The sequence below is a fragment of the Polypterus senegalus genome, chromosome 5 (assembly GCF_016835505.1).
Source record: "Polypterus senegalus isolate Bchr_013 chromosome 5, ASM1683550v1, whole genome shotgun sequence".
Lineage (NCBI taxonomy): Eukaryota > Metazoa > Chordata > Cladistia > Polypteriformes > Polypteridae > Polypterus > Polypterus senegalus.
In genome coordinates, this window is record NC_053158.1 from 199,980,547 (window position 1) to 200,124,725 (window position 144,179).

General features: G+C 43.2%; 1 long non-coding RNA gene across 1 annotated transcript; it reads right to left on the reverse strand.

Moving 5' to 3' along the window:
* Window positions 1–38,199: 38,199 nt before the first annotated feature.
* LOC120530051 lies at window positions 38,200–98,685 on the reverse strand. The gene is made up of 4 exons (XR_005633895.1): window positions 98,617–98,685; window positions 76,115–76,213; window positions 42,399–42,507; window positions 38,200–38,238 (listed from the first exon to the last, which is right to left on the reverse strand). It is a non-coding gene; the product is annotated as an uncharacterized LOC120530051 (long non-coding RNA).
* Window positions 98,686–144,179: the final 45,494 nt, after the last annotated feature.

Sequence of the window (144,179 nt, forward strand, 5' to 3'; positions counted from 1 at the left end):
TCAGGGGACAGTCCTGTCACCCTTTCTTGTTTACCCTCTACAAAATGGACGTCCAGTACAAGATTAACACTTGTCATCAGGTGACTCCTTCATCATGGAGACGAGTCAGAGTACAGGAGGCTCCATTTAATAAACGACTCTCAGGATTTCCTAATATTTGCAGGGTGGCTCAGTGCTTAGTGGGTTTGACTGCTGGTCCGCTTGTTTTCTATGTGGCATTTCCACTTTCTTCTCACACACCGGACATGCCTGTCAGGCCAATCAGCCCCATGTGGGTGTGGTTGCTGGGGTGAGTAGGCCATGGGATGGGCCTGGGCCCCCATTCGGGATGGTGGCAAACAGGTTAGGTTTTTGTCCTTAGTGATGGGGTGAAAGGTGACAACCAAAGAATGGTCATCTGGAAGTGTGAGTCATAGGACAAGGAAGAAGGAACGTGAGCATTTTGTACTTCACAATCAGACGAGAAGCTCGTCTGTCTGATGTCTCGTGTTTTGTGTACCGTGACAGAATGGGAGGGGAAAAAAGAAAAGAATCCATGAGATCACCGCTGATCTCACCGTACCTGATCACTTTCACACGGCACCAAATGACTGTGCAGGGAAGTCACTAAATTTGACAGGCCCAGTCTCGTTAATAGACATGGAGAGCAGCAACAGCGGTCGGCAAGTGTGACATACCCTACAACTAGAAGTGGCACAATGTGACATCAGCCTAAGTGAGGGAGAGAGAGAAAGTGGGAGGGAGTGGATGAGAAGAATGAGAAAGAGAAGATGGGAATGGATGAGAAAGAGTGAGACAGAGAGTGATGGTAGGAGAGAGGGGGTGCACAAGAGTGAGAGAGAGTGAAGGAGGGAGTGGATGAGAGAGAGAGATAGAAAGAGAGAGAGGGTGGGAGGGAGTGGGTGAGCAAGAGTGAAAGAGAGAGAGAGGGAGAGTGAGAGAGAAGGTGGGAGTGGGCAATGAAGAGCTGGAGCACACCTTGTACTTGTGATGCTACACTGCATGCATCGGTGGGTGTGGGTGCCCCCCTGCCAAGCCAAGCCTAACGTTTGCGGGCTCCTTGCAGCTTTTTCTCACTTCCTGCAGACTCAGCCCTCAGCATGCAAGGTGGAGGAAATACAAAAAAATGAGATGAGAAAATCAGCTCACCAGCCACAAAACAAAAAATGTGGGCCTCTCGTGGGGTGTGAGGAAGCAAGACGACCTAAAAATATTAAAATTCTATATGACAACTCTGCTATGGCCTTGGCAAATGGGAGACGATTCCGAGCTCTTGGAGGCACTGAGTCCATATGAAGACTCCAGGCTGGAATTGAAATCCTGGTCTGACGTTCTGCCACATGAGAGACAACACACAATCCTGGTCTGACGCCCCTCTTACATTCATGGTCTGGTCTGAAACACAGGGTCGCAGTATTTCTAACGATGTCACATCATTTTCTAAGACTACTCTTCCTGGTGAGGGTCATGGCAGCAGCAGGCCAGTCCAGACTTCCCTGTCCCCAGTTACAGATTCCAGGAACTCCCAGCCATTCCCAAGATATCCAAGAGATGTAATCCCTTCAGTGTGTCCTGGAGCTGCTGCAGGGTCTCCACTCAGTGGAATGTCCCCGGAGAAAACTCAGCAATGGGGTGGGGGGTCATCTTTACGGTATACCCAAACCACCTCAACTGTTTCTTGTCGACCTGGAGGAGCAGCGAGTCTACTCTGAGGTACTCCCAAATTCCTGATCTTCTCATCCTGCCATGGAGTATCAGCCCAAACATTCTGTGAAGAAACCTCATTTTTCCTGCTTGCATTCAGGGTCATTGTCCACAGCTCATGACCACAGGTTGAGGACAGTGATGTGGACTGACCCCATGCTACCTAGTGTACCTGGAAAGGTCATGCCCTGTGCCTGTTTTCTCCCTCTGGTCCCGGCCAGGCAAGGGCCCTGACTGTTCCACCACACTGGTAATTCTCAGTTTGACCAGACGGCCAACTGCTGCAAGAGTTCCGGTGGTGCATTAGTGACCACGCTTGACCAATTATGGCTCTACAGTCACTTCAACACTCCCTGGCAGCATCCAAGGAACTCAATCATTGCTGTACCAAACTCCAACTCCCATGAAGCCTTGTGGGGGAATCCGAGGCACCGCTGCACTCCAGGTTTGGTGCTGCCAACTAGTGTTCCTGGGGAGGTAATGCCCCGTGCCTGTTTTCTCTCCCCCCTAGTCTTTCCATTAGTAAGGCATCCTTAGGCCAGGTAAGGTCAAGAGTCCCGGTGGTTCCTAACGTCTTCCATTTCACAATTCTTGTGGACACTGTGCTCCTGGGAAAGCTCCAAGCTTTCCAAATGGTTTGATCCCCTGGCCCTGATTTCTGCCTCACCTCCATTTGATCTCAGAGGTCTACAGAAAGTTCCTTGTACTTTGTGGACTGTTGGGACCTTCTATGCAGGGATCCACATGAGTCTCTTCGAAAATGATGTCCAATCAAATAAGTTTGCCACAGGTGGACTCCAATCACGTTCTAGAAACATCTCAAGAAGAATTCAAGCAAACAGGAGGCACCTGAGCGTAACGTGGTGCCACAGCAAAGGGTCTCTAAATACATCTAGGAAGGAGAAATCTCCATCTGAGATCTTTAAGAAATTGGCAGACCTTTGGTAAAACATGTCTGCACTTTGTCATTATGGGTTACTGACTGAAGGGCAAAAATGGGAAATGCATCCCATTCAAATGAAATGTACAGCACAAGAAAGTGTGCGGACAGCGAAGGGGGTCTCAATAGTCTCTCGGTCCACTGTACGTGTCCCGAGCAGTGGTATGTCAATTCCTCTCAAAGACACAAATATTGAAAGCTGACTTCATTTTTATTTTGGATCTCCAGCCAGACTAATTCACCTCCTCGCTATGCTTTTTTTAATTTTCTGCATTTTCCACCAGTTGGTAATTTTTAAAAATTGTTTAGGAAAAGTTGAAGAAAGTTGACTTCTTTAATCTCAGCGCAGTCCTTAGATCTTTTCATTTTGTTTTTTGGTTCCACTCTCAGTCCTCCCAGGTAACTTCTCTTGAGACTCAGTGTGCTGGATTTCCCCTTTTCGTCAACTGACGAAGCTCAAGGCAGGGCACTTGTGTGTCACGCTAGAAGGCAACAATGGAGAGATCTGGGTTGGCGGGGTTGAGGAAGATAAAGAGGATGAGGAGGAGGAAGATGATTTGTTACATAAAACCTTCTACAAAAAAAAAAAAAAAACGGCTTTGCTCTTCTGTTTTTCTATTGTGTGTTCATTTCACTTGTAAATATACTCAGCAAAAAAAGAAACGTCTCTTTTTCAGGACTGTGTATTTCAACAATAATGTTTTAAAAATCCAAATAACTTTACAGATCTTCATTGTAAAGAGTTTAAACAATGTTTTCCATGCATGTTCAATTAACCATAATCAATTAATTAACATGCACCAGTGGAATGGTCGTTAAGACCTTAACAGCTTACAGAAAGTAGGCATTTAAGGTCACAGTTCTAAAAACGCAGGACACTAAAGAGACTTGTCTACCGACTGTGAAAAACACCCAAAGAAAGATGCCCAGGGTCCCTGCTCATCTGCATGAACGTGCATTAGGCATGCTGCAGGGAGGCATGAGGACTGCTGATGTGGCTAGGGCAATAAATTGCCATGTCCGCACTGTGAGACGCCTAAGACAGCTGATCATCCTCGCAGTGGAAGAGCCCGGATCTCAATCCCATTGAGCACGTCTGGGACCTGTTGGATCGCAGGGTGAGGGCTAGGGCCATTCCCCCCAGAAATGTCCAGGAACTTGCAGGTGCCTTGGTGGAAGAGTGGGGTAACATTTCACAGCAAGAACTGACAAATCTGGTCCAGTCCATGAGGAGGAGATGCACTGCAGTACTTCAAGCAGCTGGTGGCCACACCAGATACTGACTGGTACTTTTGATTTTGAGCCTCCCTTCATTCAGGGACACATTGTGAAACATTTTTAGTTTATGTCTTATGGTGTTGACTCTTTTACTGTTCATACAAATATTTATACATTAAGTTTACTGAAAGTAAAAACAGTTGAAAGTCAGAGGACATTTCTTTTTTTGCGGAGTATATATTTGCTTAGCAGACGCTTTCATCCATAGCAACTTACCAAAAAGGTCAACGAAGTCGAGTAAACATCAGTCTGGGGGGCTGTTATGGGACCAATTGTGACAGGACAAGGTGACGAAATCAACCTTCACAAGTGAAGAACTTGGAAGGAAATACAAGAGGCTAACAATTCCTAAGTTACAAAAGCCAAAAACTACAATATCAGTCAGGCAGAAATTCACCAAACAAGAAGAATCACCAGAATCATCTTAAATACACCGAGGGAGTCAGAATTCTGAATGGTGGTGGGCAGCTGGACCCACCAGCAAGGAGCTACACATGGAAAAAAAAGTCTGGACTGAGATTTGATACCACGCAGAGGTGGCATCAGCACAGAGAGCGGAGTGGACAAGAAGGGGCAGAGGACCTCACAAGTGTCTCCACACACATATATGGGCAGACTTGGTGGTCCTCATATAAAGTAGCTCATTGGAAAAAGTGCTGCAGGCCCCATGAAAAGTGACAACATGAAAAGCAATTATCTATCTATTTGTAGTGCCTTTCATATCTATCTATGTGTTATATAGTGCCTTTCACATCTGTCTAATGTATAGTGCCTTTCCTACCTATCTATCTGTTATATAGTGCCTTTCAAATCTATCTATCTGTTATATAGTGCCTTACACATCTATCTATTATATAGTGCCTTTCCAATCTATCTATCTATCTACAGGCACAGAGAAATGTGTCGGTCCCCTTACAGCTCATTGAAGAGGTGTTGTCTGTCTCCTAAGAAGTAATGACATGAAAGCGATTGTCCCCTTTGTTCCTGCATGTCTCTGATATGTCATCAAGTAAAGCAAAGCCAGTGTGACAAGAGGTCAGGTGTTGCTTCTTCTACAAAGACCCTCTAAATGGCCTGGACACATTTGTTGAGACCCCTAGGAAAGATCCTCAATAATTGGATTTGAGTGATTTTTTTCTTGAATTCATATCACACGTGTCTCCTATCATACAATCAGTCATTCGGCAGAGTTAAATGGAGAAAAGTCGTCCCTCAGCTGTCTGGTCTAGTATCATCGTGTGTCCCACACTGAACATGGACGAGAGAAAGCAAAGGAGGTAGATGTGTGAGGAGATCAGAAAGAAAATGATACGCAAGCATGTCAAAGGCAAAGGCTAGAAGACCATCTCCTTGGAGCTTGATGTTCCTATGACAACTGTTACAAATATTATGAAGAAGTTGAAGGCCCATAGGACTGTACCCAACATCTCTGTACACATCTGCAAAAGGAAAATTCCACCCCCAGGATGGGCAGAAGGATAGTGAGAATAGTACACAAAAAGCCAGGGAGAACTTCCAAAGAGATACAAGCTGAACTCCAAGGTCAGGGACCTCCATATTTTAGTACCAGTGGGCTAAATGGAAGAAGACCCAGAAGGACTCCACATCAAAAAGCCTGACTAGAATTTGTTAAAATACACATTGACAAGCCATAATGCTTCCAGGAGAATGTCCTTTGGACTGATGGGACATTGGAGCTTTTACTTTTTTTTACTTACTTGAGATGGGTCAAGAGTGGGCAACTTGAGAAATCAACAACCCATTCACCGCAGAAACAAGAAGATGAGGACAAGTCCACATGGTGAGGTGGTGGAGATCGCCCACATTAAAATGGGCACGTCAAGTCCAACAATGGCCCTCTGTCCCCCACATTGATTTCATTTCAGTTTTACCACTCATTTTTGTTTACTTTTTCTCATTCCAGCTGAATGCATTTCACATGAGGTTTCCCCTGCGGGTTTCCCCTTGGACCCCACCTGTCAGAGCCACCTGTTTTCTAGCTGATTTACGATTATAGTTTTGTGTGACATACGTGTGTGTCTGATTGACTGGTACTCAGGGTCACCTTCTAACAGGACATTGCAGGAATGGCTCAGTGTCAGCAATGGGAAAGTTCTCGGGTAGTCCAGCTAGAGCCTGGACTTGAACCCTGTCAAACCTGACCAAGTAGCTGTCCACTAATGGTCTCTATCCCACCTGCCAGAACTTCAGATAGTCTGCAGAGAAGAAGGAGAGACAATCTTCCAATTTAGGTATGTGAAGCTCATCATGTCAGACCCAGGAAGACTACAAGCCTGGAATGGCTGGCAAAGGGCTGATGAGAAGCTCTTGTCACCTGTGCCAGTGGTATACTTCAGTTTTTTAATATTTATTAAAAAAGCGGCGGGGGACATGAGAAAGTTTTGGGGTGGGAGAGGGGGCAACCAGTATCCATTTAATTTGGTTAAACTGAACAAAAAAGAAATTGGGTTTAAAAGTGAAAGTCGCTGGAGACGTCAGTTGGACTCAGGGCTTCTCAGGCAATTCCACTTCAGTCCATCTTAATGAGGACGTCTGGCTTCGTCTTGAAAGCTTTAGGGACGGAGGTCTTATTTAAGTGGTGTGTTATGGACCACCCAATGCATTAATTTCAATGCACATCTTTTTAAGACAAGTGAACCCCAATTTCCAGTTTGGGGTTTCAAGTGTAGCATCAGCGGGTTGGATGTGGGTGAACGAGAAGGAGTCAGCGAGTGAACGTCTCCAGGTTTGTGCAGGTCTGTGTATTCTTACCTTAGAGGTTTCTCTAGGATGCTTCTGATTCACAACAATTATTAAGCTCTACTGACTAACAACCTGAGAGTTCTGAGGACCCTGGCCTCGTCATTTTATGTATGGCATTCGTCTCATGTCCTCATTGGTTTTCTCCAGTTACCCCAGACTGCAAGTCCACTGGTGTGTTGGTTAAGTTGACTGGTGATTCTGCCTGCAATGGAATGTCATCCTCTCCAGGGTTTGTTCCTACCTTGTACCTGATGGTTCATTGTGACCCTCCAGCTCCCTGTGACCCTGTAAGAGATCTTTTCAAGATGTTGGTACTCCCAAGGCAGAGCCAGTCAATCCATTAGGTGACATAGGGAGGTAGCATCATCTGAGGGGTGAAATTTATGAAAGTTAAGGGGTGCACACTCCAGATACCAAGGGGAATCTTCCCCTGACCTCAAACTCTGATAATACAGAGTAGGGGCTGTTGCTTGCTGGGCGGCATTTATAAAAGTTAAGGGGTGCACACTCCGGGCACCGAGGGGAATCCCCCCAGACACCAACCCCTACCCCATTGGTCGAACTGTGATGATACAGAGTGGGCACTGTTACTTGCTGGGTGGTGTTTATTAAAGTTAAGGGATGCAAACTCCACACACTGTGGGGAAACCCCCTGATGATACAGAGTGGGCACTGTTACCCCCTAGGTGCCATTTATGAAAGTGAAAGTGCACATGTCCCATACACCAAGGGGTGGGTGCTCCTTAAAGTCCACGGTAAATAGACAAAGGGGTGCCACGGATACAAAGGGGGACCCACCATCCCAGGTCATCAAAGTCTAATAAAACCAACTACCAGCCATGCACAACATGGGGCTTTAACTTGCACTGCCCCCAAGGTTCCACCCTGGTACCACTGGCCCATTCTCCACATTTTCATGGCATTGGGTAGTTCTTGTACCAGCCACTTGAATTTCTGTTCCTTTTCTTAAGCAGTATAAAGAAACTCAATCCCTACACGCCGTTGTGCCGAGTGCTTTTCAACCGGGTGACGCCAGCAGCTGCACACCGGCTCAGTTTTCCCCGCCACGTTAATCACGAGTAGCTCAGGGAGTGCGTTTCAATGTCATTATTTGGACAGTTGTGGAATTCTGTCTTTTGTGGTGTGCTGGCTGTTAGACGGGAAAGCAAATGGGTGCTGATGTCTGGCCCCCTCCCCATACCACCCTACCCATCCGATAAGGCAGTGCTGACACGTGTCACATGACACCTGGAGCCAGGAGGAGTCGCCACAGCCTGATTAATGGCTTCTCGGTGGCCCTCCAGCTGTCTCCTCTGGCCCCTGTAGACTAAACCTGAGGCACCAACCGACTCTAAAAGCTAAGAGTCTAATTTATGGCTCGTTGATTGCTGCCAAATGGATCTGCACTTAGGGGGCGCAAATAGGAGACTTGAACCGATTACATCATAAATCCGTGCTTATTGGGAACGGAGGGCAGGGAGAGGACAGTTTCACCTTCACGAATAGACAGAACATTCATGTTCACCTTCACTCTTCACAAAATAAGTACAGGGTAACCAAACAGTCAGTCTCTGAACAACGCCTGCTAATTGCACCTATGGCACCTCGCAGCCCTCTCCAGTCAGATCTCTCAAGACAGGCAGGGGTGTGCCTGGACTGAAAATGGAAGGAGAGATGGACCTGCTTTTTGTAGACCAGAAGCTTCCTCAAAGGAGGTCAATATGTGGCCCAGGGTTGTGATTCTGCATTGTGAGCCATAGGGCTGGCGGTTGAATTACAAGGACTCACTCAGTTTATGCCTCTGAATGGGTGTGCCAACCGCACAAATCCAGGACAAGTGTTCGGGTACTAGCTGGTCTACCCTGTTTAACTGGCACAAGTAATAATAATAATAAGACGTGCATACGGCTCTAACCAGCCAGTTAAATGTTTCTTTCAAAGGGTCTATCAGCGGAAGGTCTGTCCTCCTTGAGGCCAGGGTCCAAAATGAGACGCCAAAATCCTGGGTCTGCCCACTTTCATGGCGTCTGAACAGAAGGGGAGGAGCCTTCTCTGTGTGTTGTGGGAGGGGATTAATATCCTCCTATGAAAGAGATGATGCAGTCAGTCTCCCAATCCCAGAGTTGTATCGCATATCTCAACAGGACCAGGAAGGTGACCCCTCAGGTGCACAGGCATGACAGACCCTGAACGAGTCTTTTTACTTATCTGTGATCTCCAAGGTCTTCAAGGCCTCTGAAGGTGTCCTGCGGTCTCTGGCACCAAGAAAACAGCAGCAGATCCTTTAAATCCTGTAATCTGCTTCTATGGATTGGACTTGGTTTTCCAGCACATCCTACAGATGCTCGATCAGATTGAACTCTGGGGAATTTGAAGGCCAAGTCAACACCTTGAGCTCTTTGCCATTCCTTGAACAATGTTTGCATTAACTAAATTAAAGAGGCCGCTGCCATCATGGAATACCGTGCACATGGTCTGCAACAATCTTTAGGAAGGTGGTATGTGCCACACGAATGCCAGGACCCAAGGGTTCCCAGCAGAACATTGCCCAGAATTTCACACTGCCTCTGCTGGCTTGCCTTCTTTCCCATAGTGCACCCTGCTGCCATCTCTTCCCCAGGTAAACAACACACACACACGGCCTTCCACATGAACTAAACAAAAATGTGATTCATCAGACCAGGCCACTTCCTTCCAGGGTTTCATGGTCCAGTTCTGAAGTTCATGTGCCCATTGGAGGCTCGCTCAATGGTGGGCAGGGGTCGGCACTGTGTGCTTTACACCTTTCCCTCATGGCCAGCATTAAGTAAGAAGATGTTTACAAGGCTAAAATAGAAAACAAATTCAAACGTCTGGAATGGACTGGGCATCATTACTGGACTCTGGTGTAAGAAGGGGATGTGGGCAAAGATCACACTCGGAACAAAAATTTTTTTTTTTTAAAGATTTTCCCTCCCATTTCCACCTGCTTCCAATGACACAGTCTCCCGACACCAACCCTATGACATCAACAACTCCTAGCACGTCAAGTGAAATGGCCAGTGACAAGTCCACCTCTGTCCATAACTGAAGAACAAGTAAGGAGACAACTGAAGAAGCTACACTCGGGGGGTAAAAACTGCAGGACCAGATGGAGTCAGTCCTTGAGTTCTTAACGCCTGTGCTGACCACCTTTGTGGTGTCCCCGTCACGTGGACAGTCTGACCCTAGGGATGCAGAAAGTGCCATTGGTGTGGAAAACATCCTGCATTGTTCCTGTTCCAATTCTTGTGATGGCCAGTGTGGTGGGCTGGTCTGGTGACATCACTTCAAGAGAGGCCCACTGAGTCAACAAGCTAAATAAAAGGGCAGGTTCAGTTATGGGACAACACTCTGGACCCCCCTGGGTGACATAATGAAGACCAAACTGAGTGCCATTATGAACAAAGCTGCACATAATCTCTCTGACTCACCAACACTGAGGACTTCCAGACAACAAATTGTTCCACAGAAGGGCATCATGAAATGGAACTGGGGCTCCTTTATAGCAGCTTTACTTTTTTTTTAATCTTCTCCATTTTTACTCATTCTGGTATGTGTTCCGACCTGATAGATAGATAGATAGATAGATAGATAGATAGATAGATAGATAGATAGATAGATAGATAGATAGATAGATAGATAGATAGATAGATAGACAGATAGATAGATGTGAATGGCACTATATAATAGATAGATAGATAGATAGATAGATAGATAGATAGATAGATAGATGTGAATGGCACTATATAATAGATAGATAGATAGATAGATAGATAGATAGATAGATAGATAGATAGATAGATAGATAGATAGATACACAGATGTGAATGGCACTATATAATAGATAGATAGATGTGAATGGCACTATATAATAGATAGATAGATAGATAGATAGATAGATAGATAGATAGATAGATAGATAGATGTGAATGGCACTATATAATAGATAGATAGATAGATAGAAAGATAGATACTGTAGATAGATAGATGTGACTGGCACTATAAAATAGATTGATACAGTAGACAGAAAGATAGATAGATGAGAAAGGCACTATATGAAAAATTGATAGAAATTTAGGCACAATATAATAGATTTCACTCTATCTATTATATAGTGCCGTTCACATCTATCTATTATGTTGTGCCTTTCACTCTATAAATCTACCTATTATATTGCACCTTCATATCTATCTATCTAATAGTGCCTTCATATCTGTCTATCATATAGTGCCTTTCATATCCACTCATCTCTGCCAGCTGATCCTCGACTGCCCCACACAAACGCATATAGATGTAGGAGGAACATGATGAGGGTTATAAAAGGCTGGAGTCTATCCATGCATCAGGTGGCGTAAGGCAGTAACCAACAATGGATGGGGGTCCATTACAGGGTCTGCTCCTGCAGGGCTGAATTGCCAGTTATTGTAATATGCATGTCTTTGAGAAGTGGAAGGAAAAGCAGGGGTACAAAAGGATAAGTGAAATGAACGCCATGACAACATGTAAACCCCACACAGAAAGCGTGGAGGTATAGGAACAAACGTCAGGGTACTAGAGCCATCGCTGTGCCCATCATATTGTGTTTTCAGTAGAACAGACATCTTATTATAGGGGAGTTCTGAAATGTCACTTTTCATTTACAGTTGAAGTATTTTAAAGATTGATTTGAACCTCTCAAGAAATGTTACTGCAACAGAAGAGAAGAAGCAAAAAACGTGCAGCTGGACCCTCCAGTCATTCCCCTGAGAGCTGATCACCACAATCCAAACAGGTTCATATTTTATGCTTATGGTTAGATGCTTTCCTCACATTATCTGCACCACCGGAAGCAACATCTAATCCATCTGCGGCAAACTTATTCCCACGTCTCTGGAAAGTCAAGTGCAGCATTAATAATGGCCATGTCATAATTAAGTGCCAAGAGCATCTGAGAGCTTCCATGATGGGAGCTCATCAGAGGAATAAACTGGAAGGGTCCACCATTTGCAGGGAAGGAAATTTAGCAGTACTAATGCTATTTTAAATGTGCATAGGAATGGAGGGGTCACTTCAGCAGGTCCACCTGCTCGCCAGTGCAAATTGCCGGCTGCTCCTCCAAATAGCCCACCATGTGGCTGTAATTCAATCTCTCCAGCGTGTTCTGGAACAGGGGGCTCTCAGGGTCAGGCCGGTGTCCTGCCTATGCTGTGAGGATTCTGAGGAGTACAAAAGAGTTTTTTATTTAGGACTGGGAAATAAGTCATAAAAGAAGAGTGCTGAGAACCAGAACGTTAAACAAAATCACGTGAAGTGTTCTTGTGCGTCGCTTCACTTGGAGGTGCAGGTTTGACGTTAAGATGGTAGAAAATGATTAAATGTAAATCAATATTTTCGTTTTTCAAACTTTGTTGAAAATTGCTGGGGAGAGACTACGGTTAAAGTGCAAAAATGCCAGGGAGGGCAGAGTTCAAATGGTTAATGTATATTTCCTATTTGAGGCAAAGTTGGGCCTTAAACCTCCAATTTTCCTGGGTCAGGTGTGCATATGGTGAGGACTGTTCTGTGGGCTTCTTTGAGGCCTCACCCCTTTGCTATTTTGTGGAGCCAGAATGAACACTTTAAATCAAAGTATCCTTTTCTGTGAGTGTTTTGTGGCTGGTCAACTTAGACCTCAGTGTAAACGTTTGGAGTATACCATCTATTGGAATATATCCTGTAATGCATGTAGGAATAAAATGCATTGCATTTCTCATTCCAACAGATGGTGCATCACAAGCTTTAGTAGTAATAAAAGGCATTAATTACCACAAATGTTTGTGATGCGTCATCTGTTGGAATGACAAAAGGAAATAATATATTATTTTATTTGCCATGTGGTTAGAGATTCATTAAAACAGTGTAAATGTTTCTAATGTGCCATCTGTTGGAATGCCAAATGCAATTCATACAGTATATCTCTGTTATGTGCTATTTTATATAGTATTTATAAAAGCAGCGTTACTGTTTGTGATGCACCATCTGTTGGAATGACAAATGCCATGTGTTTTATTACTACAAATGTTTGTGATGTGCCATCTGTCTCAATGATAAATGTAATGCATATATGTCTGTTATAAGCCATTGGGCATGGGATTCATAAAAACAGTGTTAATGTTTCTGATGTGTCATTTGTTGGAATGAAAAATACAATGCCATTCAGTATGTCTCTGTTGAACGACATTTGATATGGTGCTCAGAAAAGTAGTGTTACTGTTTGTGATGTGCCATCTGTTGGAATGACAAACGCATTTTATTTTATATTACTGCAAGTGTTTGTGATGCACCTTCTGTTGGAATGATACATGCATTGCATGTTATATTACTACAAGTGTTTGTGATGCACCATATGTTAATGAAAAATGCATTGCATTTTATTACGAGAAATGTTTGTGATGCACCACCTGTTGGAAAAATAATTGCAATGTGTTTTATTACAACAAATGTTTGTGATGCATCATCTATTGGACTGATAAATGCAATGCATAAACCTCTGTGAAATGCCATTTGGGACTGGATTCATTAAAGCAGTGTTAATGTTTCTAATGTGTCATCTCTTAGAATGACAAATGCAATGCATACAGTATGTGTCTGTAATGTGCCATTTGATATGGGATTCATAAAAGCAGCGTTAATGTTTCTGATGCATCATCTGTTGGAATGAAAAATACAATGCATTCAGTATGTCTCTGTTGAACGACGTTTGATATGGTGCTCAGAAAAGTAGTGTTACTGTTTGTGATGTGCCATCTGTTGAAATGACAAAATGCCATGAATTTTATTACTACAAAAGTTTGTGATGCACCATCTGTTGGAATGACAAATTTAATGTATATAAAGCTGTTATATGCCATTAGGTTAGGGATGGGCAGATCTATACCACAGTATGCGGTGCTTGGATACTCAAACTGTACTCATTTAGTATCATTTCTTCCATTACAAATTATCGATTTCTATTGATTTCTGTAAGAAAGGTTCTTGCAGAGGCATAGAATGTACTAATGCACTTCCCACTCTCACATGTTTGACTTTGTGTTACTCATGGAGTCCCAAATGAGACAGATTGACTGCATTGTGAGGGAGCGTCAGTTACGGCACTACACCTATGTGACGCGTTTCCCCCGAGGGTGATCCACCTTGCAGGACCCTCATTGTTGAGGACCCAAATGGCTGGACCAGGCTAAGCGGACACCCAAGTAACACCTGGCTGCAGCAAATAGGTGGGCCTTTCTGGAGGGTGGGACTGTCTGCCTGGGGGATTTCCAACTAGGATCCCTACATTAGGTATGGGATTCATGAAAGCAGTGTAAAATGTTTCTAATGCGTCATCAGTTGGAATGACAAACACAAATAATACAGTATGTCTCTGTTATGTGCCATTTGACATGGGACTGGTAAAAGCAGTGTTACTGTTTGTGATGCACCATTTGTTGGAATGACAAATGCCATACATTTTATTACTAATAATAAACAATAATACATTTGTTTTACAGGCATATGGGAAATGTGCCAAATGTTTGTGATGCACCATCTTTTGGAATGACAGAGACATATTCCACCTTTATTAAGATGGAAAGTCAAACAGCTGATGTATTTCTTTTTGAATGCCAAATACAAAGCCCAGCTAATTAAGTGAGGTTAATTAAAGGGAAAATGACGGACTGAGTGTGAAACTGGTGGGAACAAAAATTTGCAGTCCACCGGGCTTGAGTGGGAGAAAGGCGGCTCTAAATCACTAGAAACAACCCCAGGCTCTCCGAGGACTGCTGTGAATGGCCGCTCTTCCTATCACTTCTCCTTGACGGTTACAGTTTCAGTTCCAAAGATGTCACTTGGCGGCTGTGAGCTCTCCCCGCGTTCTCCTCCATTATGACGGCTTTTCCCCTAAATATCAAATTACTTGATAAAAGCTGCTAGTTCCTCTACACTGCAGGACATCATGATGTGGTAAATCCCCATCATTCAGTCCCACCATTCTGTATGCTAATCAGCCGGCAGGGGAGAGCCCCACACTTGACCGACTCTTTAGAGGCATCTGACCGTGATTGGTGACGCCACCCTGTGTGTCCCCGTGTCTCTCCGATGGCTGAGATACACAAGCTACACCCATCAGCAACCCTGTGCCTCAGTAGACGGAAATCAAGAAATTCAAATGACGAACTTTAATGTTCTTTTTTCCCCTTCCTGACCTCAGACAACATGTTCTTGTTACAAACCACAGCTCTCAGTGAGGAAATGTAACACTCTGCGAAACCAAGATGAGAACATTTCTTTAATTACTCATTGGTTTCTCCGTATCGACCGCATGCTGAAATCCCTCAAACTCGATCAAGAGGCCATGGGTTATGGAAGCCTCCTGTTAACTCACTGTTCATTACTTTAAGTAGAGGGGATTCAGCAAGTATTCAGAGCCCCCTTCACAGTTTATCGCGTTGTATATTTAATTTCAAATGGAGAAATTTGCCATTTTTGCCAATCAGTCTACACTTACGAGTAGCAACAACTCGTCTTCAGAAAGGTTTGCAAAAACTTACTAGAAATCATCAATCTCTCCTTCATAGGCGTATTTAGACCCCTAATTCACTAATTTATGGAAGCCCCTTTGGCAGCAACTCCAGCTTCAGGCCTTTTGAGGCAAGTTCTCTACAAGCTTTGCACACCTGGGTTTGGGCAGCTGATCCCATTCTTCCTCTCAAAGCTCCATTAGATTGGCATCTTTAAAGTGCCATCTGAGGTCTCTCCACACGTATTCTGTGGGATTTAAGTCCGAACCACTCAAGGACACTAACAGACTTGTCCCAAAGCCACTCCAGGGTTTTACTTCCAGTGTGCTTTTGGTTCATTGTTGTGCTGAAAGTTGAGCCGTCTTCCCAGTCTGAGGTGGTGCACCTCCCTCTGGAGCAGACCTCACTGTGTTTGGCTGCATTCATCTGACCCGACTCCCTGTCCATGCTGCTGAGGAGCACCCCATTGTATAATGATGCCACCATCATGTGTCACCATAGGGATGGTCTGGTCTTCCCTAGACTGAGCCCTTGAAGTTCTCCACAAACAGTTCAGTTTTTATCTCATCAGACCATTGAATTGTTTACCTCACCATCTCAGAGACCTTCAAACTGTTGAATGCCTTTAACACAAGAGGGGCTTCCATCTGGCCACTCTGACTGATCGAGTGTTGCTGAGATGATCGTCCTTCCAAAAGGTTCTCCCACCTCAACCAAGGACTACTGAATCTCTGGTAGAGTGACAATTGGGTCACTCACTCCTTAAACTGGCAGATACTGAAGTGCGATTCATTACTCCAGAGGACAAGCTTTAACTACGCTAGACTACCTCAATGGTGGCACGACGGCTTACATTGTGAATTTCCTCTTGGGATTAATAAAGTATCTATCTATCTATCTATCTATCTATCTATCTATCTATCTATCTATCTATCTATCTATCTATCTATCTATCTATCTACATCACTTCAGCTGACACTTGGCATTACACGCTGTGAACTGAAAAGTTGTGTGCAGGTGCTCAGCCATGGAAACTCATTTCATGAAGCTCCTGCTGCACTGTTACTGGGCTGATGTTGCTTCCAGAGGCAGTTTGGAAATCTGCTGTGAGTGACGATCCAGAGGGGAGGCCATCTTTTGCAAACGTCAGCAATGGGCAGCCCTGCTCTGCTAGTATGTGTGGTCTACCACTTGGTGACGGCTGAGCTGTTGACGGTCCTCAGTACTTCCGCTTCACAATAGTAGCACTTAACAGGTGACCGAGGAAGCAGAAATATCACATACTGACTCGTGGCAAAGGTGGCATTCTAGGACAGTGCCACGTTTAAACTCTTTGAGCTCTTCAGTGCAACCCATTCTATTGCCAATGGAGAACGCAGGGCAATGTGTTTGATTTGAAGCACCTGTCTGTCTATTATATAGTGCCTTTCACTCTCTCTATTCATCTGTTATATAGTCCCTTTCTCATCTGTCTGTTACATAGTCTGATAGATATCGGTCCATCTATCTACTTCACTAAAATGCTAATTCTTACCAATCCATCTAAATAGAAATCTATCTGTCAGGTACACTATATAGTGCCTTTCACATCTGTCTGTCTATCTATCTATTATATAGTGCCTTTCATATCTATCTATCTATCTATCTATCTATCTATCTATCTATCTATTATATAGTGCCTTTCACTCTATCTTTCTATTTATCTATCTATTTATTAATTACATAGTGCCTTTCACTCTATGAATCTATTATATACTACCCTTCATGTCTATCTATTATATAGTGCCTTTCACTCTATCTATTTCTTATATAGTGCCTTTCATGCCTGTCCCTTTCTTTATGTCTGCCCTCATTAAATGACATTGTGATGTGTTAAATCAGATATTATTTTCATAATAACGTCACTTATTTGGCTCTCTATCACGTAATTACAGGGTATCGTTTTGTAATAAGAAGATTTCTCTTTTATAACATTGACATTTTGATCTTATCTTTATAAGGTACTTATTTCATAATAATCTGTCACAAAGCACCACAATATTTCTTACCTAATGTTACTTTATATCTAAGGTTGTTAAGTGTGACATGTTTGTCCTAATCATGAATGACTGTTGCTGACGTAGACAGTAGTTTAATAATAATAATAATAATAATAATAATAATAATAATAATAATAATAATAATAATAATAATAATAATGTGATATATTTGTTATATGTTTATGGGGCATTTCCTTTATTTTTTTTCATCATTAATTATTGTTACATTATTGCAAGGGCTTTTTTATTAATAAAAATATTTGTTCCCAATAATGAAAAATATGTATCTTATTACAGTCATTAAATATATTGGTTTGGTAATAATGAGGTATTTACATATAAAAATACAAATAAAAAGCAGACTTTCTTTTTCACTGTGAGGTACTCATCTCCTAATTATAAACTACTCATTTCAAGTTGTTTTTCCTGAAATGAGGTCCCTTGTCTCCTCTCTTCATTGTCCTCTCTCATTCCTAAATCTTATTTTTTGGTATTGGACATTCAGTAACCTTCTAAAGAGGCGCAAGTTTTGATTCTGAACAGCCGGGCAGCTGCCTTACTTGGCTGCGTTGGCCAAACTTTGGATTAAAAGTGGCAGGTGGATGCCCAGAGTGCCCACCACCCTGCTGTAAATCCAAGCGAGAGCAGATTGAGAGGTGCGAGCGGGCAGACAGGCAGGCAGGCGCAGCTCTGACTCTCCTCATTAGCTACATTTTCAGAATTGCACTTGCAGCAGAATTTGTCTTCATGTCATGATTAAAACATAAAAAGATTTAATCAAGCGAAAGCTGCTTAAATATGCAGCGAGGACCATTCAGGACCGCAGTGCTTAATCAGCAGAGAATTAATTAGAAGTGGACTGACGGGGTGCTTCATGCCAGGCATAACAAGGAGCACCAAGTTAATGAGGAGACATAGAATCGGCACAATTTGCATGGCAGGAGATGAAGGAGGTGCATCTTAACTGGAGAACGGGCTGTGCCAAGGTGCCCCTAAGGCCTTGGCGCTGTAGTGCTGAATGGCTTTATTCTCTAATTGATTTGGCTATCGAGGACTTGTTATAAGCTTTCATTTGTGTGCTTGACTATAATATCATTAATTGCCTTTTTGCTAATCCCCAATATAAAAGGCACTATATCAAACAAAAGGAACAAAGACAATGCTTTTTATTTACAGCCAGTTGAATTCATTACTTAGGTACCTTCCATGATAATCCTCTCACTACTGAGTGCAAATAAAGAACGAGCTGACTGGGGTCCGTGGCAGAATTACACGAAATCTGAGATAAAACTCAATGCGATTACCTTTATGAAGTCTTACACTTAAGATACTGACCAGTCGAAAGTGTGCCAGGCTGGAGATTGATATATGTGAAAGAATCAACGTGTCCAAGGGATACTGCACCTGGCTTATTAAGACCATCCCAGTGTTATACGGGGGGCAAAACAAGAACTGAGCCTGGAGTGGTCACCAGTCTCCAAAACACTAACGATGACTTATACAGTCAAACGGAGCAATGTGTACTTTATTGATTGATGGGCACCAAATCCATCTATCTACTATCTATATAGCGCCTTTTTGTTACAATTTATATATATATATTGTGGAATATGGCCGGCCATTCATCCCGGCCAATACCCCCAGGCCGCCAGGTGGAGCCCTCCCTGTAGCATGAAGGTGCCCCGAATGCCAGAAAGGAATTATGGACATTGGAGTTTTCCTTTACAGCCCTGCTGGATACCAAGGGGGCTGCTAGAAGGCACTGCAGGGAGGAGAAGTGACTGTTTGCCCTACGCCCCGGAAGTACGTCCGAGTCACATGGACAAGAGGAACAACGTACTTCCAGAATGAAGAAGAGGATTTTTTTTCTGACCTGGAAGTGATAGGAGATCGCATGGACTGAGGGATTGGAAACACTTCCAGGTCAGGGAATATTAAAGGACTATGGGAAATCCCAGATGGGGAGCCGAGCTGGGTGGAAGGGTCGCAACGCGTCTGGGAGTAGGAGGATTGTGGTTTATTGAGAATTATTGTATTGTTTATGAATATTGTGGAGAGGAGGGTGCTTTGTGCACTGTGCAGTTCAAATAAAGTCAATTATTGGACTTTTATCTGGTGTCTGGCATATTGTCTGAGGGTTCAAGGGAGCGATAGTGCCGCATTTTTAGTGGCGCAGTATTTAGTTGTATGAAATTAAATCAAATGTGAAAAACTGGCTGCGCACAAATGTGTGTCCCCTTGTCATTGTGCTGATTTGAATGCCTGTCACTGCTCAATGCTGATTACTTAGTTGGATGAGCTCGTGAAGCCTTGAACTTCATAGACAGGAGTGTCCAATCATGAGTGGTCAAAGGTATTTAAGGTGGTCAATCGCAAGTTGTGCTTCCTTCCCTTTGACTCTCCTCTGAAGAGTGACAGACAGCATGGGATCCTCAAAGCAACTCTCAGAAGATCTGAAAACAAAGATTGTTCAGACTCCTGGTTTAGAGGAAGGCTACAAACAGCCATCTCAGAGGTTTAAACTGTCAATTTCAACTGTAAGGAACGGAATCAGGAAATGGAAGGCCACGGGCACAGTTGATGTTAAACCCAGCAGGTCTGGCAGGCCAAGAAAAATACAAGAGCGGCATATGAAGAGGCAGGATTGTGAGAATGGATACAGACAACCACAGATCACCTCAAAAGACCTGCAAGAACATCTCACTGCAGATGGTGTATCTGTACATCGTTCTACAATTCAGTGCAATTTGCACAAAGAACATCTGTATGGCAGGGTGATGAGAAAGAAGCCCTTTCTGCACTCATGTCACAAACAGAGTCACTTGTTGTATGCAAATGCTCATTTAGACAAGCCAGATTCATTTTGGAACAAAGTGCTTTGGTCTGATGACACAAAAATTGAGTTATTTGGTCAGGACAAAAAGTGCTTTGCATGGCAGAGAAATTCGCATTCCAAGAAAAACACCTGCTACCTCCTGTTAAATTTGGTGGAGATTCCATCAGGCTGTGGGGCTGTGTGGCCAGTTCAGGGACTGGGGTCCTTGTTAAAGTCGAGGGTCAGATGAATTCAACCCAATATCAACAAATTCTTCAGGATAATGTTCAAGCATCAGTCACAAAGTTGAAGTTACGCAGGGGTTGGATACTCCAACAAGACAACGAGCCAAAACACAGTTCAAAATCTGCAAAGACATTCATGCAGAGGGAGAAGTCCAATGTTCTGGAATGGCCGTCACAGTCCCATGACTTGAATATCATCGAAAATCTATGGGATGATTTGAAGCAGGCTGTCCATCAAATTGAACTGAACTGGAGAGATTTTGTATGAAGAATGGACAGAAATACCTCCATCCAGAATCCAGACACTCATCACAGGCTATAGGAGGCGTCTTGAGGCTCAAAGGAGCAAAAGGAGGCTCAGCTAAGTATTGATGTCATATCTCTGTTGGGGTGCCCACATTTATGCACCTGTCTAATTTTATTATAATGCATATTGCATATTTTCTGTTAATCCAATAAACCTAATGTCACTGCTGAAATACCACTGTTTCCATAAGGCATGTCAGATATTAAAAGGAAGTTGCTACTGTGAAAGCTCAGCTAATGAGAAACAAAAATCCAAAGATTTAAGAGGGGTTCCAAACTTTTTCATATGACTGTATCTATCTATTTTATGGTGTCTTTCATTTCAATCTATCTTATAGTGCCTTTCATATCTATTTATTATACAGTGCCTTATGCATCTATTTATCTATTCATTATAGTATATGACGCCTTTCATATCTATCTATCTAGTTATCTGTTAGTGTCTTTCAATTCTATCGTCATCTCACAGGGTTTGATAAAGTAAACAATACCACTACAGGATAAGAGGGGCTCTGTCACAAACCATTTCATCTTTTCATCCACAGCTCTGAAGCTGTGCTCTGATCACAAACCTCACAAGCCGCACTCCTTCTGGGACTGAACACGTATAACCGTCATAGTCTTTTGACATGAATGCAGGAGAGAAAGAGTGTAGTGTAGTGGGACTGCTACATTGGTATGCATTGGTCAAGATGAGTTTTCAATTACTGTATATATGCTCATGTATAAGTCGGGTCTTGACACCCGAAAAATCGATCATCAAATCAGACCCCAATTTATATGCCCATTCAAAAATGTGACACTTATTATTTGCAGTTTTTTTGACATCTTCTTGCCTCCTCCGATCTCACATCAGTTTCTCAGACTCATTGAATTTTGTTGCAGCAGTGCACTTACCAATTTCTTTTGCCACTTCAACGATGTTCAATTTAAAACCAGCTTCATATTTTCTTCTGATCGAACGCTCCATCGTAGATGAGGGGATGTTCTTATGATAACGGTGTATGAGGGTGTGAGATACAAAAAACACTAAACAGTGCAAACGTTGCTTCGGAATAGTTTGCGTATTACCGTGTGGTCATGTAGGCACAAAAGAGACAGAGAGGTTAGAAGCACACGCTGATAGAGAGCATTGCTGCACCCACATAGAACAAAAGGCAGTGTACTCCGTGGTTACTCCCTCAGGTGGGCGTTAGCATATTATAACCTCTTGGACCAATGGTGTGAGTTTTTTGCATTCGACTTATACGACCAACATTATAAAATACCAGAAATTATACTGTCAAATCAAGTCGCCACTTATCCACGGGAGAACTTATCTGCGAGTATATATGGTATTTACATTTCTATTCTTACTATTTTATTATATTTCTATATTATAAAAGGAAATCCTGAGATGAGACTTTCTCGGAGATAATTTCACATCCCGCAAGATGAGATTTTGACAAGTCCCGCCCTCCTCTCAAACATTTACAACCACGCTAACGGTCCACTCACTTCTCATTGGTGTGAATGCTATTGTCAGACCCTGTTCCTGCGCTCTCAGCTCCAAGCAGGGTCGGAAATAAAAGACAAAGAGTAGAAGACAAAGAAGAATGTCGTAAAGAGGCTCATAAACGTTGGTGCATTACATATACAGAGCAGGTTAGATATTATGAAAGTATTGCAATTTGAAAGTCTCAAAAAACTGAAAGATTGCATTAGCGCTAACAAACGGAAATTATTACTCAGTGAAATAACAGAACAGCGAAAAGAGGTCGAATATATGGACATAGGTGACATGACAGGGGTAACTGTTGACTGTAACCTGAATTTTAAATCGCATATTCATCAGATCACTAGGACAGCATTTTTTCACTTAAGAAACATAGCAAAAGTTAGACCTCTTATATCATTGAAAGATGCTGAGAAATTAGTTTACGCGTTTGTTTTCAGTCGACTAGATTACTGTAACGCACTCCTCTCAGGACTACCCAAAAAAGACATAAATCGTTTGCAACGAGTGCAGAATGCAGCTGCTAGAATCCTAACTAGGAAAAGAAAATCCGAGCACATCTCTCCAGTTTTGATGTCACTACACTGGTTACCTGTGTCTTTCAGAATTGACTTTAAAATTCTGCTTATGGTTTATAAAGCCTTAAATAATCTGCTCCATCTTATATATCGGAATGTCTGACACGTTATATTCCAAATCGTAACCTTAGATCCTCAAATGAGTGTCTCCTTAGAATTCCAAAAGCTAAACTTAAAAGAAGTGGTGAGGCGGCCCTCTGATGTTATGCACCTCAAATCTGGAATAGCCTGCCAACAGGAATTTGCCAGGCTGATACAGTAGAGCACTTTAAAACACTGCTGAAAACACATTACTTTAACATGGCCTTCTCATAACTTCACTCTAATTTAATCCTGATACTCTGTATGTTCAATTTATCATAATAACTATTCACGGTGGCTCTAAAATCCGTACTGACCCCTACTCTCTCTTCTGTTTCTGTTTCCAGTTTCTTTGTGGTGTTGGCCTGCGCCACCTCCACCTACTCAAAGCTTCATGATGCTCCAACAATGATGGATGGATTAAAAGGCAGAAGTCTACGTGACCATCATCATTATCAAGTCTTTCCGTGAGAACCCTAAATCCAAAGAGGACTGTTTCATTTATGTTAGCTAGAATGCCCAGAGGGGACTGGGTGGTCTCTTGGTCTGGAATCCCTACAGATTTTATTTTTTTCTCTCCAGCCGTCTGGAGTTTTTTTCTGTCCACCCTGGCCATATTCTATGTTAATTAATGTTGACTTATTTTATTTTCTTACTGTGTCTTTTATTTTTCTATTCTTCATTATGTAAAGCACTTTGAGCTACATTTTTTGTATGAAAATGTGATATATAAACAAATGTTGTTGTTGTTGTTGACAGAAGTATTTACATATTGTTTGGCTTTAAAGTTTAAGACGGAGACTTGTAGATTGTTTAATTTGTGTTGCCATCAGGGAAAAGTAGCGTTTCATATCAATGAAGAGGCATATCCACGAGAATTAAAAGATATGTTGTTTGGTGAAAGTGAAATCCACATACGTGAGGATATATACGGTATATATATATATATATATATATATATATATACAGTATACACACACACACACACACACACACACACATATATATATATACGTATATCTTGTCACACATGTGCGCATGGGAGGCAGCTAAAGGGCCTGCATAATGGTAGTTCCACGCCAGACCAGGGGGTGGCGAGGTGCACGGACTTTCTCTCTCGATCATCTGCAGAACATCTACGAGAAATGCCACACGGTCCTGGCACCAACTATGACATCACTTCTGGTCTCGGCTGCCATCTTTACATCTTTCAATCAGTTTTGTTTTGGACTTTGTACCAAGCACTACTCATCAAAAAGATTTGCAGCCAGGGCATATTACATGGGTGGCTGCTCCAAACCTTTGATGTCACCTGTGTATTCTTGTCACAATATATACTGTATACATGGGTGGGCAAAAGTAGGTTTACAATTTACAGTTGTTTGTATGGAAAAAAAACATGCAAGTTATGATTATTACAATAGAGTTCTTAACTCAATAGTTTTACTAACTTTATTAACTCAAAAGAATGTGGCAATGGCACTGTACACTTGTAACAATCTTGTAAGTGTTCAAATTTCCGGCCTCGCTTTCTCATAACAGTAAACCTATTTTTGCCCACCTCTGTATACATAAATATATGTATATAAATATATAAATAAAAAGTGACAGACAAAGTCCAAAGAAAAGCTGGGGTGCCAACCTGGCCACCTTGTTTAATAAAAAAACAACAAAGTCTGGCTCTTGGTAGCAAAGTAAGCGATGGTGTGGGCAGAGACAATAATGCACACGAATTATAGCCTCTGATGGCTGTCAGCTAAGGCTCTGTCTGTGGAACTACACTGTCCTGCAGTAGGTTTGGGTCAAGACTGAGATTCCTTTCAGGAACAGTAACCTTTATATGGTTCAGAAAGGAAGGGGAGGGGCATCTTGGAGAGATGAGGGCGGGGTTACTTTCCCACAAAGGGCATCTTCTCAGAACTGTGGAAGGAAGAGACAAGACTATTAGTGACAGCAACCCCTCTGATCACGGAGTACCACATACCTGATCAGAGCTGATAAGGTGATCTACAGTCTTGTGTGTGTGACTATATATTTTATATATATATATATAACTATATCTATACTAATAAAAGGCAAAGCCCTCACTCACTCACTCACTCACTCACTGACTCACTCACTCACTGACTCATCACTAATTCTCCAACTTCCCGTGTGGGTGGAAGGCTGAAATTTGGCAGGTTCATTCCTTACAGCTTCCTTACAAAAGTTGGGCAGGTTTTATATCGAAATTCTACGCGTAATGGTCATAACTGGAAGCAGTTTTCTCCATTTACTGTAATGGAGATGAGCTTCAATGCCGTGGGGGCGGAGTTTCGTGTGACATCATCACGCCTCCCACATAATCACGCAGTACATAGAAAACCAGGAAGACCTCAAAAAAGCGCTCAAGAAAACATGCATTATATAATTGAGAAGGCAGCGAAAAAATAAGAAGCGGCGAGTGACATATACAACCATATTCATGAGTTCTGCTACTTGAAACAAAGCACGATGTAAACCTACACTTTAAATTAAGTTCATAGACAGGCTGCCGCTGGCGTTTGTAATTTAGTGCCTGCCCATATAAGGCCGTCCGTCAGCGGCAATCCAATAGCAAACTGCCACGGTAAATATTCACGGGTGAAGGACTGTGCTTATGGAGAGGAAGATGAGATGGTCAGGGTGGTGTTTGACACAAACTCAGCGAAACTGTGAGAGAAAGTTTTAAGTGCCAGGACTAAGGTAACATTAAATAAAGCTATGGACATAGCACGAGATGGCACCAGCACAGCTGGGAACCTTCGATGCAAGTACACCGAGTGGCTCATGTGAACTGACGCAGTGCACAGATAAAAGCAACAGTTCCAAAGAGCGCTGAACAAAAACCGAATTACACAATTGAAAAGGCAGCAAAAAATATTTAAGCGTCTGATAAGCATATTCATAAACGCAGCTACTGTGGAAACAAAGCACACGGTGGAAAAAGTCAATGTCCCGCTAAAGGAAGACAGTGTAAAAAAAACCCGTGCATGCAGTGTGTCAGGTCTCAGATAAAGAAGAAGACGAGCTGTTTATTGATGCAGTAAGAAACGAATCGATGAATGAAACCTGTCATCTTTACAACGATTGACAAACACGGAATGTAACTTGAACACAACACATCCTACAAATACGAACCTGATTGAAAGAAATAATGATAATCAAATCCTTGATGACAGCAACACTCAGTAACACTCACAAAACAAATACTGTATATTGACAGTCATGTTACGTTATTTTTAAAATGTTCCCTTTTCTTTTTCTACCTTTTTTAACACACTACTTCTCCGCTGCGATACGCGGGTATATATATATGTATGTATATATATATCCCGCTCTACATACTCGAATAATGGATACTTTATTCGTCATCAATGATTGTTTTGGTAAAGCCATAATCAGTGTATTCATTAGATGAGCGGTAAAAAGTAAGAGCGAGGGAGGATGACTCATTGAGGCATGCAGGCTGTAGTCTTGGCGTCAACTCTATCTGAATTGCGCGATCACATTTGAAAAAATATATCTTTTCAAGTTCTATTTAGTCCATATGTGTCAAACTCAAGGGCAGGGCCACATCCGCCCGTGTAATTATATCCAGCCCGAGATCATTTTATATACTGTATTATTGTTATTAAAGCCCGGGTATATGAAGCGCTGGTAACACAATAAACTACAGATCCCATAATGCAGCGCTTCAGCTGCCTTGCCGAACACTTACCGCTTACTAGAGTTATTGCGCACTGAGTTTGCACGGCGCTTTGGTGACTTTGAAGAACAAAAAAAGTCCGTCTACATGTGGCTCGAACCTTGTGCATGTTTGGTAGCACATATCTGTGTGAGAAGCTCTTCTCAGTGATAAAAACTAACAAAACAGCACACAGGAGTCGCCTCACTGATGAGCACCTGCAATCCATCCTCAGAATCTCCACAACACAGAACCTCACACCAAACAGAAACGAACTTGTGGCCAAAAAAAGATGCCAGGCGTCCAGGTCTAAAATGACATATGAGCAAAGACAACTGAATGATTTGATTTGTTATTGCACGTAAGAGCGGGAGTCAACCGTTTTAACAAACAGCGTATTGCACTGATACGAAATCGCTGTGTGTGTATATATGTAGATATGTATGTATATGTATATGTGTGTATATATGTGTGTGTATATATGTAGATATAAATGTATGTATATATGTGTATATGTATAGATATGTATATATATATGTTTATGTGTGTGTGTGTAAATATATATATATATGACAACAACACTCATCACTCACAACAGTGACAAAACAATTACATTGACAATCAGGTTACGTTATTTTCAAAATGTTTCCTTTTCTTTTCATTGCTTCTTTAACACACTACTTCTCCGCTGCGAAGCGCGGGTATTTTGCTAGTCTATATATATTGTGGACTGGGACCCTAACAGACGGACAACATAGTTCCACCACACACTATTTATTTACAGTAATATGTACAAATTCGTGCTCACAAACCCCAGTGCCTCTTGCACCAATTCCCCAAAGTCCAGGCCACACTCTCAGTCACTGTGCCTCTCTCTCGACCGCCTCCCGTCCTCTCTCCAGCTCTGTCCTCTTCCACCCAACATCCACTATCGACTGAAGGGAGGCGGCCCCTTATATGGGAACCCGGATGGGCTCCAGCTGCTTCCTGGCACTCCCTCTTGGACACACCCCAGTGTGGCGGAAGTGCCGGCTGTGCACCCGGAAGCCGTCCGGGTGTCTCCTGTCTTCTTCTCCCCAGCACTTCCTGGTGTGGCGGAAGTGCTGGGCTCCAGGATTCCTCAGGCACCGGGCGCCGCCTGGCGGTGGCCACGGGTACCTACAGGGCTGGGCTTCCAAGCCCTCTACCCGTGGACCCCAATACAACCAGGGCGATCGCCCCCTTGCGGTCTGGAGGAGGCACAAGCCCTCCTCTGGTCCTCCTGGGCGTCCTGGCCGGGCACCACAATATATATATATATATATATATATATATATATATATATATATATATATATATATATATATATATATATATATATATATATATATATATAAGTGCTCAATCTTATGAAACCAGCAGGACCACGGCAGCTGAACAATGCAGACAAGTCAGAAAAGACAGCATTAGACTGTCGTCTGCTGCAACCATTTCCTGTCCGCATTGCCAGAGACTATTCCGAGCACGTATCGGACTAGTAAGCCATCTACGCACCCACCCACCCTATCTTTAACCAGATGACTAGATGGTCCTTGTCAATTCAACGGACGAATGAACAAATGAACGATATATATATATATATAATACACAAAATACAGTGGATTCAGAAACTTATTCAGTCACTTCCCATCCAAATTAATGAAGCCTGAGAGGATCTTCCAGGAAGAATGGGAAAAGCAGCCCAAATTCAGGTGTGCAAAGCACATAAAGGCAAAAGCTGGAATGGTTGCCAAAGGGGTTTCTACAAAGTACTGAATTAAGGATTTCAATACTTCTAGGAAGGACATATTTCAGTTGTTGATTTTTAATGCATTTGCAAAGCTTTTTGTAAACATGTCTTCACTTTGTCATTATGGGTAAAAAAGTTGCAAATGTATCCATCCCCCTTAATAAAAGGATAAGTATCTGTGTATTTGTGTGTCCAGCTGATTGGAGTCTCCATCATTCTAACAGATGGTGCATCACATACATTAACACTGCTTTTATGAATCCCATGCCTAATGGATTATAAAAGAGGACTGATGGGAAAAAAATAGCAAAGGCATCTATTTAAAATGAAAGGCACACACAAAAACTTTACATATTTCATCAACTATTGGTGTAATGCTTACGCCTCAGTGTAGGAGTGTCCTTTGATTTATGAAGGTTACCGGTTCAAATCCAATTACCCTACTCTGCTGGGCCCTTCACTTGAAAATTGCCCCAGAGGGCTATGTACAATGACTGACCCTGTGTTGTGACCCCCACCAAGGTCATGTGAAGAGACAATTTCCACCTTGGTAATTAATAAAGTATATCAGAAATTGAAATAAATTCAACAAAATGGAGTCAAAGTCCGCCATACCTATGAAGTCAGCTGTAACTCATTCAGCTGAGGATGTCGATCTCAACACGTCGTTTCCATTAAGAGAACATTCAAAGGCTGTACATTCAGTGGTCAGGCGGGAGATCTGAGTCTAGAAAGCAGCCCCCTTTTCTCCATTTTTTTAATTATTTGAGTGTAAAGTCATAATGGCTTTAGTAGGAGAGAGTTTAGAAAATGGATAGATGATTTATATTTTCATTTCTTTCCATCCCCCAGCTGTATTTTGTGTGTTCTTCTAGTTGATATCATAATTTAATGAGCTGGGCTCCTGCTTTGTTCCCTTCTTTCTCTGTGTTATTCCTGTTTATTTTATTATTGTTCAGTTGCTAGACATGCTGCCATTTGGGAGAGGGTTGCTATGCTACTGCTGATCTCTAGGGGGCACGTGTTACCCTGATGTGCGGCTGCACTTAGTGCCCAAGTAAAGATGTCAGTTGCTTTAGAGGAACACAATTCATTTGGTTCTAATATTAAGTGCCACTTGGCCATTTGACTAAAGATATGTGGGTAACGGTGCCCGTCTGACTCTCACCATCCTCTGTCTCCACTCTTTGACAGGCACTGACCACAAGGATTTATCAGGGGAGCAAAAAAGCTTTACAGTTAATGGAGTTGTTGGTACAATTTTTCATTTTTAAGGATTTTACATTTTGGTGACTGGTCACCCCTCAGAGGGGTGTGAAGGATTGGCTCAGCCACAGAGCCACAGCGAAATGCCAGCAGGATGCGATTTTTTTGCTTTGTGCACCTTGTGGCACAACACCCCTAGTGCACTAAATAATAAATAGATAGGAAAGGCACTATATAAAAGAAAGAGAAAGTTTGAAGGGCACTATATAATAGACACATAGATTTATAGATGGATTGGTAGGAATTATATAATAGACAAGTAGGTAGATGGACAGAGAGGAGATTATGTAATGGATAAATAAAAAGGCACTATATAATAGACAGAAATTAAGGACTGTATATTTAATAGATATACAGAAAAAACGCTACAGTATATACTGTAGTATATAGATTTGGAAGATGTTATATAACTAACTAGTAAAATACCCGCGCTTCGCAGCGGAGAAGTAGTGTGTTAAAGAAGTTATGAAAAAGAAAAGGAAACATTTTAAAAATAACATAACCTGATTGTCAATATAATTGTTTTGTCACTGTTATGACTGTTGCTGTCATCAAGGATTTAACTATCATTATTTCTTTCAATCAGGTTCGTATTTGTAGAATGTGTTGTGTTCAAGTTACATTCCGTGTTTGTCAACCATTGTAAAGATAACAGATTTCATTCATTGAAGTGTTCACTACGCTACTCGTGAATGTAAGATGTTTAACAGGCATTCCTGGTATTAATTTGTGCTAAACGTACCATGGTGTGACGTAAGGGGAACTGACTGTAAAAAGGCAAGGAGGCGCGTATTTTGACCAAAAAGGGAGAAGACAGCGAAGCAGCGGAAAAGTGAGAAGGAAAATTGTTTAAATAAAGAGCTAGAAAGGTGAATGGAAAGAAGCAACCAGCGGTAAAGGAAGGAAGATTTCATAATAAGGACGGTTCGGTGCACGTAGAAGGTGTAACAATAAGGCTTGTTCAGCGTCAGAGGGTTTCCGCAGTAGCTGCACTTATGAATATGCTAAGCACAGTCCTTCACCTGCGAATATTTACCTAATATGGGCAGGCACTCAATTACGTGAGAGGCGTGATGATGATGAGGGACGCAACTCCGCCTCACACGGCGACCGAGCTGCAGGCTATGGCCGTATATATGGACGAAAGCAGGTTCCAGTTATGATCATTACGCGTAGAATTTCGAAATGAAACCTGCCTAACTTTTGTAAGTAAGCTGTAAGGAATAAGCCTGCCAAATTTCAGCCTTCCACTTACACGGGAAGTTGGAGAATTAGTGATGAGTCAGTGAGTGAGTCAGTCAGTCAGTGAGGGCTTTGCCTTTTATTAGTATAGATAGATAGATAGATAGATAGATAGATAGATAGATAGATAGATAATGTGAAAGCTAGGGGGCACCCCAAACCCCATACACAATACACAAAACAAGTCCCAGGTTCAATACCGAGTATAACACACTGCAGTATAACAATTCCGCACGGTGTGTCTCTACTCTATTCTACTCTTCTTCTCTCTCTTTTCCGCACTGCTAATCCTCTGAGGTGATTGTTGCCCTCTCTGCTCTCGGCTCCGACTCACCTGACCAGGCATGTGGTCTCTTCTATTGAGGACTCAGGAGTACTTCTGGTGCCAGGGCTTCACCCATTGGAAGCACTTCTGGGTCATACAGAAGCCCCATGAGACTCCCTGCAGCACCCTCTTAGCGGAACCCACAGACTATAATTCCCAGCATTCCCTGCAGTTGTCTGAATGGGCACCGAGACCCAGGAATGCTGCCACCTGGTGCATGTGGTTGGGGGGTCAGGGAGACATAAGCTGGCATATATTCTCCCTTGTTCTTCAGTGTTATGGGAGTCCTGGTCAGGTAAGGATTCCAAAAAAAATTCCAGCGTACCATCACTCAAAAAAGATAGATTATATTGACAGAATAATAGATGTACATATAGGTACTCCGTAACAGATAGGATTTAAAGGCACATATGCTACAACTGTATATGACTAGAGAGCTAAGAAAGTCACTAAATGACACAGTGTGTAATACAGAAACAGACAAATTGCAAAGGTGCTATATGCAGTAATACTGTAGGTAGACAGAGAGAACCAGAACATTCCACATTGCCCTTATCTTCTTATACTCTATGATTTGTATCTATAAAGGTTCTACACTTCTGTGAAAGGCGCTATATGCCTGACGTCAGCTCAGTTCCGGGGGAGCCTTCCCTGTCTGAGGTGTTTTAGCACAGGTGACTCTGGCTGGAGTGACATTTTTTCGTGTTGTTTTTACTTTTTGACTCAACATCAGATGTTAAGCTCTCCTCGATAAGTTGGCCTGAAGCACAGAGAGGACTGGACCGGCCGTCTTTGAAGTAAAACAAAGCCATTACTGCTTGGGCTTCTGCCAAAAAAAATGGAATGGTGCCAGCTGAGCAAAGTGGATGAACTCAAACTAAGAGACGCATGCATCTCATTCCTAAATGTCACTTCTAATAAAGCTACCTTGACAAATGGCACTTCAGTGCTTTGATACCGGAGGCTGATATACGTGAACAGGCTGAACATGTTGAACTGCTGCCAGGTGCAGAGCCCCTCAAATCATTCTTAAAACATTTTGCTTTTCAAGTAATTGGATTAACAAATGGCGGCCAAAGCATCCTGATGGAATACCACACAATGTCCATTAGAAAGAGGGGCCATCCGCACACGTCTGCTTTCAGAGTCTCGGCACGCTTCGGCCTGCGTATGAGAAGGGAGTGCAGGCTTTTGGCCTCTGGTTCTGACTAATGGCCTTGGTGAACTATGAATTATGGAATGGTTGATGGGGCAGAATCAACTTAAGAGATGTTTCAAAAAGGACACATTAGTGACATCACCAGCAAAAATGGGCAGGTGTCAAATCAAGAAAGGGCAACCGCAACCTGAGAGAGAGAGAGGAGTGTGTGGGTCTGTCAGGAACAGCGAAAGGTGGGGAAGTTACTAGAAACTCCAGGGTGGTGACGGCTTTGTGTCACTACTGCCCAGCATCGCCCTGTTGAAGAGTGACAGAGGGCTGACTTGTCAATAAAGACCATAGGATTAGTGAAGTGACCTTGGTGACATTTCAGTGGGCAGTCAAACTGATCAATACGCCGTCTCTATTATATAGTGCCATATAGTGCCTTTCCTATCTATCTAATATAGCACTTTTCATATCTATCTATCTCTCAATCATATAGTACCTTTCATATCTAATTATATAGTGCCTTCCTTATCTATCTACAGTGGTGTGAAAAACTATTTGCCCCCTTCCTGATTTCTTATTCTTTTGCATGTTTGTCACACAAAATGTTTCTGATCATCAAACACATTTAACCATTAGTCAAATATAACACAAGTAAACACAAAATGCAGTTTTTAAATGATGGTTTTTATTATTTAGGGAGAAAAAAAATCTAAACCTACATGGCCCTGTGTGAAAAAGTAATTGTCCCCTTGTTCAAAAATAACCTAACTGTGGTGTATCTGTGGAGTTCAATTTCCTTAGAGGCCTGATTACTGCCACACCTGTTTCAATCAAGAAATCACTTCAATAGGAGCTGCCTGACACAGAGAAGTAGACCAAAAGCACCTCAAAAGCTAGACATCATGCCAAGATCCAAAGAAATTCAGGAACAAATGAGAACAGAATTGAGATCTATCAGTCTGGTAAAGGTTATAAAGCCATTTCTAAAGCTTTGGGACTCCAGTGAACCACAGTGAGAGCCATTATCCACAAATGGCAAAAACATGGAACAGTGGTGAACCTTCCCAGGAGTGGCCGGCCGACCAAAATTACCCCAAGAGCGCAGAGACGACTCATCCGAGAGGTCACAACAGACCCCAGGACAACGTCTAAAGAACTGCAGGCCTCACTTGCCTCAATTAAGGTCAGTGTTCACGACTCCACCATAAGAAAGAGACTGGGCAAAAACGGCCTGCATAGCAGATTTCCAAGACGCAAACCACTGTTAAGCAAAAAGAACATTAGGGCTCGTCTCAATTTTGCTAAGAAACATCTCAATGATTGCCAAGACTTTTGGGAAAATACCTTGTGGACTGATGAGACAAAAGTTGAACTTTTTGGAAGGCAAATGTCCCGTTACATCTTGCGTAAAAGGAACACAGCATTTCAGAAAAAGAACATCATACCAACAGTAAAATATGGTGGTGGTAGTGTGATGGTCTGGGGTTGTTTTGCTGCTTCAGGACATGGAAGGCTTGCTGTGATAGATGGAACCATGAATTCTACTGTCTACCAAAAAATCCTGAAGGAGAATGTCAGGCCAACTGTTCGTCAACTCAAGCTGAAGAGATCTTGGGTGCTGCAACAGGACAATGACCCAAAACACACCAGCAAATCCACCTCTGAATGGCTGAAGAAAAACAAAATGAAGACTTTGGAGTGGCCTAGTCAAAGTCCTGACCTGAATCCAATTGAGATGCTATGGCATGACCTTAAAAAGGCGGTTCATGCTAGAAAACCCTCAAATAAAGCTGAATTACAACAATTCTGCAAAGATGAGTGGGCCAAAATTCCTCCAGAGCGCTGTAAAAGACTCATTGCAAGTTATCGCAAACGCTTGATTGCAGTTATTGCTGCTAAGGGTGGCCCAACCAGTTATTAGGTTCAGGGGGCAATTACTTTTTCACACAGGGCCATGTAGGTTTGGATTTTTTCTCCCTAAATAATAAAAACCATCATTTAAAAACTGCATTTTGTGTTTACTTGTGTTATATTTGACTAATGGTTAAATGTGTTTGATGATCAGTAACATTTTGTGTGACAAACATGCAAAAGAATAAGAAATCAGGAAGGGGGCAAATAGTTTTTCACACCACTGTATATCAGTTATATAGTGCCTTTTATATCTATCTATCTATTATATAGTGTATTTCCCATCTATCTATCTCTTGATTATAAAGTGCCTTTCCTATCTATCTATCTACAAAACTTACACCATTCACCATTTCTTCAGATACACTCATCAACTACAACATTAAAACCAGTGCCTGGTGAAGAGAATCACACTGATGATATAATTCTCTATCTATATATCAATTATATAGTGTCTTTCATATCTATCTACCAATTGTTTAATGCCTTTCCTTGTTATCTATCTCTTGATTATATAGTGCCTTTTCTATCTGTTTCACTATCTACATATCAATTATATAGTGTCTTTCCTATCTATTTATCTATCTCTTGATTATAAACTGCCTTTCCTATCTATCTATCTATACTGCTCAAAAGAATTAAAGGAACACTTTTTAATCAGAGTATAGCATAAAGTCAATGAAACTTATGGGATATTAATCTGGTCAGTTAAGTAGCAGAGGGGGTTGTTAATCAGTTTCAGCTGCTGTGGTGTTAATGAAATTAACAACAGATGCACTAGAGGGGCAACAATGAGATGACCCCCAAAACAGGAATGGTTTAATAGGTGGAGGCCACTGACATTTTTCCCTCCTCATCTTTTCTGACTGTTTCTTCACTAGTTTTGCATTTGGCTACAGTCAGTGTCACTACTGGTAGCATGAGGCGATACCTGGACCCTACAGAGGTTGCACAGGTAGTCCAACTTCTCCAGGATGGCACATCAATACATGTCATTGCCAGAAGGTTTGCTGTGTCTCCCTGCACAGTCTCAAGGGCATGGAGGAGATTCTAGGAGACAAGCAGTTACTCTAGGAGAGCTGGAGAGGGCCATAGAAGGTCCATAACCCATCAGCAGGACCAGTATCTGCTCCTTTGGGCAAGGAGGAACAGGATGAGCACTGCCAGAGCCCTACAAAATGACCTCCAGCAGGCCACTGGTGTGAATGTCTCTGACCAAACAATCAGAAACAGACATCATGAGGGTTGCCTGAGGGCCCAAATGTCTACTGCGCCCTGTGCTCACTGCACAGCACCGGGAGCTCAATTGGCATTTGCCATAGAATACCAGAATTGGCAGGTCCACCACTGGCGCCCTGTGCTTTTCACAGATGAGAGCAGGTTCACCCTGAGTATATGTGAAAGACGGAAAGGGTCAGGAGAAGCCGTGGAGAATATTATGCTGCCTGTAACATCGCTTAGCATGACTGGTTTGGTGGTGGGTCAGTGATGATCTTGGAGGCATATCCATGGAGCGACTCACAGACCTCTACAGGCTAGACAACGGCATCTTGACTGCCATTAGGTATCAGGATGAAATCCTTGGACCCATTGTCAGACCCTACGCTGGTGCAGTAGGTCCTGGTTTCCTCCTAATGCACGACAATGCCCGGCCTCATGTGGCAAGAGTATGCAGGCAGTACCTGGAGGATGAAGGAATTGAAACAATTGAATGGCCTTCACGATCCCCTGACTTAAACCCACTAGAACATCTGTGGGACATTATGTTTCGGTCCATTAGGCGCCGCCAGGTTGCTCATCAGACTGTACAACAGCTCAGGGATGCCCTCATACAGATCTGGGAGGAAATGCCACAAGACACCATCCGTCATCTCATTAAGAGCATGCCCCGACGTTGTCAAGCATGCATACAAGCTCGTGGGGGCCACACAAGATACTGAAAAGCATTTTGAGTAGCAGAAATTAAGTTTTTGAAAAAATGGACTAGCCTGCCACATCTTCATTTCACTCTGATTTTAGGGTGTCTACACAATTGAGCCCTCTGTAGGCAGAAAACTTTTATTTCCATTAAAAGACTTGGCATCCTTTTGTTCCTAAGACATTGCCCTGTCGTTATTTGTATAGATATCCAACTTCATATTGAGATCTGATGTATCTAATGTGTTTCTTTAAAGTGTTCCTTTAATTTTTGTGAGCAGTGTATATATTAATTATATAGTGCCTTTCCTATCTATCTATCTACGAACCTCACACCATTCACCATTTCTTCACATACACTTATCAACTACAACATTAAAACCACTGCCTAGTGAAGTGAATCCCACTGGAGATGTCGGTCCAATGGCCCCAGTCAAGGGGGTGACAGCAAGTGAACAGTCAGTTCTGCGTAATGATGTGTTGGAAGAAGTAAAACTGGACAAGCGTAAGGATCTGAGTGACTTTGGTCACATTGTTATGGCTGGATGCCTGGCTCAGAGCATCTCTATAACGGCAGGTCTTGTGAGGTGCCCCGGGTATGAGGTGGTTAGTATCGACCAAAAGTGGTCTATGGAAAGACACCCAGTGCACTGGCAACTACCCAATATCAGGCAGGTGCTTTTAATGTTATGGCTGACTGGTGTATGTTGATGATTAATTACAGTCCTCTTAAAGTTGTGCAGCCCCCCAATTTCTTTCTGATAAGAATTGAGAGCTGTATTGTTTTTTTTTTTTGCCAGTACACTTTTAACAAACTTTTTCTTTCCGTTTCTTTGTCCCCCCTAGCACTCCAGCAGGTGCAGGATTCATCCATTTCCCAGAGAGTGTGCATGGCAGACTGCGTGACCACAAAGGGCTGAACGGCTTCTTGGAGTCGTGCCCGCCCGCATGGGCGCCAGTGCCAAATGAGACGGCATCACCATCAAACCCCCCCGCCCCCAAGCCCACCATTCAGATGCAGCGGGCCGCCTGTGCGCTTTTGTGCTTTCTGGTTAGCCACACATGCACACATACAGTGCTCTTTTTGTGATGGGCATCAATGCGAGCACCTGGATGGTACAAAAACAGGACCTTTAGAATTTGAAAAGTAAGAAAAGAGATCATCAAGAAAGGAGAAAACAAGAGTGCCAAAAGGTGCAGGGTGACCACTCAAAGGCAGTGGTGGGGGTGTGGGGATAATAGGACAGTTGGGAGTTATTGAGCTCAGTGCAGAAATACATTGAATGAAGGGGTTGTGAAATGCCTAATGGGCACCCCCTCAGTTTGATCTGAATCATCGTGAATAGGACCCCCTTCCAGGGGCACACATGTCCTGTCGTTTTTGTTTCATTTGTCTGGCTGGTGGCACATCCATCACTCAAACGATTCATGCTGTTCTTGGCCATTTCTGCAGATCTTTCTTTATATTTTGTGTTGCTGTTACACGGGGGACTCAATTTCAAGTGTTAAAAATGGCCACTCAGGACTACGACGAGCACCACTTTGGGACAGGGAGGGTGGGTTAGGGTCAGTCATTTGAAAGGGGAGCCCACGTGGGAGACCTAGAGAGTGCTGCCAAGTGTCAGTGTAGTTAAACAGCCACAAGGGGCAGTGTGAGAACAGAAGACTTTGGACACGCGAGAGGAGACCATTTGGTCCATCGTGGTCTTGTGCTTAGCGAGTGTTTTGTCATGAGGGGTGGGGTGACCCTGTACTCTTTATTATGCAGACCATTACAGAATGCCCCATCTTCCATACACTTATCACTCTGTCAGGGCTGACGCCTGCTGTTGTTCAATTCTTCCCCTTTTATCATCCTCACGTGTTGCACGTGACCAACGTGATAAAAGTGTAATTTCTATGGGTCACCACCTAAAATTGGTCTGGGGTTGCTGCCTTTTGGGTTGCACAGGGTCATAACTCACAGTTGTATTTAATAATAATAGTAACAATAATAATAATACATTTTATTTACACAGTGCCTCTCCTGTGTCTGGTGATTAGTTGCCACAGGCAGTTGACGCAAATCGACATTGCTGCGCTATGACTGTCCAAGGGGTACCATCCTCGATCTGACGGACATCATGGACTGCGGTCTCAAAGACAATAAGGAGGGCAAAGATTGGACTTCTACAGAAAAAAAAAAACAAAAGTTCAAGTAACACTGAGATATAAAACCTGAACAGGCAGGACAAAAGTGACACATTTATATATGTACTAGCTGTGCTACCGTTCCTTGACAGGTTGAAACCTAAATGATGAAAGTAGACGCCAGAGTTAACATTTACAGTATGCCATCTATTAGAATGGATGCTGTAATTCATGTAATAATAAAGTGCATTGCATTATTCTAACAGAAATACATATCATTCCTTACTACAAATGTTTGAGATGCACCATCTGTTGGAATGACAAACACAATGTTGACATCTGTGTTATATGCCATTTGGAATGGAATTTGTAAAAGCAGTGTTAATGTTTGTGATGTGCCATCTGTTGGAATGACAAATACAATTCATTTTATTGCAACAAAAGTTTGTTATGTGCCATCTGTTGGCATGACAAAGGCAATTGAAATGTCTGTTCTATTCCATGTGGAATGGGATTTGTTAAAGCAGTTTTAATTTTTGTGCCGCGTTGTCTGTTTGAATTACACATGCAATGCATACACCTCTGTTATATACCATTTGGAATGCAATTCATAAAAGCTGTGTTAATGTTTGTGATGCGCCATGCATTGGAATTACAAATACAATGCATTTTATTACAACAAATGTTTGTGATGTGCCATCTGTTGGAATAACAAATGCATTTGAAATGTTTTATGCCATTTGGAATAGGATTCGCAAAAGCAGTATTAATGTTTGTGATGTGCCATCTGTTGGAATGATAAACAATGCCTACATCTCTGTTATATGACATTTGGATTGGGATTCACAAAAGAGGTGTTAATGTATGTGATGCGCCAACTGTTGAAATGACAAATACAATGCATTTTATTATGTTTGTGATGCGCCATCTGTTCGAATAACAAATGCAATTGAAATGTCTCTGTTTCATGCCATTTGGAATGGTATTCGTAAAAGCAGTGTTAAGGTTTGTGATGTACCATCTGTTGGAATATCAAAAACAATGCATTTTGTTACAACAAATTTTTGTGATGCACCATCAGTCGGAATGACATATGCAAAGCATTTTATTACTACAGATGTTTGTAACATGCCATCCGTTGGAATGACAGAGATATATCAACTAGATGGACACACAGATACAAAGACACACAGACATTTAACGTTTTATCAAGGAGTACTAATGAACTATGTGGATCTCCGGGGCTTGCATTTTTCTGTCATTCTTGCATTCTGTATCCTGGTTTTGACTTTCAGCAAAGATGGCTCTGTTCTTCTTCATGCTCTTCTTCCTAATGTGAGGTTTTTCATCACATCATTAGTGTCTGCAATTTGCTGGGTGCTCAGCAGATTCTGCTGCTCTTCTTGTTCTGTCTGCCATGTTGTCACTTTGTTTGCCGATCACTATGCAGTGACAAACCCACAAGCACAGGTGAGTTTGCTGAGGTTACTGCCACCTCATATTTATGGACTTTCCAGAATGTTCTGGTCATAAGCTTTTGATCAAGATCAAGGTTCTAGCCCCAGTAGTTCCACGTGGCCCCCCAATCACATGCATTTCTCCATGTTTTTTGTTCTTGCATTCTGTATCCTGTATTTGACATTCAGCAGATGGTGCTGCTCTTCTTCTTCCTATTATGGTGTTCCTCATCACGTCACCGGCCTCTGTAATTTGCTTGATGTTCTGCACATGTTGCTCATCTGCTTTCTCTTCCTGACAAGTTACTTTGTTTGCATATCACTTTGGTTTAAGAAACTCAGGTGTTCAGGTCAGTTTCTTGAGATCAATACCATCTCAATTTTTTTTGAAGTTTTCAATCTAGACCACTACCAAGGTACCCGCCCTCAGTACTTTGTGAGTAATTGTGTGACAGATGGACAGAACTTAACATTTTATATATGAACACTAGCTGTGCTACCTGTCTAAGACAGGTTTAAATCTAAATAATCAATGTTGACTTAAATGTCAATTTTGCAGTGTAAAATCTATTGGAATGTATTTTGTAATGCGTGTAGGAATAAAATGCTTTGCATTTGTTATTCCAACAAATGGTGCATCGCAGACATTAGTAGTGATAAAATACATTACTACATATGTTTGTAATGCTCCATCTTTTGGAATGACAAGTGCAATGCATGTCTCTGTTATATGCCATTTAGGTATGGGATTCGTTAAAGCAGTGTTAATGTTTGTGGTGCACCCTCTGTTGGAATCGAGAAAAGAAATGCTTTTTTTTATTACAAATGTGCCATCTGTTGAATTTACAGAGGCATAGCAACTGAGCGGATACACAGAGAGACACGGACACACAAACATCCTGTTAGGTGGATTATAGAGAATGTACCCAAAGTAGCAGAGTACAATGAGTGCTGATTAAAATAATACAACCAGACAGTAGGCTACCAGGTGGCGCACTGTCTTATTTATTAGTCTTTGATCGGCCATGTCCCTTGATCCAGCACAGCCTTTGAATGAAGTGGCATAAAAAGGCAACATGGCCTCTCTGAATATGGTGGCTAAGAGAAAAAGAGAGATAGTCTTCTCTTCCTCCATGGATAAAAAAAAAATGGCAGTGGTAGGACCTGTAGCCATGCAGCGTCCCCTGACTGTCACTCTGCATCTCCTGAAACACCACCTGAATCACATCCCCAATTCTAGACCAGTCCTGCTGTGGCCTGTTCATGTCCTAGACATCTGTATCCCTCCAGGCTAGCTGGCCAGTTTCAAAGGATACGTTGACTTGTCCCCTCCTAAGGGGGTAGTGGCTAACAAAATGTCCTGTACAGATGGATGGTCAGCTCTCTCACTAACACAAGGTCTCATCTGATCTGGTGGGTCATAAACGCCCCTGAGCAAGGACTGGCTAATAAAGTTTCCCTGCATTTTAAAATGAGGTGCTTAGGCAATAACTTCAGACATGTATATTGTCAGACATCTATATATTGCATATATAAAAGTGTTGTCTCTCTGTGAAGCAAAATCTCACAAATCAGTTTGCCTTGAACCCTGACCATGGTCCTAATTGAGAGCTTTTGCTATGGTACACATAACATGGCCCTATAAATTGGACATGGGGGCTTCCTTGGCCACGTAATTGGCTTCGGGTCCTTCTCATGGCAACTGGCGGTTCGGTTATGCTGGAAAAGAACTTCAGCGACATCTGCTAATGGTGAAGCACATTGCACAGGCCAAAGAAATATGCATCAAGTTTACTAGTTTGCCTTGAACCCTGACCTTAGTCCGAATTGAGAGATTATGCTATGGTACACGTAACACGGCCCCAGAAATTGGACAGGGGGGCTACCCAGCCACGTAATTGGCTTTGGGTCCTTCTCACAGCAACTGTCAGTTCGGCCATGCAGGAAGAGAACTTTGGCAACATCTGCTAACGGTGAAGCACATTGCACAGGCCAATCCGATACATGTCAAATGTAAGTTCACACTGTTATGCCACGAATAACAACATGCAAGTCATATACTTGAGCAAAATATAAAGCAAAAAAAAAAAGGGTGGCAGCACCCTCAACAGAGTGACCTCGGCTGCTGCGTTTGATTACAGCCACATTTCAATCTGCTACCCGTCAAGCACATTGCACAGGTCACCCTACTACGAGGACAGAAGTTAAAGAGTTTGCAGTCAAAAATAAAATAAAATCAACCTATACATTAGATATATTATCCTCTGTTACAGATAATAGCCAAGCTGTCCCACCATCTCATCCAGATCCTTCTTAAAGGTTTCTCACGGTTTCTACTTCAACTCTATAACCCCGTAGTTTGTTCCAGATACCCGTTACATTTTTTGGCAGAAAGGACAGCTTCCCGTCTTCAGTCCTAAATCTACTTCCCCTTTAATTTCCAGTGAAGTCCTCAATGATTCACCATTTATTTGGAAGAATTCTGCTGGAACTGCTTTATCAATATCTTCATATTTATCCAGCGTCTCCCAATGGATTAGGAATTGCTACAGAAAAGTGGAGTTGAAGAAGAAACCCTGACAACCATCAAGGATCAGGATGAGCTATTGGGACAAACTTGAACGTTCTCCTTGCGTTTGTCACATTTCTCATGTTGTTATCAGGCCTCGCTGGCAGAACACTCCACTGGTTTCGGTTTACAAACTTAAATTGGGGACCGCCGTTAGAAAACATCACACTCACCGTCACTCACATGCAGACGGCTCTATGTTCCTCTCAGACCAAGTGACGTTTCTCCAGTGGTGTCCCTGATTTATTGTTTCAGTGAATTGAAAGAGTGGATGGATGAACACTGCAAAATACAGAAAAAAAAGCAGACATAACAACATTCTCTCAGTTAGAACTTGTAAACATTACATTAAACTTAGGCGTTAACACAATACGCCTAACATATCACGAAAGTTCTTTTTAACCCGTATAAAATTACCTGAGAATTACGGTGGTTTCTAACACCTTATAAGAAGTTCACAAATGAAAACAACCACCGTGGCCTCATCCGCTCACAAATCTTTACATCCATTTCCTCTCTGTTTGTCTACCTCTTCAACATCCATTTGCTCATCTCTCTACCCCATCGTCACTATGACTTTATTGTTACTCATTATCTAACTGACGCCTACATCAACTTACAACGTCTCAGATACAGGTATTGCTTCTGATCCTTTTGTTTGTTTCAGGTGGAGCACAGGGGCAAGTGAAGCGACTTGCTTGAGGTCACACAGTGTCAGTAGCGGGATCTGAACCTGCAGCCTCACAGGTCTGAAGTCCAAAGCTTAGGCCACTCTGCGACATGATCAGACTTTTATACAAACCTCCCTAAGAAGTGCCAGGTCAAGGTGTGGCGTGTAGACGAGTACAGAATTGGTTCAGGCACAGGAAGTAGAGGGGGATGGGGTGAAGAACCTCAGCAGAGCGGGGTGTAGTTAGGAGTGGTGACCAGCAGGGGGCAGTACTGGGGCCGCTGCCATTTTTAACATATATAAACAATTTAGATGGGAATATAAATAACAAGCTGGTTAAGTTTGCAGATGATACCAAGACAGGTGGATTAGCAGATCATTTGGAATCCGTTATATCATCACAGAAGGACTTGGACAGCAAACAGGCTTGGGCAGATGAAATGTAATGTCAGTAAATGTAAAGAATTACACATAGGAAGTAAAAATGTGAGTTTGAATACACAATGGGAGATCTGAAAATCGAAAGTACACCTTATGAGAAGGATTTAGGAGTCATAGTGGACTCTACACTATCAACTGCCAGCCAGTGTTCAGAAGCCATTAAGAAGGCTAACAGAATGTCAGGTTATATAGCGCCTTGATGTGTGGAGTACAAGTCGCGGGAAGTTCTGCCCAAGCTTTATAACACATCGGTGAGGCCTCATTTGTAGTCCTGTGTGCAGTTTTGGTCCCCGAGCTACAAAAAGGACATAACAGCTCTAAAGAAGGTCCAGAGAAGAGCGACTAGGCTGATTCAGGGCTACAGGAGATGAGTTATGAGGAAAGATTGAAGGAGCTGAACCTGTTAACCATTTAATGTCAGTACATGTAAAGTGTTAGATGTAAAGAGTAAAAATGTTAGGTTGGAATACACAATGGGAGGTCTGAAAATTGAGAGTTCATCTTATGAGAAGGATTTAGGAGTCATAGTGGACTCTACGCTATTATCTGCCAGAAGTCATTAAGAAGGCGAACAGAATGTCATGTTATATAGCGCCTTGATGTGTGGAGTACAAGTCACAGGAGGTTCTGCTGAAGCTTTATAATTCATTGGTGAGGCCTCATCTGGAGTCCTGTGTGCAGTTTTGGTCTCCAGGCTACAAAAAGGACATAGCAGCACAAGAAAATGTCCAGAGAAGAGCGACTAGGCTGACTCCAGGGCTACAGGGGTTGAATTATGAGGAAAGATTAAATGAGCTGAGCCTTTACAGTTTAAACAAAAGATGATTAAGAGGAGACCTGACTGAAGTGTTTAAAATTATGAAGGGAATTAGTCCAGCGGATTGAGACAGTGACTTTAAAATGAGTTCATCAAGAACATGGGGACACAGTTGGAAACTTGTGAAGGGTAAATTTCATACAAACATTAGGAAGTCTTTCTTCATTCAGAGAACCACAGACACATGTAAAAAGTGGCAAAGTAGTGTGGTGGGCAGAAGGAGTTTAGGGACCTTCAATTCTTGACTTGATGTTTCTTTTACAAAAATTAAGTGGACAGGACTGGGGAGTTTTGTTGGGCTGCATGGCCTGTTCTCATCCAGATAATGTTCTAATCTATATAATATAATTCCTTTAGTATCTATGTATGCACTTTCTTTCCTAAAGTATATGTATAGCTCCCTAATATAGTGTTAATTCATATCTATCTATTAGATAGACAGATATGAAAGGTGCTATATATCTATGTCTTATATAGTGCATTCACCTATCTATCTATCTATCTATCTATCTATCTATCTATCTATCTATCTATCTATCTATCTATCTATCTATCATATAGTGCCTTTCATCTATCTATCTTTCTAATATAGTACCTTTAGTGCCTATCTGTTATGCAGTTTCTTTCCTACATATCTCCCTTACCTTTCATATATTTTATTATTAATACTTATTATTTGCCAGACTCCTTTATCGAAGGTGATTTACAACATTTGAGATTTGGTTTGTCCCGTTTGTTTTAAGCAGGTGAAGTGACTTGCTCAGGGTCACAAGGCGTCATTAGCAGGATTAAACCCAAAACCTCAGTGTCTGAAGCCCAAAGATTCAACTGCTGTGCCACACTACAATCAAACTTTTTTATTTTACAAATCTATCTAATATAGTGCCTTTAGTACCTATCTATTATGCAGTGTCTTTCCTATAGATTTCACTAATATATTACTTTTCCCATTTATCTGTCTATCTATTATATAGTGTCGTTATTATCTCTCTAGTATGCAGTGTCTTTCCTATAGATCTCTTTCGTACAGAAGCTTTCATATCTATCTGTCATTGTTATTAGTTATCATTTGGCTAATGTCTTTATCCAAGCTGATTTACAGCATTTGAGACACAATTGGTCCCATTTCTTTTGTATTTAAAATTGAATTACAGGCAGGTGAAGTGACTTGCACAGTCTTAGTGTCTGAAGTGCAAAGCTTTAACTGCTACACCACACTAACCTGTCTATTTAGTATAGTGCCTTTAGTATCTGTCTACTATGCAGTGTCTTTTCATTATACATCACTAGCCATCTCCTGCGGCTTCGCCCGCGTATTAGTGAAACAGGACGGTGAGGAGGGTCCTGCCCGGTTCTCCCCTCCCCTCAGCCCGCAGCCTCTGTCTCAGATTAGTGCGAATATATCGCTCCTGCAAGTGAACTATGATTCTTAGCGCAATGAGAGAAGTCGCAAAATTAACCAGAATGTTCCAGCAAATTATAGAAAAAAAAAAAAATCTAAATCCGTTAAGCAGTTCTCTTGTTCGCTAACTAAGCAGAGTTAAGGTTACGCCCCGAGGCAGACGCGTGAGTGAGGAAATAACAGCCCGATGAGTCTCTGTCGAATTCGCACTAATACAACGGTACCACAAGTGAACTATGATTCTTAGTGCGATGAGAGAAGTCGCAAAATCAAGGGAATGTTCAAGAAAATTATAGAAAAAAAAAGATCCAAATGCGTTAAGTAGTTGTCTTGTGAAAAGCAGACAGACATCCAGACAGAACGTGCTTGGAACATGAAATTTTGAAAGCCATTTCTTAGTGAGCACCTATGGGCCAAGGGTAACTTACATTCCCTCATGGTTCGGGAGATTTCGTGATGAGTGCGTCAGAGGTATTTGGCTTTTATATGCAATATAGAGATTAATATATTCATTTTCCTATCTTTCTATCTATCTATTTTTTATATATTGCCTTTCATTTCTACCTACCATTATTATTAGCTATTACTTCGCCAACGCCTTTATGTAACGTGATTTACAACATCTGAGGTACAGTTGGCTCTATTTCTTTGGACTGGAGCACAGGCAGGTGAAGTGACTTGCTCGTGGTCACACAGTGCCATTAGCAGGATTTGAACCCATAGCCTAATGCTGTGACCACCATAAAGTTACTATCAAACTTTTATACAAATCTGTCTTACTTAGTTTCCTTTCCTATATATCTCTTTAATATACTGTAGTACCTTTCATATTGGTCAATTATTATTATTAGGTCTTTGTTGAGATACAATTGGTCACATTTCATTTATTTTTCCCAATTGGCGCACAGGCAGGTGAAGTGACCTGCTCAGGGTCACACAGTGGTGTCAGTGATGGGATTTGAACCCACAACCTCATGGTGTCTAAAGTCCCAGGTCTTAACCACTATGCCACATTCATTACTCCATCCATCTGTTTATTCTTCATTCGATTTGTCTTTCCATCATTTCATCCTTCTTCTGTATCGTTTATCTATCCCTCTTCCCACCCACCCATCAATCCACCTTTCTATCCTTCCATCAGCGGTATGAACCAACTCTGGATGGGACGGCACAGCTCAAGTACCACATCACCTCCTTGACCCCCTTACCGGGCCCATTTAATGCCAATATATTTAAGTATTAAACCACCCCCAAGTGGCAGACCCCCCCTCCTCCAGCTGCCCCCCTCTCGTCTTCTATAATCGCTGTTATCAAATGTTAACACAATCTGCCACAAAACAGCCGAATTTGTTCTTTATGCAGTTAGACGTAATCTGATCGGCTCACAGACTAACAGATGGACTGCTGAAAGTTCTACTTTTGAAAGGGAAAGGAGCCCCCCGCTGAAGGAAAAAGAACACCCCCACCCCCCATTATGAAGCAGGCTTTGCTTTTTCGGAGAGGCCTGCAGCATTTGACTGCCAGTAAATCTGTTTGGCGGGTTACCGGCTGCCTATCCGCCAGCTGCTGTCTTGGCACACGTAGCGTTTCTGTTACTATGGAAATCCCCAGCCAGGAGAATGACATGGAGAGCCTGGCATCACGCCAAGGTAATCGGCTGGCGCAGGGCTTTTTTTTTTTCTATTTTTTTCACGTGTGTGTGTGTGTGTGTTAATAGAGAGAGCAAAGCGGCGCCCGAGGTGGAGGTCCGCGCCAAGTTCAGACCCAATTAGCTGCCTCGACCAGCTGTTACTTTGTGCCTGCCAGGTCTGACAAGTGGCCAGAGTCGTGTGAGTGAAAGAAGACACGGTGGCCGCTGGCTCGAGTGCTTTAGGAGGGAGAAAGAAAGTCAGCAGGAAATGTCCTCGGTGACTTAGCGGTCAGGCAGTCCCAGAGTGAAAGGTGCTTAAAAGTCCTGACGGGCTGTTTGATATGCAGCTCACGGCCTTATTTGGTCAGGTTCAGTTTCCACCTGGGGTTTCTTTATCCACCTGTACTGCTGGTAGGCAACAGCTTGGATTAGACCCCCATAAGCACTTTGAGCGTGGGAAAGGTGCTATATAAATAAAAGGCAGTAATACTGTTTTCACCATGAGACACTTCATTAAAGCTGATGTCACACCACAGGACTTCTACTCAAAGGGTACGCCAGACTTGCTGACTTGAGTTGAGTGCACAGTCAGGCCCGCCCCTTTTTCTGACTGCCAATAGCGTGACAGAGCTGGTGCAGTGTGCAAGGTTGACAGGTACAGCGAGTTCAGCTGCATTCTCACGCCTTTATTTTTTCCCCAATTTTCCATTCAGTTGTGGTGCAAAACCCAAAACATCAGACAGACGAGCATCTCTTGGTTTCTATGCATTGTACTTCAGGTAAGAATCCATTGCTTGTCAGCTCTAGTGCACATACAGCCGCCCTGTGGCTAAAGACGAAATCACACCCGAGTTGTGCGGATGTCAGACTACACGACTGTCTCCACTCGCTAGGATTATGCAAATGAAGGCTACGGCTGAAAATCGCTGCAAAAGTCGTCTGAAGTGATGTGGCCTTAAGAAAGATGTGTTCTCCATTTAAAGGAATTCCCTGCCTAATCAACTTCCAACTTAAGGAAAGGATAACTGTCTGTCTGTGTATCTGTGTGTCCATCTGGTTGCAATGTCTGTGTCATTCCAACAGATGGTGCATCACAAACATTTGCAGTCTTAAATGCATTGCATTTGCCATTCCAACAGATGACACCTCACAAAATGAGCAATGCTTTGCTGAATCTCATACCATATAGCATAAAACAATACAATATAACTTATTTTATTTATAGCACTCTTTAACTGAGTGCAGGCATAGAGTGCTATGATAAATTCTCAGATAATGTACAAGCATAGATTATACTAATGCTGGGACTTATGCATTGCATTTGTCATTCCAACAGATGGCACATCAAAAACTATTCTTATAATGCATTTTACCACTACAAATGGAAAAAAAAAGGAAACAAACCTCAGGGACAATTTGGATTGCATGTCTATGGACTGTGGGAAGAAACCCACGCACACGGGAGAACACGCAAACTCCACGCAGGAAGGACCCGGAAGCAACCCCAGGTCTTCTTACTGCGAGACAGCAGCACTACCACTCGCCATTTTGCCGACCTCAATCAAAGAATCATTTTGGTTAAAAATACAAAACTAAACAAATATAAATATCACTCCAGCAGTTTGATTATTATGGCCAAGTACACATGAAAACAATATTTTTTATTGTGCCTTTCCTGCTCCAGGTTTTCCATAGTTCTACAATCATAATGCCGGCAAGCACTGGTGCCTTGGCAAGATGTACTAATGGCGGGCATTGGACCAGCAACTTTACCCTTTAAAGCTCAGCATATCAACCATCAGGGGCCACACTGCCCAGATAAGTGAATCCTTTCAGTCATAAATAATCTAATAATTATAATTATCTAATAATCTAATAGTAATAATTACTTCTTGCCTGAAGAAGGGGCCTGAGTTGCCTCAAAAGCTTGCATATTGTAATCTTTTTAGTTAGCCAATAAAAGGTGTCATTTTACTTAACTTCTCACTAAAGAGATAGATAGATAGATAGATAGATAGATAGATAGATAGATAGATAGATAGATAGATATTATGGAAATTCAATAGCGCTCCAGCACAGGTAACCAACTGATCTGATCATGGTGACCAAGAGGAGCACAAGGACACGATATCTGATGTAGTGCCTTTTCACTCCCAGGTTAATACAGTCAGCCATTAGTGCATTTGCAAAATGTTTTAACGGTGGGCATTGGACCAGCATCTCCTTTTTCAACCACTAGGGGGCCACACTTTCGAGGACAGCGAAGCCATTTGGCCAAAAAATAATAATAAATAATAATAATAATAAAATGGATTCAATGGACTTTAGATAGTAATTTAGCAGAGATAATTGACTGGTTTGACTGTGATGGCCAATATGAGCACAACATGACCTGCTAGTTCACATTTTACACAGTGCCTTTGCACCCCATGGTTTCTTATTTCTCCACTACCTTAGTGCAGTGGTCCTCAATCACGGTCCTGGAGAGCCGCAGTGGCTGCAGGTTTTTGCTCCAACCCAGTTGCTTAATAAAAAGCACTTATTGCTAAAGTAACACTTCTGCTTCACTTTAGTGATTTTGAGCCCTTATTGCTTAATTTTGTCTTAAACAGCTATTTTAATTGCTCCTTATTATCAATAACATGCAAATGACAAGAGAGCAGCATTTCTCCATTTAGCTTATTTACATTTACACCTGTGTGTATTGATCTGCACTATTGGGTTTAATTAAATACTTGGAAGAAAAATGAAGAGAAAAAAGTGAAGGACTGAGAATTACTCGTCCATTTTAGCCTTCAAATCATTTGCATGATAGAAAGGGAAAGAAAATCTAGGATATGAGAATGACCTGACATAGCAGAGTTAATTTAATTTCATAGCTTGTTAGTGCTTTATTGGCAAGAATTGTTTTCTAATTAAGCAACCAGGTCAGAACAAAAACCAGCAGCCACTGCGGCTCTCCAGGACTGGGACTGAGGACCCCTGCCTTAGTGCATTTACAAAAAGTGTGTTAGTGGTGAGAAGTGCACTAGCAGTTTAAAGTTCACTATATTAGCCACTAGGGGGCCACACTGCCCAGGTCAATGAAGCCTTTTGGTTACAAAAATGGGAGTGGAAAATTCAGCTAAATAAACTGGTGGGGTAGCTAATAGGTGCACAGGAAAACCAAAGCCAATGTCAGTCATAAAACATTTTATATGGCGCCTTTCCATTCTACAGTTTTCTATATTTTGACAAACTACAGTGTTTCCCTGAAAATAAGACCAGGTGTTATATTAGTTTTTGCTTCAAAAGATGCACTAGGGCTTATTATCAGGGGATATCTTATATTTATTCATGTACAAAAATATACATTTATCCAAATGCAGTCATGTCATCTTCTTCTGGCATATCGTCATAACTCCCCACATTCAAACCCTGAATTCCAGCCTGAATTTCTTGCTACTCCAGCCGTATTGCAGATTGGTGTGCGCACTTCAATGTTTGATGAATGGTTCGATGTGGTGAAGCGAAATGCCGACATACAAATGTATTCATATTGCTTTGATATTCAACAATATATTTTAAAAGTCTCACATACCATCTTCTGTGCCATCTTTTTTTTTTTTTTTGCCCTTTCACAATACTATCAGAATGTACGGTGGCATATTTGAGCCACAGAGAAAAAAAAAATAAGGGCATAATGAAAATGTCTATTTTATGATTAAAGTGATCTTCAGCTCTCTCTGGATCGGTTCGCAGCTGAGTGTGAAGCGGCTGGGATGAGAATCAGCACCTCCAAATCCGAGAGCATGGTCCTCAGCCGGAAAAGGGTGGAGTGCCCTCTCAGGGTTGGAGGAGAGATCCTGCCCCAAGTGGAGGAGTTCAAGTATCTCAGGGTCTTGTTCACGAGTGAGGGAAGAATGGAGCGTGAGATCGACAGGCGGATCGGTGCGGCATCCGCAGTGATGCGGGCTCTTCATCGGTCTGTCGTGGTGAAAAAGGAGCTGAGCCGTAAGGCAAAGCTCTTAATTTACCAGTCGATCTACGCTCCTACCCTCACCTATGGTCATGAGCTATGGGTAGTGACCGAAAGAACGAGATCGCGAATACAAGCGGCTGAAATGAGCTTCCTCCGCAGGGTGTCTGGGCTTTCCCTTAGGAAAGGATAGGGTGAGAAGCTCAGTCATCTGGGAGGGGCTCAGAGTAGAGCCGCTGCTCCTCCGCATCGAGAGGAGTCAGATGAGGTGGCTCGGGCATCTGATCAGGATGCCTCCTGGGCGCCTCCCTGGTGAGGTGTTCGGCACGCCCAACCGGGAGGAGGCCCCGGGAAAGACCCAGGACACGCTGGAGGGACTATGTCTCCCGGCTGGCCTGGGAAGCCTTGGGATTCTCCTGGAAGAGCTGGAAGAAGTGGCCGGGGAGAGGGAAGTCTGGGCCTCTCTGCTTAAGCTGCTACCCCCGCGACCCGACCTCGGATAAGCGGAAGAGGATGGATGGATGGATGATTAAAGTGGAAATATCAGCTTTAAACTCAAAATTTAACCTCATAGTTTACTTTATCATTAAGGCAGACCGTCATAAACGGCATCTTAAAACGCACCCAGTTGTTAATCGCTACGCGCTTCTGGGGCCTCCTCCTGACCTGACAGCAGCGGTAGGCAGCATCGCCACACAGGACTCATTACATTTATGATATTCCAGCTCTCTGCACATTTAGAATCCTTAGATTTATACTTGATATCACTTTCATGATGAAATGCATTAAAATATGTATGTTATATTTTACAGATAAGTCGTTAACTTTGTTTAAATAATGAATACTGTTAATAGTTACACATATGGGGTGGCATGGTGGCAGAGCGTTAGCGCTGCTGTCTCACAGGGAGTCACGTCCCTTGTGATCCCTGCCTGGAATTTGCATGTTTTCCTGGTGAGTTTCCACAGTGGGTTCAGTTTTCCATCCAAAGGCATGAAGGTTTGAAGATTTGGTGAAGCTACAATGACACCAGTGTTTGTGTGTGTGCTTGTTTTCACCTTGGAATGAGCTGATGCCCCATCCAGGGATTTTGTTTCTGTCTTGCACCGATGCTGCTGGAATGGGCAGAGAGCGGATCAGCGAGCGGAAGCAGAGAGCGGCGTCTCCCACAGGCACGTAGCCCTTTGAAAGCACATGAGCAAGTTCACCTGAGATAAAGCCGGCAGCTGACCAGTAGAAATAACCGGCAGTGAGAAATTAAAGTCGATCGCTTAGCGGGTGGTGGAAACTTAAAAGCGACGGTGATTCAGCTCAACACGGAAAGCGCAGAAGCACCTATAAAACGGCAAAGATGACTTCAACATTTAATGTAAGTTCTATCTGCTCTCTGCCCATCGAGGGCACGTTTATATGTTGTGTGTCCTGCAGTATGTACAGCTCAGGTTTTCCGGCCGACAGTGCAGATAGCTTCACCTGCCAAAAATGTTTAGTTAATTTAGAGTTGGTCGGGAAAATACGCGAATTGGAGGACCGCGTTAGGAATCTGATAGCGATTAGGCAAACCGAAAATTGGATCGACTCGGTTTGTTTAGACAATTCGGCTACATCTGATTCGGCTTCAGTCTCTCCAGGTCCCACTGTAGTCAGTGCGAGGCGAAATCAGCAGCACCAATTCAGCCACAGGGCGAGTGGGTAACAGTAAGACGGGGGTCTAAGAATCCAAAATTTAGTCCCCCAGCACCCAGGTCACCAATTCGGACCCAGAACAGGTTCTCAGCTCTCCGCAGCGCGCCTGTGGAAACTGAGAATAATAAAGTGCTCATAATTGGCGATTCCATAGTGCGGAATGTTAGAATTCCAAACTATGTTAAACCAGCAGTTAATGTTAAGTGCCTTGCAGGGGCCAAGATTTCTGGCATAAAGGCCGCATTGGACCGTGTTGCCGACGATGAAGTATCTACCTTATTGCTGCATGTCGGCACTAATGATATTTATTTACAGCAATCTGAGGTATTAAAGCGAACTTCATCTCTCTATGCACCAAAGCTAAAACAAAATGTCGGAATTTAATTGTATCTGGTCCCTTACCAAGATTGTATAGAGGGATGTGATTTATAGCAGATTGCATTCCTTTCACTGCTGGCTAGAAACCTGGTGTGCAAATAAAAGCATAGCATTTGTGAACAATTGGGATGATTTTTGGGAAAGGCCTGGATTTTTCAGAAGAGATGGTCTTCATCCTAACTGGAGGGATCTTATGTATTATCCCAAAATATGGCAGCAAAACTGCCTGGTTGACTGATTAGAGCACCATCCAGGCCGCAGTCATGTGATCTTAAATCACAGGCTGTTGTTTATCCCACCTGTTATTTTCCTGAAGCTGTTACCCATAATCCCTGTTGTGGGGCATCCAGTAAATTTAGTCTTGAAACAAACCATAAATTAATTGATAACCAAAAAATAAGGTGTATAATTAGACCAAGGGATAAAACCAGACACTCCACCAGGGGCATCTGTAATAGAAATTTAATTCAAATTAAAACAAAAATATATCAGCAGTTCAGAAAGAACCATGCAGTTTTAAATGCTGTTTATTGAACATTCGCTCTCTTGGCACTAAAGCTGTTTTGGTAAATGATATAATATTAAGTACAAAATCTGATCTGTGTCTTCTTACTGAAACCTGGCTTAGTAAATGTGACACTGTTCCCTAGCTGAGGCGTCACCAGATGGATACTCGTTCCTTCATAAGTCTAGAGATTCTGGTCGAGGAGGAGGCCTTGGAATAATTCATTGTAACAAAATGCAAATCACTCCTAAAAATTTAGGCAACTTTACATCCTTTGAGGCATTCATTTTAAATATGAAAACAGATTCCAACACAATTATAGTGCTAGTCTACAGACCACCAGGGCCATATTCATTGTTCATGACTGAATTTAGCAACCTTCTGTCTGATTTGGCTATAAATTATGATCACGTAGTTCTGATGGGGATTTTAATGTACACATTGATGTGGAAACTGACACTTTTAGCAAATGTTTTACTTATTTGTTAAATTCAGTAGGATTTTGTCAGATTGTCAAAGGTCCAACTCATAATCATAACCATACATTAGATTTAATTATAACTTACAAAGTTGAAATTCAAAATTTAAATATTACTCCATTAAATGTAGTTATTTCCGATCACTTCTTAATTACGTTTGATTTAGTTCTGCCCATGCCAGCACTCGCAGATTAAAACAAAGACAGTGCGACATCTAGATTGTAATTCTGCTTCAAAATTTATAGATACCTTGAGTAAGTCGAGTGTAATTGTGGAAAACCATTTAGATCAGTTAACATCAAATGTAAACGTGGAAAACAATTTAGATCAGCTAATATCACATTATAATGTGACCTTGAGAGATGCTCTGGACACAGTGGCTCCCCTATAAACAAAAGTGATCAAAGCACATAGAAACTCTCCCTGGTTTAATGAAAACACTCGAGCTCTTAAATTAGAGTGTCGAAAACTGGAGCGCAGATGGAGAACAACAAAGCTACATGTCTTTCAAATTGCATGGACAGAGAGTGTTAATAAATATAAAAAGCCCTCTTTAAAGCTCGCTCAGAATACTATTCTACATTAATAGATAGCAATAATAAAAATCCTAGGGTACTTTTTAGAGCAGTGGCTAAATTAACAAATGGGAATTCAGATCAACAGTGCAAAATACCAACAGATATTAGCAGTACAGACTTTATGAACTTCTTCAATGAGAAAATTAAAAATATAAGATCCCAGATCTCAGCATCACAGTACAAACCAAATACTAGCTTAGCAGACCCTGCTCACATTGCATTCAGCACTTTAATAATTTTAATCCTGTAACTGAGCAGGAAGTCTAAAAAATACTAAAATGAAGCCCACTACTTGTTTCCTAGATCCAGTGCCAACAAAACTAGTAAAAGTGCAATGGATGTTCTTGCAGCACCTATTCTAACATTATCAATAGTTCATTATTGCATGGCACAGTACCTGATGCACTAAAAGTGTCAGTCATTAAACCTTTACTTAAAAAGTCAGACCTAGACCCACACATACTAAATAACTATAGGCCTATTTCAAATTTACCATTTCTCTCTAAAATACTAGAGAAAGTAGTCGCCAGTCAGCTTCAGTCACACCTTACGCATTACAATTTATTTGAGAAATTCCAGTCTGGCTTTCGCACTGGTCATAGTACAGAAACGGCACTAACACGGGTTGTAAATGACATTCTGATATCCTCTGATGAAGGAAATTCCACTGTAATTATGTTGTTGGACTTAAGTGCAGCATTTGACACCATTGACCATTCTATTTTACTGCACAGGCTAGAAAACGATGTTGGGCTTACAGGCCCGTGCTCGCTTGGTTCAGTTCTTATTTATCAAATCGATTCCAGTATGTACAGAAATGTGCTGACAGTACTCCATCATTATACACAGAAGTTCAATATGGTGTCCGCAGGGCTCAGTACTGGGACCTTTACTGTTTTCACTTTACATGCTTCCACTGGGATCTCTCATTAGGAAACATAATGTTAATTTTCACTCGTATGCAGATGACACCCAGTTATACCTTTCATTTAAATCAAATGAAGTTTCTCCGATGTTGTCTTTAATTAGTTGTGTTAGTGAATTAAAGGAATGGATGAATGAGAACTACTTGTCTTTAAATACAGATAAAACAGAGATGTTAATTGTTGGAGGGAATGACGCTGATCACAGCAATATTTTGTCGTCATTTAACTCAGTTGGAATCCCAATTAATTTTACTGAATCAGCCCGCAATCTAGGAGTTATCTTTGACTCTAGCATGTCATTTAAAGCATATTACAAAGTCGTCCAAAACATGTTTTTCCATCTTAAAAATATTAGGAAATTAAGGCGCTTTCTAAATAAACAGGATTGTGAGAAATTAATTCATGCATTTATCTCTAGTAGGATTGACTACTGCAATGCGGTGTTCACTGGCTGTTCAAACTGTTCTCTATACAGCCTCCAGTTAATCCAAAATGCGCTGCAAGAATTATTACAAGAACAAGAAAATATGAACACATAACCCCAGTTCTTAAATCTTTACACTGGCTCCCAGTTAATTTAGGGCAGATTTCAAAATCCTCCTTTTAACATATAAAGCATTAAATGGCCAAGGTCCGCTTACTTGTCTGAACTTATCATGACTTACAAACCTGAGCACATTAAGATCTCAAGATGCCGGTCTGCTTAGGATTCCAAGGATTAATAAAATAACAGTGGGAGGTCGAGCTTTTAGTTACAGGGCCCCTAAACTGTGGAATGGTCTTCCTGCTTCCATAAGAGATGCCCGCTCGGTCTCAGCCTTTAAATCCCGGCTGAAGACTCACTACTTCAGTTTAGCATATCCTGACTAGAGCTGCTGATTAACTGTACATACTGCATCTCTGTTGTTAGTCATTAGCACTATAACATAAGTAACATGATAATTATATTTGAATACTAACCCTCACCTATTCTGTTTCTTTTCTCGGTACCCAAATGTGGCCATTGGTGCCACGGCCCACCTGCCAAGTTGTTTGCCTGCCTATGGTAAAGTCATCCCTGATGGAGGATCACAGGAATCATGGGAAAGAGGGTCCTTTCATCGGAGCAATGTTTCAGCCGTGGCATGGCCAAATGGAGATGCAGCTAGATGGATGAGGTCTCCAGGACTCTAAAAATATCCAAACCTAATTATGTCATATCATCTACTGTTAAACCGTAATTCTAAAATTTTTATTATGCTGTCTTAAGGAATTGTTCTGTTGTGTATATTGTATTGACCCCCTACTTTTGACACCTACTGCACGCCCAACCTACCTGGAAAGGGGTCTCTCTTTGAACTGCCTTTCCGAGGTTTCTTCCATTTTCCCTACAAGGTTTTATTGGGAGTTTTTCCTTGTCTTCTCAGAGAGTCAAGGCTGGGGGGCTGTCAAAAGGCAGGGCCTGTTAAAGCCCATTGCGGCACTTCCTGTGTGATTTTGGGCTATACAAAAATAAACTGTATTGTATTGTATTGTATCTCCTAACTGATGGATGTAATCATTAAACACCCTGTTCAGAGATAGTGTGGCAAGGTGTCCTCGGAATTTAATGGATGTTTCGGGCACACGTGTCGCATCGCGTGAAGTATAAACCTCGCCTTGGGTGCCTTACTTTTTAGCTTTTGGGGTAGGGATTATATTACAGAGCAGCCTGAAAATCATGCTAGGGCTTAGTTTCGGGGAAACACGGTAATCACCGTTGCTCTGAGTATATTAGTAGCGGGGTTAGTGGTGATGAGTGAACCTGCAACATGATACTTTACAGTTCAATATATTAGCCACTAGGGGGCCTCACTCCCCAGCACAGTCTAGCTTTAAGGTCAAACCAAATGTATTTAATGGAAAATGGACATTATTCCTACACATCTAAAAACCAATCAGGACAGCCTATTAGATTACCAACACAAGAAACCAAAAGAGAATCCGTCATTTAATTTTTTCACTAGTGCCTTTCCATCGTAAGGTTTCCCAGACTGCAACTTTTCTGCTGGCTGCTTTTAGTGCCGTCATAAAATGTGTTAATGCTGGGGATTGAACCGTCAACCTTACACTTTACGTTTCTGCATCATCAGCCACTAGGGGGCAGCACTGCTTGGCTCATTGTAACTTTATGGCAGGATGCATTCAACGGATTGAATGGAAATTCAATATCATTTCTGAAGAACTAAAAGGCTGATTTAATTATGATAGCTAAAGGTCATGGTCATTTAATATTTTACATAGTGCCTTTCCACCCAAAGTCTACAACATAAGCAAGTGAATTAGTGGCGAGGTTAGTTGTGGTAACTGAATATGCAACAATATACTTTACAGTTCAGCATATTACCCACTAGGGGGCTCCACTGCCCGGCTCAGTGTAGTGTAATAACCAAACCAAATTAATTTAATGGACATTTCACGTCCTTCCTGTGAAATAAGCTAATAGCCAATTTAATAAGCTAAAGTGATTATAATTAGTATGGTCATGAGGAATACAATAATCCAAATGGTAAATTTCAATAAATCATTTAATATTGTATTTTATGACTGTTGTAACTTGTAACTCACCTGGAGCTCTTTGCTTGTGATGATCGGTTTTGTACCCTTGTCCTCAAACAGCCCCCCGGCCTGAGGTTGTCCTCTTTTATAAATCACTTTGGATAAAAGTGTCTACTAAAGAAACAAAAGTGACCGTAAATTTATTGCCATTTCATTATAAGATTTCCAATATTTCACAATCTTAGTGCTGGCAGAGTTTAGTGTCTTCACAAAGTATGGGGCTCAGACTGGCAGTTCAGCAGATTAACCACTAGGGGGTGACACTAAATAGATCAATGCAGTCTTATGACACAGTCCAAAGGCTACCAGTATCAGAGGCTGGCTCGGGGTCACACCGTAAGATAGTCAAATGGATTGAACCTTAGTGCTTTCATTTCCGCATATTAAAAGAATAGTGGTGAGGCGGCCTTCTGCTTTTATGCACCTAAAATCTGTAATAGCCTGCCAATAGGAATTCGCCAGGCAAATACAGTAGAGCAGTTTAAAACACTGCTGAAAACACATTACTTTAACATGGCCTTTTTATAACTTCACTTTAACTTAATACTGATACTCTGTATGTTCAATTCATCATAATAACTATTCACAGTGGCTCCAAAATCCATACTAACCCCTAGTCTCTCTTCTGTTTCTTTTTCCAGTTTCTTTGTGGTGGCGGCCTGCGCCACCACCACCTACTCAAAGCATCCTGATGCACCAACATTGATGGACTGAAAGCCAGAAGTCTACGTGACCATCATCATCAGGTCCTTCCATGAAAACCCTAAATACAAAGAGGACTGTTTGACTTATGTTAGGTAGATTGCCCAGAGGGGACTGGGCGGTCTCTTGGTCTGGAACCCCTACAGATTTTATTTTTTTCTCCAGCCTTTGGAGTTTTTTTTTTTGTTTTTTCTGTCCACCCTGGCCATCGGACCTTACTCTTATTCTATGTTAATTAATGTTGACTTATGTTTATTTTTTATTGTGTCTTCTATTTTTCTATTCATTTTGTAAAGCACTTTGAGCTACATTTTTTGTATGAATATGTGCTATATAAATAAATGTTGATTGATTGATTGATTGATATTAGCCACTAGGGGGTGACACTAATTAGATCTTATTCCATTAGACACAATCCAAACACTGGCAGTATATGAGGCTGGCTCAGGGTAACACAGTAAGTTAGTCATATAGATTGAACCTCAGTGCTTTCATTACAGAATACTAGCCACTTACAGTAATTAGATCAATGCAGTCTTATGACACTGTCCAAACACTGGCAGTATACAAGGATGGCTCAGGGTCACACAGTAAGTTATTCATATGGATTGAAACTTACTGCTTTATGGCTCAACACACCAGGGGGTGCGGGGGGGCACACTGTCCAGGGCAATGAACACCACTGGGCTAATAAATACCCCTGCACGATTAATAAACTAATGTGATGAACAGGATGACCATGAGGAATAAAAGAAACCAAAAGCTAAATATCCATTCCAGGTTTGGTTGCTGCCTTTCCTACAATGCGGTCGGTGTAGGCTTCAGATCCTCACGACCCTGAAACAGACCTGGAAAGCAAGCTAATAAACTTTATTTATTAGCAAATGGTCATGCAGTGGTCTTTCTTCTTCTTCCAGGGTTGGTCCTTACAAGGGTACAAGTATGAGCTGTGGATGCTGACGACACACAACTGTATTTATCAATAGTGCCTGCTGACCCCAACTCTCCCGGCTCACTGACCCTCAATATCTTACTTGTGTTTCTGAATGGATGAGCCGTAACTTTCTCAAACTAAATAAAGAGAAACCAGAAATCTTAGTGACTGGCAAAAATGGATATAATGAGAGTATTAGAAATAAAATTGATCCATTAGGATTAAAAATCAAGATGGAGGTAAAGAATTTAGGGGTAATTATTGACTGTGACCTGAATTTTGAATAACATATATTAACATACATACATTAACATATCACATATTAATTTAGATTGCCAGGACTGCATTTTTTCACTTAAGAAATATAGCAAACATTAAACCCCTCAAGATGCTGAAAAATGAGTTGACGCTTTTGTTTTTAGTCGGCTAGATGACTGTAACGCACTCCTCGCAGGACCACCCAAAAAAGACATCAGTCAGTTACAGCAAGTGCAGAATGCAGCGGCCAGAATCTTAACTAGGAAAAGAAAATCCGAGCGCATCACCCCAGTCTTAGCGTCATTACATTGGCTACCCGTGTCATTTAGAATTGACTTTAAAATACTGCTGATGGTTTACAAAGCCTTCAATAACCTGCTCACTCCATCTTATATCTCAGACTGTCTCTCACCTTACACTCCAAATCGTAACCTTAGATCTTCAAATGAGGGTCTGCTTATTATTCCAAGAGCTAAACTTAAAAGAAGTGGTGAGCCGGCCTTCTGCTGTTAGGCACCTGAAATCTGGAATAGCTGACCGATAGAAATTTGCCAGGCTGATAAAAAACTGCTAAAAACGCATTACTGTAACATGGCTTTCTCAGAGCTTCATTTTAGTGTAATCATGATATTCTGTATATGTATTTAATTATCGTTTCTATCATGGCTCTCCAATCCTTACTAACCCCTACGTTCTCTGCTGTTCTTTTTCCCTCATTTTCTGTGGTGGTGATCTGCGCCCCCAACACCTGATCAGGGCACCTTGCAATCCTTACATTGATGGATTGAAGGCCAGATGTCCACATGATCATTATCATCATTATCGAATTCTTCTACTTGAAGCCTGTAAGCCAGGAGGACTGATTGAGATCATTGATGTGAGGTAGGCTGGCTGGGTGGTCTCAGAACCCCTGCAGAATTTATTTTTTTTTTCTCCATCCCTCTGGAGTTTTTCTATCCTCCCAACCATCGGACTTTATTTTTTGTGACTTAGTATTGCCTACCGTATATACTCGTGTATAAGTCCGGTCTTGAAATCCAAAAAAATCATTTTTAAAAAAATCAGACCCCGACTTGTACACCCGTTCAAAAATGCGACACTTAAATTTTCTTCTTATTGCCTCCTCCAATCTCGCACCAGTTTCTCAGACACATCGAATTTTGTTGCAGCAGCGCAGTTACCAATTTCTTTTGCCGCGTCAATGACTTTTAATGTAAAAACAGCTTTATATTTTCTTCTGATCGAACGCTCCGTCGTAGATAAAGGATGCTCTTACGATAAAGATGTATGAGGGTGTGAGATACAAAAAACACAAAGCAGTGCAAACGTCGCTTCGGAATATTTCAGGTATTACCGTGTGGACACGTAGGCACAATACATAGAAATAAAAAGGCCGTGTGCTCCGTGGTTACTCTCTCAGGTGGGCATTAGCATATCATAATCTCTTGGACCAATAGTCTGAGTTTTTCGCTTTCGACTTATACGACCGACATTATAAAATACAGTACCTGGATTATACAGTAAAATCAAGTCCTGACTTATCTGTGGGAGAACTGAACTGCGAGTATATACCATAATCGTATTTTATATTTTTCTTTCATCATCTTGTAAAGCACTTTGACCTACATCAGTTGTATGAAAACGTGCCCTAGAAATAAATGTTGTTGTTGACCGACAAGACCCAAGGGTGGTCTCATGCCCTCCCACTCCCCCACCGTGTGGCTTCATCGCTGCATTTCTTTTCTGTTTGGTTTTTCCCCTCACCGGGATGGAACAGCCATTTAAATTCCCATGCAGTGGTAAGATCTGAGGCCAGGGGTGACTTAGGCAGCCATCGGAGAAAGTGATGCTGTCATCGCACAAAGACTCTCACTGCGTAAGAAAGGATGTCACAGCATTTACAAGAAAAGGTTTCCTTTGTCGAAGAAACGCTGGCCACAAGCATCTTAGTGTTGCAGCTTTAGGTGTGCCTGCACAGCGCTGCATGGGAAAGGAAATGCTCAAGGTGTGAGCAGACCACAGCGTTACAAACATTCGGAGGTGATGTTGACAGAAGATTTGAAAAGGAAAAGGTAAAGAAAAGACAATAGAAAGTGAGGCGTGACGGCAATCAGGTGTCGGGCCAGCAGGGGACCCTCTGGAGACTTGCAGTTCAGTTTATGTTTGTATATATGCCCCTCACTGATTTGGGCTGGGGGGCCTTTCAGCTCCCGCTTTTAGTCATGCCCACAAGCAGTGGTCTCAGAAAGTATTGAGCCCCCAACACCTTCTGGGCACTTTATTATGCTGTTGACCTAATTTTAAATGGAGAAACTGGAATCATTTTGCCCATCAATCTACACTCCGTAACGACAAAGTGACATCAAAATTTATTAAAGTGACACAAATTTATTAAAAAAATCAAACACTGGACTCTCTCATTTCCTAAAAGTATTCAGACTTTGCTGTGGCATTCCGGTCCATCCTGGTGGCTTTCATTTTCATCCTTGAGATGTTTCTGGAAAATGATTGGAGTCCACTTGTGGCAAACTGAATTGATTGGACATCATTTTAGTGCAGAGAAGATCCCACCATGCACACTGCATGTCAGGATAAAAACCAAGTCCTGAAGTCCAAGGAACTCACTGTAGACCTCCATGATCAAATTGTGGTGAGGCGCAGATCAGGGCAAGGGGATCAAAATATCTATAAAGCTTTGAGTGTTCCCAGGAGCACAAGAATTCAAGAATTACAAAATGGAACCACCGTGACTCTTCCTAAAGTTGTCTGTTTGGCCAGACTGGGTACCTGGGCCATGAACCCAATGCAAGAAAGGTAAAGAACTAAAACTATACGAGAAATACGCTCACCGGCCATTTTACTAGGTACCGGGTCGGACCCCCTTTTGCCTTCAGAACAGCTGTAATTCTTCATGGTGTAGATTCAGCAATCCTCAGGGATTTTGCTCCATATTGACCTGATAGCTTCACGCAGTTGCTGCAGATTTGTCAGCTGCACATCCATGATGTGAATCTCCAGTCCCACCACAACCCAAAGGTGCTCTACTGGATCGAGATCTGGTGACTGTGGAGGCCATTGAAGTCCAGTGAACTCATCGTCATGTTCAAGAAACCAGTTGCAGGTGATCTGAGCTTTGCGGCATGGCACATCATTAGCTGGAAGGAGATGGGGACACTACAGTCATAAAGGGATGGACATGGTCAGTAACAATACTCTGGTAGGCTGCAACATTTAAACGATGCTCAGTTGGTACTAAGGGGCCCAAAGTGTGCCAGGAAAATACAGCACTACCACCAGCACCAGCCTGAACCGTTGATCCAAGGCAGGATGGATCCATGCTTTCATGTCGTTGACCCCACCTGAATGTGGCAGCAGAAATCGAGACTCATCAGACCAGATGTTTTTCCAATCTTCTGTTGTTCAGTTTTGCTGAGCCAGTGTGACTTGTAGCCTCAGTTGCCTGCTCTTAGCTGACAGGAGTGACTCCCGATGTGGTCTCTTGCTGCTGTAGCCCACCTGCTTCAAGGTTTGATGTTTTATGTGTTCAGAGCTGTTCTTCTGCACACCTCGGTTGTAACAAGTGCCTATTTGAGTTTGTGTTGTCTTTCTATCAGCTCACACCAGTCTGGCAAACATTCGGAGGTGATGTTGATGCTGACCTCTGGCAGCAACATGGCATGTTCACCCGGAGAACTGCCACTCTACTTTCCTTTTTTCAGACCCTTCTCTGTAAACCTTAGAGATGGTTCTGTGTGAAAAGAAAAGTAGATCAGCAGTTTGTGAAATAGTCACTCCAGCAACCATGCCACATTCAGAGTCACTTCAGTCTCCTTTCTTCTCCATTCTGATGCTCGGTTTGAACTTCAGCAGGTCGTCTTGACAAGGTCTACAGGCCAAAATGCATTGAGTTGCTGCCGTGGGATTGGCTGAAGAGATCAGAAATGGATTGAGATGCTGCCGCGTGATTGGCTGATTAGATATGCACAATGTATTGAGTTGCTGCCATGTGAGTAGCCGATTAGATATTTGCATTAACAAGCAGTTGAACAAAGTGGACATGAGTGTACATCCTTTGTATGAAAATGAGCTACATAAGTAAATGTTATTGATGAGAGGAGGAAGATACTATTGTCAGCAAACTTTTCTTACCAATGCCCATCTCCCACAGTTGTTCAGTTTGATGGCCAGTTCTAGGAAGAGTCACTGTTATTCCAAACTTCTTCCATTTAAGAGTTATGGAGGCCTCTGTACCATTCGGAACCTTCAATGCTGCAAGATTTTTTTGTTTTTCGTCATCTTCTCCAGATCCATGCCTCAACACGATCTGATCTCTAACATCTTCAAGCAACTCGTTCAACCTTATGGCTTAGTTTGTGCTCACCTGGTGGACCCTCCATTGACAGGTGTACCTGTATGTGGCTTTTACTAATGAGGTCCAGTCAATTGCACTGACCACAGGTGAACACCAGACAAGGTGTAGAAACATCTCAATGATGAGCAATAGAACGGGATGCACCTGAGCCAAACTTCAAGTGTCCTAGTAAAGGGCCTCAATACTTTCGTCAATGGGATATTGTTAGGTTTAGGGTTAAGGTTAAGATTAAGATTAATCTTAGGGCTTGCCAAAATTTCCAAAGCCCAGTTTTCTCTTCGTTATTCTGGGGTCATGAGTGTAGGTTGATGAGGGAAAACAAGAATGGAAATGATTTTAGCACAGGTCGGCAACATAACGGAATATGTAAAAAGTGAAGGGGTCCGAAGACTTTTTAAAAGTGCTATAAGAACGGACCAACTTTCTCCAGGAAGAATGTTTCACATCCCGGGCTCCCTTCAGTTCTTATGCCAGCAGGTCTGCTGAATGCAATTTAAGTGACGACAGTTAAACGACACTGCAAGATGAGAGCAGCTACAATGAAGTGTTTTCCTCGGGCTAAGGTCAATGTCATTATTATGTTTTGTTTTCTTTTGTGGTCAGCAGACGTCTTTTTCATACATGTCTGATGTTTCCACACTTTCACTACAAAGTCCCCTTCAGCCTTCTGGAGCCACATTGATACCCAGTCATTATGGCACTGTGGTAGGGAAAAAAAAAAAGATTTGAAAACCTGACAGTGGAGAGAAAGGAAAAGTAAAGTCAAATAAACTGGCAGGAAGTGACAGCCACTCGCCCTGGAAACCCTGGTGACGGTGATGCTGCTTCAGGGCTGGCGGCAGGTAAATTCTGTAGGCAGTGCAGCTGAAATTCTGATGTGGGCGGTGATATTTCGGTTGAGGTGAATCTGTTGCTGCTCAGCTTTTACTTTCAGTCTCCATAACTGGCACATGACAAAGATGTTATTACAAAGTCGGTCTGATTTGTGCTTTTGCAATTTATATTCATTATTTTATTAATAACCTTTGATCAAATAAAAACATTATGTGGTTATATCTCTGAGTTCCACCAACATGCCTTATACAGATTCATGGCTGCTGAAGAGGACGTACACTCCCAGTCAAACGTCTGGAAACACCTAGAAATGTTCGTGTATTGGACAGAAATTGATGCCTGTGTTTAATCAAGATACCATTAAAGTGATTTAAAAGTACAGCTAAGACCAGTGGTTCCCAACCTTTTTTTGTCCATGCCCCATCTAGGCCTCTCTAAAATTATGATGTCCCCCACTTTAACATATACCTTATTCTTATTATTACCAATTCAAAAAGTGAACTTCTACTCACGTGGAGAAAGCCCATAATGTCATTAATTTGGTCTAAACAAGCTTCCAAAGGACATGGAAACAAAACAGTGAAATGATAGTTGAAGTATAGACAGTGGGTAGCGCTGCTGCCTCGCAGTTAGGAGACCCGGGTTCGCTTCCCAGGTCCTACCTTTTTGCATGTTCTCCCTGTATCTGCGTGGGTTACCTCCCACAGTTCAAAGACATGCAGGTTAGGTGCATTGGCGATCTTAAATTGTCCCTAGCGTGTGCTTGGTGTGTGTGTGTGTGTGTGTGTGTGTGCGCCCTGCGGTTTGTTTCCTGCCTTGCGCCCTGTGTTGGCTGGGATTGGCTCCAGCAGATCCCCGTAACCCTGTAGTTAGGATATAGCAGGTTGCATAATAGATGGATGGACGAAAATACAGCAAATACAGTTTTGAAAACATATAAGAGACGTCATATTCATAAATATAAAATAACTTTAATGACAGCTTTTTCTGTAATATTTTGATCATTTTATATTTTTGTTATATTGCAAAATCATTATTACAATTCATATTGTTTTAATGGTAAAAACAATTTCTAACTAGAAAAACCCAAGCCAGTTGTAAAATCATAAATTAAAGGGTTCTTCACCATTCCTTCTATGTTTATATAAATGTCTCTGTAAAATATATATATTTTTTTCATTTTGTAAATTGTTTATAACTTACCTATAAAAAATCAAGTTTCCCCCCAGTGGGACATGCGCCCCACATTGGGAATTACTGGCTAAGACATTACGAGTGTTTAAAATGGTTATTACTGCTTGAAGTGATTGGTTATTAATTTATTATTCACATCTGACCATAAAACCCGATTTTTCAGCAGCCATCCTTTCAGTGGCCTAATCGTCAACTCGCTTAGCTTATCCTTAGTTTATTATGTGTGAATGCTAATTGGTTATTAGAGAAACCTTTGTAATTGCATTAGCAACACTGAAAGCTACTATTCTGTTCACTTGGGTTGAAATGTACCAGCGTTCCTAATGTTCAGTTCTGGATTCAAAAATGGCCAAAATGAACACAGCTGTTATTGCTTCTTTAATGGAAGAGTAACCAAACTGGGATGGTTGTTGCATACAGTCTATCTACATATCTATTATAGAGCTCTTTCCATATCTATCCATCTCTCTATTATGTAGTGCCTTCAATATACACTTCATCTATTGTCTTCATATCTGCCTATTTTGATAGTGTGTTTAATATCAATGATATAGTGACATTCATCCATCTATCAATTTTATAGTACATTTCATCCATCTGTTCCCTTTAATGTCTCTTTGTTATGTAGTGTCTTCATTGTATATTTCATCTACTGTCTTCATATTTGCCTATGCTTTTCTGTGAGATTCATATCAATCTATTTATACATTATAAAGCACCTTTCATATCTGACTGCGTACCTATCATAGAGCTCTATCTATACAGTATCTACCTGTCACCTTTCATATTTCTATTATGGAGGGCCTTCAATATACATTTCATCTACTGCCATCATATCTGCCTATTTTGATAGTGTTTCATATCTATCTATGATATAGTGCCTTTCATATCTATTTATCTATGTATCATATGGTACCTTCCATATCTATATCTCTGTGGGCGCCCACTTCTCCCCCACTCTGAACTGGCCAGCCATTTGCCTCTTCAGTCCTCAGCCCCCTTTGTCTTGCTAATGACCCTCCACACAATGCGGTTCCCTGCCTTTCTCTGACCCTCTATCCATGTTCTCCACTGATTTGGAGTGTGACAATGGGACTTGGAGGAGTCGACGCTCAGAGAGCCAGAAGGTCACCTCTTTTTCTCTTGTTTAAGGTCTAGGATGGCACAGAGACAAAGACGAGGGCACAAAAGGATCAAAAGAACCCGCGGAGGTCATTAAAGTGGGAGGAAGTGATGGCAGTGCATTGTGGCAGACGCTATGTTAATGGTGGGATGTGCTCCCAATGAAGCTTTGAAGCCTCTCTTTATTACTGTGTCGCCTGGCCTGGACCATTCAGCTCCATCTGACATTCCCGTTTGGTTCTTCAGGAAGTCACCCATCGAGGTCATTTCCAAAGAGACCTATTTAACCTCCTGACATCAAATGATGCTTCCTGTAAGTAATGAAAAACAAATGGACCTTCCAAGACTAATCGGCATTGACAGGCGCCTGACCTTTTAATGCCGTGTCCCTACTTTCAAATTCTAAAAGGTTGGCCAGTTTCTTGTTTTGGATATAGAAGTGCTGCTGTCCACCCCTGCCATTTCACTGAACAGTTGCTGTTAATTAATTTCTTTTCTGATTTTTCCCACCCATTTTCAAACCTGTTTAAACCGAATGGCTTTTTCTTTGGTGCTGGGTAAGAGACAGAATAAAGGTGGCAGCATGAGGTACCAGGAGATGAGGCCAGTCCATTATATGCCCACTCACACCCAAACTGAATTAATGCCAGTTTACCCAATATTGGGACGTGTCATGAAAACTGGAGGACCCAGAGGAGAAACCACAGAGACCTGGGGAGAACTTGCTAGATACAACAGGGACACATTGGGCACAGGATCATGGAGCTGGAAGGCAGCAACACCAACAACTGCTCCACCATGCGGTCTCCCGTCAGGACTTTCAGTTGTTTTTTATTAGCACCATCAGCTCCCTGCTGTGCTCATCAGAAATAAAACACAAAGACAAGAGGATGAAGGCTTTTGGGGGATCTCATGCCATGCCACAAAAACACCCCAGGGTTGTCTTCAAATAAGCTGGAGGAGGAAAACTTTGCATTGTTGGAAGCTGAGCAGCCAAAGCCTTTAAATTCAACTAAGATACAGTGATCAATATAGCGCCTCTCAGATCTATCCATCTGGAATGCCTTATGCATTTATTGGTTATATCTTACCTCTTATGTTTTAATATTTATTTTGTTGTTATTCTACTTACCAATTAAATGGGGTAACCCTGTTGGTGCCACAATATTCTTTTTGTTTCCCTTGAACACTATATACATATACAGTACATTATATACATACACGCGCATCTTAAGAGTTTTCTATTCCTAAGCTTTCAACAACATATCAGGTATTATCATCAGAGGAAAATGATTAGACATACAGGAATCAAAGGCAAGATATAGCAAATGAGAAAAGGGGAGGGGGGTATGTTGGTGTAAGAGGGGCAGATTATTAAGGTGGGGTTTGGAGGGTGATGGCCTTAAAGTTCTTTTCATTATTTGGATGTTCTTCATTTTAAGCCTGCATATGCTGGGTTCTTGTCCAAGTGTCTGTTAAATGGTGTTTCTGTTTGATAGCCACGATTCAGTCGGCTCTCTGGCACTTTTAGGATTGGCCCTGAATTTTACTTGCACCGTGCCCCAGTTAATCGTGTGCCTGGTTAAACTGGTAGGTGTGTGCATCAGAGACCGTGGGTCCTTCCTTGTGACAACATCGTGATGTTCTTGCATTCTAAGTGTTTTAGATGTTTGTCTCACATATACTTGCCTGGATTCTGCACAAAATGGAAGGGCTCCAGCCGACTTGGGCAAGAGACTGGAAGCAGCTCCCGAGTCGACTTTAAAAGGAAGCCCACTGTCTCATTTTGGTTGAGTCAGAGTCGGGACGCAGTGGGCAACGCTCTTGGAGGATGAGGAAGAATTGTGGCTGGTGAGTTTTTTTGCTGGTATTTTTGTGAAGAAAGTGTTGGAGTCAAATAAAAACTCTTTATTTGAGCCAAAAGTGGGAAAGTAGGTCTGGGTATTATTGTACCTGTGGTTTGGGGCTCAGTGGCTGCCTCTTGTGATTGTAATATATATGCACACACATAAACACATATCTGTCTATCTATATCTAGTGAAAAGTCAAGCAAAATGACACTTTTTATTGGCTAACTAAAAAGATTACAATATGCAAGCTTTGGAGGCAACTCAGGCCCGTTCTTCAGGTGAGATGCAATATAGAAACTGGAGTCCCTTATTTACACACTAGGACAAGAAACAACATTGGTAAACCTTTAAGTGAGAAATCTTAAATGTAAAAAATTAATAGACTCCTTCAGGCTAGGGTTCATTTAACAAGAGAGAAGAAAAATGTACGGTCAAGATCTTCGGATAAGAGGACTGTCCAACAAAGTCTTTTGAAGTTTCTAATGAGTTTTTCAATGCAATGTGGATCTGTAGTCAGGTTGCCTGTGTCAGTCTAAGAGATGCAAACAATCCTCATACCTGGTGTGGATGCGGCCCGGACACAGACAGGCAGACATGTTGTAATCCACCACCACACGTTTATTTACAAAGTACTATTTGCAAGTTTCAAGTGCACACAAACCCCAAACACAGTCCTGGCCACACAACGACTTCTCCTTCGGGCCTCCTCCACTCTCTCTCCTGCTTTGTCCTTCTTCCACCCGACTCCAACCTCGAATGAAGGGAGACGGCCCCTTTTATATCATCCCGGACAAGCTCCAAGTGTGTCCCGGCATTCCTCCCTGGACACGCCCCAGTGTGGCGGAAATGCTGGCTGTTTTTCCGGAAGCTCTCCGGTGTCCCTTTTCTTCTTCCCCCCAGCACTTCCTGGTGTGGCGGAAGTGCTGAGGTCCAGAGTCCCCAAGGCATTGGGGCGCTCCCTGGTGGTGACCACGGGTCCCTACAGGGTTGGGCCTCCAAGCCCTCTACCTGTGACCCCCAAAGCAACCAGGAAGGCAGCCCCCACGTGATCCAAGGTGGGCATTGACCCTCTTCCGGTCCCTCAAGGCGTCCCGGCCAGGTCGTTGCCCCTGGCATCCCTGACACTGGCCATAAAACTCATGTCTCAATTCAAGCCATGTTGCAATGTGTTAAATTTTAGCATGAGTTTGACTTCCCATTCTTTTCTCTCTTGTTGTGTTCTGAAGTTGCCCATAAGCACTGTGACGTTAAAGTCCCTCTCACAGTGTACATGGCTGTTAAAGTGGGCTGCTACAGGAACATCTGTGTTGCCACGTTTAATGTGGACCCTGTGTAAATTCATTCTCTGGCGGAGTGTTTGTCCAGTTTCTCCCACATAGAGTGCAGTGTTAGGACATTTCATTTTCACTACATTCATAATGGCTAACACGGTACAAGACCCTAGTACTATATCTATATATATATCTACTGTATATCTAATGATACAGTATCTGTCAAATAATACAAAGAGTACATGACACGTGTCATGTCATGTCACCCTCATTGAGGCTTGTCAGGTGTACAGACTTTTGTCTTCCCTTAATAAGGAATAAATAAGTTAACCAGCAGCCGCAGAGCAACTTCAGAGGCTTTGCCTCAGGTGCAACGTCTGAAGTTCGATCCCTGTTATGGGATGCAAATGTGCGTATACCTGACACACCCCAATAAGGGCGGAATACGTGTCACGTACTCTTTGTATTATTTAGGAGACACTGTGTCACATATCTATGATCTGCTTTTCGCAACTGAGAGGATGTGGCACGTTTGCGGATTGGCTGACCAGCACATACATTTGTGTGTGTATTTACATACACACTGTGATAAAGGCGCTATATAGCACCTGACCCGGCACAGACTGGCGCTGAGACGCGTGTAAAATCACACAGGCTTTTATTTGTTTCTTCAGTCGTGGGGCACGTCTTCCCCGTGTCCCACAGGTCCAACACAGTCCCAAAGCACTATAAATACACCACCAATAACTCTCCACCTTGCACCACCACAACTCCCAGGCAACCTCATCCTCTTCCTCCCAATTCTGGCTCCTGAGTGGTGGAGGCTGGCCGGTTTTATAGCCCACCCGGAAGTGTTCCAGATGCTTGACCACCTGGTCCCAATTGCACCTCTGCGTGGGGCTGATGACTCGTCCATCCAGGTTCTTGAGTCTCAGCAGCACCCCCTAGCGGCCACCCCAGCTCCCAGCCAGGCTGTGGAGGACTCCATGTCCCATGGAGCCATGCGGGAGACTGGGGAATCAACATCGGCCAGGGAGGCTGCCACGAAGTGTCCCGGGGAAGGTATTGAGCTGTCCATGGTGGCTCCCCCGGAACATATGCAGCAGGGGCGTCCCGGCCGGGGCACACAATACATACATACTGTACATACACACACACAAATGTATTTACATACATACACACACATACATCCATACATAAAGTGGATTCAGAAAGTATTCAGACCCCTTCACTGCACACTCATACATTTTCCATTTTTGCCCATCAATTGACATTCAACCCATAAAGTCAAAGTATTTGTAAAACCATAAACTGAAATCTCACATTCTTATAAGTATTTTGGCCCTTGAAATGTTTCTAGAACTTGACTAGAATCCATCCATGGTAACTTAACTGTTGAAGACATTTGCCATTTTTAGCCATTTAAAATTAAATATGCAATACAATAAAGCGTGATGAAAGTGAATGGGACTAATAGATATAGATATACACTAGGGGGTTCACCCCTGCTCGCCAAACCCCCACCACCCACCAGGGCCTGCACTACGCGCCAGCCACTTGGCATTTCTGCCGCAGGTGTTGTGAAGAGGGGGGCTGAACGCACCCCAAGGAGATGCGGTCGCTCCTCTGAAACCCCCTCTTAAAACGGTGATGCAATGGGAAACAAATAGTTACTTTTTTACCCACTCTTTGCTCGATCATCTGCTGGCTTGCTGCTGCTGTAACATGTGATCTGCATTTCGCACGGCACTTCGAACATTTAAAAGCCTGTACAGCAGCTGTCCTACTCTGTCTTTTATTTCTGGCCCCGGGCGTGGTTAAATGTATTGGCACAAAGTCTTGTCTCGTGGGGATAGATGGATAGATAGATAATACGCTACCGTGGCTGTTCGTTTGTCTGTCCAGGATTTTAAGTCACCTGTAGCTCGCAAACCGTTTCACCCTGTTGACCTGAAATTTGGTACACATATACTATATGACGTCTACTATCCGCTTTTGGGGTGATGATTTTTATTCCTCTTTTTATTTTTATTTTATTGTAGAATCAACTCTCGGCAGTGAGCAGCAGGACGGCTGTGTGGCGCATGCATATGGGTGCCGTTTCCTAACCACCTTTGCCATCACTTCCCCTACCTCTTCATATCTTACGTCATTCTTGAGGCAGTTTGAAGACTTAAGTGCCAGCTTAATAGAAAAATTAAGAAAAACGTACTATGTGATTGCAACACGAAAACTATCTTAATCAGTTTTAACGTGAAAAGATGTCGACGAAAGAAGAGATGAAGCAGGCTGCTAGGGTGGGAACAAGAAGAGCTGCTCAAGAAGCAGCAAGTGCATCAACCTCTGAGCAAATGGATGCTAAACGTACAGAAAAAAAGAGGATGAAAACTAGGAATGATCAAGTCAAGTGTATTCACTGCACGTTATCGTTACTGGTATTATACACTCACCTAAAGGATTATTAGGAACACCTGTTCAATTTCTCATTAATGCAATTATCTAATCAACCAATCACATGGCAGTTGCTTCAATGCATTTAGGGGTGTGGTCCTGGTCAAGACAATCTCCTGAACTCCAAACTGAATGTCAGAATGGCAAAGAAAGGTGATTTAAGCAATTTGGAGCGTGGCATGGTTGTTGGTGCCAGACGGGCCGGTCTGAGTATTTCACAGTCTGCTCAGTTACTGGGATTTTCACACACAACCATTTCTAGGGTTTACAAAGAATGGTGTGAAAAGGGAAAAACATCCAGTATGCAGCAGTCCTGTGGGCGAAAATGCCTTGTTGATGCTAGAGGTCAGAGGAGAATGAATGGGCGACTGATTCAAGCTGACAGAAGAGAAACTTTGACTGAAATAACCACTCGTTACAACCGAGGTATGCAGCAAAGCATTTGTGAAGCCACAACATGCACAACCTTGAGGCGGATGGGCTACAACAGCAGAAGACCCCACCGGGTACCACTCATCTCCACTACAAATAGGAAAAAGAGGCTACAATTTGCACGAGCTCACCAAAATTGGACAGTTGAAGACTGGAAGAATGTTGCCTGGTCTGATGAGTCTCGATTTCTGTTGAGACATTCAAATGGTAGAGTCAGAATTTGGCGTAAACAGAATGAGAACATGGATCCATCATGCCTTGTTACCACTGTGCAGGCTGGTGGTGGTGGTGTAATGGTGTGGGGATGTTTTCTTGGCACACTTTAGGCCCCTTAGTGCCAATTGAGCATCGTTTAAATGCCACGGGCTACCTGAGCATTGTTTCTGACCATGTCCATCCCTTCATGACCACCATGTACCCATCCTCTGATGGCTACTTCCAGCAGGATAATGCACCATGTCACAAAGCTCGAATCATTTCAAATTGGTTTCTTGAACATGACAATGAGTTCACTGTACTAAAATGGCCCCCACAGTCACCAGATCTCAACCCATTAGAGCATCTTTGGGATGTGGTGGAGCGGAGCCGTGCCCTGGATGTGCATCCCACAAATCTCCATCAACTGCAAGATGCTATCCTATCGATATGGGCCAACATTTCTAAAGAATGCTTTCAGCACCTTGTTGAATCAATGCCACGTAGAATTAAGGCAGTTCTGAAGGCGAAAGGGGGTCAAACCCCGTATTAGTATGGTGTTCCTAATAATCCTTTAGGTAAGTGTATAAGTGAATATGCACACTCACACTATATATTATTGTAATAATGTAATGTGATAATATGATGTGATTTTGATGCTGGTTTATTCTTTTTCTGAGGTTTTGGGATATGTTCTTTCCAAATACATTTTTATTGCATATTTTAAAGTGTGTTGAATTTGTTAATCTGTTTTACTCCATTTACAACAATGCCATTTTGGGCACAGCTACATTGTACACACTTACACCCATGTCACAGCTGGTGATGTCACTGCATGTTCCATTATAAATGTGCTGGTGACTGCTGTGTTTTTGGTGTCCCATGCTAGATAACTTCCATCAAACTTTCAGACAGTTTAGCATGTGGAGTTCTTTTCGGTGTGGACTTTGGTGTTTTCATCCACGACATTCATTCTTGTTTGCTCCTGTTCTGATCTTTCTGGATAAGACCGTTGCTGTACTCTGACTGCTCTTTTGCCTGTCCATTTGTGATTATCTTCTTATCAATGTCTTCATGCTCACAATAATGTCAGGACTTTTCCTAACAGGTAAGGTCTTGTAACAGATCAGTAAGTGACTAATAAACACACTAGATATGGCCTGAATTCCAACATGTTGTCATTATTGTGTTACAAGTCTCATTATTATAATTGGGTTTTGTGCCCCTAAGCTGAATAACAATTTGAAGTACTTCATACTGTGACGGATGGCCAGGGCCCATGGCTGGCCAGGATGCCCCTGCAGCATATGTTCCAGGGGAGCAAGCATGGGTAACACAGTATCTCCCCCTGGACGCTAGATGGCTGCCTCCCTGGGTTGCAGCGGTGCCTCGGACTCCCCCAGGGCTTCAAGGGGGTTGGAGTGTTGTGCAGCCCCGTTGGGTTCCGCAGGCGTCGCCAGGGGGTGCTACAGCAGGAGCTGCTAGACCCTTCTGGGCACTGGTTTCGCCACACCCGGAAGTGCCGCCGGATGTCAGCAATCAAGCACCTGGAGCACTTCTGGGTGCCTAATAAAAGGAGCCAGCAACCACAACGCAGTGGCCAGAGTCGGGTGGAGAAGGACAAGGTTGCCTAAGAGGAGTGGTGGTGCAGAGGAAGAGTGCGTTACTTTTGTGTGTTGGTGCTTTGGGACTGTGTTGTGGCTGGGGGACACGGGGAAGACGTGCCCTCCAGCTGAAGAAAAATAAAAGTTTGTTTATTGTATACGTGCCTCCGTGTCCAATCTGTGTCGGGTCAGGCGCATATATAGTGCCTTTATCACAATGCCTAGTGCAGCAAATATTTGAAGCATACAACAAACCACTGTCAGAATTTAGATCTGTGACTTTTGGAGGATTGCAGTCCTAACCCTCTTTTGATAGCTCATATTGAATTTTATGTAACATACAGTAAACCGTGGGGAAACAAATCTGGATTCCATAAGTCACTTAAGTGACACACTAACAGAGACCCCACACTTCCCACTGCTTACCTCCTCTTGCAGTGTGAGGCAGCAAACTGACTTGAAGGCAGACAATGACTAAGCGACCGTTTCAAATGGGAAGCATATGGTTTCAGTTCCTTTCCATTAACCTCTGGGCCACCCAGTCACCTCAAAATGTAACAAACTAATATGGCAATAAAATGGAGGTGGGGTGTAATTAAAGTGAAGGTATGATCAGCACTTACCATTCAGCTTACAGTTTAATCACAGGCCCGCCACAATTGAAATAACAGGATTACATCCCACTTTGGGAGGAGGTGTCTTGACATTCGCTGTTCTATAATCTGGAATATCATTAAAGAGGAAACGTTAAATTACACAGCTGCCTGGAACACAGGATATGGCTTGCAGAAAAGCTAATAAAAATGCCACAAATTCCTGCATATAAATAAAAGTTGGTGCATGTTGTGCTTTTCTAATAAATTTTCATTTGCATCTGTAAGGAAAGCACATTGCAAGCAGGCTGCAGAATTTGACACTTGGAATAGGAAAAAAAAATACTAAGATTAGTTTTATTATTGGATGGCATGTTGGCCTTGTAGCTCAGAGACACACTCTCTCTCTGTCTATATATCTATGTTTAGAACACCTCAGTTTCTTCAGGTTTTATGGAAAGGGATGCAGTGTAATGTCTTAATACTTCATGAAATCAAGGCATAGAACAAAAAAAACAATAGCAAATAAAAAAATGAATAAGTCAAGGAATCATTAAGTGCACAAAGTTTAATTCAAATTTTTAATTCATCAAAGTGGCCATCTGTTGTCAATATAACAGCTAAACTTTGGTAACCCTTTGGATTCAGAATGCCAGTCACCAACTCTGCTTCCAGCAAAAGGACTCCAGACCACCACATCTCTTCCTCCATGTTTGACAGTTGGTGTCACACACTGAAAAACCATCCTGTCACCAACTCGACGGCGTACAAACACCCTGTGTGATGAACCAAAGATTTCAAATTTGGATTCATTGGTCCATAAGACTTTCTGTCCAGTTAGCAGTGGTCCACAGCCGATATTTCCCTAACCCTAACCCTAAGGCCCTATTTTGTCCTTTACAGAATGGCCTGAAGTGGTTTGTCACGTGGTGGGTGCAACAATGTGCTGTATCAGTGCATGCTCCTATCCTCCTCATCATCCTCCTTTCTTACCGTCACTCACCCTGTCAAACCTGCAGCACAAACTCTCCTCTTCATGATAGATAGATAGATAGATAGATAGATAGATAGATAGATAGATAGATAGATGTGAAAGACACTATTTAATATATACAGTGGGTACAGAAAGTATTCAGACCCCCTTCAATTTTTCACTCTTTGTTATATTGCAGCCATTTGCTAAAATCATTTAAATTAATTTTTTCCCTCATTAATGTACACACAGCACCCCATATTGACAGACAAAAAAGAATGTTTGAACTTTTTTATTAAAAAAGAAAAACTGAAATATCGCATGGTCCTAAGTATTCAGACCCTTTGCTCAGTATTTAGTAGAAGCCCCCTTTTGAGCTCATACAGCCATGAGTCTTCTTGGGAAAGATGCAACAAGTTTTTCACACCTGGATTTGGGGATCCTCTGCCATTCCTCCTTGCAGATCCTCTCCAGTTCTGTCAGGTTGGATGGTAAACGTTGGTAGACAGCCATTTTGAGGTCTCTCCAGAGATGCTCAATTGGGTTTAAGTCAGGTGACAGATGAGGGTTCGCAGGCTCCATGTACCATGGAGCTTTGACTTTCATTTCTTACTTTGAACTTTAGTTTGGTGATTTCCAAGAATGACAAAGTGAGGACCATACTACCAGTACAACCACAACACATAGCTGACAGCCCAAAAAAAATGTCTACACGTGACAGGAAATGAGTTCAGAGACTTTCTGAACTTACTATAAATGGAACTGACTTGACTGGTGCGGTCCAGATTATGTACATGTATTATGTAGCTGCCTAAAATAACAGAATTAAGCATGGAAGTGCCATTTTAAAATTTCCTATGTCTACATACAGTAGGTTAAGCCATGGCACTATCTTCCTCCATCTTATCGTCTTCCTCCTACCTCAAGCAGTGTGGATCAGCAAAAATGTCAAGGTCTTATTTTATCTCCGCAACCCCTAAGCTGTGGATCAGCACAATCCTGACACCCAACTTGTTATTATCTGTCCTCCTCCTCCTCTCAAATTCAATTCAAAATAAGGAACTGCCTCCAAAATCTAACCTCAGGCATTAAATGAAGCCTAAAATAAAATCAAAAATAAGCCTTATCCCCAAAAACTCACTCAAGCAGCAGGATTTGTAGCTTGCACAGCCCCATAAAGAGGCAAAGCTAAAAAAAATAAAAAAAAATAAAAAAGCTACCAAACGCTCCAAAGGGAGAGAGGAACCGTGAAAGCTCTTGCCCACAGTAACCAAAACAATGTTCCTATTTATATTTCAAGATTTATTAACAAAAGGAGCAGAACACTCCACCCCAAAGACTTCAAAGAGATTTGCAGAAAGCAAAGCAAAGCAAGTCAACAATTGAAAAGTTAACTTAAAGAACAGAACTTAAAGGAGACAGAAACCAGAAAAATCCAACAAGCTCTCAGAATAGCAATCCACAAAAGACAACAAAAGTTTTCCTCTTTCTGCTGCGGTGTCAGCGTCAGACTCATAATTAAGAATCATAAGAAATTTGACAAAACGAGAGTAGACCATTCTGTCCATCAAGCCTGTTTGTTTAGCTGTCCCAAAATCTCATCCAGATTCTTCTTAAAGGTTGTCAAGGGTTCTGCTTCAGCTCCAGGTCTCGGTAGTTTGTTCCAAAGTTCCACAACTGTTTGCGCACAGAAGTGCTTCCCGACTTCAGCCTTAAATGCACTTCCTCTTAATTTCCACTGATGTCCTCAAGTGCCTGATTCACCCTTCAACAACAACAACATTTATTTCTATAGCACATTTTCATACAAACAGTAGCTCAAAGTGCTTTACATATTAAAGAATAGAAAAATGAAAGACACAATTATAAAACAAAATAAATCAACATTAACATCGAATAAGAGTAAGGTTCAATGGCCAGGGGACAGAAAAACAAAAACTCCAGACGGCTGGAGAAAAATAAAATCTGTAGGGATTCCAGACCATGAGACCGCCCAGTCCCCTCTGGGCATTCCACCTAACATAAATGAAACAGTCCTCTTTGGATTTAGGATTCTCACGGAAGGGCTTGATGATGATGATGGTCACGTAGACTTCTGCCTTTTAATCCATCCATCATTGTTGGAGCATCATGAAGCTTTGAGTAGGTGGAGGTGGCGCAGGCCACCACCACAAAGAAACCGGAAAAAGAAACAGAAAAGAGAGTAGGGGTCAGTACCGACAGATGAAAGAGTTCTGCTGGATCTCCTTTATCAATGTTTTAATGATTTTAAATACCTGGATTAGGTCTCCACACAAGTCTCCTCTGCTTGAGACCATACAGACTGAATTCTCGTAGTCTGTCTGAGCATAACATGTCCTTAACTCCCATGATGCACTTGATGCTCTCCTCTGCACAACTTCAAGTGCTGCTTTGTGTTTCTTTTACTGTGGTGACCAGAACTGCACACAATACTCCAGATGTGTTCTTACGAGGGCTTTATATAGTCTGAGCACAACATCCCTTGACTTAAATTCAACAATGTGTATGGTTTAACTTATCATAAATGCAACAAGGCATATAAGGCACATCTTATATAATACGCAACCATGGCTGTCCATTTGTCTGTCCAGGATTTTAAATCGCTTGTAGCTCGCAAACCGTTTGACCGATTGATCTGAAATTTGGTACACATATGCTACATGACGTCTACTGTCCGCTTTCGGGGTGATGATTGACCTATGAGGTCAAAGGTCAACCCAGGAAGGTCTAGGTCAAAAATCAAATAACCTCTAGCCTGAAATTTGGTACACATATACTATGCTGGAACTCTGCATTACACTACAACTTTATATTAAAAGTGAAGAGTTTTGGAATTATTCCTCTTTCTATTTTTATTTTATTTTATTGTAGAATCAACTCTTGGCAGTGGCCAGCAGGGCAGCCGTGTGGTGCATGTGTACGGGCGCCGTTCTCATCGCTAACACCTTCACCGTCACTTCCTCTACCTCTTCATATCTGAAATCATTCTAGAGGCAGATTGAAGACTTAAGTGGCAGCTTAAGTGAAAAATTAAAGAAAACGTACTAAGTGGTTGCAACACAAACACGGACTTAATCAGTTGTAGCGCAAAAGATGCCAATGAAAGAAGAGAAGAAGCGGCAGCCGCTAGGGCGGAGACAAGAAGAGCTTCTCAGGGAGCAGCAGGCGCATCAACCTCTGAGCAAATGAATGGTAAACGTACAGAGAAAGATAGAGGAGGAAAACTAGGAATGCTCAAGGCAAGTGTATTCACTGAATGTTATCGGGCAGTATGCCGTTACTGGTACTTAACATAATACAAAAAAAAAAAAATAATAACAGCAAAAGAAAACTTACTAAAACTAATAAAGGACGCAGACAGAAAGAAAACCCAACCGGGACTAACAAAATATTATTTAAAAGGAAAACACATTAAAAAAAATAAAAAAATAAAGAGGAGACACTTGAGCAAGAATTAAATTTATGACTACACCTTAAAACTCCAAATCACCCATAACACAATTCTGGGACCCCCTATGACTACCTCGATATCATGGGACACAGTGTCAGCTCTACAGGTGTGTGTGTGTGAGGGTGGTCTCCCTGAGATGGACTGGCACCCCGTCCAGGACTTGTTCCTGCCTTGTACTTTATGCTTGCTGGGACAGAGCCCTCGTGACCCTGCTCAGGATTAAGTGGGCTTAGAAAATGGCATGGTATGGTATTCATCACTAAAAGCTGCCTACTTGGGTTAGGTTATGATTAAGAAATTCAGACAGTAGTAAAAAGAACTTTTTTTTTTATTTAAAAACACCATACTGGCTGCTTTTAAAGTGGCTTATTAATTTTGTACTTTTTGTATAACAGAACAAGCAGCAAATCTGCTTTATTTTAATATGTTCAAAAGCAAACTCTTTGGTCAAAACTGAGGCTAAATATTGTGTGGTGGGGCATCACATATTCACTTATGTATTATCATGAATATTATGAGACTTAGCAGGAACATTTATTGGGTTCATCTACTCTCGCCCTTGATATACACACACACACACATTTATATATACACATAATATATATATAAATACACCCACCTAAAGGATTATTAGGACCACCATACTAATACGGTGTTTGACCCCCTTTCGCCTTCAGAACTGCCTTAATTGTACGTGCCATTGATTCAACAAGGTGCTGAAAGCATTCTTTAGAAATGTTGGCCCATATTGATAGGATAGCATCTTGCAGTTGATGGAGATTTGTGGGATGCACATCCAGGGCACGAAGCTCCCGTTCCACCACATCCCAAAGATGCTCTAATGGGTTGAGATCTGGTGACTGTGGGGGCCATTTTAGTACAGTGAACTCATTGTCATGTTCAAGAAACCAATTTGAAATGATTCGAGCTTTGTGACATGGTGCATTATCCTGCTGGAAGTAGCCATCAGAGGATGGGTACATGGTGGTCATGAAGGGATGGACATGGTCAGAAACAATGCTCAGGTAGCCAATGGCATTTAAACGATGCCCAATTGGCACTAAGGGGCCTAAAGTGTGCCAAGAAAACATCCCTCACACCATTACACCACCACCACCAGCCTGCACAGTGGTAACAAGGCATGATGGATCCATGTTCTCATTCTGTTTACGCCAAATTCTGACTCTAGCATTCAACAGAAATCGAGACTCATCAGACCAGGCAACATTTTTCCAGTCTTCAACTGTCCAATTTTGGTGAGCTCGTGCAAATTGTAGCCTCTTTTTCCTATTTGTAGTGGAGATGAGTGGTACCGGTGGGGTCTTCTGCTGTTGTAGCCCATCCGCCTCAAGGTTGTGCGTGTTGTGGCTTCACAAATGCTTTGCTGCATACCTCGGTTGTAACGAGTGGTTATTTCAGTCAAAGTTGCTCTTCTATCAGCTTGAATCAGTCGGCCCATTCATTCTCCTCTGACCTCTAGCATCAACAAGGCATTTTTGCCCACAGGACTGCCGCATACTGGATGTTTTTCCCTTTTCACACCATTCTTTGTAAACCCTAGAAATGGTTGTGCGTGAATATCCCAGTAACTGAGCAGATTGTGAAATACTCAGACTGGCCCGTCTGGCACCAACAACCATGCCACACTCCAAATTGCTTAAATCACCTTTCTTTCCCATTCTGACATTCAGTTTGGAGTTCAGGAGATTGTCTTGACCAGGACCACAGCCCTAAATGCATTGAAGCAACTGCCATGTGATTGGTTGATTAGATAATTGCATTAATGAGAAATTGAACAGGTGTTCCTAATAATCCTTTAGGTGAGTGTATATACACATATATATACATGTATATATATTATATACATATATATATATATATATATATATATATATATATACACACACACACACACACACACACACACACACACACACACATATATATATATATATATATATATATATATATATATATATATATATATATATATATATATATATATAACCTACCAGACAGCGTCCTGAGTGGTGCCAACTTGCCAGTCACTCTGCATAGGGACAAACACACAGGTGTCCTCATGGCATACAGAAAAGCACAACTCCTCTTTTGGATTTATGCCACTTACTGTACTCTGTCTAGCTTTTACCACAGTTGTTCTAATTATTGACGAACAATCTCAATAGCCCTGTGAATGAAAAAGTAGCCAACTAACTCACACTTTGTACCCTTTTATTATTTCAGTCCCTCTAGATCAAGGGTCTCCATCTCCAGTCCTGGAGAGCTACTGTGGCTGCAGGTTTTCATGCTAACCCTTTTCTTAATTAGTAACCAGATTTTGCTGCTAATTAACTGATTGCCTGGTTGGAACAAAAACCTGCAGCCACAGGGGTTCCCCAGGACCATGTTTGTGAAGCACTGCCGTAAACGAATTTGGTAATTCCTAGTCCTATGGCAGGGGTCCTCAATCACGGTCCTGGAGGGCCACGGTGGCTACAGGTTTTTCATCCCAGTCAGTTTCCTAATTACAACTCAGTCCTTGCTGATAATGAAACTTGGTATTTAACGCTATGCCTTGTTAGTGCTTTCATTTATCAAAGACAAATTGTAGTTAAATTGTAGATCAGAGGTCCGCAATTACAGTCCCGGAGGTCTGTCGTGGCGGCAGGTTTTCACTTCAACCAATTTCTTAAATAGACCCCATTTATTTCCTATTAAAGCAATACGTTTTTGGGCTTAATTTTAGTTATCTTGCCTGTTACAATTCAGAACACTTAATTGCCTATTTTAGTATTTAGCAGCTGCATTTAAGTTTGAATTGTTGCCCGTTTTTGTAACCACACATTAGTTAATAATAAAATGCAAATCACAAATAAACCAGCGGCTCTCCAGCTTCCTTTTAAACCTGTGCATATTTACCATGAAGTACGTGTTAAAAGATGTTTAGAAATAAATGAGAGGGGAACTAGAAGGACCGGTATGTTTAAATCTGTTCTGGTCCACAAAACACATGATTAATGTTCTCACAGAAGGGTTTACACTGCAACTCTATTTGATGAATGAAAGCACTAACAAGCCAAATAGTTAAATACCAAGTTTCACGATCAGCAAGGACCTTCTTCTAACTAGGAAGCTAGTTGGAAGGAAAACCTCCAGGACCGTGATCGAGGACCCCTGTCCCACAGAATCCAGGCGTTATAAATTAATTAGAACAGGTTTGGTGGCATCTGTGCCTGATTCCCATTCCCAGGTCATAAACTAATTGCAAAAGAAGCCAACTGGAACACGTCCATACATTACTAGCACCATACAAAAGGATGCTTGCAATTAAAGTCCTGGAAATTAAGTTCATCCTGGTTTATTTGAACAAAATAATGTTTGCAGTTCAAAAATTGAAGATTTTCTACACTAGCTCAAAATGGTACACAGAGGGACCTTGGAGTAATTAAAGTTGAGAACGACTGCATTAACTTAGTGATCTTGTGTTAATCAATCAATAGAAAAACCTCCCAATTTAATGCACTAGGATTAGAAGTATATAATAAAACCCCCTGCTTGCTTCACTCGCCAACCACCCTGGCCTGCACTATGCGCCAGCCACTTCATGTCTCTGCCACTCACGTACCTCAAGGAGACACGGTCGCTCCTCAAAACCCCTCTTAAAAACGGTGATACAATGGGAAACAAATACAGGCTTTTTGTTTTACATCCTCTTTAAAAGCCTGTACAGCAGCTGTCCTACTGTTTATCTTTTATTTCCTGCCCCGGGCGTGGTTAAATCTCTTGGCACAAACTCTTGTCTCGCGGGACGCGAGTTCTTGATATTTTTTAGTTTATAATTTAAAAACGGAATAAGAATCTGAAAATTTAACAACATCACATTAAAGTTCAATAAATTCTGAAAAGAATGATACCAAACATTATATATAGATATAGATATAGAGAGAGAGAGAGAAAGAGAGAGAGAGGGGTTATGAGCAGGCGCTTATACAGCACATTGCCACACCCACCACCAACTCAGGATCCCAGATTAGGACCCAAGTGCAGCCATGGTAACAGGTGACACCAGTGAGTAGAACCAGTGTGAGGTTTTTTTTATGGTGGCTGGAGTGCCAATTCTGCCACCAACCCCCAAGTTTTTCCCTGCAGGTTAGAGGGCCTACATGCAGGGCTGGATGCAGATTAACGTCATACCAAGGACGGAGCAATTGCAAGTTAAGGGCAAGGACACAACAGAGCAGAGTCCATTTTGGCATTTACAGGATTTGAACCGGTAACTTTTCGATTGCCATTGCAGATCCCTAGCCTCAGAGCCACCACTCCACCATATTATACATATATTTATAGCATTCGTAGTCTGAGTCCCAATCTGATTGTATGTGTGGTTACCTACCAGGTAACGCATGTGGTTGGTCTGTCAGTCGGCAAGTGTGAGAAGAAGATCATAGAATGTTACATAGTTTACTGTCAAATTATGCAAAGAGTATGTGACACGTGTTTCGCCCTTATTTGGGCTCATCAGGCATACACACTCCACTGCACACGTGTCGCGAACTCATTGCATTATTAGATATATTACATAGTTTGCTGTCAATCTATCTATATATGAGTAGATATAAAATGTGACAAAAATTGAATGAAAAGGATGGGTCACAGACTGAGCCAAAGCCAAATCCCAAAAGAAATTGGTGGGTGTGGCTGGCATCTTAAAGGGGTGACTGTGGGCGGAACCAAAGCCAAATCTTGGCATAAGGGAGAGATGGTGGGCGGAGTCAGAGTGACATCTTAGCACAAAGGCCTGACCATAGCAATCAAATCCTAACAATTATATTGTACAATATATCTTTTTTTTTTTTTACTTCTTGTATTGATGAATGGTACAAAATCCAAATTAAAGACATTAATCGGTTTATAGGATTATTACTATTATTATCATGCGTACACAGTACAGTGGCATTCTTACTTGCAAACAGGAATTGATATTGGTAAAAAAAAAATGTGAAAAAAGAAATTGAATAAAGAATTTTTAAATAAATGGCAGACACCCTTGAAAGTCTTGGTCTCGAGTTAAATTTGGATTGTTCACTCTTTGTTCAGCTCCTACTCCAAGGCTCGGCCTTTTATTGTGGGATGTGGTTCTGCTCTCAATGGGAGTTAAGGAGACCATTGCAGTTGCGGCTACATCTTGATAGGAAGCCAGATATGGCCACAGCAAAAGAGCTGTGTTATTTAATTCTGAAAATAACTAACTGAGGCAGAGGAATCTTTTCTTTGCTTATGCTTGGCTTAGACATTTACTGTCTGTTGCCACTACCCTGGGTGGTTTGAGAAGCACGATGTTTCTTCTGTATGGATGGTTTTATTCTCATAATGGTAGGCGTTTTCGCACAAAGGACATGACTAAGGGCTGGCATCCAGGGTGGCTTTTTTTTTGTTTTTCTATTGTGCCCAATGCTGCTGGGATAGGCACCAGCTTCCCACAATCCAGAAATGGACAAGTGGGTGAGAAAATGGATGGGTGGAGGAAACAGAAATGAAATGTGCAGTTCAATTTTAGATGTAACATTCCTTCAAACTGTGAGTAATGCAATTGAATTTCTTGACAGACTACTATTAGCCTTTTTGAGAAGTTGGGATATTATGGAAACATGCAAAAAGCAGTGATAGTTAAATTGACTTTGACTTTTCTTGTATTGCAGACAGTTGAAACCCAAGATATTTCACGCTTTGAATGTTTTGTCTGGTCAACTTCATTTCATTTGTTAATGCACAAGGTGAGTCAAAATTATGTTAACATTTGAATGGTGGAAACAATTTATTCATAAAGCATAATTCATAATGTGCAAGATGCTTTACAGGAATGTCTCAACCTGTTCACCATCATGTTCAGCACACAAAAAACAACGAGCAACAGTACCATTTAAAGCCCGGACACACATTTCACAGGGTATAGAGGACACCACAGTCTGTATTCTGACCTTCAGGTCATTGATATCACAACCTTTACTGTTATACACACACACTCCTTCACAAATCAAGTCAAGTTGGGGAGCCTGCACTGGTACAGTGTGTTGCTGCACCCACTAAACGACGAAACAACTCGGATCCCGGTTGGCAACCCCTCAGGCAGACACACAGTCCAGTCCCACCCTCCGGAAATGACCCTCTATCTGCTGCAGCCAGGTGTTACGTGGGCAACCCCTTGGCCTGGTCCAGCCAATCGGGTCCCCAACAGTGAAGTGAGGATCCAACGAGCCGGATCACCCTCGGGGAAACGCGCCACATGGCCGTAGTGCCGTAACTGACGCTCCCTCACAATGCAGGTCATGTGCTTCATTCAGGACTCCATGAGCAACACAAAGTCAAACCAACGGTACCCAAGGACTCTCCAGAGAGACACTGTAATGAAGGAGTCCAGTCTTCGTCTCAGGTCACTGGATAGGTCCATGTCTCGCAAACATATAGCAAGACAGGAAGCACCAGGACACTAAAGACTTGGACCTTCGTCCTTTTGCATAGATATCAGGAGCACCACACACCCTTTCCAGCGACCTCATGACACCCCATGCTCTCCCAATCCGTCTACTGACTTCATAGGAATCAACATTTATTTCAATCAACATTTATTTATATAGCACATATTCATACAAAAAAATGTAGCTCAAAGTGCTTTACAAAATGAATAGAGAAATAGAAGACACAATAAAAGAATAAACATAAGTCAACATTAATTAACATAGAATAAGAGTAAGGTCCGATGGCCAGGGTGGACAGAAGAAGAGTCACCAGAGACATGACTGTCACCACCGAGATAAGAAAACCTCTCGACAAGTTTAACACTCTGTCCACAGACAGACACACAACTGGTGGCTGTCCCCAAGAGGTCATTAAAGGCCTGGATCTTTATCAGGACACTCGCAAGCCCAGACACTCTGACTCCTCTCTCAGTCTCTCGAGTGCCCCAATCAGAGCCTCCATTGACTCCACGAAGATCTCAGCATTGTCAGCAAAGTCAAGATCAGTGAATCTTTCTTCACCTACAGATGCCCCACAACCGCTGAACACCACGACCTTGCCCAACTCCCAGTCCATACAAGCGTTGAACAGAGTAGAAGCAAAAACACACCCCTGACGAAGCCCAGAATCAACTGGGAAAACCGCAGAGATCCTTCACCATACCCCATAATCAGAAATCACAGGAGTGTGGAGGCCATAGCAATGGTCCACCAAGACCTATCCATTGACCTGGAAAGGTGTGGTTGAGATAAAAATAATCCATTAGTGTTAACAAAATTTGACTCACCCTGTACATCAGTGAAAGGCAAACTTTTTCATCCAAAAATTTTCTTTTGCGGCACACCTGAGGGACTGCCCATAATTAAAGTCGTGACAACACAATCTATGGACAATCGCCAATAAAAACAATTAATTTTACAAGTTTGAAAGACATTTTATTAATAAAGGAATCAAAGGATAAATCTTAAATTTAATTAATGTGAACGTTGAGATTGTTTTTCAGCACATATGAGACTGATGCGAGGATCAATTTTCGAAAGACAGATGCGCATTTCCTTGTCGATTATTTGAAGTCTCTAGCGTTTCTTAGACTTCATTTCTGTAAGTGTTCCATTATCTGTTTTTCCAATCAACCAAAATTTCAAAAACACTAGCAATTTTAAATATTTTACAAAAGTTTTCGCGGCGCCCCTAGAAAATTCCACAGCGCGCGCACCGGTTGCCCGACAATGCTGTACATTGTACATCCCAGCATTTCAGGCCTACAACACATTCCAAGAATGTTAGGCCAGGAAAGCATTTACCACTTTGTAACGTCTTCATTCCTCCTCACAACACACAAAACACGTTTTGGCACGGAGGATACCTAGCGATGAAGAATTTCTGGTGTACTTTTGCAACGGTACAGGGTCTTTGTCATCACATTTTTTGTTTACAGATTCTCCACATGTTCTTTACTGGGGACAGGCGAGGACTGAACGCAGGGCAGTCGAGTACCCAGACACTCATCTTTCACAGCCATGGCTTTGTCTTGTGTGCAGAAAGTGATTTCGCATTGTCTTGTTGAAAGAATAGCATGGACATTCCTGGAAAAGACGTCATCTTGAAGGCAGCATATGTTGCTCTAAAATCTCAATGTACTTTTCTGCATTAATGAATTAAGTTGCCAAGGGCACTGATACAACCCCATACTATGACAGACCCTGGCTTTTGGACTTGTTGCGGAGAACAGTCTGGATGGTCTTTTTCATCTTTGGTCCAGAGCACACAGTGTTGATTTCTTCTAAAAAAAAAAAAAAAAAGAGCTGGAATGCTAATTCGTTTGACAAAATGCAAGTTTCCACGGTGTGATGGACCATCAAAGATGCCTCAGAGCACAGAGAAAAACCTACTACGCTTCTGGAAATAGTTAACATGGGGCTTCTTTTATGCACAGTAAAGTCTTAAGTGGCCTTTGTGAATGTAGCTCTGTATTGAGTGCTTGACAAAGGTTTGCCAAAGTCATTGTCGTCTTCTTCTTTTGGTTACTCCCATTAGGGGTTGCTTCAGTGGATCATCTGTTTCCATATCTTCCTGTCCTGTCATCTTGCTCGGTTACCCCCATCACCTGCATGTCCTCTCTCACCGCATCCATAAACCTTCTCTTAGGTCTTCCTCTTCTCCTCTTGCCTAGCAGCTCTATCCTTAGTATCCTTCTCCCAATATACTCAGCATCTCTCCACTTCACAAGTCCAAACCAACACAATCTCGCCTCTCTGACTTTGCCTCCAAACTGTCCAACCTGAGCTGACCCTCTAATGTCCTCATTTCTAATCCTGTCCATCCTCGTCATACCCAATGCAAATCTTAACATCTTTAACTCTGCCACTTCCAGCTCTTTCTCCTGTGCCACCATCTCCAGCCCATATAACATAGCTGGTCTCACTACCGCCCTTCCCCTTTTACTCTTACGGATACCCGTCTGTCACAAATCACTCCTGACACTCTTCTCCACCCACTCCACCCTGCCCACACTCTCTTCACCTTTCTTCCTGTTGCTCTGTACTGTTGCTCCGAAGTATTTAAACTCATCCACCTTCACCAGGTCTACCCCCTGCATCCTTACCATTCTACTGACCTCCGTCTCATTTACACCCATGTATTCTGTCTTGGTGGTCCTACTGATCTTCATCCCTCTCCTCTCTAGAGCATATCTCCACCTCACCAGGGTCTCCTCAACCTGCTCCTTACACGTGCTAAAGAAAAAAAAAAAAAAAAGTAATCCCATGTGGTGATACCAGCTGCTGATGACACAGCACTATTTTAGGGATCAGACATCACGAGTGTTCAGCTGAGCCTTGCCCTTTACACACTGAAATTCCTCCAGTTTTCTTGAGCCATTTCATGATATTATGCACTGCAGAGGGAGAAACATGCAAATCCATGCCAATCTTTTCTTTGTGGAACACTGCTTTGAAACGTTTCAATTACTTTCTCATGTATTTTTTGACAAACTGGAGATCCTCTGCCCATCTTTGCTCCTCAAAGACTCGGCCTTTTGTGGATACCGAATCAGGATTACAATCCCCTGTTTCAGTTTACGTCATTACTTCATCATTACTGGCTTTAATTTTACATCAGCCGCCCCATGTCCCAACTGTTTTTTGTAATGTGTTGCAAGCCTGAAATACTACAGGAATGGATATAGATTAACAAATGAAACAAAGCAGACCAGACAAAACATGAAATATCTTGGGTTCATACAGTCTGCCATGAAATTAAAGTCATAGTACATTTAAGAATCACTGCGTTTTTTTAAATTTGTGTTTTCCTTACCGTCCCAACTTTTTCTGATTTGGGGGATGTATTAAAAGCTTGATTTTTATTTTTTTAAGAATATTACCTTGCAGAAATAAGCACAGTAGGTGAATTGCTGACTTGTAAGAGTGTGAATATGCATGTATGTGAGTCAAGGTGGTCTTAACAGCATCATAGGTCCCCAAGCAAAATAGTGCAGTGTGGCCTCTGTTTTGATAGTAAACAGAAATATACATGGGCATTGGAAACATTGTGGGCCCCTATGCTCCTGGAGTACCCCGGCCAGTGCCCATTGTGTCTATACATCAAGACAGCCTGCTGCGAGTGGGTTTTGTGGGGTCAGGGTTGAGTCCTGTTTTACACCAGAAGAAGCAAATGAACTCATGGTGCCTTTCACTACGGTGAGGAGTGTGGTCTAGTGGTTTAAAACTGAACAAAGATCACAACAACAACATTTTTGTCAGGGCGGCATGGTGGTGCTGCTGCTTCGCACTTAGGAGAACTGGGTTCGCTTCCTGGGTCCTCCCTGCATGGAGTTTACATGTTCTCCCCGTGTCTGTGTGGGTTTCCTCCGGGCGCTCCGGTTTCCTCCCACAGTCCAAAGACATGCAGGTTAGGTGCATTGGTGATCCTAAGTTGTCCCTGGTGTGTGTGTTTGTTCCTGCCTTGCGCTCTGTGCTGGCTGGGATTGGCTACAGCAGACCCCTCCGTGACCCTGTGTTAGGATATAGCAGGTTGGAAAATGACTGACTGACATTTATTTCTATACCACGTTTTCATACAAATGATGTAGCTCAAAGTGTTGTACAAGATGAAAAGTTTATAAAAAAACAGAAATATAAAAATAAGGTTAGGCAATACTAAGCAACAGAAAAAGCAGGGGTTCCGAGGCCACAAGACCACTCAGCACCCTCACTGGGCATTCTACTTATTATAAAATGATCTCAATCAGTTCTTATGGTTTACAGGCTTCAGGCGAAAGAATTTATTGATGGACACGTGGACCTCTGGCCTTCAATCCATCAATGAAAATACCAGTTTAAGTCCCATAACTGGCCCATAATGTGAAACGGAGTGACTTTACCTCATTGTAAGAAGACTTGGGATTTTGTGACTCATTATGTCCTGCATTTAAGTTGTCTAATCGTCTTACAGAGAGTGCCTTACAAAAGCATTCATCCTCCCTCAGTGGTTTGTTGCATTACAACCTGGAACTAAAATGGATTTTTGAGGGGTTAAACACACAAAATGACTAACACTTTGAAGGCAAAGAATTTTTTATTGTGACACAAATACAACCAAAAAAAACACCACTGCCACACACACTCACGAGTGTGCATAGGCATTCACTTACAAACTGCCCCACGCTCCCCCCACCATTCAATACTTCGTGAAGCCCCCTTTGGCTGCCATTCCAGCTGCAAGTCTCCTTACTGAGCACATCTAGCTACTGGGATTTTTGCTTATTCCTTAAGACAAATGTGCCCCTTCACGTCTGATGGGTTAAGTTGGTGTCCCTCAATCTTCACGTCATGCCACCGATTCTCCATTGGATTGAGGGCTGGCCATTGAGGAGGCCATTCCAAGACATCTCAAAAAGCTTCCCTTCAAACCATTCCAGTGTCACTTTAGCAGTATGTTTAAGGTCGTTCATTGTCCTCCTGCTGCAAGGTGACCCTTCATCCCAGTCTCAAAACTCTGGTTGGCTGAAACAGGTTTTCCTCAAGGATTGCCCCAAATTTAGCACCATCCATCTTTCCTTCAATCCTGACCAGTTTTCCTGTCCCCACAGTATGATGCTGCCTACACCACCATGCTTCACTGTGGGAATTGTGCTATCGGGGTGATGAGAAGTCTTGGGTTTGCGCCACACAAGGCGTTTCCCCATGATGGCTAAAACGTTCAATTTTAATATCATCTGACCAGAGAGCCTTCTGTGAAAAGAATAAAATGTAAAAATTAACGGATGACATGATTGTTGGTGCCAGATGGGTGGTTTTTGAGTATTTCTGGAACTGCTGATCTCCTGGGATTTTCACACACAAGAGTCTGCACAGTTCACTCACAATGGTGAGAAAATTAAAAAGAAATCCAGTGAGCAGCAGCTCTGTGGACAGACACACCTTGTTGATGAGAGAGGTCAGAGGACAATGGCCAGACTGGTTTAAGCTGACAGAAGGGCTTACGGTAAAAATGAGGACCAACTGTGATGAGCAGAAAAGCATCTCAAGATGCGTAACACGTCAAACCTTGGGGCAGACGGCTTCAAGAGCTGAAGACCACATCAGGTTCCACTCCTCTCAGCCAAGAACAGAAAGCGGAGGCTGCAGTGCAAACAGACTCACCAAAACTCATCAGCTGGAGACTGGAAAAATGTAGTCTGGTCTGATGAATCTCAAATTCTGCTGAGGCACACAAATGGTAGGCTCAGAACTTGGCACCAACAGCATGAGCACGGCCTTCCTTATATCAACAGTCCAGGCTGGTGCTGGAATAATGTAAAGGAGAATGTTTGGCAGCCACACTTTGGGCCTATTAATACCAATCAGTCATCTCTTGACTGCCATGACCCTTCAATGTGTATCCCATAATGTACCCCACTTCTTACTGACACTTCCACCATGATAATGCACCACATTACAATGCAAAAGTCACAGACCTTCATGAGCATGACAACAAGTCCAGTGTTTTTCAGTGGTCAACCAAGTCACATGATCCGGGTCCAATAGATTACCTTTGGGATGTGGTAGAACGGGAGGTTCACAGCATGAAGATGCAGCTGACAAATCTGCCAAAAATTGCATGGACCAGAATCTCAAAGGAATGTTTCTAACATCTTATACAATCCATGCCACTAAGAACTGGGGTTGTTCTGGGAGCAAAATGAGGCTCAACCCAGTTTTAGGATAAGTGGTCTTAAGAATTTGCTCATTGTAACAAATCAAATATGAAATTCCCCCCCACGTTTTTATAAGCAGGCTACCACATGGTGTGACAATGCAGGTTCAGCTCCATGCTCCCATCTAGCTTCTGGGGAGCTCTAGAACCCGACACCGCTGGTAATGTCACTGATGAGCTGGACCATGAGACAACAAATCAAGGGGATGGTGCAAAAAGTGCAAAAGTGCTTTTATTAAAATCAACAAACCAAAAACTAGTGTCCAAATAGTGCAGTGCTTCAAATAAGTCATTAAATAAATAATCCATTAAAAGCTAGTGAAAAACTGGAGGTTAAAAATCATATAAATAGATCCATAAAAACAATGAGGTTAAAAACAACGGCTAGAAGCAGTCTTTTAAAACAAAGCCGGTGCCTTCTTTTACTGGTGACCCCCCTGCTTCCCATCCAGGCTATGCAGCAGGGGAGTCACCCTACCTGAAGCTGACCTTCTTCACTCGACTGGTCTGGTGGCCTCCTGATCCGTGGCTTCGTTCAGCCCCTGCCAGACCGAGACTTGGCTTCCCACAACGGCCAGGACACTCACGCTGGGGTTCCACTCCAAATCTGACCACCGCTGTGGTGAGCCAAATTTCTCTCAGTCACTCCTGCTCCATACAAGCGCTCAGCAGGAGCAACCACTACCATCGGCCCCTTAAGGCTCGCCTCTCCCAGCTGCCTGCATACATCCGCGAGACTGTACTCACTCGCTCGCTCTCTCTCTCGCACATACTGGCTGCCTAATTTCCATCTGCCTTCTTCCTTAACTTCCGTTTCTTTTTTCCTCTTTTCATTTTTTCTTCTCCTCCACACTTGCATTCCTATTATATATAATAGGTACGTGGATCAGTTGTGACAATTAGCAGATCCCAGCATCAGTTATAGATGCAAACGACTCCTCACCTGTGCACTTAAGCGAGGACCACCCGCATCACAGGGCACTCGGGAACCGCTCCGGCCACACTACCACGCCTCCTTTTTAAGCGATTATCTATTTAAAACTGGCCTTTTTAATCTGAGTTGTGGACCCGCTATACCCAACATGGGTGCAAAGATTATTGTCCACAGTGACGTACTGAACATTTATTAGATTTCACTAAGGACTAAATGCACATGATATTTATCTACATGCTACACTGATCCCTCTCCCACTTGGACGGAGGCAGTGGTGCTGTAAGAATGATGTTTCTGGACTTCTCTAGCAACTTTAGCACCATCCAACTTCTGCTCCTTAGGGACAAGCTGACAGAGATGGCAGTAGATTCATACCTGGTGGCATGGATTGTGGACTCTCTTACAGACAGACCCCAGTATGTGCGTCTCGTGAACTGCAGGTCTGACATTGTGGTCAGCAACACAGGAGCACCGCAGGGGACTGGACTTTCTCCCGTCCTGTTCAGCCAACATACATCAGACTTCCAATACAACTTGGAGTCCTGCCACTTGCAAAAGTTCACTGGTGACACTGCTATCGTGGGCTGCATCAGAAGTGGGCAGGAGGAAGAGTATAGGAACCTAATCAAGGACTTTGTTAAAAATGTGCGACTCAAACCACCTACAACTGAACACCAGCTAAACCAAGGAGCTGGTGGTGGATTTTAGGAGGACCAGGTCCTTCACGGACACCATGATCATCAGAGGTGACTGTGGGGAGGGTGCAGACCTATAAATACCTGGGAGTGCAGCCGGATGATAAACTGGACTGGACAGCCAACCCTGATGCTCTGTGCAAGAGAGGTCAGAGCCCACTATACTTTCTTAGAAGGCTGGCGTCCTTCAACATCTGCAATAAGATGCTGCAGATGTTCTACCAGACAGTTGTGGCGAGCGCCCTCTTCTACGCGGTGATGTGCTGGGGGGGCAGCATAAAGAAGGACGCCTCACGCCTGGACAAACTAGTGAGGAAGGCAGGATTGTAGGCACGGAGCTAGACAGTTTGACATCCATGGCAGAGCGACGGGCACTGAGCAGACTCCTGTCAATCGTGGAGAATCCACTGCATCCACTGGACAGGATCATCTCCAGACAGAGGAGCAGCTTCAGCGACAGACTGCTGTCTCCGTCCTGCTCCACTGACAGACTGAGGAGACCCCACACTATGCGACTCTTCAGTTCCACCCATGGGGGGGGGGTAAACATTAACATTATACAAAGTTATATTGTCTGTTATACCTGCCTCACACTCTCCACCTTGCATTTTTTAAAACTTGCACTGCATTGTTATCACTCTTTAATTTAATATTGTTTTTTGTATCAGTATGCTGCTGCTGGAGTATGTGAATTTCCCCTTGGGATTAATAAAGTATCTATCTATCTATTTGTGCTCCTCAGAAATTCCAATATCACTACCTTTGTTTTGAGAGTGAACTTGTGTATAGGAGACGCATTCATAAGGATTAGCAGCCTTCGGGCTTCCCAGCATGTCTGTTGAGTAATACAGGAACACTGCTTGGTTTTGCACCTCCAACATGTAAACATGAAAATTTCTAAATAGAACGGACTGGAAAGGAGCCTTTAAAAGAAGAAAGGAAACCCATGACGCAGCCTACTGAGATGGTACCAGTGGCCTACAGTAACGACAGACAGTTTCACCTATGACTTACTTGGCCCGGGGTTCAAGTCTGGACTAGACAGAGTATAATGAGGCCTCTCTCACAGAAATGTGAGTGTTTTATGGACACATGCATGTGAATTTTCAAAGAAATCCACAAGCAGCCTTCAGTCTTGGCTTTAAGTCAGGAATCTGCTCCACATGACCACAGGCTGTGTTTGAGTGAAGACTGGCTGAGCTTTGAAACAGCTGTTGGACGCGTGCCCAACATTCGTATTATATAACTGTGGCGGACCCTGGCCGGGACGCCCCTGTGATGGAAGGACCAAGGGACAGGACTTATTCAGGGCAATACCTTCCCCGGAACACAAGAGGGTAAACCCCCTGGCTCACAAGTTGAGTTTAGAAGCACAACCCTGTTGGGGCCCGTGGCCACCACCAGAAGGTGCCTGAACATTTCCCGAGCCCTGGGCTGCAGCACTTCTGCCACACCCGGAAGTCTGTCGGAAGAAGGTTTGGGAGCATCTGTAGCACTTCCAGGTGCCCTATAAAAGGGGCCGCCTCACTCCATTCAGGGAGCCAGAGTCGGGAGGAGGTGGACGAAGCTTGCTGGGTGAGGAGTGGAGGCGGCAAAGAAAGGAGAGAGTACTGTTTCTGGTGCTTGCGACTGTGCTAATTGCTGTAAGGAGCAAGTTAGAAGGGCTCCACACTATAAATAAAATTTGTGTCGTGTGGCAACTCGCGTCTCTACCCATCTGTGTTGGGTTCGTACAGCTGCACTCACCCTGGTGGTCTACAATTTCTACATACATACACACACACGTACACACATACACACACACACAAACCATTCCATGGAGGTTTGTGTTTTGTTTTTTTAGTCCTCCCGGGCATCTGACCTGATCAGACTCATCTTTGGAAATTTAGAATATGAAATTCTCTTCTTATATAATACGCTACCGTGGCCGTCGGTCTGTGCAGGATTTTAAATCACCTGTAGCTCACAAACCTTTTGAACTATTGACCTGAAATGTGGTACACATGTAGTACGTGACGTCTACTGTGCGCTTTCGGGGTGATGATTGACCATTTAGGTCAAAGGTCAAGGTTAAAAACCAAATAACCTGTAGCCTGAAATTTGGTACACATATACTACGCCGAGTTCTCCCCTTGTCTGCGTGGGTTTCCTTCCACAGTCCAAAGACATGCAGGTTAGGTGCACTGGTGATCCTAAATTGTCCCTTGTGTGTGTGTGTGTGCGTGCGTGCGCCCTGCCTGGGATTTGTCTCCTTCCTTACACCCTATGTTGGCTGTGATTGGCTCCAGCAGACCCCCCGTGACCCTGTAGTAAGGATATAGCGGGTTGGATAATGGATGGATATACTACGCTAAAACCCTGCACTACAGCTTTATATTAAAAGCCAACAGTTTTGGAATTATTGCTCTTTATTTTATTGTAGAATCAAGTCTTGGCAGTGGGCGGCAGAAGCGTACGGGCGCAATTCCCATCGCTACCACCTTCGCCATCACTTCCTCTACATCTTCATGTCTTAAATCATTCTTCAGGCAGATTGAAGACTCAAGTGCCAGCTTAAGTAAAATATTAAGGATAATGTACCAAGAAATTGTAACACAAACACTTAATCAGTTTTAATGTGAAAAGATGCCGGCCAAAGAGGAGAAGAAGTGGGCCGCTAGGGTGGGGAGAAGAAGAGCTGCTCAGGAAGCAGCAAACAAATCAACCTCTGAGCAAACGAATGCTAAACGTACAGAGAAAGAGGATCAAAATTATGAAGAGCACACTCAGCATTTAGGACAGGCTGACACAGAGCGAAAGAGCAAGTCAAGTGTATTCACTGCACGTTATTCCATGCAGTGTGCCGTTACTGGCGCTTAAGAGCCTATTATACAGTACCAGTAACAGCGCACTGCCCAATAATGTGCAGTGAATACACTTGACGTGAGCCTTCCTAGTTTTCCTCCTCTTTCTCTGTATGTTTACCATTCGTTTGCTCAGAGGTTGATGCGCTTGTTGCTTCCTGAGCCGCTCTTCTTGTCTCCACCCTAGCGGCCCACTTCTACTCATCTGTTGTTGACATCTTTTCGCATTAAAATTGATTAATTCCGTGTTTGTGTTGCAATTACTTAGTATGTCTTCTTTAATTTTTCACTTAATTAAGCTGACACTTGAGTCTCCAATCTGCCTGAAGAATGATTTGATATGAAGAGGAAGAGGTAGGAGAAGTGACTGCGAAGGTGGTAGGGAATGAGAACGGCACCCGTACGCATGCGCCACACGGCCGCCCTGCTGGCCACTGCCGAGAGTTGATTCTACAATAAAATAAAATGAAGAGGAATAACCTTAGAGGCCAATCATCACCCCAAAAGCGGATAGTTGACGTCACGTTTCACATGTATACCAAATTTCAAGTCAATCGGTCAAACGGTTTGAGAGCAACAGGTGATATAAAATCCTGGACAGACAAACGGACAGCCACGGTAGCGTATTATATATAAAGATATTATGTAGGAAATTGTTTTCTGGTGTTCTTATAGTTCTCAATGGTCTAACAAACACATCCTTCATGCTACGAGTAGATGGCCATTATTCGAACCCCTTCAACATTATTCTTTCTTGCCGAGGCACATTAAACAAACCAAACTTTTCTTTACACATCAGTTAAAGATTTAGATTCAATTCACATAAACTCTCTCGGCGCCCATGAAACTTAATGTATTGTACAACACTGCCACGTCACTATATACTCCCACCCAATTCACTCACCCTGCTTCACTGCCTCGTGCCGCACCTGTGAGTTTTCAAGCCGACGCTTTAATTCTGGCGCCGCTATGCCTTCCGCTCGCGCGCTTGCCAGTGTCTTTCCCGCCTCTCCGCTCTCATTTCCTATACGTTTCTTTGCTTGTCAGTCATCTCAGTTGGATTGTTTAATAGGCTGTGACATGGGGAGTGGGTGGGGAATATTTATTATATTTTCGAACGCTCTTTGGCATTGTTACAAATGCTGTCGCAATAATTAAATATCGGCTGGCATATCTCGCGACACAGAATTCGCGCTTGGACGGACTCCTAATTTTATGTCATCATGTGGCGACCCATCACAAACACGTAACCCGTGGTGTAAAAAACACCGCCTTAAATGGCAAATGCGTCCGTCTCCATTAGTGAACGCACGGCTTTCTGGACAGCAGGGAGTTGCAATTTAGTACACCAATAAGGGCGGACGAGCAGTCTAGCGGCCGGCAGCGAGTTTGTCATTTGCAGTACCTCATAATTTTGATTCGATCGCGGATGAAAGGCGCCCTTCTCCTACAGAAGTCGTGTGCCTGAAGAGTCAGAAGAGGCGAGGGTATAATTAGGCGGCCCTCTGTTCCAGCTCCATGTTTATTGTTGAAATGAAAAACTGGAGAAGTGCCACTTTTAAGATTTGTGGTCTTATTGGCATTCCAGCTGGCTGTTTTCCTTAACTGTGATGAGAAGCACATTTGGCACTGGGGTTGTAACAGAGTTACTCAGCAGTATGAAAGCAGATTTATAAATACAGTATATATAAGCATTTTTGTGGCACGGCGGTTCAGGGATTGGCACTCCTGCCTTTGGCACCCAAGTTCAAATCACCTACTTGGTTGTTATTGTATTGACTTTGTACCTTACCATATGAAAGAATTGCTTTCCTCCATGTCCTTGTTTATCTATCTATCTATCTATCTATCTATCTATCTATCATCATATAGTGCCTTTCATATCTATCTATCTATCTATCTATCTATCTATCTATCTATCTATCTATCTATCTATACAAAAACACACACATGCACCATGTAACTTTCAGTTTCTCATTTTTTGAACTATTAAATCAATCTCATTGATCAATGTTATATTTATATCTGGTTTATGTGAGTAACTATGGGCCCCAGTGTTGTTTCTTCACCATAAAACACTGCTGTGTTACCTCCCTTGCCTCAGACTGACATTCATCAACACTGTAACAATGCAGTTTAAAGACATCAACAGTGAACACTGATGGGAAGTAATTAGAAGATCACAGGTCAACTAATTAGCAATAATTAAAGCAAAACTGCCAACCTTAATGCTGGTAGAGCGGTCATTTTTCAAAAGGATTCGCTGACCTGTTTCAGTACCAGTAATTACCCTGCAAGTTGTATCATTTCCTTGAGACAAGAAAATTATTTCCTTGACATGTTTAAGAAAACGAAGAGAGCAGAGAGAGCCACAGAGAGAACCCCCATCAGCAGTCAGCAAACAACAGCAGCCATTCATTTCTAAATTGATATAAACTGAAATCCTTAGGTTATGTTGTCATTGCACTATTGTGTTCAAAGACAAACATTTATAATAATAAAACACTGCTCTAGATAGATAGATAGATAGATAGATAGATAGATAGATAGATAGATAGATAGATAGATAGATAGATAGATAGATAGATAGAAAGGTGCTATGTGATAGATAGATAGATAGATAGATAGATAGATAGATAGTTAGATAGATAGAAAGGTGCTATTTGACAGATAGATAGTTAGATAGATAGATAGATAGATAGATAGATAGATAGATAGATAGATAGATAGATAGATAGATTAAAGGCCTATATAATAGATAGATAGATAGTGTCAGGGATGCCAGGGGCGACGACCCAGCCGGGACACCCTGAAGGACCAGAAGAGGGTCTATGCCAGCCCTGGATCACGTGGGTGCCGCCACCCTGGTTGCTTTGGAGGCCACGGGTAGAGGGCTTGGAAGTCCAACCCTGTAGGGGCCCGTGGTCACCGCCAGGGAGCGCCCCGATGCCTTTGGAGTCCTGGACCTCAGCACTTCCAACACACCAGGAAGTGCTGGGGGAAAAAGAAGAAGGGACACCCGAAGAGCTTCCAGGTATGCATCCGGCACTTCCGCCACACAGGGGCGTGTTGGTGGGTGATTGCCGGAATTCACCTGGAGCACATCCGGGTGCTAAAAAAAGGGGCCACCTCCCTTCATTCGAAGCTGGAGTCGGGTGGAAGAAGGACAGAGTAAGCAGAAGAGAGTGTGGAGGTGGCCCGAAGAAGAAGGCATTGTGTGGCCAAGACTTTGGTTGGTGGTGTTAGGTTTAGGTGGGTTTGTGTGCACTGAATATTGTAAATAGTATTGTAAATAAGCGTGTGGTGGTGGAAAAACAACATTTCTGCCTGTCTGTGTCCGGGTAACGTCCACAATAGATAGATAGATAGATAGATAGATAGATAGATAGATAGATAGATAGATAGATAGAAAGGCACTATATAATACATTGATAGATAGATTAAAGGCACTATATAATAGATAGATAGATAGATAGATAGATAGATAGATAGATAGATAGATAGATAGATAGATAACACATCTATCAGAAAATCTGGAAGGTGCTGTAGAGATAGATGGACCCATTGTAAGGCACAGTAATGAAGAGACCCACACTTGTTCAATTTACACCCACCATTCATACTCAACGCATGTTTTTTGGATGTGGGAGGTAAACCAACATACCAAAAGAAAATAAAAGACTAACATGGACACATGAAGAATGTGCACACAGGCTGTAATTGGTTTCTGAATTCCCATTAGATGTCCACACCTCTTCCATCATGACCCTGTACTCAGGTATCCCACAGGTTTGTGTGCTGAGCCGCCTGCTCTACTCCCTCTTCACATATATCGCTATCCCCATATGTTGCCCGATTATTAAGTTCACCAGTGACACCACGATAAGAGGCCTCATCAGTAACAATGATGAGTCAGCCTACAGAGAAGATGTCCTGCACCTAATGACGTGGTGTTCCAACAATAACACGGCCTTGAACATCATAAAGACCAAGTAGCTCCTTGTGCAATGCAGGAAGTCCAAAGGCAGCAGGCATTCCCCCCTCTTTATGAACGGGACTGTGGTTTGAACATGTCTCTCTGTCTTTCAGTTCCTAAGTGTGCAGGATCTTTCATGGTCCTTCAGTCCCTCTGCCCTGGTCACGAAGGCAGAGAAGCATCTTTGCTTTCTAAGGTCTTGTCAGATTCAAGTGAACTTCCACCGCTTCATTATTGAGAGCATTCTGATCAACTCCATCACAGTATGGTAGGATAACTGCATGCTCTCAGACAGGATGCCAGCGCCACTGCCCAGCACACAATTGATTCCTTGTTACCTGAGCTCTAACTGAAGCGGTGCCCGCAGAAGGCACATAACATCATCCAGAACTCCTCTCACCCCAGCCATGGTCTGTTTACCCTTTGACCTCCTAAGGGCCAGTAGAAGAGCCTACATGGCAGCACTAGCAAGCTCAGGAACAGTGTCTACCCTGCAGCTGTCATCCCAAGTACTAGATAGTGAGTTGTGAAAATAAGGTCGAGGTGAAGAGATATACCGTGCCCTCCACTATTATTGGCACCCCTTGTAAAAATTAGTAAGAAGGGTTAGAAAAAAATCCCTGTTTGCTGAAGAACCATCATCTTGCACTGAAGAAATGAGAAACGTCTGACTTTTAATTGAAACAAGTTCATTCAAAGAGAAATAAAGCCCTTATCAAGAAATCCATATTTTTTAAGAAAAATACGTGTGCCACAACTGTTGGCACCCCTGCATTTAATACTTTGCACAACTTCCCTTCTTCTTCTGTAACCTTTTCTAAGATTGGAGAATACAGAGCATGGCATCTGAGCCCACCATTCTTCTTCCCATAATCTCTCTAGATCACCCAGGGTCCTCGGCCCCCACCTGTGTACCCTTCTCTTCTGCTCACTCCACAGGTTTTCAATAGGGTTCATGTCAGGGGACTGAGATGGCCATGCCAGAACTCTGATTTCGCAGTCAGTTCACCATTGCAGGTTTGATCTGGATGTGTGTTTCGGATCGTTATCCTGCTGGAAGATTAAATTACGAGTTCTCGTTTCCTGGCGGAGGCAGCCAGGTTTTGACTTCAAATCTCCTGATATTTAATGGAATCCGTGACCCTGACAATGGGGAAAACAGCCCCACGATATCACAGAACCTCCACCATAATTCACATTTGGGGCAAGGTTCTTTTTCTTATAGCCATCCTTCTTTTTACACCAAACTCACTTCACGTGTTTATTGCCAAAAAGTTCCATTTTTGCTTCCTCAGACCATAGAACATGGATCCAGTCAAAGTTGTAGTAACGTTTTACAAACTCCAGATGCTTACGTTTGTGGATAACTGGCAGAGAAGGCTTCCAAATAATCTGTTGACATGGAGATACCGCCTGATGGGGGTTCTGGAGACTTGATAACCCCAGGATTTGACTTTTTCTTGCAGTTCCCCAACAATGACCCTTGGAGATATCATTGTCTTTCTTACCATCCTTCTCAATGTACGTAGGGGTCAAATACCATTATATACTCGGGTATAAGTCGGGTCTTGAAACCCGAAGAGTCGTTCATAAAATCAGACCCCGAGTTATACGCCTGTTCAAAAATACGACACTTATTATTTAATTTTTTTTCCATCTTCTTGCCTCCTCCAACCTCTCATCAGTTTCTCAGACTCATCGAATTTTGTTGCAGCAGCGCAGTTAGCAATTTCTTTCGCTACTTCAACGACATTTAATTTAAAACCAGCTTCACGTTTTCTTCTGATTGGACACTCCATTGAAGATAAGGGATGCTCTTATGATAAAGGTGTATGAGGGTGTGAGATACAAACAACACATAACAGTGCAAATGTCGCTTTAGAATTGTTTGGGTGTTACCGTGTGGTCACGTAGGCACAATACATATGAAAACAAAGGCCGTGTGCTCCATGGTTACTCTCTCAGGTGGGCGTTAGCATATCATAATCTCTTGGACCAATAGCGTGAGTTTTCCACATTCAACTTATACGACCGACATAATAAAATACTGTACCAGAAATTATACGGTAAAATCAAGCACCGATTTTGGATCTTCTTATCTTCTAATTTTCAAGAGATACTGTTTCACGTTCTTATCTTTCATTTCCATTTCCTTTACTCATTCTCTGTCTCACTCGCTTTTCCTTATTCTTTCATTAACATGACTCACTCCCTTGATGTTAACTTGAATAGTTTTTTTTATCATTTTATTCCCAAGACTTACTAATGTTTCCCCATCCTTAGTTGTCTCACTCCAATGACTTCAAGTTCTTTATTCCCAATACTTATATCTTATTGCCCGTTCACATTATTTTATCACTGTGACTCACGTTAGTTTGGGTGAATCTTTTTATCACCCACATTTTCCCAGACTTACTACTTCAGTCCCTTTCTTATCTCACTCTCATGATTTACAATGTCCCATTCCTGTTATTTGTGTCTTATCAGCACATCGGAATGTTTCATTTCTAAGACTTGCTTATCCCATCCCGTGATCAGGCTGTTCATATTCCTGGAATCCCACATACTGTCTACGGAAATAAATGTGGTCTATCATTAAATTAATCAGATTGATAGAAAAGAAACTTATTTTGTAAAAATGAATGCGTTGATTACATGGTAGTCTTTTGGCCATGGAAGAACTTTTAGATAATTGTCTTTTGTGATGTCTCTTAATAGAGTAGTTTACAGTTTGAAAATTTTCAGTGTCATTGATTTCTCATGTGGACACAATGTTCTAAAAAACACACTTTTGAATTCATAAGAGTCCGGCACACAGCACAGTACCCCGCACCAAACACCTTTCTTGTCCTTTTCTCTCCCTTCCACACTTCTCCTGCCACCTTTCCACCTCTCCTCCCAAGTGTTGCCTTCTTCCTCCCGACTCGGCTATCTCACTTGGAGTGGGCGGCCTCTTTTATAATTGCCCGGATGTGCTCCAGGTGCTCTCCGATGATTTTCCGGCGGCACTTCCGGGTGTGGCGGAAATGTGCTGACACCCAGGGCTCCACAATCCTCTGGGCAGCCCCAATCGGGTTGAGCTTCCATGCTCCATTCTTGAGGTCACCATACAGACCAAGGTGGCTGCCCTCTCGTGGCCCAGGGCAGGTATAATCCCTCTCCTGGTCCTTCTAGGCGTCACGGCCAGGCATGGGTCCTGGCCATCCGCCGCAATATCTACAGTCATATGAAAAAGTTTGGGAACCCCTCTTAATTCTTTGGATTTTTGTTTATCATTGGCTGAGCTTTCAAAGTAGCAACTTCCTTTTAATATCTGACATGCCTTATGGAAACAGTAGGATTTCAGCATTGACATTAAGTTTATTGGATTAACAGAAAATATGCAATATGCGTCATAACAAAATTAGACAGGTGCATAAATGTGGGCACCTCAACAGAGATATGACATCAATACTTAGTTGAGCCTCCTTTTGTTAATCTAACCGCCTCTAGACGCTGTCCTCCTATAGCCTGTGACGAGTGTCTGGACTCTGATGGAGGTATTTCTGACCTTCTTCATACAAAATCTCTCCAGTTCAGTTCAATTTGATGGACAGCCTGCTTCAAATCATCCCATAGATTTTCGATGATATTCAAGTCAGGGGACTGTGACGGACATTCCAGAACATTGTACTTCTCGCTCTGAATGAATGCCTTTGTAGATTTCCAACTGTGTTTTGGGTCATTGTCTTGTTGGAATATCCAACCCCTGCGTAACTTCAACTTTGTGACTGATGCTTGAACATTATCCTGAAGAATTTGTTGATATTGGGTTGAATTCATCTGACCCTCGACTTTAACAAGGGCCCCAGTCCCTGAACTGGCCACACAGCCCCACAGCATGATGGAACCTCCACCACATTTGACAGGAGGTAGCAGGTGTTTTTCTTGGAATGCGGTGTTCTTCTTCTGCCATGCAAAGCACTTTTGTTCGACCAAATAACTCCATTTTGTCTCATCAGTCCAAAGCACTTTGTTCCAAAATGAATCTGGCTTGTCTAAATGAGCATTTGATACAACAAGCGACTCTGTTTGTGGCGTGAGTGCAGAAAGGGCTTCTCTGTCACTCTGCCATACAGATGTTCTTTGTGCAAATTGTGCTGAATTGTAGAACGATGTACAGATACACCATCTGCAGCGAGATGTTCTTGCAGGTCTTTGGAGGTGATCTGTGGGTTGTCTGTAACCATTCTCACAATCCTGCCTCATATGCCGCTCCTGTATTTTCTTGGCCTGCCAGACCTGCTGGGTTTAACAGCAACTGTGCCTGTAGCCTTCCATTTCCTGATTCCATTCCTTACAATTGAAACTGACCGTTTAAACCCCTGAGATGGCTTTTTGTAGCCTTCCCTAAACCAGGAGACTCAACAATCTTTGTTTTCAGATCTTTGGAGAGTTGCTTTGAGGATCCCATGCTGTCTGTCACTCTTCAGAGGAGAGTCAAAGGGAAGGAAGCACAACTTGCAATTGACCACCTTAAATACCTTTGACCACTCATGACTGGACACTCCTGTCTATGAAGTTCAAGGCTTAACGAGCTCATCCAGCCAAGTAATCAACATTGAGCAGTGACAGGCATTCAAATCAGCAAAATGACAAGGGGACCCACATTTGTGCACAGCCAGTTTTTCACATTTGATTTAATTTCATACAACTAAATACTGCGTCACTAATAATCACTAATAAACACCCCAGTACCCCGATGTTCCTAGGAATTGAAAGACATACCACTGTTATCTTTTATGTTGAAAGGAGAGCCAATTACTGTATTATGCAGGCTGAGAAGGGTTCCCAAACTTTTTCATATGACTGTGTATATATACTGTGTGTTTATATATATATATAGACGCACGGTGGCGCAGTGGTAGCGCTGCTGCCTCGCAGTTAGGAGACCCAGGTTCGCTTCCCGGGTCCTCCCTGCGTGGAGTTTGCATGTTCTCCCGTGTCTGCGTGGGTTTCCTCCGGGCGCTTCGGTTTCCTCCCACAATCCAAAGACATGCAGGTTAGGTGGATTGGCGATTCTAAATTGGCCATAGTGTGTGCTTGGTGTGTGGGTGTGTTTGTGTGTGTCCTGCGGTGGGTTGGCACCCTGCCCAGGATTGGTTCCTGCCTTGCGCCTGTGTTGGCTGGGATTGGCTCCAGCAGACCCCGTGACCCTGTATTCGGATTCAGCGGGTTAGAAAATGGATGGATGGATGGATATATATATATATATATATATATATATATATATATACATATATATATATTGTGGTGGATTGCGGCATTTTACTCCGGCCCTCACCCCCTGGCCGCTAGGAGGAGCTCTCCCGAGAGCATATACGGGCCCCAAATTCCAGCAGGGCCTCATGGACTATGTAGTTTTATACACAGCCCTGCTGGATACCTTGGGGGCCACTGGGAGTCACTGTAGGGAGGCCAATGGACTCATTTGGGCACCATGACCCGGAAGTTCGTCACAGGAAGAGCGACGGGCTTCCGGGTGAAGAAAAGTACTGTTTACCCTGACCCGGAAGGAATAAGGACTTGTGGAACTGTTGGGCAGAAAGACTTCCGGGTCAGGGGGAATAAAAGGACTCTGGGAACTCCCAGACAATGAGCTGAGCTGGGTGGTAGGAGGGCAATGCGTCTGGGAGTGGAGGATTGTGATTATTACTGTTATTGTGATTGATGAATATAGTGGAGTGGAGGGTGCTTGGTGCACATTATTATAATAAATATAATTATTGTGGCAATTTTACCAGGTGTTTGGCGTGGTACCTGAGGGTTCAAGGGAGCACTACTGCCCCCTACTGCGACAATATATATATACATATATATATACATACATACAGTATATACATAGGACGGCACAGTGGCGCAGTGGTAGCGCTGCTGCCTTGCAGTTAGGTAACCCGGGGTCATTTCACATGTCCTCCCTGCGTGGAGTTTGCATGTTCTCCCCGTGTCTACGTGGTTTCCTCCCACAGTCCAAAGACATGCAGGTCAGGTGGACTGGTAATTCTAAATTGGCCCTAGTGTGTTCTTGGTGTTTGTTTGTTTCCTGCGGTGGGTTGGCACCCTGCCCGGGATTGGTTCCTGACTTGTGCCTTATGTTGGCTGGGACTGGCTCCAGCAGACCCATGTGACCCTGTTTTCGGATTCAGCGGGTTGGAAAATGGATGGATATGTATATATATATTGTCACAAACTCCACACAGAGCCATAGCAAGGTTTGGGGCGGCCACCCGTATAATTGGCTCTGAGTGCACAAACAGGAGATCAAAACAGAGCTGAGGGAATAGGGGAAAGGTGGAGGCTTTTAAAGGGGAAGACAGGAAATGACATCAAAGGGGTTGGGGTCATAAGGGTCTTCAGCCATAGGCTCGAGCCCGGACATGACATCAAGGGGGCGGATTCGACAAGGTCTTCTTCTATAGGCTCGGACCCGGAAGTGACATCAACATTTCCCGGTGGAATCTCCCATGGATGGTCTTCAGGAAAGGGAGAAAACGAATCAGTGCACTCTGCCACATGCCAGTCTGATTCGGAGTTGCCCTTACTCAAGCGCTTTAGCTGCCTCCCATGCGCATGTGTGACAATATATATACACACCAGCTGTTTAAGCTTGTATGGTAAAAAGCCCGGACTCCTAGAAACCATGGATTGTGGCACTTCAATCAATCAAACGCATCAGTTGTGCATTAGCGGCTAAGCGAGGCTCTCTTTCCTCAGACATTTTGTTTTGCTGATGCACTCACCCCCTTTAAATATCACCAGCTAAACGAGTTTTTCTCTCCTCGGAGGTTTCGTTTTGGCGATGTGCTCACCTCGCTTGTGTTTTAGTGGCCAAGATAGTTTCTCTTTTCTTGCTGGTGTCACTTTGTCGACAGAGTTGCTTTCTTTGAGTCTAATGCAGTAGCCTCGCACTACCGGGGTGGACAGACAGACAGACACACTTCCACGCATAGACACTGTAACAAAGGCGCTATATAGGCGCCTGACCTGACACAGATGGACATGGAGGCACATATAAAAACCAAGAAAATGTTGTTGCTCTTCACCTGTGGGGTACGTCTTCCTCATAATCCCCACAGGAACAACACAGTCCCAAGTGTACAAATAAGCACTTCAAAAACACCGCACAGCTCTCTCTTTTGGCACCACCACTCCTCCTCTAAGTTTCGTCCTCACCCACCCGACTCCAATGAATGATGGTTGCTGGCTCCGTTTATTAGGCACCTGGAAGTGCTCCAGGTGCTTGATTGCCGACATCCGGCTGCACTTCCGGTTGTTGCGAAACCAGTGCCCAGAATGGTCCATCAGCTCCTGCTGCAGCACCCTCTGGCAGCACCTGCAGAACCCAACGGGGCTTCACCAACCTCAAACGCCCATGAAGCCCTGGGGGAGTCCGAGGCACCGCTGCATAACCGGGGAGGCTGCCATCTGGCGTCCAGGGGGAGATATTGTGTTTGCCATGCTTCAGGAACAGAAACACTGCAAGATGAAGACCACAGAAACAGAATGGACAGATTACAGTTTGAGAAAAAGGACTTCAAAGAGCCTGCAGGATTCTGGGAAAAAGACTTGTGGACAAACGAGACAAAGTTGAACCTCAGTTTTCTCTTCAGCAAATGAAAGGTCTGCTCAGCTGGATTTAAAGACCTACCCTGTGCTTGACCTCCACATACAAGAGGTAAAGGTCTGCCTTATATTCATTAGGAAATTCATTTGCCCTTCTTGAAAATGGCCTGCAGTAATTTTTCTTTGACTTCCCCCACGGTACAAAAACCTTTCCTTTGACTTCTTTCATTTGAAACAGTCGCACGGAGCAAAGAGGACAGTAGGGAAGGCGATGAGAACTCCAAGACACACAAGTCAATTCGGAAACCTCTTCAATAGTCCGACGACGATCTTCGTAAATTGCATTGTGAACTTTTTCAAGGTTTTCGTCCTTCCTAATCACAGAGGGTCGGTCAGATCTCAAGTGACATTTCCCCCTCGTTGACCTGTGTTTTACATAAACCTTCCTCTTTAAAAGCAGTTTCAAGCCTCACTACAGGTTCCCTTAGAGAAAACAAAATTTAACGCAGACTTGCTGTTCTTTATGATCACCCATCCATCCATGCATCCAATCTGCTGTATCCTAACTACAGGGTCACAGGGGTCTGCTGGAGCCAATCCCAGCCAGCACAGGGCGCAAGGCAGGAACAAATCCTGGGCACACACACACCCACACACCAAGCACACACTAGGGACAATTTAAGATCACCAATGCACCTAACCTGCACGTCTTTGGATTGTAGGAACAAACTCATGCAGACACGGGGAGAACATGCAAACACCACACAGGGAGACCCCGGGAGGCAAACCCAGGTCTCCTAACTGTGAGGCAGCAGCGCTACCACTGTGCCACCATGCTGCCCTCTTCATGATCACCCATCGCAAACATCGCAGAACACGTTTAATAATGTAGAAAGGTGCTATATTGCCGCCTGACCCCTTACAAATGGGGCGCGTAAAAATAAAACAAATATCAAAACAACGTCTTCCCTGTGCCCCACAGCTACAGCACAGTCCGACAAAGCACAAGCCAAAACAAAAACACACTCTTCACCACCACTTCTCCTGGCAAGCTTTGTCCTCCTCCTCCTCTCGACTCTCACTCTGGAGTGGTGGCTGCTGGTTCCCTTTATAGTCCACCCAGAAGTGCTCCAGGTGTTTGATGACGTTCCGGCTGAACTTCCAGGTTTAGGAAGCTGTGCAGCTCCCCCTGGCCAAACATGTATGGGCTCCGGAGTAACAGAATTGTGGCCCCGATTCACCCAAGGGGAGCTGCCATGCCACCAAGTGTTCTGGGGACGTAATGTGCATCCCATGGCCCATCCAGTGTCAAAGGGGCGTCCCAGCCAGGCATGGGTCCCAGCCGTCCACCAGAATAAGCACCAAGAAAAACGACACAGAATGGCGTACAAACAATATGGAGCAACGGCACTCGGTAGACTGTCAATGAATACGATAAGTTAGCTAAACTCCTCTAGCGGCGAATTTCGCAACTAAGTTGATATTGTGTGCCAGGTATCAGATTCTGGTTATTTTTGGGTACCCAATCATAAATTGAATAGAAAAACAGGAAGTGATGCAATAAGCAGGTGGCATTCTGGGATCGAAGGGTCGTCATCTGGAGGTGGGACTTTGAGGGGTGGAAGTGACATCATAAGCTGGAAGTGATTATCATTGGGGTGATCCTTTAGTTGATCTGCGAGGAAAAGAGGAGAAAGAGCTATGGGTACAGTGCCAAGCCCCGGTCTGACAAGCAAATACAATTATTTGAGTCTCCTATTTGCACGTGTGTGACACCCTTTACATTTGTTTTTTTTACGTGTAATTACATTTTTTCTTTTTTCCATGGTGACACGTAACGCTAAAGAGGCTAAGCGGGTGGAGGGTCTCTGCTTGATGCTCGATGACAGCAGCTCCACCAAATCCCGTTTTCCCAATTTTTTGCCCTGGTAAGCTCAGACCAAATTGTTGAGAGTAGCAACAGCAGCAGATATAAATAAAACGCGAGCCCATCTCAAACTCGGCTTACTACAAAACGTCCCCCCAGTCCGATTGAATTTCCCCTTTCCAAACTAAGTAATGTTGTGCAAATCGCGCACTTAAGAGCACTCGGGGTATCTTCCAGTTTAAATTTAGCTTTTCCCTCACGTCATTTCAGTCAACTGGACAACAAAGCCAAGCCACCTTTCACTTTCTATAAAAAAAGGAAAGAAAAGCAACCCTAGGAGTAGCCGTGAAATCCATCTCTGGAGAGCCTTTTGATCCTTGTGAGGAACCCAATACTAGGAAAAGGGCAGCCAGTTTCCTAGAAGTAGCCCGGCACAGAATGTGCTGCTTTTTAACTTCCAGACAGTGTCTGCAATTACAGCAAGAGCTGGAAAAGTTGGGAAAAAAAAAGAAAAAGAAAAGGCTGTGCTGGTAGGAGGCCAAAATTCCTGAAAAAAAAAAAAAAAACGCTAGGTAGAAGAAGCCGAGTCCCACCGACTTTCCAGGCCTCCGTTCTGTTTAGTCAGCAGTGAGCACAGATGTGGGCTCGGGGCCAGGAATGCGTAACACGATAAATATGCACCGAGTGCGATGATGATACAAGCTAGGGCCCCTCTCGAAATAACTCTGACAAGCTTTCATAAAATCAGCTGGATGTTAAAGGGGGCAGTTTGGAGTTGGATACCCAGACAACGGACTGCTTGTTTCAGTTAAAGCTTAGGTGCACGACTTCCAAACTGCGTCTTTAGGGATCCTTGCGGCTGCTGGCTTTTTGTTCTAACCGGTTTGTGAACCAGAGGCTGTGCTTCCAGCTCACTGCAGTGCTTGTTTTCATTAAAAGACACCCCCCAACTACGGCCTTTGCCGTGAAAACGCTCCCGTTTGTGTTTGATTATCCAAAAGCTGGAGGTTCAAGAAGATGAGAGAAAAAAAGATCTGGGAACTGGCAGGGCAATGGATGTGGCACAGCAGCCAATGTGCAGTGGTGTGGGCATATTTTGGGTAAGTCCTCACAGGCCAGACCCTGCCATCAATTCACACACCTCACACAGTGTAGCAGACACCAAAGGACACTCTCATCCACACATATACACACACTCCTTAAGACGGTTCAAACCTCGCATGATTTACTTCATATTTCAGTACATAAAGACGGGACCTGACAGCACTCAGAAGGTAAATATGGCATCACACAGGTCTCGGTTCTCAGGTTTTTTTTGTTGTTTTTACTTTCCGCGGACTCAAGGCCAGTTTAAGGACCACCAACCGGGTGACTTTGCTTCTTAACAGGCAGTTGATCTTACGTTTAACAGTGCAGTTTGTGAACACCCAGTCGTTTAATGCAGCCCGGTATTTCTCACTTTTGATTTCAGTGTGAGACTTGATTGCTTCATTGCATCCCAGATTGGGTGTGGGTGGTCCCCTTAGGCATTTCAATTCACCGACGCTCAGTCGCTTTATTGAGCGGTTGGAGTCCCCCTTTGGTCATTTTGACTTGCTTATACTCGATTATTTCATCGACTTGTAGACACTCAACCATTTAATGAAATGGGGGGACTGCAGCGTGGTCATTTTAACTTGAGGATGCGTGATCATTTCATCCAGATGTTGGGGGTCCCATCTTTGATTATTTTGACTTGCAGGTACTTGATTGTTTCATCGACCTGCAGATACTCAATCATTTTTATCAAATGGGGGGAGTCCCCTTGGTCATTTCAACTTGCAGATCCTGATTGTTTCATTGAGTGGTTGCAGTCACCCTTGGACATTTTGTCTTGTGGATGCTCAGTTGTTTCATTGAGTGGTTGGAGTCCCCTTTAGTTATTTTGACTTGCAGATACTCAATCGATTCATCAAGTGTGGAGGTCCCTCTTGGTCATTTCGACTCATGGATGCTCAGTTCATTGAGGTGGGAGAGCCCTCATGTGTTATTTTGACTTGTGGATACTGAATTGTTTCATCGACTTGTTGTTACTCAATCATTTCATCAAGGGGGAGTCCCATCTTTGGTCATTTCAATTTGCAGATACTTGATTATTTTATCCAGCTGTTGGGGGCTCCCCTTGGTCATTTTGACTTGCAGATACTCAATCGATTCATCAAGTGTGGAGGTCCCTCTTGGTCATTTTGACTTGTGGATGCTCAGTTCATCGAGTTGGGAGAGTTCACCTTTATTAGTTTGACTTGCGGATATCCGATCATTTCATAGAGTGGTGGGAGTCCCCGTGGTCATTTTGACTTGCAGATACCTGATTGTTTCATCGACTTGCAGATGCTGGATCATTTCATCGAGTGGGAAGGGTGGTCGCCCTTGGTCATTTTGTTTTGTGGATGCTCAGTCGTTTCATTGAGTGGTTGGAGTCCACCTTTGGTCATTTTGACTTGCTTATACTCTATTGTTTCATCGACTTGCAGACACTCAATCATTTAATGAAATGGAGGGACTGCAGCTTGGTCATTTCGACTTGCAGATACCTGATTGTTTCATTGAGTGGTTGCAGTCCCCTTTAGTCATTTTGACTTGCAGATACTCAATCGTTTCATCGACTTGCAGCTACTCGATCATCTCATCAAGTGTGGAGGTCGCTCTTGGTCATTTCGACTCGTGGATGTTCAGTTCATCGAGTTGTGAGAGTTCACCTTTATTAGTTTGACTTGCGGATGTCCGATCATTTCATAGAGTGGTGGGAGTCCCCTTGGTCATTTTGACTTGCAGATACCTGATTGTTTCATCGACTTGCAGATGCCGGATCATTTTGATCGAGTGAGAAGGGTGGTCACCCTTGGTCATTTTGTCTTGTGGATGCTCAGTCGTTTCATTGAGTGGTTGGGGGCTCCCCTTGGTCATTTTGACTTGCAGATACTCAATCGATTCATCAACTTGCAGATACTTGATCATTTCATCAAGTGTGGAGGTCCCTCTTGGTCATTTCGACTCATGGATGCTCAGTTCATTGAGGTGGGAAAGCCCTCATGTGTTATTTTGACTTGTGGATACTGAATTGTTTCATTGACTTGTCGTTACTCAATCATTTCATCACGTGGGGGTCTCTTTTGGTCATTTCAACTTGTGGCTACTTGACTCAATGGTTTCATTGAGCCTGGCTAGCAAGGTTCCTCCAAGATCATTTCAGCATGAGGATACTCCACTCTTTCATTGAGCTGCTTTTGGTTTAAAGGCCCCTTGCCATTACAGGACCCTGGTCTTCTCCAGACAGCATGTTTCAGTTCTTTCCATAGATATTCAATTGATTCAAATCAGGGCTCATAAAAGGTCAGATAGATGAAAGGCACTATATTATAGATAGATAGATAGATAGATAGATAGATAGATAGATAGATAGATAGATAGATAGATAGATAGATAGATAGATGGTTCTTAGCCATTCTTGGGGTTTTTCGCTCTGTGTTTTGGCTCCTTATCCTGTTGGAGGGTCCATGACTTGCAACTGAGACAGGGCTTTCTAGTACTGAGCAGAACATTTCACTCCACAATGTCTTGATAGTCTTGAGATTTCATTGTTTCCTGCACAGACTCAAGGCACCCCATATCAGACACAGCAAAACACCCCCAAAACATAAGCAAGCCTCCTCCATGTTTCACAGCAGGTCTGGTGGTCTTTTCTTTGAAAGTTTTTTTTTTTTTCATCTGTGGACACAGAGCTGATGTGACTTGTGAAAAAGCTCCAGTGTTGTCCCACCTGTCCAAGACACTTCGTAAAACCTTAAGCAACCCTGCCAATTGAATACAATGTTGAGTCAGGATTCAAAAGGTGACATCCCACAATTAATTTCGTTGGCAGCCCCTACTTACTGTGTTCATCACCACAACCGGGACACAAGACTTTCACGTTCCTCTCGCGGTGTTTGTGACCCTAATGATCTCTAATCTGTTGATCCTTTGCTGCCATCTAGTGGATATGTAGTGGTATTAATTTAGAATTTGTCATCAACAGTTCATTTCCTTTCTTCTTTTTGAAAACCACACACCTATCGTATGTTGACATGCATATTAAAAAGAAGAGGATTCTTTTCTTCTTTATTGCCAGTATCAACTATATGTTAAATGGTCGTAAAAAATAAACAGTTTAATCTGAAAGATTTCTCCTGTCTTCTTGTCTCTGACCAGGAGCCTGCAGTGGGGTTCAACTTCCCTGCCGCAGCAGTGCGTAATTGTGAATTCTGCCCACAGAGCAATGCCATCTTTAGAAATTCATGACTGATTGCAAACTACCCCATAAATAAGGATGGCCCAAAGCGTTGGTGCACTTCAAACGATTCCGGGCTCACGTCAACCCTCACGCTTTCTTTTAAGCTCTCCAAATTTAAAGCTCTGCACAGCAGGACTCCCTTTGCTAGTTTTTGAAGATGGCATAATAATAAAAAAAAAAAAACTGAAATTAAAATAACGATCACGGAGTGGAAAACATCCCATGTCTGCCTGACTTTGTGACAGCAAAATTCAGATTATAATTTGGAGGCAATGCAAATAATAAAATGAAGGCCAATCTGCAGGGGTCTGGTCATGGGCCGGCCGTTTCATGAAATAAATTTAATGTACTGGTTACTGTTTGACATTAAAATTAATTTTATAAACTAGTGAACCTTATCTGTCCGTTACTGAGATTTATATTGTCCTGTATAATATACCGTATTACGTCATCAAGTTGTTTTAGTTGTCAGTACATAACGTTGCAGCGACAAATTTGGTCAAAACTGCCTTTTGCTGATTTCTGTTTCGATACCACTACATTTCGGTTAGCATATACAGTACGTTATTATAATTTATTTTATCTCATATCTAGTATTTCAATTCTTTGGTACTAATAATTAGTTTAGATTATGTATTATGAATGTTATTGTTCTCTGGTCATTAGTGTGAACAACAATTAGTGGTTTTCAGCTACAATTATTAATATGATGAAATAAAGTTATAAAGCACAGGATAGCAATTTTTCATATTAGGATGGAACATTTATACTTTATCGTTAAGTTAATGGAACATTTCAATCATGTGAGGTTTTCATTATTTCTTCCATTGTAAATGAGCAGCTACTGCCCTACTAGGGTATACTGGCACTTGGACACAGTAATCCAATAACCTGTAAGCCGTGTTACTAAATGTGTATTTTTCATGAAATTTTATTTCTAAGCATGTCGTCAGATTTTAAGTTGTGTCTAAACAACATTCATCCATCCATTATTCAGCCCGCTATATCCTAATTACATGGTCACGGGGGTCTGCTGGAACCAATCCCAACCAACACAGGGTGCAAGGCAGGAACCAATCCTGGGCAGGGCGGCAGCCCACCACAGGACACACACACCCACACACACTAAGCCCACACTCAGGACAATTTAGGATCGCCAATCCACCTAACCGGCATGTCTTTGGACTGTGGGAGGAAACCTACGCAGACACGGGGATAACATGCAAACGCCACACTGGGAGGACCTGGGAAGCAAACCCGGGTCTCTTTACTGCGAGGCAGCAGCGCTACCACTGTGCCACCCTACCGCCCTCAAAATAACATCTTATACCTATATATATAATAATAATTTGACAATTTTTTTTCAGTTTACCCAAATGAATGACTCATCCTATGTCTGAGTATACGAGAAAGTCAAAGGGAGGTCACTTGCAATCCCTGTGATTTTGTTTTTGTTTTGCCAAACTATGTGGGGTTCATCTTCAAGATGCCCCAACTCTTTATCGCTCTCCTGTGTTTTAATCTTACAATAAATAATATATATATATATATATATATATATACACACACACATTTATATATACACATAATATATATAAATATATACACTTACCTAAAGGATTATTAGGACCACCATACTAATACGGTGTTTGACCCCGTTTTGCCTTCAGAACTGCCTTAATTCTACGTGCCATTGATTCAACAAGGTGCTGAAAGCATTCTTTAGAAATGTTGGCCCATATTGATAGGATAGCATCTTGCAGTTGATGGAGATTTGTGGGATGCACATCCAGGGCACGAAGCTCCGTTCCACCACATCCCAAAGATGCTCTATTGGGTTGAGATCTGGTGACTGGGGCCATTTTAGTACAGTGAACTCATTGTCATGTTCAAGAAACCAATTTGAAATGATTCGAGCTTTGTGACATGGTGCATTATCCTGCTGGAAGTAGCCATCAGAGGATGGGTACATGGTGGTCATGAAGGGATGGACATGGTCAGAAACAATGCTCAGGTAGCCCTTGGCATTTAAACGATGCCCAATTGGCACTAAGGGGCCTAAAGTGTGCCAAGAAAACATCCCCCACACCATTACACCACCACCACCAGCCTGCACAGTGGTAACAAGGCATGATGGATCCATGTTCTCATTCTGTTTACGCCAAATTCTGACTCTACCATTTGAATGTCTCAACAGAAATCGAGACTCATCAGACCAGGCGACATTTTTCCAGTCTTCAACTGTCCAATTTTGGTGAGCTCGTGCAAATTGTAGCCTCTTTTTCCTATTTGTAGTGGAGACGAGTGGTACCCGGTGGGGTCTTCTGCTGTTGTAGCCCATCCGCCTCAAGGTTGTGCGTGTTGTGGCTTCACAAATGCTTTGCTGCATACCTCGGTTGTAACGAGTGGTTATTTCAGTCAAAGTTGCTCTTCTATCAGCTTGAATCAGTCGGCCCATTCATTCTCCTCTGACCTCTACCATCAACAAGGCATTTTCGCCCACAGGACTGCCGCATACTGGATGTTTTTCCCTTTTCACACCATTCTTTGTAAACCCTAGAAATGGTTGTGCGTGAAAATCCCAGTAACTGAGCAGATTGTGAAATACTCAGACCGGCCCGTCTGGAGCCAACAACCATGCCATGCTCCAAATTGCCTAAATCCCCTTTCTTTCCCATTCTGCCATTCAGTTTGGAATTCAGGAGATTGTCTTGACCAGGACCACACCCCTAAATGCATTGAAGCAACTGCCATGTGATTGGTTGATTAGATAATTGCATTAATGAGAAATTGAACAGGTGTTCCTAATAATCCTTTAGGTGTGTGTATATATACAGGTATATATATATTTATGACTGAGAGGACATGGCGGATGTTTGCCGACTGGCCGACCAACCACAAGTGTTATCTGGTAGGTAACCACCTAATAATCAGATTGTGATTCAGGCTTAAAAAGAAAATATCTATCTATCTATCTATCTATCTATCTATATATCTATCTATCTATCTATCTATCTATCTATCTATCATATAGTGCCTTTCATATCTCTCTTTCTCTCTCTCTCTCTCTATATATATATATATATATATAAATTGTGGAGACCAGCATCTACACAGACAGACACCAATGGTTTAATCACCGCAATGCGTTTATTCATATTTATAATATGTACACTACCATGCACAACCCGGTGCCCCTGCACCACACACCCTCAGTCCAGGCCTCTCACAGTCTTTCTTTCCTTTACCGCCTCGATCCACTCCTCTTCTCTGAGCTTCGTCCTCTTCCACCCGACTCCAGCTCACAAATGGAGGGAGGTGGACCCTTTTAAGTCCATCCAGACGTGCTCCAGGTGCCTCCTGACGAGCTTCCGGCCACACTTCCTGGTGTGGCTGAAGTGCTGACGTCCAGGGCTTCTCAGGCATCCGGGCGCCCCCTGGTGGTGATCACGGGCACCTATAGGGTTGAACTTCCATGCTCCATTCCTGTAGCCTCCATACAAACCAGGATGGCTGCCCTCTCGTGGTCCAGAGGAGGCGTAGTCCCTCTCCCGGTTCTTCCAGGCATTCCAAATCTATATATATCTATCTATAGCCAAATACCACTGACTCACTCATCATGAGAGCTCCTGAACCACGAGGACTTGGGACTTGAAATTTGGAATGTGGGTTACCCTTGGCCCGTAGGTGCTCACTAAGAAATGGTTTTAAAAATTTTGTGGTCCAAACGAGTTCTGTCTGGATGTCTGTCCGCTTTTCATGAGAGAATAACTTCACGGATTTAAATCTGGTTGTTTTCTATCATTTGCTCAAACTTTCCGGTTGATTTTGCGACTTGTCTCAAAATAAGTCCCATAGTTCGCTTGCGGTACTGATGTATTTATGCAAATTCAACAGAGTGGCTATGGGCCGAGGTCTTCCTCATTCACTCGCCAGCCTCTGTTCGAGTCGCTCTACGTCTCATCACCTGTTGGAGTGCAGCTTGCCTCCGCTTAGCTAGCGATACCTGCTTGTTCAGCAGACATTATCATCTACAGATTGTTAAGGAGTAACGGTGGACGTTTTTGAGAGATCAGAGCTCCATGTGTTTTAGAGGGTAGCTGCTGATTGCCAGAGACGTCACGGCCATGTGCTTTTCTCCCCACATGGGTGACACTCTCCTGTCAGAGCTGAACACAATCAGATATAGTGCCAACGACTATTGATTTTTAAGGTTTGTGCTGTTTCATTACTATGTGGATGAAGCCACGGGGTACAGCTAGTATATACATATATATATATATATATATATATATATATATATACAGTATATATATATATATATAGTCTGCAAGGCAACAAAATGTGAAAAAGATGAAGGGGTCTGAATGAAAGGACCATGCCGCAGTGGGCCAGTGCCTTGAGTTCAAATCCTGCATTTTAAGAAGTATTTTACTTTTATTATTTTCATCTGAAAGCCATAAGTCGAGAAGAACAAGATCAACTTCAGAGTGTAGAATGTTGCAGCCACTGGCAGACAAATGAACAACGTTGGGTTTTATTTGAGGTGCGCGATGATTTCTAGGCCACCCGCTGAGGTGACGCTCTGACTTTCCTGGGTTTTTTACACAGACCCTCGATCCCACATGTGACGAGTCCTTGCCCGCCCAGAAGGACATGCCACACTGTGAAGCGACACTATTTGTCGGTTTGCTCCGTGTTTTTTTTTTCTTGTCATTCCTATACTTTAACAAAAAAGGTAATGTGGTGCCGTATGGGATCTCCTCCTTCTAGTCGGCTCTTCCTGTGTGAGTTTAATCTCATGCAAATGTAAACCTGATGTGGCCCGTGAAATAAAGAGAACTCACAGGCGTGGTGGCCACCATATGGAAACACTCGGTCGGTGAAGGTCAGTGAATTCTCAGCTCTGGAGGTGCCGTGGATGAATGCGACCTTTTGATCTCCGTATGAGTCTCAGCTCCATTAAATTATACGGCAATAGCGGCCATTTATTCCGACTTGGGGCTATTTGAGGCAGCGTCATTAAGTGACCAAGCTCTGGTATTTATTATGTGCCACTGTGCCTCCCCCCTAATTGGAGGCGTTCACGACCCATCGGTTATAAACGGTATTGCTGGACAATGTTCGTTTTATTGCCGCCTTCCCTTCATCTTCTGGTATACGACAAGGTTGTGTGGCTGTGTGTCCTCCACTTTTACTCGTGCGATGTACTGTCAACCTCAACGATATTTTTGTTGACTTGGACGATTTTAGGAGTTGATGAAAATGGGCTGAGTGACGTAATATATATATAAGGTGATGACCATCACCGGCTATAAACAGGCTGTAAAGAATAAGAACCAGAACAGAACTAACGGTCAGAATATGTTTGTGTCAACCTCGTCAGGTCGACCCTCATCCAGCACTGCTAGCCTCCATGAGCAAGCTGAGAGGATTCCGAAATCCCAACTGCCGTCTCTGCCCTGTACGACTGTTCCCTTCAATGATACAGTGTCACATCTATGGTCTCCAGTTTCCCCGTCCACTTCCTGGACTGTGTGTCTCTGCTGGTCAAGTGAGGAGAGAGTTGAGGAAACTCTTTGCATGGAGAAGGGCTGCAGCACAGTGGCGATGGACAACAAGGGTCAGAACAGACCAGACTTATTAAAGAGACTCTGCAGCAAGCTGCTGGAAATGTTCTACCAGTCCATAGTAGCCACTGTGGTGTTCTACGCTGTGGTCTCCTGGAGAAGCAACTTGAGCTCAAAAGGAACGCAACGTCTGAACAAACTTATGAGGCACCACCAATGGGCCAACCCTGGTGACACTGGAAGCTGTTGTGGAAATGGATGGTGCCAAATTGGATTCCATCATGCTCTGCTCCAGGTGGCGCTCTCTTGGTGCACTTTTAGCCACAGACTCTTTGCCCTACTGTATGGTAACAAGTGCCGGTGGGGTCTTTTCTTCCTGATGCCATCAGGTAATTAAGTTCACAGACTAAATACTATGGCTTGTATGGGGAGCTCCAGCTCTACAAACACCTGAGAGAAAGGCTTGAACACAAGTTTAAAATCAACAAGAGGATTTTATTGTGTTAAACTTTTACAGGGAAGAGTTTCCCACACCAGAATCACAGTCCAAAGTGCAAGCAGCGCACAGCAACCCTTGGTCGTCTTCTCTCTCTCTCTGTCTATCTGTTTGCCTCCTCCATCCTCCCCTCTCCAGCCCCCTGAATGAAGATAGTGGGTTTCTTCTATGTTGCACCCAGGAGGACCACCGGTGGCCTGTCAGCATGGTCTGGAAGCAAATCTTTTGAAGTGAAGACCCTGGATGAAGGAATACCATCTCTGGCACTACCTGGCTGAGATGGGCCTCCTTGTTATTCCAACTCGTCCGTCTCTGCTCAGCTTGGCTCATTGTCACTAACACCTACCAAGTTGGCAGCATGGTGATCAATGCCCAGTGGTCCTTCACTGACCATGTTGCAATGCTGTCTCGGTCTTCTAGATTTACTCTAATGGAGTATGCAGAACAGCTTCTGATCCAGGCCTGGGTCTTGTCCCATGTGTTCTAGTGAAAGGTTCTTCTGGCCATGCGTGCCACCAAGTTGCTGGAGATGATTCAAAATGCAGCAGCACGTCTGGTGTTCAATCAGCCGAGGTGGGCACATGTCACTCCTCTCTTCTGGTGAACACTTTGGATCCCTGTAAGTGGACATATTAAATTCAAGAGCAGTCAATGGGTCAGCACCTACATACAGTATATGGAGACACTCTTCTACACACCCATACAGGGCCAAATGACAGTCATCAATCCAACCGCCGTGTCTTTAACGATGATTGATGACCATTTGTCCTTCAAGGACCATGATGTCACAGTCTTTCAGGCTGGAAGATTCATTCACTCTGTGTATGATCAGACCATACCTGATGGAGTATGATGCACAACTCCTTGACCCTGCTTTGGTCTTGTCATGTCTGAGCTACTCTCTGGGACTCTCTGCTGGTGTCAGTACCAACATGTGCCACCTAGCAGATGATTGTCACCCACTCAGGTCTGCTGATGAACAGTGTCTGGTGAAGCCCCCTCTGTGTGGCATCAAACCTCGATCTCTTTTCATGTGTAGCTCCTAGTAAACTTCCCTCAGGCTGACTTGAGCACAGGCTCCTGCACACAGAGCCCCCTTTACGTTTCCATTACATATATCTTGATGAATGAAGGTTTTCCCGGTAATGCCTGATCATTACTTTGAATTTATTAATGCAATTGTCCCATTCGTGGCTGATTACTGTCGGGATGGGCTATGGCGTCTTATTTCTGTGACCAGAAAACAGCAGGAACATCAAATGGGTACATGGAGGTCCTTTCTATTTTTAAGCAATTGTGTTTCCTTATTAAGCCCCCGTTTCTCCAGAGAGCTGATGGGAAAACATCTAACAAGCTGAGGAAGTGCCCCTCCGAGAACAGTAGCAGGACGCCTGAGACTTTGTGAAAATGGCTTCAGCTTGAGCCCTCCGGGCAGAGGAAATGCGAGCAGAGTGGATTCTGAAACCATATGACCCCGAACAGGAAAAGCCTCCTGGTAAACACTGCCAAGTTTCGAGCTTTGACGGGAATTTCTTTGGGTGGGCTGGCGCTGCAATATGAAACAAAAGGAGCTCTTGTTCCACCGCTGACCTCATAATTGGACGGGCCCACTGTGATGGCAAAGGTCACTCACCTGACAATTCACGGCGTACGAGGTCATATCCTACCATACGGCCTAACGGCTCCTGCTATGGTGACATGGAGAACACTGAGGTGCTGCCCACCTTCCAGTGACTGTGCCCTGCAAAAACAAACAAATTAATGAAAAAAGTTTTTGGTCCTCAACTAGTCAATGCCAGCTAAATAAGGGTAAACATTTTTGCCCGCTTCTTGACAATGCCAGCCATTTAAGGATTTTGTTTGTCCCCTAGTAGACATGCCAATCAATTAAGGCTAAATATGTTTGCCCTCTTCTAGTCAATACCAACTAATTAAGTGTAAATGTTCTTGCCCTCTCCCATACAATGCCAATGTTTTTGCCCTCTACTGGAAAATGCCAGCCATTTACGGATAAATGTTTTTACCTTCATCTAGTCAATGCCAACTAATTAAGAATAAATGTTTTTGCCCACTTCTTGACAATGCCAACCATTTAAGGATTTTTTTGTCCCCTACTAGTAGACATGCCAATCAATTAAGGCTAAATATGTTTGCCCTCTTCTAGTTAATACCAACTAATTCAGGGTAAACATTTTTGCCCTCTTCCATACAATGCCAATGTTTTTTTCCCTCTACTAGAAAATGCCAACCTTTTATGAATAAATGTTTTTACCCTCATCTAGTCAATGCCAACTAATTAAGAATAAATGCTTTTGCCCACTTCTTGACAATGCCAACCATTTAAGGATTTTTTGTCCCCTACTAGTAGACATGCCAATCAATTAAGGCTAAACATGTTGGCCCTCTTCTAGTCAATGCCAACTAATTCAGGGTAAACATTTTTGCCCTCTTCCATACAATGCCAATGTTTTTTCCTCTCCTGGAAAATGCCAACCTTTTATGGATAAATGTTTTACCCTCATCTAGTCAATGCCAACTAATTAAGAATAAATGTTTTTGCCCACTTCTTGACAATGCCAACCATTTAAGGATTTTTTTGTCCCCTACTAGTAGACATGCCAATCAATTAAGGCTAAATATGTTTGCCCTCTTCTAGTTAATACCAACTAATTAAGGGTAAATGTTTTTGCCCTCTCCCATACAATGCCAATGTTTTTTTCCCTCTACTAGAAAATGCCAACCTTTTATGAATAAATGTTTTTGCCCTCATCTAGTCAATGCCAACTAATTAAGACTAAACATTTTTGCCTGTTTCTTGACAATGCCAACTATTTAAGAATTTTTTTTGTCCCCAAGTAGACATGCCAATCAATTAAGGCTAAATATGTTTGCCCTGTTCTAGTCAATGCCCTCTACGTATGGATAAATGTTTTTGCCCTCATCTAGTCAATGCCAAGCAATTAAGACTAAACTTTTTTGCCCTCTACTGGACAATGTCAATCATTTAAGGAGGAAAGCTTTTGCCAACTTCCTGACAATGCCAACCATTTAAAGGTTTCTTTTTTGTCCTCTACTGGACAATGCCAACGATTTGTGGATAAATATTTCTGCCCTCTATTGGAGAATGTCATCTTATTTAGGATAAATGCTTTATCCCTCTTGTAGACAATGCCAACCATTTAGGGATACATTTCTTTGTCCTCTAATAGACCTTTGAGGTATTTGTATGATTGTTGCTAATTCTCTCTTCCAATCCCCCGTCTTTCGTACTTTCACGCTCATTTGGGCCCTTTGCTTGCCCTCTAAGTGCACGTGTGTGACAAGTGGAAACGGGTCTTCCAGGATGAAGTTCGATTTCATGGAAAAGGGGGACTTTGCAATTCATTCTGGAACATTCTGGAGTCGATGCAAATTGCCATCATAAAAACGGAGGCAGCAAACTTTGTGAAAATTTCATATTTGTGTTGTTCACATAACGTTTTGGCCACGACTGTACGAGCGCAAGCGGACATGGTGAAAGATGGATGTTCTGGATTTATGGATGCCTAGCTGAATGGAGAGATGAACGCATGATGAGTTTCATGGGCTGGGTGGAGGAACAGCTGGATGAATGGATCAATTGTTGAAGTGTTGGATGTCGTTAAATCGCTGTGGGGTCTGTGAGGTCTGTGGATTGCACATCTAAGTGTCGTTGCATTAATTTAGGGGGTAGGAAGGAGGAACGTTCACACGATTCATCTGCAAGTCATGCAGAAAGTTTAAATTCTCTGTGTACGTTTTCTGCTCAGATCTGCACAGGTGGTCAGAGACAGCATTGTTGTCGGTGGATTCTTCCCGCCACCCCGTTGCCTGTGGTGCTCCATTAATTGCCACTCGCAAGCTTCCTTTGGCATTTAGCAGCTGATTGCTCCACACGCACTCCTTTGAAGGTCTCGAGGATATTTATTAACTTGACAGATCCCGAACGAACACCTCGAGCGGTTAACATTTTTGACTCACGTGGAGGAGGAAAGTGATTTATGTTAACGAGTCCCGTAGTTTAACTTAAATCAATCAAAATGTCGAAATATACCAAAGGAATGAAGAAGTGAACGTACGGAATGGTGAGAACATCCAAGAGGTTTGTGGAGGACACCTGGCTGTCACACATTCTATGACATCCCATTCCAAAACCAGGGGCTTTAACATGGAGTGCCCCCCCCCCAAAACCACCATAAGAGTCTCCACTCTTCTGGGAAGGCCATCCATACAATCTTGGAGTGTCATCTGTTGTCCATTTGTCAGGTCAGGTGTGATGCTGAATGAGGAGACCAGGCTCACACGCGCTGCTCCCGTTCTTCCCAAGGGTGTTCAGTAGGGGTGATTACTTTATTCTTTGTTAATTAGTATTGCCTAACCTTTACATAGATTGTTTTTTTCCTTTCTTCATCTTGTAAAGCACTTTGAGCGACGCCATTTCATGAAAATGTGAGATAGAAATAAATGTTGATGTTGCTGCTGAGATCAGGGCTCTGTGCAGGTCGTTCATGTTCCTCCATGTCTTTATGGACCACATCCATGCCACCTTCCCCAAACGTCTCCCACAAAGTTGTTCTGAAATGTCCATGTCTACTGTCACATTAACAGGATCCTTCACTTGAACCAAGGGGCCAAGCCCAAAACCTACCATTATGCAGTCCAGAGGAGTTGCTTTCTCCTGTCATCCACCATCCCAGATTTGTTCATCAGACTGCAAGGTAGTGAAGTGCAAACCATCGCTCCGGAGGACTCATCTCCACTGCGGTGTGATTTACGCGCGTCACGTCATCATCTCGGCTTGTGGACATCTGCTTGGCCATGGAAACACATTTCACGAAGCTCCACTTCTTTAAGAACAATCTTGGGCGAGAGCAGGCCACTCAGGCCAACAAAGCTCGCCAGGCTCAGCTACTTCATTCTCCTAAAAAAAACATCTACTCAAGTTTTGAAAGTCCCTAAAGTCCTGCTGTCCACCCCACTACTCAGTCGCTTACTCCATGTATCTGTAGTTGTCTGCATTAAGAAAATCTTCCTAATGTTTGTGCGAAATTTACCCTTCACAAGTTGGTGTCCCCGTGTTCTGTGTGAACTCATTTTAAAGTCACCGTCTTGACCCACTGGATTAATTCCCTTCATCAATTTAAACACGTCAGTCATGTCTCCTCTTCATCTTATTTTGCTTAAACTGTCAAGGCTCAGCTCCTTCAATCTTTCCTCATAACTCATCCCCTGTAGCCCTGGACTCAGCCTAGTCGCTCTTCTCTGGACTTTCTCTTGTGCTGTTATGTCGTTTTTGTAGCCTGAAGACCAAAACTGCACACAGGACTCCAGATGAGGCCTCACCAGTGAGTTATAAAGCTTGAGCAGAACCTCCTGTGACTTGTACTGCACACGTCAAGGCGCTATATAACCTGACATTCTGTTAGCCTTCTTAATGACTTCTGAAGACTGTCTGGCAGTTGATAGTGTCAAGTCCACTACGACTCCTAAATCCTTCTCATGAGGTGTACTCTCAATTTTCAGACCTCCCATTGTGTATTGAACTTCATATTTTAACCTTCTATGTCTAACACTTTACATTTACTAACATTAAATGGTCAACAGGCTCAGCTCTTTTCATCTTTCCTCATAACTCATCCCCTGTAGCCCTGAATCAGCCTAGTCGCTCTTCTCTTGACTTTCTCTTGTGCTGTGATGTCCTTTTTGTAGCCTGGAGACCAAAACTGCACCCAGTACTCCAGATGAGGCCTCACCAGTGTGTTATAAAGCTTGAGCAGAACCTCCTGTGACTTGTACTCCACACGTCAAGGCGCTATATAACCTGACCTTCTGTTAGCCTTCTTAATGGCTCCTGAACTCTGTCTGGCAGTTGATAGCGTAGAGTCCACTACGACTCCTACATCCTTCTTATAAGGTATATCCTCAATGTTCAGACCTCCCATTGTGTATTCAAACCTCACATTTTTACTTTCCATGAACAATACTTTACGTTTTTTGACATGAAATAGTTAACAGGTTCAACTCCTTCAGTCTTTCCTCATAACTCTTCCCTTGCAGCCTTGGACTCAGCCTTGTTGCTCTTCTCTTGACTTTCTCTTGTGCTGTGATGTCCTTTTTGTAGCCTGGAGACCAAAACTGCACACAGGACTCCAGATGAGGCCTCACCAGTGTGTTATAAAGACTTGAGCAGAACCTCCTGTGACTTGTACTGCACACATCAAGGCGCTATATAACCTGACATTCTGTTAGCCTTCTTAATGGCTCCTGAACTCTGTCTGGCAGTTACATTGGAATATTAGAACATCAGAAAGTTTTAGATGAGCACAGGCCATTCAGCCCAACAAAGCTTGCCAGTCCTGTCCACTTAATTCCTTCCAAAATAACATCAAGTCGAGTTTTGAAAGTTCCTAAAGTCCGACTGTCTACCACACTACTTGGTTGCTTATTCCAAGTGTCTATCGTTCTTTATGTAAAGAAAAACCTCCTAATGTTTGTGTGAAATTTCCTTTAGCAAGTTTCCAACTTGAAATTTTAAAGTCACCGTCTCGATCCACTGCACTGATTTCCTTCATCACTTTAAACACTTCAGTCTTGTCTCCTCTTCATCTCCTTTTGCTTAAACTGTAAAGGCTCAGCTCTTTCCATCTTTCCTCATAACTCATCTCTGGTAGCCCTGAATCATCCCAGTCGCTCTTCTCTGGACTTCCTCTAGCGCTGCTATGTCCTTTTTGAAGCCTTGTTTTGTCTCTGTAGTGTTCTCTATTCCTCTGCTTTCCCCTTTTGTATTAATAATGTGTAGCATTTGTCAGAATGCCTCAAATCCACAGTTTCTAAGGTGTTGTACTTTATAACTTCTCTCCACCTTCCCTGCTACATTTATAATCTCAGGTAATTAGGCGTAGTAAAAGACAAGCAGGAGTTAAGTTACACTTTAAATAATGTATTATTGATAATATCCAAAAATAATAACAATAAGCAAACTTCAAGTGAATATTGGCAACCATACAACCTGATAAATGCTGATTTGTTAGTTACTTTAAATGTCTCCAGTTAAGTCCTCATTTGTGGTCAGCTTTCTTCTGAACAGGTCGCATGCCTGGCTCAATATGGCTGCCGAGCTGTGCTCTTCATTGTGTTGCCCTTTTCAGTTCATGGTGTGTGAGATGCTCCTTCATCCGTTGGTAAGGGAGAGAGAGGGAGGGTTAAAGCAAGTAGATTTATAGATTTTTTGCCCAAACCCTACAGCCAATAGGGCATCATGGGACTTAAAGGGTTCTGAGTCAAGTCAATCCCAAATAGCCATACTTCACCAATGGGGCAGAGCATACCTTCACACCTGCCCCCAAAACCATGTGTTAAGGTGAAGCCTGCCAGTTAGGCAGTCTGGCGTTCCTGTGGGGGGGTTGACTGGGAGGGTCCTGCAGAGAATCACTGGCCAAACTTGTTTGAGGCACTTCACCCCAACCCGGCCGTAAAATTCACTATCCTGACTTAGTCCTAGGGGGTAAACATGAAGGCTTCTCACTAATAAAATCCTAAAATGACATCTGCTTTGCCTAAGTTACAAATAAACACATAGAAAATATTTATCAACTTTTATGCAAAATTCCACACCACAACAGGCCTGGACAGGTGGTCTCCAGAGTCAGTTTTGAACTCCGCATGTGTGTGATGCACCAGAACACACTGTAGGCCAGGGGTCACCAGCTCCGGTGCTAGAGGACCACCGCGGCTGCAGGTTTTCATTCTAACCCTTTTTCTTAATGATTGACCTCTTTTTGCTGCTAATTAACTTCTTTGGAGTTCATTTTAATTGATTTGTTCTTGAAGACTCAGACCCCTTCATTGCTTCTTTTTCCTTAATTAGCAGCCAAACAATAATGAGATACAAAATGAGCCAAAACAACTGGTGTCCATCATGCAATATCTGAAAATAAAGAAAGGTGACGGTCTAAGGAATGTCGATCTGCTCAGGTCACCAAAACATTTTACCGGTGCTCTTAGAAAAGAGAAAAATCAACAGTTTCAGAAATGTCTGCTATTACACCACGAGAGCAGCAACAAGCCACGGAATTAAAGAACGAGTTTAATTAACGATGAGAATCAGCGCCTCATTAAGCAGCTGGTTGGAGTTTGAGGCCCTGACTTAGTTGGCCTTCTGTTGGCACACTCACTTCACATTTCAGTTCTGTTTGGGTGCCACTTAAGGACAGAAATGAAGTAATTCAGAGGAATGATGAAGAAATTTTAAAACAGCAATTCATCCATCCATCCATCCATCCTCTTCCGCTTATCCGAGGTTGGGTCGCAGGGGCAGTAGCTTGAGCATAGATGCCCAGACTTCCCTCTCCCCAGCCACTTCTTTCAGCTCTTCTGGGGGAATCCCGAGGCTTTCCCAGGCCAGCCGGGAGACATAGTCCCTCCAGCGTGTCCTGGGTCTTCCCCGGGGGCCTCCTCCCGGTTGAACGTGCCTGGAACACCTCGCCAGGGAGGCATCCTGATCAGATGCCCGAGCCACCTCATCTGAAACAGCAGTTCAATTAAAGTAAATTCACAAGAAGTTAGTTCGCAGCACAAACGGGGCGCTCATTAAAAAAAAGGGTTAGAATGAAAACCTGCAGCCACGGTGGTCCTCCAGGACTCCTGCTGTCGGCCATTTTTAGTTGTCGGTAACTGCCCTGTGAGTTTGCGTGGTCTACCACTTCATGGCTGAGCCGTTGTTGCTCCTTCCACTTCACAATATTTGCACTTAGAGTTGCAGATCCAGCAGAGCAGACATCTCCCACACTGACTGATGAGTGGTTGGATTGATACCCTGATGGACTGATGAGTGATTGGACTGATGGGTTATTGAAAGGTGTGGATCATAGCATTGATAAACTGGTGAATGAGTGGATGGATAAATGAATGAAATGATAGACAGATGGATGGATGAATGGATAGATGAACAAATCAATTGGTGGATAAATGGATTGATAGTGGACCAGATGATGACTAAAGGAGTTGATGAGTAGGGAGATGAACAGATGGATGAACTTCAGAATGGATGGATGCATGAATGATTTCTTGAATGGATGGATAGAAATGAAAGAGTGGAAAGATGAATGGGTTGACAAATATATGGCGAGATGGATTCATATATCACAAGCTTTGAACTGTGGTGCCTAATAAGGAGCAGACCAGAAGCACAAACAGGTTTGGGGATGGCCACCCCGTTTCCTGAAAAAATCAGCAAAATAAAGAAAACACGCCTTGACAATGCAGAGTTCAAAGCCAAACTGAGCGAACAGTGGAGGTCTGCCCTATATATACTGTAGAAACAGGAAGAGGCGGAGTCAGGGAGGGCAGGAAAGGAAGTGACGTCTGTAGGCTGTGGGTTCAGGATACCGGATAGGATGTCATTAGACAGTGCCAGAAGTGATGTCATCAGTGTGTGGGTTGGAGGTGGTGCTACTGGGGGGTACGGTCTTCACTTGGTCTGCAGAGGGGAGAAGATCACAGCGCCACCCCCTGGTCCGGCTGAGCAATGACTCTCTTTGAGCTTCCCATGTGCACGTGTGTGGCAAGTATAACAGGAGGGTCTTGAAAATGACCAGGATGGACAAAGTGCTGAAAAAAGGCAGTGAAGTGACACCACCTTTGTAGGATGGAATATTAAAGAGAAAGTGCCAGTTCTTCAGGCACGTCGCAAAAACAATAAACTCTATGGAGAGGCATTATGCAGGATGAAGAAAGGAAGGAAAAGGGAGAAGAAGAACATTGGGCAGAAAATTAACCTAAGCTAAGGGGAGAGTCAAACAGAAAGCAAGGTTCTGGGCTTGAAGTTCACCTAAGACCGCAAGAGGCCGTGGTAGAAGATGGATGGATTCCTGAATGAATTGATAAATGGAGAGATGAATGAGTTGATGGAAGGGTAGGATGAATATCTGGATGAATGAATGGAAAGATGGATTGATATATGGATGGACAGATGAACCAATGAATAGATGGATGGATGGATTGATATATGGATGGACAGATGAACCAATGAATAGATGGATGGATGAATGGATGGGTGGCTCGATGGATGGATGGATTGATATATGGATGGACAGATGAACCAATGAATAGATGGATGGATGGATTCATATATGGATGGACAGATGTACCAATGAATGGATGGATGGATGGATGGATTGATATATGGATGGAGAGATGAACCAATGAATAGATGGATGTATGGATGGATGGGTGGGTGGCTCGATGGATGGATGGATTGATATATGGATGGACAGATGAACCAAAGAATAGATGGATGGATGGATGGGTGGCTTGATGGATGGATGGATTGATATATGGACTGTCAGATGAACCAAAGAATAGATGGATGGATGGATGGATGGGTGGCTTGATGGATGGATGGATTGATATATGAATGGACAGATGAACCAATGAATAGATGGATGGATGGATGGGTGGCTCGATGGATGGATGGATTGATATATGAATGGACAGATGAACCAATGAATAGATGGATAGATGGATAGATGGGTGGATGGGTGGATGGATTGTTGTACAGCTGCATTGGTAGATGCATTGAGAGGAATCGATGGATGAATGGATACGACTAAAGCTCCAGTGATGCCCCGCTTGGCCCACTCCTTGGCCATCTTGTTTTCCATTAGCGAATGGCCCTGGCACACAGAAAATGCAGACCTTGGCCTAAACTCCTCTTAATAATTCACCTCAGGCCCTCTTAGCTTGTCATCATGGGAAGAATGACACCAGCCCAGTTTTTAGAAATGTTGTCTCACAGAGCAACAGGCGATGACTGTCCAAGAGTGTGTGCAGGCTGCAAAATCCCCCCCGGGGGGAGCAGATTGCACAATTCAAGGAGACGTCATGGGTTACGATGTTATCAGATGTTCCTGTGTTTGACCACCACCCCCCGTCTCTGTCAGGCTGCAAATGGATCTGTCAAGATGGGTGAGGCTCAACGTTGAGGAACAGGAAACATCCGAGTCGGGACATCTAAATCCTAAGCCTGACCCCCGAAAGACAGAGCGCCAGTGAACTCGAGATATCGGCTGCATCAGACTCTCCTCCTCCAGCCAGCCAATAAACGTTTATTGAATAAGTTTAATTGAATTGCAGCCTCCATGTGTTCCATATGCACGACCAAAGGCTCACTCAATGGGTTTCTTCTCCTCTCGTGTTTATTTCTAATAAATTCCCTTATCGTATCGTCTGTGATCGTTTCCTCAATTTTTATTTTTTTAAATCCAACTGGGACACATTTCTCCTCCTGTGTATTTTTTTTTTTTGCACTGATGATCAAAATAGAGAAATTAAAAAAAAGAGAAAAACCCGAATAAACATTCCATCTGTGACAGTTACTGTGTGTAAGAATGCAGCGTAAACTTTTCCGTCGCTCTTCCCCAAATTTGGCCAGCTTGTTCTCCCATTCCATAGATATTTCTGGCAGGCTTCCCGGGATAGGACTATAATTTTTTGATAGTAAAAAAAAAAAGAAAAAAAAAATGTATTTTGGTGTGTTTTTTGATTTTTTTTTTCCCATGTAATCCTAACTGGGAGAGGTCAGGACTGAACGCGGACGCAGAGGACGGAGGTCTCTTTCACATGATAAGAGGACTCTGTTGAAACTAAACTGACTCCAGAAATACATGTAAGGTGTGCGACCATGCGGGTTCTTGCTCCATGGCTCCCCCTTCCCTTTAAAGGAGGCTCCGGTAATGTAACCGGATGAGCTGGACAGTGAGGACACCAATGAAGCAAGGGGATGGTGCAAACAAGGTGAAAATGCTTTTATTACAATAAAACAAATCCAAAAAACAGTGTTCAAATAAAGAGTTTAGTGCATTAAAAAGTCAACCTATCTATACATAAGGGTGGTCCAGATCTAATTATGCAATTTTCATTACGCTCTAACTTATTAAGCTTATTAAATAGAGAATTCACAAAAAAGTTCTTTTTGTTGCCGATAGATGGCAGCACCTGCCCTGCATTCCAAAATGGCGGGGAGACGGTTGTCAGTCGAACAGCGGGTGCGATGTGTTCGCCTTTTCATAATTGTATAATTAGATCTGGACCACCCTGTAAATAAAAGGCAAATACCACTGAGTCACTCATCACGAAATCTCCCGGACCATGAGGACTTGGGACTTGAAATTTGGAATGTGGGTTACCCTTGGCCCAAAGGTGATCACTAAGAAACGGTTTTAAAAATTCCTTGGTCCATGCGCGTTCTGTCTGTATGTCTGTCCACTTTTCATGAGAGAATAACTTTACAGATTTAGATCTGGTTGTTTTCTCTAATTTGCTTGAACTCTCCGGTCGATTTTACGACTTCTCTCATCATGCTAAGTCCCAGAGTTCGCTTGCGGTACTGATGTATTTAAGCAAATCCAAGAGAGTGGCTATGTGCCGAGGGCAGGGGGGTGGGGCCTTCCTCATTCACTCTCCAGCCTCTGTTCGAGTCACTCTTCGTCTCGCCACCTTGTTGGAGTGCACCTTGCCTCCGCTTAGCTAGCAATACCTGCTTGTTCAGCAGACATTATCGTCTACAGATTGTTAAGGAGTAACGTTCAACGTTTTTGAGAGAGAGAGATCAGAGCTCCGTGTGTTTTAGAGGGTAGCTAACATTGGCAGAGATATCACAGACATGTGCTTTTCTCCCAATGTGGGCAACGCTCTCCCGTCAGAGCAGAACACAATCAGATATAGTGCCAACGTCAATTGATTTTTAAAGTTTTTTCTGTTTCATTACTATGTGGGCACAGCCACAGGGTACAGCTAGTATTACTGTATATATATATAAAAGCTAAGTATGGGGTGGCACGGTGGCGCAGTGGGTAGCGCTGCTGCCTCGCATTAAAGGAGACCTGCGTTCGCTTCCCGGCGTGGAGTTTGCATGTTCTCCTCGTGTCTGCGTGGGTTTCCTCCCACAGTCCAAAGACATGCAGGTTAGGTGCATTGGCGATCCTAAATTGTCCCCCGTGTGTGTGCGCCCCGCGGTGGTCTGGTGCCCTGCCCAGGGTTTGATTCCTGCCTTGTGCACTGTGTTGGCTGAGATTGGCTCCAGCAGACCCCCATGATCCTATAGCAAGGATATAGCAGGTTGTTGGCTAATGGATGGATGGAAAAGCCAAATCCCACTGACTCAGTCATCACGAGGACTTGGGACTTGAAATTTGGAATGTAGGTTACCCTTGGCCCATAGGTGTTCGCTAAGAAACGGTTTTAAAAATTTCGTGGTCCAAGCGTGAAATTTCTTTTCATATTTTAGAACCGTTTGTATGTCTGTCTGTTTTTCACGAGAAAACACGGATTTTGATCGGGTTTTTTTCTATACTTTACTTGAACATTCCGGTTGATTTTGCGACTTCTCTCATTGCGCTAAGAATCAGAGTTGGTTTGCAGGAGAGACAGAGGCAGTGGGCCCTGGGGGGGGCATAGTGACGTCAGCAGTAGAGAGCTGGGTGGGGACCTCCTCACTGTCCTGTTTCACTAATACGCGGGCAAAGACATGGGGGATGGCTAGTAAATAAATAATCGACTATACAGCAAGTGAAATGTGGAGATTAAAATAATTCCAATAAAAACGAGGTTAAAATAGCTGGAAGCAGTCCTTTTTAAAAACAAAAAAACAGGTGCCTTTCTCATCTGTCGGCTCCTTTGCTTCTCCCATCCGGGCACTGCACCAGTGGAGTCGCCCTACCTGCCGCTGACCTTCTCCACATCCAGTTGCCTTCTGTCCTCTGGCTCCATACAGCACCACTACCCGGACCGAGACTTGGGTTCCACCAACGGCCAGGGCGCCCAAATCTCTGACTCCGGCGAGCCAACCGCCTTCCGGTCACTCCTGTTCTTCTCAAAAGCTCCGCAGGAGCAACCCAATCAAACTGCCCCTGGGGTGCCAGCCAAACACCCTACTAGGGCTCACTTTTCACCAGCTGCCTGTTCTTATATATCGAGCTCCTTCGCTTCCTCCTCCCTTTCTTCCTCCTTTAACCTCCATTCTCTCTTTCCGATCTTTTTTTTGCTGCCCTTCCGCACTCGCGCTTCTCATATTTATTATGGGGACGTGGCACAGGTATGGTGATTAGCAGCTCTCAGCATCAGTTACGGACACGGACGATTCCCCACCTGTGCACTTAAGCGAGGAAACGCCCGCAATCCCACAGCGTCCAAGAACCGCTCCGGCCCCACTACCACGCCCGCTCTATAAGCCACGAGTCAGTCAGCCAGTCAGTCATTGTCCAATCCGCTATATCCTAACACAGAGTCACTGGGGTCTGCTGCAGCCAAGCCCAGCCAGCACAGGGCACAAGGCAGGAACAAACCCTAGGTAGGGTGTCAGCCCACCACAGGGCACACACACACCAAGCACACACTAGTGGGAGGAAACCGGAGTACCAGGAGGAATCCCACACAGACACGGGGAGAACATGCAAACTCCATGCAGGGAGGACCCAGGAAGAGAACCCAAGTCTCCTTACTGGCTTATCACGATGGTTTGGTCACACATTGGCGTATACATCTGTTTTCCTTTGAAGTAGAATCTCAAGCAATTCATGTGAGGTACAGAAATTGTCCATCATTACATAGTAACCTTGGTCAAGCAAAGGGTCTATCAGTGACAGCGGTGACACCATAGTGACTCCAATTGCCATCCCACTTGGTTCTTCCACCGGTGTAAAGCATTGAGATCCTGATGTACTCCAAGCTTGCTTGGCACAGCATGTAGAACTTGATACAGAATCGTATCCCGCTAGACTGCGATGTATGTATCTAAAACAGCCTTGCCTTGTATCCCATGAGACCTTTGTGAAAACGTACGTCACAATCAGGAACCTACGATTACCTGATACGCATCTCAGAGTTTGTTCGGTGTCGGTAATGGATTATCGACTTCATGCCCATCCACTTGATCACGTGCCTTTTGGTGACACAAGGACTACACCTCACTGCTCAATGTGTTTACGTGACTGGAGTCACCAGGCTTATCATGCCGGTTTGGTCGTACATTGACGTATACATCCGTTTTCCTTTGAAGTAGAATCTCAGGCAGTTCAGGTGAGGTATGGAAATTGTCCATCAATATACAGTCACCTTGGTCAAGCAAAGGGTCCACCAGTGTCTCCAATTGTCATGCCACTTGGTTCTTCCACTGGTATAAAGCATCGAGTTCCTGATGTACCCAGAGTTTGCTTCACAGAGCATGTAAAACTTGATCGTTCTCGTTAGACTGTGACGTTCTGTATCCACAACAGCCTTCCCTTGTAGCCCATGAGACCTCCACTATAACTTATGTCACAATTGGGAATCTACACCTTCTGCATAATTTTGATGATCTCCTGATAACTCATCCCATAGTTTGCTCAGTTTCAGAACTGGCTGATTGACTTCATGCCCCTCCACTTGATCAGGCGTCCTTTGGCAACACAAGGACTACACCTCACTGCTCGATGTGTTCACGTGAATGGAGTCACCAGGGCAATCACGATGGTTCGGTCACACATTGGCATATGCATGAGTTTCCCTTTGAAGTTGAATCTCAAGCAGTTCAGGTGAGGTATGGAAATTGTCCATCGTTACATAGTAGCCTTGGTCAAGCACAGGGTCCACCAGTGACAGCACAGATGTCCACCATATTGACTCTACTTGCCACCTCACTTGGTTCTTCCACTGGTGTAAAGTATTGAGTCCCTGATGTCAAGCCTGCTTCACAAAGCAAGAAGAACTTGATACCGAATCGTTCTCTTTAGACTGTGATGTTCTGTATCCACAACAGTCACGCCTTGCAGCCCATGAGACCTTTGTGAAAACGTATGTCACAATCGGGAACCTACGATCGCCTGATACGCATCTCAGAGTTTGTTCAGTTTCAGTGTTGGGTGATTGACTTCATGCCCCTCCACTTGATCACGTATCTTTTGGTCACACAAGGACCTTATCAAGCAGGTTAAGTCGTACATTGGCGTATGCTTCCATTTTCCTTTGAAGCTGAATCTCAAGAAGTTCAGGTGAGGTATGGAAATTGTTCATCATTAATCCTGGTCAAGCAAAGGGTCCATAAGTGTAAAGATAATATAGTGACACCATAGTGACCCTACTTGCCATCCTACTTGGTTCTTCCACTGGTGTATCGAGTTCCCAATGTACCCAGAGCTTGCTTCACACCTCATGAAGAACTTGATACCGAATCGTTCTCGTTGGATTGTGACCGTATCTGCAACAGCCTTCCCTTGTAGCCCATGAGACCTTCGTCAAAACTTACGTCACGACCGCAAGCCTACACCTTCTGCATTATTTTGATGACCACCTCATAGCGTATTCCACAGTTTGTTCAGTTTGAGGATTTTCACAGTTTGTTCATTTTCGGGATTGTCCACGGTTGTTCTCTCAGCGCATTGGCGTTAGAGCTCAACCAGATGATGAGTGTAAGAAAATGAAACAAAACAAATAAAAAGTTGATAACAAAATGTAACCGAAGCCCAAAAATGAGAACCAGGAAGTGAAGCTGAAAGAACAAAAAGTGTCGAATCTGAAAGGCCCGGTGAAGCTTAGTCACTCGATTGGACGATCCGGGGGAGTTGATTGACTTCATCATAGTCATTGCTCTTCGCGAATTGCAAGAATTTCATAATGTGTGGGAAACGACCCCTATTAACGGCTTCACCTAAAATGGGTGCCTGCATTAACGAGTTTGTGGGCCAGGACCACCTCAGTATCAGCAGTCTGAAAAGCACCTACATGTCATCTGAAGTGACAGACGTGCCAGCAACTGCGACAAGCACATGGCTTACGGTGACTTTTCCGACTTTGCTTGGCAGTGCAGAGCGGTTCGTTTGAATGACTATTCCTTCCGCCAGTCTGCCATCGACATATCGTGAATAGTCCAGATAATCACGATTAACAGACATCTTTACACCGGGGTTATCTGGAAACGGGCAACAAAGAGGTGCCGGATTGCCCAGAGTTGTCCTCTCAGTGCACTGGCAGATAAGCTATAGAGCTGCAGGTAAAACAAATAAAAAGTAGAAAACAAAATGAAGCCAAAGCCCAAAAACAAGAACCAGGAATTGAAGTTGAAAGAACAAAAAAGGCTGTGGTGGGCTGGCGCCCTGCCCGGGGTTTGTTTCCTGCCTTGTGCCCTCTGTTGGCTCCAGCAGACCCCCGTGACCCTGTAGTTAGGATATATAGTCGCGGGTTGGATAATGGATGGATGAAGAGCAAAAAAGGGTCAAAACTGAAAGTGTCCCCCCCGCAACGCTGAGACACTTGACTTGATCATCTAGGGTGGGGTGGTACTGTGAGGACATGACACACGATCAACGATTGAAGGTGTTTGGGGGATTGGAGACCCCCATGTTGCACTGCTAAGCAATGAAACACAGTCGACGAGCTTTGGGCCCCCCCGATGACACCCGCACTGCACTTCAAAAACAGATGTGCCACACTTTTGAATTTGCTGCACTACGGCCAAGCAAGAGAGATGGGCTCAGTGTAAGCAGCAGGTGTTGAGTTTAGTTCAGAAACCCCCTTAGGGGAAAAAAAATGTCAATCAAATCTCGAAATGAGTGACGTGTGACGATCAGGGCTTGCACAACACATGAACTCGGCCTTCTCTATGGATCATTGCAAGGTCCAAATTCCATTCTCTTAAAAAAAAAAACCCCGTGTGTAGGCGCATTTCTGCTGCAGGTGACAATGTCGCACGAGATGCTTGATTCTTGTCGTGTCATAGCACAGGAGCGCTAAATGAATAAATGGCCGACAAATGACGGCACACTGCGAGAACTGAGGTGCTGACTCTCTCAGTGGTCATTAAAGAGCCCTGGGCATCCTTAGTAAAGGGTTAGGGTGTATCCTGATGTCCTAGCTAAAGTGCCCACCATGGCCTAGTCATTCTGGCCCCCCTGTCTCTCTCACCCGTTCACCACCTAATTGCTAATGTGTGGTGAGTGTACTGGCACCAAAATGGCTGACGTCGCATCATCCGGGTGGGTGCTTCATAATAGTGGTGGCTGAAGTGGCACCCCACTTGCTGAAGCGCTTTGGGTGATGGTGTGAGGAACTTCATCAGAATTGGCTGAAGTTAAGAGTGGTGACCAGCAGGAGGCAGTGCTAAGGCCGCCGCTATTTTTAATATATATAAATAGTTTCAATAGTAATATCAGTAACAAGCTGGTTAAGTCAGCAGATGATACCAAGACAGGTGGATTAGCAGATAATTTGGAATCTGTTATACCATCACAGAAGGACTTGGATAGCATACAGGTTTGGACAGATGAAATTTAATGTCAGTAAATGTAAAGTATTACACATAGGAAGTAAAAATATTAGGTTTGAATACACAATGAGCGGTCGGAAAATCGAGTCCACCTTATGAGAAGGATTTAGGAATCATAGTGAACTCTAAGCTATCGACTTCCAGACAGTGTTCAGAAGCCATTAAGAAGGGTAACAGAATGTCAGGTTTTATAGTACCTTGACGTGTGGAGTACAAGTCACTGCTCAGGCTTTATAACACACTGGTGAGGCCTCATCTGGAGTCCTGGGGGTAGTTTTTGTGTCCGATCGATAAAAAAGACATAGCAGCACTAGAAGAAGTCCGGAGAAGAGCAACTAGGCTGATTCAGGGCTACAGGGGATTAAATGAGCTGAGCCTGTTAATCATTTAATGTCAGTAAATGTAAAGTGTTAGCCATAGGGAGTAAAAATGTGATGTTTGAATACACAACGTGAGGTCTGGAAATCGAGAGTACACCTCATGAGAAGGATTTAGGAGTCAAAGTGGACTCCATGCTTTTAAGTGACATACAGCATTCAGAAGCCATTAAGAAGGCTTCCAGTTATATAGCACCTTGATGTGTGGAGTACAAGTCACAGGAGGTTCTGCTCAAGCTTTATAACACACTGGTGAGGCCTCATCTGGAGTCCTGTGTGCAGTTTTGGTCTCCAGGCTACAAAAAGAACATAACAGCACAAGAGAAGGTCAAGAGAAGAGCAATGAGTCCAGGGCTACAGGGGATGAGTTATGAGGAAAGATTAAAAGAGCTGAGCCTTTACAGTTTAAGGAAAAGAAGATGAAGAGGAGACCTGACCGAAGTGTTTAAAATTATGAAGTGAATCAGTTCAGTAGGTCGAGGCGGTGATGAGTTCATCAACAATACGGGACACAACTGGAAACTTGACGAGGGTAAATTTCACACAAACATTAGGATGTTTTTCTTTAAACGGATAACCACAAACATTTGGAATTAGAGACCAAGTAGTGTGGTGGGCAGTAAGACGTTAGGGACTTTCAAAACTCGACTCGATGTTTTTTTGGAAGAAATAAGTGGACAGGAATGGTGAGCTTTGTTGGGCTGAATGGCCTGTTCTCGTCGAGAGTCTTCTAATGTTCTAATGAGTAGTGGCAAAGGAGCTATAAAAATACAAATTATTATTATTATTATTATTATTATTATTATTATTATTATTAAGACACCAATTGCATGATGATAAAGTCAAACGACACACGCCACTCAATTTGGTGAATCGCCCCTCAGCTTAGCCACACTCCAGGTTGGGACCCTGGTGTACAGTAAAGTGTGTTGTGTGGTGCTATGTGTTTTTATTTTTTTTGTTATTGTTTCTACTTCCTATCCAGTTCACATTTCTGTGTTTACTCCAAGCAATCGATTCCGATGTTCCTCTGCTGAGCCGTTCCAGTTTCAGTCTCGCTCCACAAGTGCCTCCTATTTCTTTGTCCTTTCGATGCTCCCGGTGCCTTATGGAGGTATTGAGTCACTTGTTTCCAAATGGTCCCCCAGTCTGGTGTTTACTCGATTACGTTGACCTCTTTCTCTTTCTATGCTCGAGGCTGGAGGTGGCAGTTTTGCCACACAATGGTATGCTGCTGTGGGTGCCACAAGATTTCGGTTTATGGTCCATGGTGATGGTCCTCGCCTGGTTCAGGTCTTCAGATCTTCCTCCACTTCTTTGGTCCACGTTTTCTTGGGCACAGTCCGATGTATTCTCCATTGGGTGGGTCATCTGCATGTCTGTTTGTGCCCATTCTGCCCGCATGGCCAAAGCACCTTCACTGCTGGATTTGTTCATCGATGGCTGGTTTTTGCCTGAATGGTTTTGTTAGAAATGCCATCCCGAAGCGAGACTCAAAGGTTCTGTCGCAGACATTGCATTTGTAACACCTCGAGTTTGTTCAGGTCCAGTTTGATGAGAGTCCATGTTTCTGATCCATTATGGAGGAATTGGCAAGATCAGTGTCCAGAAGGGGAGCAGTTTTGTCTTCATGGAGATGTTGGTTCTTTTCCTCAGGTACCATTTCAGGGAGGCGAGCACCACAGCCACCTATCCGATTCTGCTGTAGATCTCTGCTGTGGATGGCACCTTCTTCTCCTGGACAAGCGACCCTACTGTAGGTATCTGAAGTCCTGGATCTGCTCAATCGGGACATCCTTGAGGTGGACAATGGCCTGCTGTCCAACTGTTGTCAGTGCCTTGGTCTTGTTCTGGTTGCACAGTGCTGGTTCAATGGCTACCCCAGCATGAGCCAAGGAGTTTGATTTAGTTTTCAGATGGTTTCTTGCCTGCTTTTCCCCAGTTTCCCGGTTCTGGTTACCTCAGAAGGGGTGACCACCCTCCTCCTTTTGCAGCCAGGCTTGGGACCGTCCTTGGCTGAGTTTGACCTCTTTGTAAGTTGCTTTGGATAAAAGCATCTGCTTAGGAAATAAATGGCAATGGAACTGTGAATGGGCTCCTGTGGTTAAGTGGAAGTGCGTGTAACAAGAATAAATCGGAATGAATGAAATATGAACGATATTGAATTGAACTGAGAGGCCCTATTAGACCTAAAAAAAGGAAAGACCTCTGTGTGTGTGATGGGGTGAGTGTGAGGATGTGTGTGGAGCAGTCCGCTCGACCACAGCAACTAGATGGAGCCTGCATGCACTTTTACATTTTTCGACTCTGTGATAGATAGATAGATAGATAGATTATGAAAGGCACTATATAATAGATAGATAGATAGATAGATAGATAGATAGATAGATAGATAGATAGATAGATAGATAGATAGATTATGAAAGGCACTATATAATAGATAGATAGATAGATAGATAGATAGATAGATAGATAGATAGATAGATAGATAGATAGATAGATAGATAGATAGATAGATAGATAATACTTTATTAATCCTATTGGGGAATTCCCATACTCCAGCAGCAGCATACTGATAAAGAACAATATTAAATTAAGGAGTGATAACAATGCAGGTATAACAGACAATAACTTTGTATAATGTTAACGTTTACCCCCCCCCGGATGGAATTGAAGAGTCTCATAGTGTGGGGTCTCCTCAGTCTGTCAGTCTGTCGCTGAAGCTGCTCCTCTGTCTGGAGATGATCCTGTTCAGTGGATGCAGTGGATTCTCCATGATTGACTGGAGTCTGCTCAGCGCCCGTCGCTCTGCCACAGGTGTCAAACTGTCCAGCTCCATGCCTACAATATAGCCTGCCTTCCTCACTAGTTTGTCCAGGCGTGAGGTGACCCTCTTCTTTATGCTGCCTCCCCAGCACACCACCGTGTAGAAGAGGGCGCTCGCCACAACCGTCTCATAGAACATCTGCAGCATCTTATTGCAGATGTTGAAGGATGCCAACCTTCTAATGAAATATAGTCGGCTCTGTCCTCTCTTGCACAGAGCATCAGTATTGACAGTCCAGTCCAGTTTATCATCCAGCTGCACTCCCAGGTATTTATAGGTCTGCACCCTCTGCACAGTCACCTCTAATGATCACGGGGTCCATGAGGGGCCTGGGCCTCCTAAAATCCACCACCAGTTCCTTGGTCTTGCTGGTGTTCAGGTGTAGGTGGTTTGAGTCGCACCATTTAACAAAGTCCTTGATTAGGTTCCTATACTCCTCCTCCTGCCCACTCCTGATGCAGCCCACCATTGCGGGGTCGTCAGCGAACTTTTGCAGGACTCCGAGTTGTATTGGAAGTCCGATGTATGTTGACTGAACAGGATCAGAGAAAGTCCAGTCCCCTGCGGCGCTCCTGTGCTGCTGACCACAATGTCAGACCTGCAGTTCCTGAGACACACATACTGAGGTCTGTCTGTAAGATAGTCCACGATCCATGGCACCAGGTGTGAGTCTACTCCCATCTCAGTCAGCTGACCACAATGTCAGACCTGCAGCAAACGCCACTGTAAAACAACAACGTCGGGCTAATGACACGGATGAAGAGACATAACATCAAAATGAAGGAAATGCTCAACAACGTGAAACACCTCAGCAATGGAGGGCAAGACTTGAAGTTGTCATTAAACACATTGTCTACCTGTAGGGATTTTATCGAGATCAAGATTAATAGGACTCTCATGGCAGCGATACGGTTAACATATGGCATCGCCAGGGTCAAAATACGAAAGCCATTGGGACAGCAAGCACAAGGTGGGTCCACGTCCTCAGCACTGGGTAAGTCTTAAGAGTTAGCTGACGCCTCTCCATTTTCATGAATATAGTCAAACTGTTAGGGGGTCTTCACGCTGTTTTTTGTCCCAAACACCACGCACAGCTAGTTTGATATAATAGACTCATATAAATGAAAGAC